Source organism: Peromyscus californicus, unplaced genomic scaffold (genome assembly GCF_007827085.1).
Source record: "Peromyscus californicus insignis strain IS unplaced genomic scaffold, ASM782708v3 Scaffold_6__1_contigs__length_162567912, whole genome shotgun sequence".
NCBI classification, from domain to species: domain Eukaryota; kingdom Metazoa; phylum Chordata; class Mammalia; order Rodentia; family Cricetidae; genus Peromyscus; species Peromyscus californicus.
The window spans coordinates 154,237,491-154,381,669 of NW_026294584.1; the positions used below are offsets into that span (position 1 = coordinate 154,237,491).

The 144,179-nt window shown below is 39.2% G+C and overlaps 2 protein-coding genes across 9 annotated transcripts in view; both read right to left on the minus strand.

The window, feature by feature from the left end:
• Positions 1-16,152: 16,152 nt before the first annotated feature.
• Positions 16,153-76,854, minus strand: LOC128098899 (solute carrier organic anion transporter family member 1A5-like). 2 transcript variants are annotated; one of them, XM_052720419.1, is made up of 14 exons: positions 76,795-76,854; positions 72,130-72,271; positions 67,690-67,822; positions 65,502-65,608; positions 60,804-60,950; positions 56,286-56,384; positions 46,080-46,301; positions 34,397-34,561; positions 31,179-31,374; positions 28,621-28,786; positions 26,647-26,819; positions 19,764-19,828; positions 18,584-18,701; positions 16,153-16,372 (listed from the first exon to the last, which is right to left on the minus strand). In XM_052720419.1, the coding sequence occupies exons 1-14, from the start codon at positions 76,852-76,854 to the stop codon at positions 16,153-16,155; spliced, it is 2,013 nt and encodes a 670-aa protein (XP_052576379.1). The 2 variants fall into 2 exon arrangements, with proteins under 2 accessions (XP_052576379.1, XP_052576380.1); XM_052720420.1 differs by lacking the exons at positions 65,502-65,608; positions 67,690-67,822; positions 76,795-76,854.
• A 25,251-nt stretch (positions 76,855-102,105) lies between these two features.
• The window catches only part of LOC128098586 (solute carrier organic anion transporter family member 1A5), a 90,369-nt gene continuing 48,295 nt past the window's right edge, over positions 102,106-144,179 (minus strand). For 5 of the 7 annotated variants that reach the window (XM_052719878.1, XM_052719877.1, XM_052719875.1 and 2 more), the window contains 11 exons: positions 139,358-139,464; positions 135,133-135,279; positions 122,103-122,201; positions 120,789-121,010; positions 119,123-119,287; positions 117,908-118,103; positions 113,692-113,857; positions 111,636-111,808; positions 108,311-108,375; positions 107,081-107,198; positions 102,106-103,891 (listed from right to left, as the gene is read on the minus strand). In XM_052719878.1, the coding sequence (XP_052575838.1) occupies positions 103,672-103,891; positions 107,081-107,198; positions 108,311-108,375; positions 111,636-111,808; positions 113,692-113,857; positions 117,908-118,103; positions 119,123-119,287; positions 120,789-121,010; positions 122,103-122,201; positions 135,133-135,279; positions 139,358-139,464 (1,678 nt within the window). In that variant the 3' untranslated portion in view covers positions 102,106-103,671. The remainder of the gene's footprint in view (positions 103,892-107,080; positions 107,199-108,310; positions 108,376-111,635; positions 111,809-113,691; positions 113,858-117,907; positions 118,104-119,122; positions 119,288-120,788; positions 121,011-122,102; positions 122,202-135,132; positions 135,280-139,357; positions 139,465-144,179) is intronic. The other 2 variants (XM_052719879.1, XM_052719880.1) reach the window with 2 other exon arrangements.

Sequence of the window (144,179 nt, forward strand, 5' to 3'; positions counted from 1 at the left end):
GAAATCTCCAAACAGCCTAGGACAGCCTTTGTCATAAGATTATTAGTGGTAACTCTAATAAAGATTTATAATGTAAAGGAAGAAAAATCAAGAAGAAAGAGAAGTGGAATGGAGCTAAGTCCTGTGTTCAAGGAAATAAACAGATTAAGAAATGGAATAAAGGGAGCAGTGACCTCAGGGCAAGATCCCACCCAGCTAAATTTCCAACTTGTGAAAAAGAATTAAAGAAAAACATAGGTAAAGTTGTAGTGGAACACACCTTTAAGAAGAGATAGAGAACTACTGCTTAAGAATTCTTGCTGCTTGGCCAGAGACCTGCACATTGAATTCTAGCATTGGCCAGAGGATTGTGCATGGGACCCCAGCACACACATCAGGTAGCCTTCAAACACCTGGAACTCCAGCAAGGGATGCCAAAATCCAATTCTGGCTCCCATAAGAAATTGCACACAAGTGCACAGACATATAAGTAAATGAATTTTTTTAAAAAAATGATAGAGAGCACAAGCTTATAATCATAGTTTTATCATGTCATAGAGAGAGGCAGGAGGATGGTTATAAGTTCAAAGTGACCCTGGTCTTCATGGTGAACTCCATGCTAACCAAAGTACGCAGGGTGAACCTTCCTCAAAAAGAAAAAAAATAACAGTTGTAAAATTAATCAGTGTTACTGGAATTGACTCTTTAATATTAACCAGAATACTATGCACTTCTGAGCCAGACTGATGTTACATGGTAACTATTTTTATTAATTATTATCTAAATATTTTGATTTCACTCTGCACATCTGTTCAGTCTCCTCATTTTCTCCCCTATCTTGCTTTACATAGATTTGAGTTTAATGAGACAGTCCAAGGCCATCCTAAGCTTCTAAGCAGAAACATTGAATGGCCAATGGGTGCCTTGACTCACCACTCAGAGTGCCCAACTGGCTGCATATGTTAGAGGTCTCAAGCAGTCTTCCAGGCCAGCTTCAGGTCACTTAGTCATCTGCTTGATATGAAAAGACAAGTGTCCCCATTGAGTGTAACTCCAGCACAACGTCAATGCTGAAGATTCATAAGCAGCAATGGAAGAGGTCAAAGGATGCACCAGTATGCATGACCCACATCCATTTCTATCATCACTACCATGTCTTCCCCCATGCTCTTCCAATTCATTGGAACATTCTGCTTTCTTTCTTGCAGTATCCCACTGACACCTCAAAGTCAAATATGTATGCATGGGTGTGTGTGCATGTGTGCGCATACATGTGTATGTATGTGTTTGTGGGGACACACATGAACCCAGTTGGAAATACCTCAGGTCCTAGCCTTTTTCTTTGTTTTTTATGTGTTTTTACATGTAAGATTCTGAATTATTATTTCATTCTAATTAATTCATTTTGGTTTTATGTGCTTGCACTGAGGATCAAACCTAGGGTTTTGTGCATGTGAGAAAAGTACTCTGTCACTGAGCTATCTTCACTTTTTTTCAATCTATTTAAATCAAATTAAATTTTGGTGAGCCAATTGTGTTTAGGAACTCATCCATTTCTTATTTTTTTCCAGTATTTTAGTGTGTAATTTCTCATAATAGTTTCTTATGATCTGCTGTGGAATAGTCCTCTACATTATGTAAATATATGTCACTGTGATTAGTTTAATAAACAAGATGACTAACCAATAGCTTAACAGGATACAGTTAGGAAGGAAAGCCAAACTGAGAATGATGGGATGAGAAAGGACACAGTCTGAAGAGTCGCCAGCCAGATGCCCAGGGAGTAGGAGATGATTCTGCCATGTTAATAAAGGTACCACCATGTGGCAGAGCATAAATAGAAATATGGATTAATTTAAATGTAAGAGTTAGCTAGTAACAAGCCTGAGCTATTGATCAATCATTTATCAATAATATTAAGTCTCAGTGTGGTAATTTGGAAGCAGCTACTGGGATGGGGAATGGATAGTCGGGATAGGAAACCTTCCCACTAATTATGGCAGCCCAATGTGGGACAGGAATTTCCATATAAGACCTAAAAATGCTTAAAAAGGGATTCTAATCACACAAAAATGGAGTCAAGTACAGCTTCTTGATAACCATCTTTTTTTTCTGTTAGGCTCTGTTTACTGGCAGCAAGGAGAGGTGCAGCTCCTTTAAAAGATGGCTTTCTGGCTCAGTGCTAGCAACAAAATTGGACAACTCTTTTGAGAGGCCATACTGCCAAACACTTATGTGGCATTTATGTGCAGCCAGTGGCATGCTACTCTGTGTCAGGGTGTACCCAGAAACTTCCCAGATTTGAGACAGTAATCACGGCTCCCAAATCTGGAAGAAAATATGCCTCTGCCATGAGATGAGACTCTCAGGGAACCACAGGGGAGAGCCAATACCAGCATACCATGATCTAAGCAGTTTGTTGTTGTTGTTGTTGTTGTTTTTCTCATGCAGAGAGAAAAGGTTACAGATGTGCAGTAAGGACAGATTCAGACAAAAAGAGCCTCTACACAGGTCACAGTATTTATAGGCTTGGGAGAGATGAGAACAAGTATATCCAGTCTTAGATTAAAAATAATAAAATTAAGTCCTTAAAAAGGGAAGTAAAGTAATATAAATGAAATAAGTCATGTAAAGATGGAAAATACACAGAGTCTGGATTGTATATATATTATTGTGTTGTCTTTAAAAGTTTTGGCTGATAAGAGACCTTGGATTATGGAAACTGCTTGATTAAACCAATTATATATTTTAAAATTATCTTGATTTCAAAACTTAAGTCAAAGGATATGTCACTTTGGGAGAGAGATTATGCTTTTGTTTCCACAGGAAATGAGAGGTTATGGATTCATTCTGTGTTAAGGAAAATCAAGTTTGATCAATGAAGACACCCTAAAATGCTGGCTACAGACATAAAAAATAAACTTGCAAAAACTATAAAATATGTAATGTATACTTTGCCTGCTTAAACACATACCAAAAATCATCTCTGGCTGAATTGTGTACAATGGATAGTCTATACTTGTATTAATATAGATATACATGTTACCTTTAAAAGTTTGTGTGTTTTCAGAGTAAGGAAACCACGTACCAATAAAAACTGAATGGCCTAGATGATCCAACATTCAGAAAGGCTTCAAGGCTGCTGACTGAGATGATTCAGCCTCACAAAATACTCCAGTCAGGACTTGACCATAATCCTGAATTTTCTCAGGATCCCCCAAAGATTACTGGTGCCCCCAGTTAATAGGAAGTAGTCTAGAGAACTGTGCCTATATTCCCCAACCACAAAAAAATGGATTATAGAAGTTTGTTTTTGTTTAGGGGGGTTGGTTGCAAATTATTTTTGGTCATGTTAAAAAAAACTAACTAAAGGAGTTAGATTCAAAGATCTCTTTCTAAAGGAAAAAGTGGGATAGGATATAGAAATGATAGGATAAAAGTGTAGATTATTGAATCAGCATGAATCTAAAACTATTAATCTTAAATATTTTACATTGGTATGGATTTTGGTTTATTGATACAAATTTAAAGTTAATTTTATTATACTATATGTATATTTCTACTTTTGTTTGGGCTGTGTTTACACAACTCATTTTAAAATGTATATTACACAAGGTAATAGTCATTAACAATAGTCAAACTTGTACTCGTGTTAGGTATATTTTCAAGGTTAAAGAGATATATTTACATAGAATGTCTTCAAACACTTCAAAGACCTACAGAATATGGCATTTAATATTTTTAATAAACTAAGGCTTTTCATGACAGTAAGACATGTCTGGTCAAATGGCCTGCAGATAAGTACAGCCTAAGTTTCCCCATCTGTCCATTACTGAGCATGGACTCTCTCCTCTCATCTTATGATTCCTCCCATCATCCAATTACTAGAACTATAGGCCTAAAAGTTCCAAATGTAACATTTCTATGAAAATTTCTAAACTTTCATGTCCCTAGTTTATATTTGTCTCATCAGATTTTTCACTTGGCTGACAGACAGCATCTGGGGATCACATGAAGACTACAAATGCGCTCTGCCCTGGGCTTGCTGAAAGCTGAGGTAACCAGTCCCGCCTGTGTGATTGCGCCTTCCTGCTAAAGCTGGGTCAGCTAACCAGATGCTTCTGATGAATGCTCGGTTGCCCAGCCTTTGACTAGCATTTCAGCTTTCCTGGGTCGTAACAATGCCCTAGCTTCAGTTAGAAGTAGTTATGGAAAAGTATATGCCAGCCCTTGCCCCCGACAACGGACTGAAATACTAAGTTAAAAGTAAACTCCCTGGTGTAGGGGACAAAATGGCTACCCATAATTCCAATTGGCATACCAGAAAAGTGGGCCATGACTTATCAATTGGTAGATTCATTATAGTTCTACAATATGGTCTGCTTTATACAGAACAAAGAGATATTATATGGCTTTAAGAAAAAAACGTTTCCATGAAAACCATGTGGGACGATAATCTGACTGTCTTCAAAGAAATATTACAAAATTGAGACCAGATATAAAATAAATAGCTGCTCACACACACATGCACACACACACATACACACACACACACACAATAAATGAAAAATAAATAATCCCTCTGTGACTGTGTACAATGAGGTGTCTCTAACTCCTGATAAATAAATCTTTAGATGTAAAATTGTTGGGTTTTTTTTACCTTTATTGTTCATCCACTTCACTATAAATGGCTTTTGTTGTCTTTTTAACTATACTGTGTCTTTGCTCTTTGAGAATTTCATAATGCATACACTGTGCTTGGATCAAATCTATCCTCCATTCCCTCCCTTCCAAGTTCTTTCAGGCTGACACCCACTTCCTGTATTTCCTCCCAAATGCCTTTACCATTTTGGAAAATCCAGAGTCCAGTTAGTTTTCCTGCTTATATACTTTATAAAATAGTCCTTATCGTGGTATTACAAACTATTTTTGAGTGTCCATAGTATTGAAAGAGTAGGTCATCTGCCCTCAGTTATAACTCCTCCATAGGTCATTTCCTTACTGCTATACTTAATTGTTGAAAATTTCACTTATATTTCACAAAAACTCCAAGCTCCTACTGCTCCTCACACCATTAACCCCACAAAGATACTCAGTATGTGCTCTGCTAATATTTACCCGTGTTAATGTAAGGATGGCCCATATGCTCCAGGTGCCTATGAAGCACTTTCCATCCATAGGATGGAAATTAATGACAGAGCCTCCCTGGTGACAGAGCTAAGCAAGGCCAAGGGTATTTAAGACAGCATGACAGTTACCAAGCTGTGCATGCAGAATTGTGCTGTGGTTCCTGAAGCTGCTTCTCGCTATCAAGGCATTTTCTGATATTGCTGACACTAAAAGGTAAAAGACATCCTATGCTTGGGAGATGTTATGTAGTAAAAGAAAATCAATCTCTGTCTTACTTGTTGGACTTAGTTCAGGAAAAGTGTAAAAGAATAATGTGTTATAATAGAAAATTTCATGCTGTTTTAAAAAAAGAAACTGAACATTTTGAAACTCAAAGTTGACAAAGATCATTTAAAAAATAACAGAAGTCCTTGTAAAATACGCTTTAAAATTTCTTTGAAGGTTTTAATTTAAAATTGATCAATCAGAACTGAAGGACGTGGCTTGACTTCAATGTTTTCTCTTCTCAGGGAACTTGAGAAGCAATGCACATCTTAAAGGTGCCAGCTGCTCTCCTCATCCTCTCTGTGGCACTAAACCACTTGAAAGCTACACCTGTCAGAAGGTTGGTAACCTGAAAATCCCTACTTCTTTTGTAAAGTGTGGGGAAATTAGAATTCAACACCACTATGTAACTAACAGCCCTTGTATTCTTCAATTTCTAAGCAAATCTTGCCGTTAGCAGTACTTGAAGGGGGATGGTTTCCCAATTCTGCGTTCTTCCAGGACAAAGTCAGTGACTGAGGAATGACTGGTAGAACTTCTTGTAGATGGCCATGGATGGTAACATTTGTCTGGAACTTATTAGAACCTACAGGGACAAAGCCAAAGATGCCAGGAAAACTGACAGGCAGACAAGTCATACTGTTTGAACCCAATTGCTATGGGATGGTCTTTATGTATGCTGTGAATATGTGTTGCTCTCATTGGTTGATAAATAAAGCTGTTCTGGCCAATAGCCAGGCAGAATAAGATTAGGTGGTATAATCAAACTGGAGATGAAGTGTGGAGTGGGAGAAAGTCAGCCAGCCACTGGACAAGCAAGATGTATTAGAACACAGGTAAAGCCACAAGACACATGGCAAAACATAGGTTAATAGAACTTAAGTTGTAAGAGCTAGCTGGTAATAAGCCTGAGCAATACGCAAAACAGTTTGTGATTAATATTAAGCCTCTGAATGACTATTTTAAAAGTGGCTGCAGGACAGGCAGGACAGAAAAGCCTCTGTTTACACCCAATAGTGAAAGAAACTGAAGGGATTGAACAAGACACTGCTTTTTATGTCAGCTGAAATTTTGGTACATATTTTCAGGAGTGTGTTTGTTAGTTTGTTCTTCTTCAGAGGATTCAGGAAATATCCAAACTTCTACAACTCCTAAAAATTGAAGCTATAAAATGAGAGGCAAATGAAAGATTTTAAGAAGTTAAATTTCAGAAATAGTTAAAAAGTTGTTTGCTATTTGAAGGTCATTCCATGCCATAGCCATATAGAGATATAAGTTCTACATATGATGACTCTGAGCATCTGTGGATGTAAATTAGCAATACCTGAAATATTGTCACTGTGTAGATTGTACGTAGACATCATCATGATTTCTGAGGAAGGCTTACTGGAAACATCAAAGGGAAACAAGGAAAACTAAACAGTGGTTTGAGGAAATCTAAGGTCATTTAAGGTAGCTGGCAGAATAGTAGTGATTACAAGCTTCAGACGGGAACCACTAAAAACTGTAATTCTCCATTTATTTAAAAGATTACTTTTATGAAATCCATGAATCTGATTTAAACTAAGTAACAAGAATTTGTGCTAAATCAGTTTTGCTCCGTATGTCTTAGGAGACCAAACGTAACCCCTCTTTGACAGCACAAAGAACTAAATGCACCTTTGAAAAAGAATGTGATTTAAGTCTCTCAATAGAATTATCATCATCATCTCTTTCTTTGTCTCTAGGGTATTTGTTCTTGGGTGAAGGTCTGTGTCAATGTGCAGACATTTCTATAGCACTAGCTATGGCTAATAGCAGGAATTATCAGAAAATGTTTTTTGTCATCTGAAGACTTCCCTGGTTTCAAACAGTGTTCTCTGAACTGACTAATTTTCAATTGGTTTTCTCATGGCTAAAAATAACTGTAAAACCAATATGAAGTTTCCAATAAGCAGAAAAATTGAATCATGATGGAAAATTTAACAGTATTTCCTCATGTTTCTTCCGGTGTCTCCATTTATTTTCTTCAAGTATGTACAGAGATTTGCTGAGCACTTTTACCAAATGTGTCTGTGGGTTCTCACATCTTATACAATGAACTTTACTCTAAAATAGTATTCACAACATTACTATCTGTCAGATTATTTTTGTGTTTTCTCATAATTGTTTATCTTCTGTTCACTCACAAGACATGCTTGAAATATCTTTTAAAACATTTCTTTACATCAGTCCCATTTTAGAGGATGGGGTATATATACATACTCACACTCACACTCAATCCTAGTTTTATCATTAGCAGCCTCAAGTAGTAGCTAGACACCTCTATATAGGAATGTTAATATAGACAAATCATTAAGAAAAAAATACCAGCCACTGAAGCCATGACAATCTGAGTAACCTGAGCTGCCATCTCGGGCCAAGATATCATGCAAGCCCCGGACTGCTGATGAGGACCATGTGTGAATCTGTGGTCCTGCAACATTGGGGTCTGTGTTGATGTCTGTGGCCCATGGTGCCACCAGTGATTACATGGATGCCCAGGGTCTAGGCCGCAACCTGTGGCCAGGTTGGTGCCCCAGGGCTATTCCAATCTGAATGACCATGGTGTCATGTCTGGGTTTGTGGCCCTACCATAGCCAGGCCTGATACCATCCAAGGCCAGGCCAATGCCAAGGATCTGGGCTGCCACCTGGGGCCATGTTTGTATACAAGTGTTGTGGGAATTCTGCCATTCAGTCTAATGACCAATGGAATGGAGCAGTTTGGCCCAATGTGCATGGTCTTCTCTGAAGGTACATTACCTTTTAAGAACCTGTGTAGGAGGGTCCTGCTCTCTTAGACTGTGGAGGGCTTCCTGAACCCATGGCTCAGTGACCTTTTCTGGATCTTCCTCATCTCTCCCTGGTGAATGAAGAGGCACTGCTTCATTCTGTATTCATGAGTGTATTGACTTGATTTCATCCTTTAATCAGTCTGACCTGATCCAAGATTTCTGTATCTTGCATTATTCAAGGGCCACTCTGCTGCAGCGGCCATGCTGGTCAGAGTGGCCTGTGCTAAATCCTGAGGCTATGGTGATATCTAAGCACAGGCTGCTCCAGACCACTCTGAGTCCATGGTCTTACCAAAGTTGGGGCCTGTGATGGCGATGTCCTGTGTTGCCACCGAAGGCCACACAGATGCCCAGGGTCTAGGTTGCAACCTGTGACCATATTGGTGCCTGGGGGCCATGCTGCCACTGGAGCCATGTTGAACTGGATGTCCTGCACTGCCACATAGTGCTATGGTGGCATCAATCCCCAGGTTGCTGTGATGAACCATTTCTGGGACCATGGCCCAGGAGCAGCCAGAGACTTGTTTGATGTCCGTGACTTTTGTTGCCACTGGGGACTGAGCAGATGTGTGGGGTCTGGATAGCCACCTGAGACCATGTTGGTGTCCAAGGACTTTGCTGCCATGGGGACCATACTGATCTGGATGGCCTATGCTGCCACTGGGGTCATGGTAACATCCTGTCCTGAGCTGCTGCTGAGGGCATCTCTGGTTCTATGTTCCTGCTCTAGTTAGGGTCTGTGATGATATCCATGGCCCATGTTACCACAGGGGTTAATAGGAACAATATGTGTTGAGTGCTGTGGGATGTTCTGTATGGCAAATGTGTTGCTAATTAGTCAATAAATAAAACACTGATTGGCCTTTGGCTAGGCAGGAAGTGTAGGTGGGACAAGGAGGAGAATAAAGTTGGGAAGTGGAAGGCTGAGTCAGAGAGACACTGCCAGCCGCCATGATAACAAACAGCATGTGAAGATGCCAGTAAGCCACGAACCATGTGGCAAAGTATAGATTAATGGAAATGGATTAATTTAAGCTGTAAGAACAGTTAGCAAGAAGCCTGCCACGGCCATACAGTTTGTAAGCAGTATAAGTCTCTGTGTTTACTTGGTCGGGTCTGAGTGGCTATGAGACTGGCAGGTGAGAGAGATTTATCCTGACTGTGGGCCAGGCAGGAAAACTCCAGCTACAAATGGCGCCCAACGTGGGGCAAGAGTTTCCACCTAAAACTGAGAAAAAAAGATTCTAAAACGGAGCAAAAAACAGTTCCTAATTGTCTCTCTCAAATGAGAGGCAGCTGCCAGTTTGAGCTACTGGTGGGTTCCTAGCGTGTGCGCTCGACCTGCAGTATGGAGGGAATGAGGCCTCTGCAAGTGGCACATTAAGCTGTGTGGTGGATTTAGCTTTTGCTAGTACAAAACAAAAAAAGAGGTTTCTGGGCTACACGCTGCTTGGATAAAAGCATAGACCCACAATAGCTCCCAGAGCTGGTGGTAAACGTAGCCATGTTGGGAAGCTGAGGTGGGTGGAGCCAGCAGCCACAGCTGCTGCAGCTTAAAGCAATAGATTCACAATAAGACAGATTCAGATGTAATAGTTTACAATGTGTGTAAAATATACATAGGCTTGAAAGAGACAAAAAAGGTGATATATACAGTTATATAAAAAAATACATAGTTTTAAAAAATAAAGTCTTTAAAGAGACAGTAAAATTAATATAAAAAATAAGCCACGTAAAGATGAGTATTACACAGAGAATCTGGATTGTGTTGTCTTTGGGATTTTTAACTGCAGAAAAACATTTGATTGTAAAAGCTGTTGAGTTATGCCAAAATGTATATTTTAAAGATATCTTGACTTCAAAATTTGGATATAAGGATATGTTGCTCTGGAAAAAAGTCTCTTTTGTTTCCACAGAAAGCCAGAGGCTATGGATTTGTTCAAGATTAAGATACATCAGGTTTGACCAGCCAAGACCCCCTGAAAGGTCTCTGATGACACCATGGCCCAGATGATCTAACATCCAGAACGTTTTGAAGGCATCTGGCTCAGACGATGCAGACTCATGGACTATTCCATAATCCTAAAATTTTCTTTGTTTCCCCATAAGATACAGTGCCCCCCTCCAGCAGGAAGTAGTAAGAGAAGCTACGCCCAAATTCCCAAATTATATGTAATTTTACTTTGTTAAGGTTAAAACCTTCCTTTTTGAAAAAAAAAGGGGGGGGGGAAGTGCTGTGGGATGTTCTGTATGGCAAATGTGTTGCTAATTAGTCAATAAATAAAACACTGATTGGCCATTGGCTAGGCAGGAAGTGTAGGCGGGACAAGGAAGAGAATAAAGCTGGGAAGTGGAAGGCTAAGTCAGAGAGACACTGCCAGCCGCCATGATGAGAAACAGCATGTGAAGATGCCAGTAAGCCACGAGCCATGTGGCAAGGTATAGATTAATGGAAATGGATTAATTTAAGCTGTAAGAACAGTTAGCAAGAAGCCTGCCATGGCCATACAGTTTGTAAGCAGTATAAGTCTCTGTGTTTACTTGGTCGGGTCTGAGTGGCTGTGGGACTGGCAGGTGAGAGAGATTTATCCTGACTGTGGGCCAGGCAGGAAAACTCCAGCTACAGTTGAATTCTGATTGCTGGTGCTCAGTGAACCCTGCTCATCACTGGCCCTGTGATAGGTTGACCTACCCCTCACAGGACGCTGTAACAGATTTGGCCTCTACATTCCAGAGATATGGCTCTACCCCTCACTATGGGCTTTCAAGATCTGGCTTCAATGTCATGAGTCTAGGAGAACTGTCTCTGCCCCTCACCTAAGGGGTTGGTCCCAGTGGCCCAGACCACCCAGCTTGTCTACCACCCTGACCCACATCCTGGGCCTTGGATTGGCCCACTCTAACATCTATCCCATCTATGACCTGCTGGATGCATGAAGATACTTGTCCTGCAGAATGATAGTTAAAGGATCTCCCTGACTCTGGGCGACAACAAGATATCCAAGAGGAATTTCAGCGAGGGTATGTAGCCAGAGTTTTCTCTGGTCCTGCACAGGCCTGAAGTCCTGCAGTTGCTTATAAAATAATCACTCAGAGGCCTACTAATATTTACAAACTGTAAGGTCTATGGCAGGCTTCTTGCTAGCTGTCTCTTTCATCTTAAATTAACCCATTTCTATTAATCTATGTATTGCCACGTGGCCGTAGATTTACCTGCATCCCATTACATGTTGCTACTAGGATGGTGGTTTGGCTTCTCTCCCACTCTCCTTTCTCCTACCACTATCTCTCTTGGATTTCCCCACCAGTCTCTAAGCTGCCTTGCCATAGGCCAAAGCAGCTTTTTTATTAACCAATAAGAACAACATGTATTCACAGCATACAGAAAGATATTCCCCCAGGAAGGATCCAGTGATGATGGTGTGCCAGAGGCCCTGAAGCAGAACAAAGACTCATTGCACTGAACATTTTGCTGGTGGGGCTGATTGGACAGAAGGGTAAACTGTGTGGCACACCACAGCTCCTGATGACACTAGCATGAAGAGGTGTTGGAAAGACAGAGGAGTGAGGTGGAATTTTTTATTTGTTTGTTTCTTGTTTTAATTAGTTTGGGGAGACATTCTGCAGCATTGAGGGGAGGATATGGAGGAACTGGAAGGTGAGCAGGATTGGGATATATGATGTGAAATTCCCAAAGAAGGAATAAACAATTAAGTTTAAAAATACCTAAAGTGGAGATAGCACGTTTTGCACTGGCTTTGTCACCCTTTCCTGGCATTCCAATGACTGAATCGTCGTGTGCATTCTCTCACCATCTTCAGATGGAAGGTTTCTTGGGGGAAGCAATACCACATCTAGGACACAAAATCCGAGATTCTGGTGTGTTTTTCATGAGGAGTGGTGGTCCTTTCAGCTAACTCAAAAAGATAATGTTCCATTTAGAACAGCTTAATAACAGTGCTGTTATTGCTCACTAATCAGTTCCCAAAATCCAGCCCCATGACTTGAATGTGAAGAACTCTACAGTCTGCTCCCATCACTGTCAAGAACATCTGGAGATGGTCCTGCATTGATAGATCATGTTCTCAACTGTCTTAAATCTATCAGTTTTCAGGTTCACAGACCAATTTCTATGCCCAGATGTTTTTTAGGAAAAGTCATGTTATTTAAAATTTAATGTCATGTGTTTGGAAACACTGACAAAACTCTTTAAAGCATTAAGTCATTTCTTTGAAATACAGTGTTCATGTGTGCTACAGCGTCAAAGAAGGGATAATATCCCTGAGATGACTACAGATGAGAAATGTAGATTGCACTGGGTGTGGTGGCACACACTTGTAATCCCTACACTAGAGAGGGGTGGCAGGAAGATGATGCTGGTCTGATAATAAAAAGTGGGAAACTGCTTCAAAAAATGAAAAAATAATTGAACATTTGAGTCCCACAGTGGGCTTCCTTTGGCTACTGACTGTTTCTAAGTATCAAAGAAGAACCTGTGCTTTTAGAGTGAAAGACTATCTACTTCATAAGGGGTGAGTCCCGGGCACTGGGTATATTCATATGAGCACATGTGCCTCAAAGATCAGAGACATCAGATCCCCTAGAGCTGAGGTCAAAGGTGGTTGTGGGTAGTGGGAACCTATTCAGATTCTATGCAAGAGCAACACATGCACTTAAGTGGTGAGCTCTCTCTCTATCCCCATGACACTTTCCTTTTTAGGACACACTCACTAATTCAGAAAATCATAACATGAAGGTAACTGCAGACTTTCAGTTAAGTTGTCTACTTTCTCTCTTCAGTGTTGTTTGGGTTTGGACAATCCCCCAATGTGTTAAAATCTTAGTCTTCAGCAAGGTGCTGTTGGAAGGTTGTTGAAGCATTAAGAGGTGGGGCCTAGAAGGAGGAAGTTGGGTCCATGGCCATAAGCCCTTAAAGAGATACTAGGCCCTTTGCCACTTCCATCCCTCTCTCAGATTCCACGTCAATGTGAGGTCCCCAACTTCCTTCCTATGAGTTTCTTCCCCAATGTGCTACATAGACTCAGGTTCAAAGCAGCATGGCTGGAGACTTCTGGAACAAAATAAGCCTTTTCTTCTTGGAAGTCAATTGGTCCTTAGTTCAAGTAACTGAAACTGTCAACTTAACTCTCCCATGAACACTCTGGTTCCCTTAAATAGCTTTTAAGATTGTGGCTGCTTGCATTCTGCTCTAATAGGTAGATGTTCTTTTTCATTTTACTATGCATAAATAACCACAGTATATTGACCTCCACCCCTCACCTTTCCTTGTAGCTGAAGTTTTCTTGTGTTCCACCTGGCCCATGGTCAGGACAAATCTCTCTCACCCACCAGTCCTGCAACTGCTTGGACCCAAGTAAACACACAGAGGCTTATATTAATTAAAACTTCTTGGTCATTAGCTCAGGCTAACTATGACTAGCTCTTACACTTAAATTAACCCATAATTCTTATTTATGTTTAGCCAAGTGGCTTGGTACCTTTTCTCAAATCTGCCTTCACATCTTGCTTCCTCTGTGTCTGGCTGGCGACTCCTGACTCAGCCTTCCTGTTCCCAGAATTCTCCTCTCTGCTTATCCTGCCTATACTATTCTTCCTGCCTGTCTACTAGCCAATCAGCATTTTATCAACCAAATCAGAGCAACACACATTCACAGCATACAGAACGACATTCTGATCGTTTCCTTCCTTCATCCTCCCCATCTATAGGGATTTATGCCATTTTTATATTACGGACATTCATTACCAAGGAAAGAAAAATGAGGATCAGAAAGAAATAGTTTTAGTCATGCTATTGTCATGAACCATGGCTCTATAACAGACAGGTTTGTTCCTTAAAATCTCTTCATTCTTTATCAGCCACAAAATAAGATGAGTTCTGTGTGGGGTGTTTACCCACCAACCCCACAGCTCCCCAGATTTTTCTTGAATGCGAACAGCAGGAAATACTAGATAGAAGGATTTAGAGTGTGGAGATAAACAGATAGAAAATACAGGGCAGCCTCGAGAGGGCCTGGAACCTATTCCAAGGGGCCCTGACTGTCTCTGCCCCAGGGGTATTTATAGAGACGCCAAGGGGTGGAGCAAAAGACCTCCTCCCCCAGCACAGCCAAGTGCAGATCATTTCAGACACCTGCACTCAAGCCTGTGGCCCTAATCATCCTCTATGCTAACCTGCTGGTAAAGCCATGAGGAACCTGAAAACAGGCTCCCACAGTTCTGTATTATTTACTTTTCACTGTTGTGTGGCGCACGCCTTTAATCCCAGCACTCGGGAGGCAGAGGCAGGTGGATTTTTGTGAGTTCGAGGCCAGCCTGGTCTACAGAGCGAGATCCAGGAAAGGCACAAAGCTACACAGAGAAACCCTGTCTAGAAAAACAAAACAAAACAAAAAAACAAACAAAAAAAAAAAACACCACAAAGCAACCTGTAAAAGAAGAGAGGGTTTTTTTGTTTATGATTCCAGAGGGATAGAAGTCCCTCATGGCAAGGAGGCATGACAACCAGCAGCAGGCATGGTGACTGGGGCAGGAAGCTGAGATTTCACATCCTAAACCAATGCACAAAGCAGAGGGAACTGGAAATAAAAGAGGCTTTTAACTCTCAACACCTAGCCTGGTGGTTCACTTTGTCAATTAAGGGTGCACCCCCAGTTATCCACAAGCAGAGTTATCAACTGGAACCCAAATGTCCAAATTCCTGATCTTAAGAGGGACAGTTCTCAAACAAACCACCACAAGTTGATTTTGATTTTAAAGTGCACCTTGAATTTTTTTAATCCCAATGTTACAGCAATAGTCACACTTTACAACTTTCTACAATTTTTTTCATTTATTTATTTGTTTGAGGGTGAGGAAGTACAGAAAAGGGGATAGGACAATTTACAAGAGATGGTTTTCTTTCTTCATCCCAGGGATCAAAATTATCTTGTCAGACTTGGTGGCAAACACCCCTTTCCACTGAGCCATCCAGCTGGCCCCTGTTAAATCATTTTACTCTAAGATGATTTTGAAATTTAATAACCAGGTGCTCTGAGGACCCATGAGTAAAATGAACACTGAACCAAAGAGGCCACCTGCACATGAGAAGGTAGTCTGTTGAACTGTAAATACTGCATCCATCCTTGACTTTTTAAATACATTTTGTTTTATTATCAGTAGTTTACATTGGGGTTGCCACAAACTAGGCAAGCACTCCACTACTGACATAGAGTTCTGTCTCCACATAGGGCCTTTGCAAGGTCTGCCTTTCTCAAATACTTGTTTTTAAGAAAACTTTCATGTTCAGTCTTGAATTACTATAAAAAAAATGTTTGAACCATCTTTGCTACAAGATTTTTAATAACCTCACTAAATGTATCAGTGCTCTAAACAAAGTCATTAAATGTTTGACAAGAGTAATTAAAAAAAGGGATTCAAAACAAGAGGTCACACATTAATGAGAAGTCATATCTTGAAAGCAGAATGTCTCAAAAAAAGTTTACAACTCCTAAATAGACATAGACATGTGCAGATGTCTTGCGTGTAGATAGGATAATTATTCAATGTGACACAACAAAGATGCATATTTTCAGCTCTAAATACCTCCAACATTAAAGCATAGATTTAATGAAATTGAATAGTGTTTCGGAAATGGACAAGTTTTAATGCTATTTGAAGACATGTGAGAAATACTCATGGGCTTTGATTGAGTTAAAAGAGAAAATGCTCTTTGAAAATGAGGATAGCTTTAAAGTTCAGTGTGGGGGTCACCATAGACTTCCCTTGGAAAATCTTATGTGCTATCCTAATGTTCTAAAAATGCTGCCAGTAAATATTTTTGACATGAATAAAATAATTTTTGAGGTCCTTAAGGATAAGAAGGGAGTTCCTATGGTACTTCTTACGATTCAAAAGAACCAAATGCACACTCTGTCATGGGCTTGTGCAGGCCAATAAAAAATTCATTACAGCTTAGTTTTCAGTTCTCCGACATTCTCAGCCCCAGGACTTCTGTGCACATCCACACCCTCGCTTTTCTTCTCTGTGAGCTTCGTCTCTGCTAGTTCAGTTTCTGAAGAGTCAATTTCCCCAGGGAGTTGGTGCTTCCTCATGAGTATTAGAATGAAGAATGCGGGGAGATAGCTCAATCCTCTTATTGCTACAGGCACGCCAATGTAAATGTTCCTATTGAAAACAACTGATCTGTATTAATATAATTCTTAATGAGTTCAGTGGAAGCTAACCTTTTATATTCTTACAGATCATTTATTGTTCAAAGAAAAACATCAGATGATTATTTTGCCCATGTAATTTACATAATCTACTTTGCTTAGTTATTAATTCTTTTCATTTGCTGAACTATTCCAGGTTAAGCATGAAGACTCTAAGTTTCCTGAAATTAATTAGGTAATTTTCCCTTTCAGCATTTCTGAGAATAACTTTTATACTGCTATAAGCGTCTGTTCTTTGTAGAATTGATAAAATATGACTTCAGGTTTCTGGCCTTGATGTGTTTGGGAAATAGGTATTGTGACATGTACATTTCTAAATAACTATGAAAACATTCTTTCATGTTCTTAACATGTTTATAGGAAAATATGGTGTGATGGATAGTGCTGTGAACTTTACACAATCTAGAGTCTCCTGGGAAGGAAGTTTCAGTGAAGGCCTGTATAGAATATGTTGACCACTAAACATGTCTGTGGGAGATATTTTGGTTACATTAATTGAGATGAGAAGAACTAGCACACAGTGGGTGGCACAATTCCTTAGGCAGGAAATCCTGAACTACTTTAGCACAGAGAAAATGATCATCGCTACGTCTACAGTGGGAAAGTATAAATATGTTATATATGTGGAGATGTTTAGGACCAAATACAACAGCCTAGAAATACAATTCAGATTTTTTTCTAGATGGGTAATAGATTAATAAATACCTTAGTTAATTTTCCTGCCACTGTTATAAAAGAGCCTGACAAAATCAGTTTGAGGGGAATAGGGTGAATTTGCTCATAATTCTAGGTTACAGTCCACCATTCTGGGGAAGTCAAGGCAAATGGAACTTTAACCAATGAAGACACACTGACAGAAGTAGTTGAGGCCTTCCACACTTTTACTACAGGCACGCCAGACTGAGAATGGGATAGCAGCCACCCCAGCCATGCACACTTGGGGACAGGGCAATAGCCAGCACTTTTCTCTCCCAGAATTTCTCAGTTTCCTCCTCACCCAGAAACAGACAGAACTGGGTCATACCTTCAGAGAGCCATAATTCCTTTTGGCTGAAGTGGTTTTACGAGCAAGGAGGAGCACAGTGCAGTCTGTAGCAAACAAAGGTTCTCTGTGGGCTTTTGGGGGGCCTGCTGCCCTATAGGGACAGCAAGGTAACAGCCTAAGCCTGGCTCAAGATCAACCTATCATGACCTCTGTGCGTAGGTCAGCAGGGAACCCACAATTCTTTCCTATACTGTTAGTGACAGGTGCCTGTGTAGCACTGTGAGTGGTGGGAACCATGCAGGTAACTGTCTTTAGTCTAAACAGTAGCATGAAAGCACACAACTGGATGCACCTGGATCTCAGAGGCCAGGCCCCCTGGTCTGCGGGTTCTTGAGGTTAATGGTTTCGGTTGTGTGTATGTGTGACAATATCCTCCCCCTTTGTGAAGCTCTCAGCTGGTTTGTACCACAACCGCTCTACTGAGCCAGGTAATGTCCACGAGGCAGCCAACCACTAAGCGCAGTGGAGCACCTATGGGTTCCCAGAGATGAGACTATCAGTCAAATTCAGGGAGCAGGCCCCTTCTCCAGGAGGCCCCTGGCAACAGCACCTGGCGTGCTGTTAAACTGCAAGGGCCGTCCACAGACTTGGGTTCTTACTATATCAGGCTGCAAGCATGAGAGGGCTGTGACCTTCCCAGGAGCTAGAACGTCAGAATCCATGCTGCTTGAATGTGCCGGGACTGCCATACTGACCCCTGCGGAAGGGAGGAGTCCTTCTCTCTATTCATGGGTATGGGGTGGTGGGAACCAAGAGATTTGTTTCCACCAACAGTGCCATTGTCCCTGGTCTCTGGATCTTGCTGTCCTGTTTATCTCCAGTTCTGCCATGCTAGCTCAGCTCCAGATGCGGCTCTCCCCCTACTGCTCCAGGGCCTCTACACAGACACCAGCTCCCTTTAAAAAGTATTATGAAGGCTTAGGTTAGGAAACCCACTCATGCTTAAGTGTATCAAACACTTTAGAAATAAGAATTAATAAAATACAAAATAAGGAAGTTATACCGTCCACATGCATTCTGAAAGTGAAGCCAAATGTCATCTTATCACTCAAGAAAATGTTAGACATGAATGAGGACAGTTTATTCACTACAAAAGTAAGTCTCAAAAGTTAACTTTACCTGAAGTTATTTGTATCATACATTCTGCACGCCCCTGGCTCACCACATTTCAGAGTTCCCCAGTGTAAACAGGTTCTGTCTATCAAGGCACCAAAGTAAATAGGTGCTGGAATGCCAGCTGCAGTGAGGAGAGAAAGAAAAACAGCCCATTGTCAGGAAGAAAGAAGAGAGGGTGATGTGTTATTTTATTTGGAAGTACCTCCAGTTCAGTATTAAACAAAAAACAGCATACCAAAATATGCATCAATGCCTCTCCACTTTTAGAAATTATAATTTAATGTAAAGTTTCTAGATCACAACAAATAAAACAATGTAAAAAATGCTAATAAAGTATTCATTGAGTTTATAACCATGAACCCATGTATTTTCTCTAATGCCTTGTGCTACTTTTCTGTTCATCTAACTACCAAAATCATTTCCTTCTTGTTTTATTCTTGAATCTACTATGAGATGAAATGTATACTTAAGTATAGGTAATCTTTGGAAAGACAAGGGGAAACATTTTTCACCTCTGTGGTTACCTCATTCTCAGACTAATTAAAAGTTGCCATTTCCAATCACAAGGGCTTTAAACTGGAGTTCAGGGTTATGTGGACAGAGCACATGTATGTTAAAGATACTACAAGGTCATTGTAATTTCCTGGACGTGGACAGTTGGGATAGCGCAGATCCAGAGACAAATTATCTTTTCTTCTCTTTTTTACCACGCATTGGCCCTTCCCTGTGTCTGGCCTCATGTCCATATATAACAATCACATGGAACCTTTGAGGAGATGTGGTGATTTAACAGGTCACTAGCCTCCACGCACCCAAACCCTAAGAATGCCATCAGATAGCACCTGAGCCTACAGCAGAGAATTCCCTGCTTTGCTGTCACCAGCCTAGCTGACATTCCCACAGATGTATTTGAGAAGTGCCTTATTCATGACTTCCTGTGTTCTCCAACTATAAACATCTCTAACGTCGCCATGTTGAAAACTGATATTTGGATGACCTGAATCTGTGTTCCCATTGTGGTGACTCATATTTGATCCTAGAATAAAACCTCTTATTCCCTGTAAGGTGAGGGTTGTGTTTTGGGTTAACAAGATAGTTGTTATCTTTTTATTCAGAGAAAATTAGCTAGTTTACTAAGTACTTATTATAATATTGGTCTGATGTGCTAGGAAATTGTTCATACCAAATACTCTTGTACAAAATGCATGTAATCCAATTCCAAGTGACTTCTCTTCAGACTTGACACACCTGAAAAATACATACACATAAATAAAAGTACAACAAGCAAACCCATATCTGTCCTAGCCTCCTTCCACTGACTGTCATAGTTCATGATCCTAATGGTTAAGCTTTTCATCCTGTGGTGAGGACAATATAGCTCTACTGCTAAGCCCAAACAGAGGAAGGCATATAACTTCTGAAAGTTGTCCTGTGACCTCCACACATCTAAAGCAAGGTGGAGACCTTTAACTGTTAGACATTGGCTATAAACCTAAATGCATAGATCCTTAGTTACCATGGTGACCACCATGCTGTACCCATCATAACGAACCCATACCTTTGAAAACAAAGACCAAATAAATCTTTCTTCTCTTAAGTTGTTTGCCAGGTATTCTATCATGTTATTAAAAAAGCTAACATATTTTATACAAAAATTCAAGATATAAAGGCATTCACAGAGATAAACAGAGAAAGAATCCATCATGTAGGCAATGACATTAAGAAAATGCCTTTGGGTCTGGAGAGGTGGCTCAGAGTTTAAGAGCACTGGCTGCTCTTCCAGAGGTCCTGCGTTCAATTCCCAGCAACTACGTGGTGGCTCACAACCATCTACAATAACATCTGGTGCCCTCTTCTGGCTCTCAGCCATACATGCAGACAGAACACTGTATACATAATAAATAAATAAATAAATAAATAAATAAATAAATAAATAAATAAATAAAATGTTTTTTAAAAAAGAAAATGCCTTTGGTATATGGAGTTAATGACTTTGGATGTTTGTCTTCTCTGTACTGCCTACAAAAATAGACTTGAGATGGTTTTGACAATTACATGCAAAGGGGAGGCTTATAAAGCAGTCAGGAAGAAAACTAAAAAAATATTCTTATAAATTAGAAATGTGTGAGTCCTTCTAAAATATGCTCTATCCCCACCAAATACACCCTTGGGAAAGAAAAGCATAATAAATGCATATGTTGAGATTTCATTTTGGAAGTGGTTTCATGACAAAGTTCAAGAAAAAACAAAAGTCAAGATGAGTAATGATAGCATGCAAATAGTACTGTATCACCCATCATTACACTATAATTAAATTCAGCAAGAAAGAGCAAAGAAATTTGAGAAAAATAATTTGAATAGACTTCCACCTCATTTCATCAAGATAACTCAGTGGGTAAAGTTGCTTGCCAACAAGCTTGACAAAATGAGTTCAATACATGGAACCCACATGGTGGAAAGAGAACCAACTCCTGTAAGATGCCCTCTCATTTCAACCACAAATACACATCTGCATGCATGCGAGCACACACACACACACACACACACACACACACACACACACACACACACACACACACTAAATGTTTTTAAAAATCACATATTAAAACATCAATGAGTCACATTTTTAATACCCAGTTACAGAGTCAACTTCAGAGAGTAAGATAATAGAGAAAGACTGTGAGGCATAGAATTTGGAACAGGCAATCAGTAAACATGAGAGCATATCTTGAGAGTGTTCGGAAGTTTTAACAGAAGTAAAGCTGCTCACATGCCCTTCTCCTTTGACCATCCTCCTCTATGAGGAAAACTCAATCTTATCAACTGAGCATGCTGCTCTGGAACAGAGGTACCTGGAGTAGTGAAGGAGAAAGCAGACACCATGTAGCCACATCAGTTGAATCAGCCTGGAGCATGATGGGGTGACAGATGTCACAGCCAAATCTCCCTCACTTGTAAGGACTAGCAATACTTAATGCCTTTATCTGTGCCTGAAACTATGAACAAAGCATATACCACATCCCCATTTGTGTGAATATAAGAACAGTATATGTCACCATGGAAAATTAATACATATTTTATATATCCTAATATATATCCTATTCCATTATAGTCTATGATGGATAGAAGCAAGGGAAAGAAAGAACCAAGGGAGGGAAGGGAATAAAAAGGGAGGGGAAAAGAGAGGATGGGAGAGGGAAGGAAAGGAGAGAAGAGAAGAGGAGAGGAGAAGAAGAAAAAAGAGGAGAGGAGAGGTATGAGGGTAGAATAGGAGGGAAGTGAAGAAGGAAAGGGAAAGGGATTTTGGGACTGAGGAGAAGGGGAAGGGATGGGATTGCTCTGGGATGTTTTGTATGTTAAGTGTGTTGCTCTGGTTGGTTAATAAATAAAACATTGATTGGCCAGTAGCCAGGCAGGAAGTATAGGCAGGACAAGGAGAGAGGAGAATTCTGGGAAGTGGAAGGCTGAGTCACAGAAATGCTGCCAGCCGCTGCCATAAAAAGTGAAATGGAAGGTGCCGGTAAGCCACAAGCCACGTGGCAACTTATAGACTAATAGATATGGGTTAATTTAAGATATAAGAACTGGATAACAAGAAGCCTGCTGCAGCCATACAGTTTGTAAGCAATATAAGTCTCTGTGTGTTTACTCTACTGGGTCTGAGAGGCTGTGGGACTGGTGAGTGAGAGAGATTTGTCCTGACTGTGGGCCAGGCAGGACTGGAGAAAACTACAGCTACAAATGGCACCCAACATGGGGCAAGTGTTTCCACCTGAAACCAGAGAAAGAAGATTCTAACACAGAGCTAAAAACAGCTTCCTAGTTGTCTCTCTCAAGTTAGCAGCAGCCTGCCGGTTTGAGCTACTATGGCAGTTTCTTGGCATTTGTGCTTGAACTGCAGTATGGCAGAAATGAGGTCTCTACAAGTGGCACATTATGCTGTTGCATGTTGGATTTAGCCTTTTCCAAAAAAAAAAAAAAAAAAAAAAAAAAAGAGGTTTCTGGGCTACACGCTGCTTTGATAGAACTACTTCTGATAGTTGATGGTACACATAGCTCCAGACGCAGAGTTAGTGGTAAACTGTACAACCACCATGTTGGGAAGCTGACGGGGGCAGAACCACCAGCCACAGCACTGTTTCAGTCTTAGAAATGCTGCAGTTTAAAGCAATAAGTTCACAATAAGACAGATTCAGTTAGAATAGTTTCCAATGTGTGTAAAAATGTATGTAGACTTGAAAGAAATATATATATACAGTTATATGCAATTATATAAAAAATAGTTTTTTAAAAATAAAATCTTTAAAGAGACAGTAAAGGTAATATAAAAAATAAGCCACATAAAGATGGATATCACACAGAGGATCTGCATTGTGTTGTCTTTGGGATTCTTAACTACAGAAAAACATTTGATCGTAAAAGCTGTTGACTTGAGCAAATATGTATATTTTAAAGATACCTTGACTTCAAAATTTGGATCTAAGGATATGTTGCTTTGGAGAGGAGACTCTGCTTTTGTTTCCACAGAAAGCCAGAGGTTATGGATTTGTTCTAGATTAAGATACATCAGGTTTGACCAGCCAAGACCCCCTGAAAGATCTCCAGTGACACCATGGCCCAGATAATTCAACATCCAGAATGGTTTCAAGGCAACTGGCTCAGACAATACAGCCTCACAGACTACCCCTTGAGCCTAAAATTTTCTTTGTGTCCCCATAAGATACAGCACCCCCATCCAGCAGGAAGTAGTAAGAAAAGCTATGCCCAAATTTCCAAATATACCAAGCTGGCTTTGGAGATGGAATTGGTTCACTCCTTCTCTAAACCCAAGCATGTTCCTAAAATAAAAGGTTAAGAGATTCTTATGTCCCATGTCAGAAGAGCCCTCTGGTATGGAACAGAGAAAAACCAATATTTTTATTTAAACCAGATTGATTATAAATACAATCTCTTTCTAAAGAAGAAAGGGGGATAGTATAGATAATGATAGGATGAAAGGGTAGATTAATAACTTACTTTTAGAGAACAACAACTTGTTTAGAAATGTTTTACATTGCTATAGACTTTAGTTTATTGATACAAATTTAGAGTTGATTTTGTTATTATATATGTATATATATACACATATATATGTATATATATATTTCTACACTCATTTGAGGTAATATGGTTATGTATCTCATTTAGATTGTGATGGATAATTAAGAAATACAGATTAACAATTAGTCTATGATAGTCAAACTTATAGTCATGTTAAGTTTTCTAGGTATACATAGATATAATTCAATTAGATAGGTAATCTTAAAATACTTCAAAGACCTACAGAATATGGCATTTAAAATGTTTTAAAAATTTAGACTTTCTGGACAATGAGACATGTCTGCTCCTGGAAGCACCAATTTACTTCAGAGAGGAGGATGGACATCAAAGACACTCCATATGGAGTTTATCTTCACCATGACAAAAATAGCCATTTGGGCAAGAAACTCTTCTTGCCTGGACTGTTTGATTGACTGGACATGCAGGACCCATAGGAGGGTGACCACTGAAATTTGCTTGGTGAAATGATCCTTCAGGTTTCTGCTTTGCAGAGGAAACTTCCAGACATTCTACAGGACACAGAGAGAAATGACAGAGAGACTCTAGGCCTGTGGGCTGAAGACAGATGCCCCAAATTTGCAAAGGAACATTAGGTAACTATCCAGGCTGCCAACTGTCTCTGTCTACTCTTGCAAGACTCCTGAAAGTTACTTGTCTCCTTCTCCCATTTCTCAGGAAATATTATATCCTTCTGAGGTCTTTGGTGTAGTTGAAGACTAGATAGTTATAATTTTCCTTAGTTATGATAAAAGATAAGTTAGATATGAAACCTTAGATTCACAAATATAGGATAGATATCTTCTTTAATTTTGCCAAATACAAATAGACTAGTTATTATAAATAAACTAGATATTGTAACTGTAATTCTTGCTTGATAATTGTTTTGTTATCTGTAATTTTACTATGTGAAAGTTAAAACCTTCCTTTTTCAAAAAAAGAAAAGGGGAAGTGCTGTGGGATGTTCTGTATGTTAAGTGTGTTGCTCTGGTTGGTTAATAAATAAAACACTGATTGGCCAGTAGCCAGGCAGGAAGTATAGGCAGGACAAGGAGAGAGGAGAATGTTGGGAAGTGGAAGGCTGATTCAGAGAGATGCTGCCAGCCGCTGCCATGAAAAGCGAGATGTAAGGTACAGGTAAGCCACAAGCCACGTGGCAACTTATAGACTAATAGATATGGGTTAATTTAAGATATAAGAACTAGATAACAAGAAGCCTGCTGCAGCCATACAGTTTGTAAGCAATATAAGTCTCTGTGTGTTTACTCTGTTGGGTCTGAGCAGCTGCGGGACTGGTGAGTGAGAGAGATTTGTCCTGACTGTGGGCCAGGCAGGACTGGAGAAAACTCCAGCTACATGGCATTGAAAGGGAATGTGGTCAAGGTAACAGAGAAAAGCGCAGGGAAGGGAAGGGTGGAGGGAGAAGCTTGGTCCATCCTATAAGGATAAAATGCTATGAATCACACATCATAGTTAACTCGACTTTGCTTCTAAATTCCAGTGAGACAAGAAAAGAAGGCTTCAGCTGTTTCCAATTGTTAGTAGGTGTGAAATTTGCTAGACTGGGAAGAACACCTGCTAATTATGAAAAACCTTGAGATGTGGCTCTGCTCTTCCTCACGTCTTTTAAAGTTTCGGTATCAAATATTGCATTACCGTACCCCTGTTTAGAGAGCACATATTATTGTATTCATGTATTCCTGTACCTCACTGTTAGAGAGTAACTGCAGTTGCACTCATCTCTATTGGTTAGGTAGTATCTATTATTGCATTCATGTTTTTTGTTAAAGACATGTTTGTGGTTGATATAATGTACACCCCAATAAACTTATCTGGGGGTCAGAGAACAGAACAGCCACTATATTAAACATAGGTTTAGGCAGTAGTAGCACATGCCTTTAATCCTAGCAATCAGGAGTAAGAGATCTGTCTGGATCTCTGTCAGTTCAAAGCCACAAGGAAACAGGCAGGCATGGTGACACAAGCCTTTAATCCCAGGAAGTGATGGCAGGGAACAGAAGGGTATATAAGGCCTGAGGACCAGGAACTAGATAGAGTCTGTTAAGCTTTTAGGTTTTTAACTGCAGTTCAGCTGAGATCTATTCAGAAGAGGACTCAGAGGCTTCCAGTTTGAGGAAACAAGCTCAGCTAAGGAATTGGCGAGGTGAGGTTACTTGTGGCTCATTCTGTTTCTCTGATCTTTCAGCATTCACCCCAATACCCGGCCCCAAGTTTTTTATTAATAAGACCATTTAAGATTTGTGCTACACAGGTTGAGCTCAGGATGTCAAGGGAGCCTGGTCACTTTTACACAGAGGGTTTCACTCTCTGCAAGTCAGTTAGCCGAGCCTAGGGAGTGAATGCTAGACAACTCCTCTCTCCCTGTTAAAACAAGATGTCCCTTAATGTGGGCTTAAGACATAAGGAGAGAAAATAGGAAAGGGCAGGCAGGAAAAATCCAGAAAACTTTAAATTACTGTTAAATATAGCAATGCTCAGTATAAGAACCTTGATAAGGTATCTCAGAGCATTGAGGTTCTGGAAACCTTGACTCCAAAAGCCTTTCTTGGGAAAAGAAATTTTGGTAACTGACCAAAATAGCTAAATGGCATTGTGGGGTGCTCAGTGTGTAAGGTTGCTTGCCACAAAGGCTAGACGACCAAGAACCCAGGAACATATGTAAAAAAATAGTTAAAAAGCTCAATTCAGGGACATACATCTGTAATCTCAGCATTCTCATAGTGAAATAGGAGAAAACAGAATTGCTTGGGAACTTGAGGGCCTGGTATGCTGGAGTACACAGCCAGGCCAGCAGCAGAAGAAAGAAGGGAGACCCTGCCTCAAAAACAAGAGAAACACACACACACACACACACACACACACACACACACACACACCCTATTTATTCACAAATGCACATACTACTGAGAAAGAAAGAGAGAAAGGTAAATGAAAGACTTATTTATTACCTCAGTAAAACCATATATCCAGGAATGGCTGCTAGTGAGTAGATGAGACTGCTAATTAGTACCAATATGAAAAAGTACTGCAGCATGATAGTACAGTCAGGGCCCTTTTTACACAGCCCAAGGACTGCAGATGAGTTTCCTGAAGATCCAATGCAGCTGCAGTTTTGAAACACCTGTCAAAGAAAGCAAAGTCCTATTTAATGAAGAAAAATATTGGGCATAAACCTTCAATATTTTCTACAGGACCAGTTAGACCAAAATGGAGCATGTTGGGGCCGATGTTATGTCTCAGAGGAAGAGCACTCATCTAGAATGAATGAGGACCAAGTTCATTAAATAATAAATATAGAATAAAACAGAGGTTAGTTTCCCCCTTTACTTCCTTCCTTTTGGTTTTGGTATCCTTGAATTCTATCATAAAATATAAAGGGGTAGATTTAAAATACTGGTACATTCTTCTAAATGCATGGAGTAAATTTTCAAAAAAATCAATTATCCTGAAAGCACATTTTATTTTATTTTACATTTATATTTATTTTCTTGATTTTTTTTTCCTGCAGGTGTGTTTACGTGTGTGTGTGTGTGTGTGTGTGTGTGCCTGTCTGTGTGTGAACACAAGTGTATCATGGCATACATGTAGAAGTGAGGGGATAAGTTATGGGACTTAGTTCTATTCCTCTACCGTGTAGGTCTCCAGGTTGTTTTTCTGATGGCAAGGCTGGTGGCAAATGCCTTTACTCGCTAAGCTAACATTTTAGCCTGCAAATAATTTTTTAAAAAGTCAATAAATACTGTTATGTTTTGTTTTGACCCGAGTACTAAGTACTAAAACAGAATGTGTTTCAGAATGCTGATGGAATATTTAGGTGCTTACTAATAGTCATGTCCCCAAGAAAAAGAGTTGATTTTAACAATAAAGTCAAATTTTGTTTGAATTGTTATGTTTCTTAGTCTGAATAAGAATCAAAATTTATATTTCACTTTGATTACCAACCAAGACTGTAAGTATTATAACAAGTTTAAGACAAAAAAAAATGCCTAACTATTTCCTGCTAAACCATCATGAGGAGATGGCACAGTCTATAAAGTCCTGCACAAGGGTGAGGACCTGAGTTCAGATCCCAGCACACATGTGAAAGATGCACGTGTGGAGGATGTGCTCGCAACACTGGTGCTCTGAAGATGGGAGCAGTGACTCCCTGGGGATCACTTGCCAGGCAGCCTAACAGAATCAGCAAATTCCAGGCCATGAGGTTCTGTCTCAAAAGCACAAAGTGGGTGGGACCTGATAGTCAACAGCTGAGATTGTCTTCTGACCTCCATGTGCTCATGCACCTGCATACACACATGCACATTCACCCATAATAAATGAATAAATAAATGAAAGAAGCTCACAATATGAAAAGATAAGTTTTCTGCCTGCCTCAACTACATAGCTAGTTGGAGGTCAGCCTGGGTTTCATGAGATCCTATCACAAAAAGGGCAGATTTTTTTAAAGTTGTAATTTTTATGTTTACTTATGTGTCTGCTTCTCTGTCTGTGTGTATACAAGCAGGAGCATGTAGGTGTCTGATGGAGGCAGAAGAGAGTGTCTGATTGCCAGGAGCTAGAGTTGGGAGATGCTCCACATGGGTACGGGGAAGTAAACAGGTCCTCTGAAAGACCAGCAAGTGCTCTTAACAGCTAAGCTAGCTCTACAGCACATGCAGAGCATTTTAATTCTAATCATTTGAATAATGCTCTCAACTTCTTTGAAATTACAAAATAATTCCCAGACTCTGACAAAGTTTTACATAACATCTAGAAATTGTAAGGTCAGGTATAAATATATAAAGTAAATTTAGTTATTCATAAAATATATTAATTTCTTTTAAGCATGGACTAATTTTTGGTTTTTAGCAGATATAGGCTTAGATCATGCCACATTAGTGTGGCACAGAAAAATCAGCTCAGATCACTGAAAGGGTGTTTACCGTGTTGATTCCTGTTCCAACAGACTTCTCACAGCCTGCAAGGCAGGCTGACATGTATGCTAGGCCATTGTCTCCACACACTGGATCCCACGTTTTAGTTAAGCAGTTACACCTTGTGTTGCAGTCAGCAAGGACCATATTCTCCACGTACAAAGGCTGCTGGATTCTGAAATGATTGTAAATAATGTTAGGGACACTTAAAAGCTACTCAAGCACCACTTTATTTCCTTCTCTTCATCTCAGATTGCACACACACACACACACACACACACACACACACACACACACACACACAGAGAGAGAGAGAGAGAGAGAGAGAGAGAGAGAGAGAGAGAGAGAGAGAGAGAATAGAGACACAGAGAGACAGAGACACTGGGAGAAACATTTCAGAAATCATCGAAATATCAATGTGTAATCTCTGTACTATGCTTTTGGCACACAAGTTATCTGCTCTGGTGGTCACATAACTGCTTTTTCAATTACTTCAGAAACAAACATTAAGTGCCTACCACACAGAAAAACACTGTGATTGTAGAGCTAAAAATGAAGATGGTCATCTCTCATTGATCTCCATGATGGAAAATAATGAAAGAAGGCTGTGAACAAAATCTGCATTTCCATTGCTAAGATAGATGCTTCATTTAGCCTAAAAAAGAGAGTGGTTTGCATAACCAGACATGCTGTTCTGAGATATAGAGAACTCAGCACTGAGAATGGGATTTAAGAGGATAATGTGGGAGTCTAGAGTCTGAATTCACATCCTGTCACTCAAACAGTGTGAAGGCAGCAGGACTGGAGATGGAGTCAGTACATACAACTCTACTTTGGCATTGTGGAAGGAATTTTCTGTAAATTCACTAATTCCCTGTTTCTATTTTCACATCTACAAAGTGAACAGAACATTACTTTCTTAAAAAGAGATCCAAATCAGTAATTATATGTGTGTATATGTATAGTTATTTATGATTTTATATTTGAAATTATTCAAATCTTAAAATTCTTAAGCATTTTGAAAGGAAATTTTCATTTAATTTTTTTTCTCTCTCTGTGTGTGTGTGTGTGTGTGTGTGTGTGTGTGTGTGTGTGTGTGTGTAAGCACACATATGGAGGTCAGTAGAAAATCTTCCACCTTGTTAGAAACAGAGTCCCCAGATGTTCACTGCTGCAAATGTCATACTAGCAGTCTCATGACCTTTCAGGTTTCCCTGCCTGTGCCTCTCAGCTCACATGAGGAGTGCTGGGATTACAGACACTCTACCTGCATTCAGAGGGCCTAGTGTGGTCCCCTGCAGGCTTCCCAGCTGTCAGTCCAGAGCTAATGAGCTCCCACCAGCTTAGGTCATCTATCTCTGTGGTTTTTCCCATCATGAACCTGATTCCCCCTTTCTCCTATAATCCTTCCTCCCTCTCTTCAACTGAACTCCAGGATCTTGGCCAAGTGCTTGGCTGTGGATCTCTGCATCTGCTTCCATCAGTCACTGGATCTAGGTTCTATGATGACAACAAGGGTAGACACCAATCTGAGTACAGGGAGGTGGGAGACAGCTGAGTGGCTTGATGCGTTTGTTGGTTCCCTGGTAATGGGACCAGGACTTAACCCAGATACACAAACTGGCTTTTTAGAGCCCATTCCCTATGGTGCAATGCCTTACTCAGCCTAGATGCAGCGGGGAGGGGCTAGGTCCAGCTACAACTTGGTGTGCAAGCCTGTGTTGACTACCCAAGGGAGGCCTTACTGCCTTGAGGAGGGGATGGGGGTGGGATGAGGGGAGGTGGAAAGAGTGGGAGAAGGGAAGAAGGGGGAACAGGGAACAGGGGTTGGTATGTAAAAGGAAAGAATTTTTTTAATAAAAAACCCTAGATACTCTAGCATGTCAAGCTGTAGGTGGGTTCTGGGGATCAGAACTCAGGTCTTCCTGCCTGCTCACCAAGCACTTTGAAAAAAACCTGCAAGTTTATGCTTTATTCATTTTAACTGATTGGTTGGTTGTATAATTTTCCCCTAAGCAAAGTTTTAAATTTCCCATGCTATGCAAAATATGACCAGACATCCCTTAAAATGCAAAATCTAAGTCTACAGAATACGTGAGATATAACTATACCAGTGACATATATAAATACATTCATTTGCTGACATACCACGTATTCAATTCAATTATGCTAAATTTGTGCCTATTGTAGAAACCTCTTAAGGCTCACTGGTCTGTATAGTGTACTTTGAATGCTATCTGTTTATGGAGTACAAAATACATGGATAATTTAGGCTGCAAAGCTCTAGATTATTTCCTTTATTACACTTTAAAGTAGACTAGGATTTTACCATGATGACCACCCATATGCATGTGAAATCATAAACTTACTCACTGGTCATCCCCTGATCTCTTTAATAAACTTATAACATATAGCTGGTATAAGATTGATGGATGGGAGGAAAATACAAGATAGCCATGGATCACTACCATTAAATTGTAATAAAATGATATGGTCATAGAGAATTCTTCAAGAAAATGAACTAGCCATTCTAAAAATATTATGATCTCCATTAGGAAACAACATACCCATCATAAGAGGTAGTTAAACCAGCAACTGGGAAATTATCACAGGTCATTAAGAAGTAAGAGAAAAATAGAAGGTATTCAGTCAGGGATAGGCAGAAAGCTATGGATGCTGCTTTCTTCATAGAAGTCTTGAACTTCTTCATAATCAAGCCACCCATTAAATATCCAACCAATATTGGAGGTAAGGTATAAAGACCTATTAATGCAAGTAAAAAAGTATTTGTAAAAGACAGCAGAAAAATAAATGTTATCAATTTGTCTCAAATATCTTACTTATGAAATTATCTCTAATATATAGTGATCTTAACCCCTACTCATTCAAATATTACTATTGATTATAAAGAGGTTTTCAAATGTTCTATAACATCACTTTAAAAAGTATTAGCATTCATTTAATCATTTGCAGGAGGTTGTAAACACCTGATAAGCATCACACATATATATATACACACATACATAAATGCATGCATGCACATATCTACGACATCCTATTTTTCATGTATTTTACCCCTCTGTTTAATGGGAATTTGACTCAGATCCAGGTGATTTTGAAGGCAGTTGCTAACTCGATACTTATCAAGTGTAGAACATTTTGTGCATTGTTTATACTGCCCAGCATTCTTCCTCTCTGAGTCTCCTTCCTCAGCAAAAATCAAAGAAAATAAAAGGGAAGAGAAAATCCTGGCTAGGTTGCATTCATACACCAGCACCAGGCTTGGAATAATCCATCCATCCTTTGAGCTCCATACCAATGCATTTGATTTTATACATCTAAGGGTAGGGTGTAGCTAAAGGTTTCCTGCCTGGCCCAGTGAGGACAAATCTCTCTAACCTGCCAGTCCCACAGCCACTCAGACATGACCAAGTAAACAAAGAGACTTATATTGGTTACAAACTGTATGGCCAAGGCAGGCTTCTTGCTAACGGTTCTTACAGCTTAAATTAATCCATTTCTATAAATCTATACCTTGCCACATGGCTCGTGGCTTACCGGCATCTTCACATGCTGTTTCTCATCATGGCGGCTGGTAGTGTCTCTCTGACTCAGCCTTCCACTTCCCAGCTTTATTCTCCTCCTTATCCTGCCTATACTTCCTGCCTAGCCACTGGCCAATCAATGATTTATTTATTGACCAATCAGCAGCACATTTGACATACAGACCATCCCACAGCACTTCCCCTTTTCTTTATTTTTTTTCAAAAAGTAAAGTTTTAACCTGAACAAAGTAAAATTATATATAATTTGGGAATTTGGGCGTAGCTTCTCTTACTACTTCCTGCTGGAGGGGGGCGCTGTATCTTATGGGGACATAAAGAAAATTTTAGGATTATGGAATAGTCTATGAGGCTGTATTGTATGAGCCAGTTGCGTTCAAACCATTCTGGATGTTAGATCATCTGGACCATGGTATCATCAGAGACCTTCAGGGGGTCTTGGCTGGTCAAACCTGATGTATCTTAATCTGGAACAAATCCATAGCCTTTGGCTTTCTGTGGGAACAAAAGCAAAATCTCCTTTCCAAAGCAACATATCCTTATATCCAAATTTTGAAGTCAAGGTACCTTTAAAATATACATTTTGGCATAACTCAACAGCTTTTACAATCAAATGTTTTTCTGCAGTTAAAAATCCTAAACACAACACAATCCAGATTCTCTGTGGAATATTCATCTTTACGTGGCTTATTTTTATATTAATTTTACTGTCTCTTTAAAGACTTTAATTTTTAAAACTATGTATTTGTTTATATAATTGTATATATCACCTTTTTTGTCTCTTTCAAGCCTATGTATATTTTACACACATTGTAAACTATTACATCTGAATCTGTCTTATTGTGAATCTATTGCTTTAAACTGCACAGCTGTGGCTGCTGGCTCTGCCCACCTCAGTTTCCCAACATGGCGGTGGTGTGTTTACCACCAGCTCTGGGAGCTATTGTGGGTCTATGCTTTTATCCAAGCAGCATGTAGCCCAGAAACCTCTTTCTTTGTTTTGTGCTAGCAAAGTCTAAATCCACCACACAGCTTAATGTGCCACTTGAAAAGGCCTCATTCCCTCCATATGGCAGGTCGAGCAGCGCAAGCTAGGAACCCACAGGTAGCTCAAACCGGCAGCTGCCGCTCATTTGAGAGAGACAATAAGGAACTGTTTTTAGCTCCATTTTAGAATCTTTTTTCTCAGTTTTTAGGAGGAAACTCTTGCCACCATGTTGGATGCCATTTGTAGCTAAAGTTTTCCTGCCTGGCCCAGTGAGGACAAATCTCTCTCACCTGCCAGTCCCATAGCCGCTCAGACCCGACCAAGTAAACACAGAGACTTATATTGATTACAAACTGTATGGCCAAGGCAGGCTTCTTGCTAACTGTTCTTACAGCTTAAATTAATCCATTTCTATAAATCTATACCTTGCTACATGGCTCATGGCTTACCAGCATCTTCACGTTCTGTTTCTCATCATGGCGGCTGGCAGTGTCTGACTCAGCCTTCCACTTCCCAGCTTTATTCTCCTCCTTGTCCCGCCTATACTTCCTGCCTAGCCACTGGCCAATCAGTGATTTATTTATTGACCAATCAGCAACACATTTGACATACAGACCATCCCACAGCAGTAGGGACTGGAATTTGGACTTTCAGAGAACCCTATTATTTCAGATAATGTGGATGCTGGCAGCCTATGATTATCAGTTATCAAGAGTAAAATGAACCCAGAAAAAAAAAGTCCAAATTTGGGTAGAATCCCTGAATTTATTGTACTAATAAGAAAAGCAAAGTGTGGCTGCACGGAATCCTCAGACCACCTGGGACCAAGCAACTGAATTAGGAGTAATGTACAAGGCAGGACTTGAAGCACAGAAGTAAAATCTGAAAGTAAGATACAGAAACCCAGTGAGTTAACTCTGTATTCCTCTTTGAATTAACATACTGCCTCTTGAAAATTGATTGATATGAGCATCCCCCAATATTTCCATAATGATGACAATTTTCATTCTGATTGGAGAATACAGAGGATATTTCTGGCCTCTTCCTTTCCCTGTCCTTTCTTGGTTTCCCTGGAGACTACAAAGAATAAGTTTATAAGAACAGCCCAGCAGATTTCAATTCTGTTGTAGTTTACTATTTGCGTTATCTTACTGTTTCTCTTGTCCTTGGGATTCTGATTGTCATGTTCTTGTGGGAGGGGAAGTGCTACTGAAGAAATAATGAGACTACATACCTATGAGAAAGACTATCTCTGCAGTTGATTTTCCATACTGCTGTTCCAGGTATTTAGGCATGAAGGTAACAATAATGACAATTGTGTTGAGGTGGAGCACACTTAGGAGGATGAAAAGCATGTAAATTGAATTGCAGAAGAGGCTCTTCATGAATGGCAAGAAATCTGAAACAAGAGTGCCAAGATCACCAAGCTAACTTGACCTTGCATGTTGTGTCCAGTGTTCTAAAACCTTCTCACAGATTCTGTGGGGTAGCTCAAATGCATTTGATAAATACATTTTACCTCTTGGAGTATCACTGTTTAAGTCTCTTCCAGAAGTTAGATACAACTGTCCATATAAGATTCAACCCAATTGTGCCATCAAGCAAAACTATAGAGAGATAGAATCCTGTCTGTGGCTATACAATTTCATTTGCTTTTCTCTTTCCCTTCTATTAATATTCTGTATTCACTAGAGAGTGACTAGTCTGTTCTCTGGAATCTGTTAGGGACTCTCTGATGAAATTTGAGTTCAGACACTGATGCTATCACTCCTTTGTACAAGAACAGATAAGCTAAAAGCTTAGGAAGTCTCCAGGAATCTTGCTGAGTCTCAACCAACCACTTCACAATAAAACATTCATCAGAAGCTCCTACTGATATTTTTAAACATCTCAACACAAGGATCTCACTGTAAGGAATGCTGACTCATTTGGTGTAAATAAAGCTCCAAGTGATATAACCAGAACTCCTTGTTGTTTAAAAAGCTGAAGGTCAGTTTTATAACCTGTCTCTAGTAAATGGATTGGATCTCACTGAAAATGGTTTGACTGAAATTCGTATTTAATAGTCACTTTCCTTTTCCTGTTGTGGTGGTTTGAAATAAAATGCCCCCACATAGAGTGGCACTATTGGGAGGTATTGGCTTCATTGGAGTAGGTGTGGCCTTATTGGAGGAAGTATGACACTGTGGAGGTAGTCTTTGAGGTATCCTATGCTCAAGTTACACTGAGTGTGACACAGACTGCTTCTACAGCCTGCAGATCAAGATATAGAATTCTCAGCTTCTTTCCAGTACCATGTCTGATTGCATGCCACTCACCATGACAATATGTTTTAAACCTCTGAACTATAAGGGAGCCCCAATTAAATGTTTTCCTTTCTAAGAGTTGCTATGGTAATGATTTCTCTTCTCAGCAATAGAAACCATATGTAGCACGAATCTTAAAAGGTCTTTATTAATAAAAACAAATCCAGGACCAGGTATTGGGATGAATGCTGGAAGATCAGAGAAGCAGAACAAGCCACAGCCACCTCACCTTGCCAATTCCTCAATGATCCTGTTTCCTCTGACTGGATGCCTCTCAGCTGAACTGTGCTGCTCAAAAGCCTAAAAGCTTAACCAGCTCTAGTTCCTGGTCCTGAAGTCTTAAATACCTTTCTGCTTTCTGCCATCACTCCCTTGGATTAAAGGTATGAGTCATTATGCCTGGCTGTTTCCAGTGTGACTTTGAACTCACAGAGATCCAGACAGATCTCTGCCTCTGGAATGCTAGGATTAAAGGTATGTGCTACCACTGCCTAACCTCTATGTTTAATATTATGTTCTGTTCTCTGACCCCAGGTAAGTTTATTATGGTGTACAATATTTTGTGGAACACAATATCACCACAACCATAACTAACACAAGTTGGTACCAGGGATGGGAGTATTGCTGTGATACAATAGACCATGTTTTTGTTTGGGGGAATATGGATTTTAGGATTGGAGATTAGAAAAGCAGTTGAATGCTATAAATTTGGATTAATGGGCCATCTTGGTAGGAACATGAAAGACAGTGGTGTTGAGGGTTATTTGAACTATGGGGGCCAAGCTCAAGGGGTTTCAGAGAAGAATTTTAGTATATTACCTAGAGATCATGTGATATATGATGAAGAATGTGGCTGCTTTTTGCCCTTGTCCATAGAATTTGCCTGAGACTATAGTGAAGAAATTTGGATTAATTCTGTTGGCAGAGAAAATCTCAATACAACCTAGTATAGACTCTGTTCTATGCTTATTAATGTTAACTCTCATGAAGATTTATAATGAAAAGGAACAAGCTGAGCAAGGAAAAACACAAAACATATAGATTGAGAGAAGGTGCTCCTAAAAGTAGAAAGGGGCTATGTCCTGTGTTCAAGGAGATAATCAGATAAATAAATGGTATAGAGGGAGTAGTGACCTCAGGGCAACAACCCACCCAGTTAATCTTCCAACTTGTGGAAAGGAATTAAAGAAAAATTGAGGAAATTTGTAGTGGTACACACCTTTAACCCAGCACTCAGGAGACAAAGGCAAGGGGATCTATGAGCTTGAGACCAGCTTGGTTTTCAGATTGAGATTCAGGATAGCCAAGTTCAGGCATTGAAGGAAACCACTGAGAACAGAAAGTTGGATATGATGTAACTGAATGAGGGAGGAATGTTCCAGCCTCAGCAAGCTACAGTACCTGGCAGCTTTGGCCATATGGTTCTAGTTTTAGAGTCAAGGATAGAAGAAAGGGGTTATGAAATCTTCCTCTACATTTAAGGAAAGCATCTGATACCAGGCATGTGTCAGTGGTATCCCTGCATGGAGGTCTAGAGAGGCCATTACATGCAGCTATGAAGTTGAAGCCTGACTGCCTTGGAGACCCCAAGATGTTAGAGATACCAGAGTAATGAGCTACTTGTCAAGAAGAGCTGCTAACAGGGAGTGGAACCAGCCCAAAAGAAGGAAGTGTGCTGCAGTCAACAAAGCTGAAAAGAGTTGAAGATCTGAAGAGAGCTTTGACATCAGACATGGAGATACAGGCTTGGGAGTTTACCCAGCTGGTTTTCAGTCTTGCTTTGGTCCAGTATTTCCTGACTATCCTCCCTTTCCTACCTTTTGGAATGGTAATGTATATACTGTTCCATTATATATTGAAAGTACATGATCTGCTTGTTTATTTTGATTTTACAGGGGATTGCAGTTAAGAGATTGCATGGATCTCAGAAGAGACTTTGAACTTAAGAATTTTAAATAAGTTTAAGACTGATATAGACGATGAGGACTTTTGAAGTCAGACTGCATTTATTTTTACATTATGATATTGCTACAAGTCTTTGGAGGCCAGAAAGTGGAATGTGGTAGTTTGAAAGATAATGGTCCCCATAGGGAGTGGTATTATTAGGAGGTGTAGATTTGTTGGAATAGGTGTAGCCATGTTGGAGGAAGTAAGTCACTGTGGAGGTAGATTTTAAGGTTTCCTATGCGCAAAATACACCGGATGTGACACCCAACTGCCTATGCTACCTGTGGATCAAGATGTTGAACTCTCATCTCCTTATCCAGCATCATGTCTGCCTGCATGCCACCTGCCATGACAATAATGTTCTAAACCTCTGAATTGTAAGCTAGCCCTAATTAAATGTTTTCTTCCAAAGAGTTGCCTTGGTTGTGGTGTCTCTTCGAAGTAATAGAAACCCTAATGAGCACATCTGTCTTTATGTTTTCTGTCTTGATTTTCTAATTTTATACTATCCTTAATAAATTGCCTAAAATTTCTTTTAGAATAAAGTATTGAGAAGGCACCATTTAGAAGTAGAGTCAGAGCAGTTTAATAAAAAGAAGTAAACTCTAGTAGCAAAATCCCTCTTCATGAATGAGAGATTTTCAGTCAGACTTCCCGGGAGCTTTTGAACTCATCCATATTTATTGATATCCCTGTCCTAAAGGAGTCTCCACAACTCATATTTTTTTTTCTGTATTTCTTATACTATGCTAAACAATTTCCTAGTTGTGAAAATCAGGCTGACCTGGTATGCCAAACAGCATAACAGTCAGTTTTAGCCTTTAAGGAGAATTCTTAACATGACCATGAATCTAAGAAAGTTCAAGCCTCTGAACTACCTCCAAGTGCCCCACCCACCCCTACCCATAGTCCTCACCCCCTCCACTTTATCATATTCCAGGCCCCAACTGGGGCAAAGACCTTCTGCTCTACCAAACAATATTCAAGCTGACAGAAGTTCCAACCTCCAACTCAGAGACCCTTGCTCAACCACAGGCCACACTGACCAGAAAAACAAAAGCATAAACAGAAAACAAGGAACAAAACACTCATCAAACATAGACAAACTCAGAAACTGGCACCTCAATCCATAATTCCTCAAACCTAGATGCCTTGATGCCAGTGTAAGAAAACGATCAAAAACAGCCAAGACAATATGTCACCAGAGCCCAGCTATCCCAAAACAATAAACCTTGAATATTCCAACACATCAGAAGCACATGAAAATGACCTTAAAAGCAACTTTATAAGTTGGTAGATGTTCTTAAAGAGGAAATCAATAAATCCCTTAAAGAAATTAAGGAAAAGACAAAAAAAATAAACATTTAAAAGAAGTGAATAAAACTTTTCAAGACCTGAAAATGAAAATAGAAACAATAAAGAAAACACAAACAGAGGGAATTTTGGAAGTGAAAAATCTAGGTAAGCAAACAGACACTACAGATGCAAGCATCACCAAAAGAATATGAAAGATGGAAGAGAGAATCTCGGGTGTTGAAGGTATTATAGAATAAATCGATGCATCAGTCAAAGAAAATTTTAAATTTAAAAATGTCCAGACCCAAACATCCAGGACATCTGGGAACTATAAAAAGACTAGGAATAACAGGAATAGAAGAGGGAGAAGAATCCCAGCTCAAAGACCCAGAGAATATATTCAACAAAATCATAGAAGAAAATTTGCCTAACCTAAAAAGGAGATGCCCATAGCTTACTGAACACCAAATAAATTGGACCAGAAAATAAAGTCCCCCCAGCACATAATAATCAAAACACTAAACATATGAACAAAGAAAGAATATTGAAAATATAAGAACAAAAAAGCAAGTAAGATATAAAGGCAGACCTATTAGCATTACACCACACTTCTCAATGGAGACTCTAAAAGCAAGAAGGGCCTGGACAAATGTGCTGCAGACTCTATGAGACAATAGATTCCAGCTAAGACTACTTTACTCGGCAAAACTTTAAATTACCATAGAAGGAGAAAGCAAGATATTCTATGATAGACTCAAATTTAAATAATTTCTATCCACAAATCTAGCCCTACAGAAAGTACTAGAAGGAAAACTCCAAAACAAGGAAGTTAATTACACCCATGAAAGCACAGGAAATAAATAATCTCACACAGCAAAACCAGAAGAAGGGAAGAACAAACACACACACACACACACACACACACACACACACACACACACACACACATACACACACACACACACACACACACACACACACACACACATACATGCGGGGGGGGAGAGAGAGAGAGAGAGAGAGAGAGAGAGAGAGAGAGAGAGAGAGAGAGCACCATCAACAAAAACCAAACAATCATTACTATTATTGGTATTAATATCTCTCAATATCAATGAACTCAATTCCTAATTTTTAAAAAAGGCATAGACTAACATAATGTAACAAAGGCATTTAAGGACCAGCCTTAAAGACCTCTCAGGGTCCAAAGGAGATGCTACAAAAAGCAAAGGAATTAATATATGAGGGTGAAACTAAATCTTCACATACCATGCTCTTTCTATCCATATCTTCATTGTTCCAAATCCAATTTTCTCTCTGCTGTCCTGTCTTTGTTCTATCTTGAGTCTCCAAAGTTTCTAGTTATTATGCACATACAATCAGCAATTCTGTGGCCAAACCAACATCACAAGCCTTGAATTTTTTCAGGGTCATAAAAGGCCAATAACAGTTTACATCAGGCAAATACTGTCAGGTTTTATTTGTGACTCAAAGAGAGAGTGACTAGTAAATCCTCAGTGAAATCTCAAAGGGAACAGGGTCAAATGAGAGGGAGAGAGACCTTAACTCAATAGAAAAGTCTAAGAAGGAAAAGGGAAATTCCATTCTTAAGTGTGGTTAGATAATGAGCTAATTAATAAACTGAGGTGAGAACAAGTGCAGTGAATTAAGAATTTGTTAGTGCAAGGTTAGCTCAGGGCAGCACTTTCCTATCTACTAGTGTGGTAAAAACAGGACACACTTGTTCCCTATCTATCTAAAGGCCGAGAATCAACAAATTCAGATATGTTGGGATTCTAAGTTCATGGGTGTCTGAGAATATCTCAAATAAGATACTCTTGCCTGGACACTGACCAAATGCTTTCCAATGAAGTTAATTGCAGGAAGGCAATCTCTGCACTTACATTGGAGAAAGGAACAATGACATGGTTGTGGGAAACAGGTTTTGACTGTATGATTGCTCTCATGCATAGCTGTGGGAGTTCATCTAAATACATCAATACATAGGGGAAATTGTGCCCAAAAAATGAGCAGAACACCTCTAAACCATGGGAATAAATTCCAATTTTGTAACAGATGGGAAAAGCTATAGCTTCTGCAACAAGAAACTCTACATCAAGAAAAAGCCAATTCACTCAAAAGGCAATAACTCCAACATGCCTGTGTCTTGGCTTAGTCCTCCATCAGAACCCTTGGTTGTGATAGGTTGACCTTTATCAATGATGGTTGAATCCCTACTGCACAATCCTGTGGCTCCCAGCAAGAACGGAAATGAAAACAAGACCCATCCTTTTGCTGCATACAAGAAACACACCACAACATCAAAGATAGACATTACCTGAGAGTAAAGTGCTGGAAAAAGATTTTTCAACAAATGGATCTAAGAAACAAGCTGCTGTAGCCATTCTAACATATGGCAAATTAAAGTTCAAACCAAAATTTATCAAAAGACATAAGGAAGGACACTTCATACTCACCAAAGGAAAAATCAATCAAGATGATGTTTCAATTCTTAACATATATGTTAACATATATGCCCCTAATTCCATGGTACCCATGTTTGTAAAAGGAACGTAACTAAAGCTAATATAACACATTGATAGTAGGAGACTTCAATATCCCATTCTCACCAACAAACAGGTCATCCAGACAAAAACTAAACAGAAATACTGGAGCTAACAGACATACTAAGTAAAATGGACCTAACAGATATCTATTGAACATTTCACAGAAACATGGAAGAATATACCTTCTTCTCAGTACTTCAGGAAACTTTCTCCAAAATTGACCACATAGTCAGTCACAAAGAAACTACAGATACAAGAAACTTGAAATATCTCCTGTAACTGGAGAGTTTCTCTCTGGTTCCTGACAAGCCCCCACAGTCCCATGGCACACTTATAAAATAATCACTCAGATTCTTATATTACTTATAAACTGTATGGCCATGGCAGGCTTCTTGCTATCTGTTCTTTTATCTTAAATTAAGCCATTTCTATAAATCTATACCTTGCCACATGGCTCGTGGCTTACCAGGATCTTGCTATCTTACATCATGCTTCTACTTGGTGGCTGGCAGCGTCTCTCTTCCTCTGCCCTCCTGTTCAGAGAACTCTCTTCTCTCTTTGTGCTGCCTATACTTCCTGCCTGGCTATTGGCCAATCAGCATTTTATTTATCAATCAATCAATCATCCACAGCAATCTCCCTATGTCCTATCAAATCATCATGGATTAAAGCTGAATTTCAACAACAACAGAGACAACAGAAAGCCTACAAACTCAAGGAAACTGAACAACTTCCTAAGGAATGACTACTGACTGGGTCAAGGTAGAAATAAGAGAGAAATTAAAAAATTCCTAGAATCAATGAAAATGAATGCACACATACTCAGACTTATGGGACACAATAAAAGTTATGCTAATAAGAAAGTTCATAGCACTAAGTGACTACAGAAAGTAATTGGGAGACAACAATAAAAGAACTTCTAGAGATATTACCATCCCTGATGTCAAGCTTTACTACAGAACTAAAGTAATAAAAACTGCATGGTATCGGCATAAAAAATGCATAAAAACATTGACATGTTGATCAATGGAATAAAATTGAAGATTCAGAAATGAATCCATACACCTATGGATACCTGGATTTTTGTAAAGAAGTCAGAAATACACAACAGAAGAAGAAAGCACCTTTAACAAACAGTGCTGGTCAAACTGGATATCTGCATGTAGAAGAATGCAAATAGATCCATATTCATCATCCTGCACATTAAGTCCAAGTGGATCAGAGACCTCAACATAAAACCAGACTAACTGAACCTGATAGAGGAGAAAATGGGAGATACCCTTGAATGTATGGGCATAAGAGACAACTTCTGAACAGAACATCAGTGGAACAGGCACTAAGATAAACAGTGAATAAATGGGACCCCATGAAACAGAAGAGCTTCTGTAAGGAAAAGGACACAATCGATAGGACAAAATTACATCCCAGTGAATGGGAAAACATTTCAAACCACTCCACATCTGACAGAAGGCTAATATACAAAATATATAAAGAACTTGAGAAACTAGATATCAAGAAAACAAATAATCCAGTTAAAAAACAGGGTAAAGACCTAAATAGAGAATTCTCAACAGAAGAATCTTGAGTGGCTAAGCAACACTTAAAAAAATGTTCATCATGCTTAGCCATCAGTGAAATGCAAATCAAAATGACTCTGAGATTCCATCTCACACCTGTCAGAATGGCTACAATCAATAACACAAGTGGCAGTTCATGCTGGCAAGAAGTGGTGCAAAGGGAACACTGTTCCATTGCTGCTCTGAGTGCATTACAGCCACTATGGAAATCAATATGGCAGTTCTGGTGATTTATCTTCCTCAAGACCCAGCTACACTACTCTTGTACATATACCCAAAAGACACGCCATTCTACAACAAAGACACTTGCTCAACTATGTCTATAACAGCTTTATTTATAATAACCAGAAAGTGGAAACAACCTAGATGTCCCTCAACCAAAGCATGGATAAAGAAGATGTGGTACATTTATACAATGGAGTATTACTCAGCTGTTAAATGAATGACATCAAGAAATTTGCAGGAAAAGATACAGATTTAGGGAAAAAAATCATCCTGAGTAGGTAACCCAGACCTAGAAAGACAATCATGGCATGTACTCACTCATAAGTGGATATTAGTTGTTGAGTCAATTATAATCATGCTACAATCCACAGACCCAGGAAAGCTAATTAACAAGGATGGCACTAAGGGGGATTCATGGATTTTCTTGGGAAAGAAAATATAATAGATTTTGCAAGTAGACTGGGATAGGTGGCAATGGGAACAGGAGTGATCCAGTGAAGGGGACTAATGGAGGGAGACAGTATGGGAACAGACACCTGAAATTGGAGGGCATTTGGTTGGGTAATGTAGAAACTAAGCCCATTAGAAACTTGCAGGATTCTAAGATGTCTCTAGTGAGGACTTGTAGTAATGGAGGATTTGCAGCATGAACCAGCCACCCTCTGTAAACAGGCAAGACTTCCAGAGGAAGGACTAGAACAACAACCCAGCCACAAAATCTTTGACCTATAATCTATCCCACCTGTAAAATGTGGTGAGACACTGGAGGGGCAGAACCTGTGGGAGTTGCCAACCAATGACTAGTCTAATTTGAGACCCACATCACTAGAGGGAGCCTATGCTCGTTACAGCCTGGATGGCTAGAAACAGGAGGCTGGAGAGCCCAAAGATCTATGATAGAAAAAAATCAATAAAATGATTACTAATAATGCTCTTATATACTCATAGATCTGGGCCTAGCCCAATCATCATCAAAGAGACTTTCACAAGCAGCTCATGGAAGCAAATACAAAGACCCATAGCCAAACATTGGTAAAGAGCTCAAATAGGAATTCTCAATTGTGATGGGTGATGTCATTCTGTATGCTATGAATATGTGTTGCTCTGATTGGTTGATAAATAAAGCTGTTTGGCCAATGGTGAGGCAGAATAAGGTTAGGCAGGACATTCTAACTAGAGAGAAGGAAGGAGAAAGGCAGAACAGAGAATGCACTCCCAGCCACTGCCATGAGAAACAAGATGTAAAGGTACCAGTAAGCCATGAGCCACATGGCAAAGTATAGATTTATAGAAATGGGTTAATTTAAGTTTTAAGAGCTGGCTAGTGGGAAGGTTGAGCCATTAGATCATACAGTTTATAATTAATATAAGCCTCTGTGTGTTCATTTAGGTCATCAGGGCCGCAGGAGCCAGGCAGGACCAGGAAAACTTCAGCTACACCATTAGATCCCTCCCCTTGGAGCTTGGCGAAGCCCACAGAAATGAAAGAAGTGTAGGAACCAGAGGGATCAAAGACACCAGGAGAACATAGTCCACAGACTTCAAATAAGTAGGGCTGGTAAGGGCTCACAACATCTGAAGCAACAATCACAGAGCATGCATGGGTCTACACTAGGTCATCTGCATGTATGTTATGTGGTTGTTGGCTTGGTGTTTTTGTGGGACTTCTAACAGTGGAAGTGGGGGTGTCTCTGATTCTTTTGCCTGTTCTTGGAACTTGTTTCCTCCTGCTGCATTGTCTCAGGTAGCCTTGATGTGTGGGTTTGTGCCTAGTCTTATTGCATCTTGTTATGTCATGTTCAGTGGATATCCCTGGGAGGCCTACATTTTTCTGAAGGGAAACAGAGGAGGAGTGGATCTATGAAAAAAGGTAAGGTGGTGGGAACTGGGAGGAGTGGAGAAAGGGGATACTGTGGTTAAGATATATTGAAAACAAAAAATTAAAATTAAAAAACAATATATTTATATGGCAGATGATACAGTTACACACAATAATTATTAGCTCTTTCAGGAAAACTTTAACATGACCATGATTATAAGAATGTTCAAGCCTCTAACTGGATGCCAGTTTGACTAGCACCTCAGCAATAGTCAATAGTGTTTAATGGAGATGTATGATTATTCAGTGCACAATAGGGTTGGAGAATATGAGTGATGGAGGAAATAGAATATCATCATTAAAATGTTGACAACAGTAGTCTACACCAGAACAACACAGAAACCCAAGAATATAACATACTGTTACTCTCATTTGACAGGTGAAGAAATAGCCCCTTCATATCCTCCAAGTATATACTTTAAGAATTCCAGAGCCCAAGCCATGAACCTTTTGCACTAACTCAAATCTCTTCCGAATACTACAAAGGTCACTGGACACACAACTGTGAAATTAGTGCCAAGGTTTAAGAATGGACAGTCTTGAACACTCAGCTTCCCTCCTTAGTCTCCCACAGAAGCATTACTACTCTGCATCTTAGGTTAATAACATTCCTGCTTGTTTCACAACAGTCTGTTCCTTAGGGAATAGTTCTCCTGGAAACTATCATACACCTTTAAACATAGAGGATTATGTCACCTCTTATGTTTTCTCTTCCAACCTTAACTTCAAGATGCTCCTTGCTAAACTGACATTTTCATTATTAAACTACACTGTTACCTTAGTACGAACATTTCTCTCCCATTATCTTTAGGTTGAATTTCTGGTTATTCATGTTTTTTTTAACTTGAATTAATATCTTGTGCAAAATAGGCTTTTCAAAATGAGAAAATTATATTTGCTTATTGAATTTTCAGATCAACTTGAATTTTTCATAAAGTCTAATCTAAAATAAGCTGGTTACAAATTATGTCAGTTGCTCCCAAGTGGTAACTTTGGAAGAAGTTTAACACATCTGAGAAGGGACCATTAGTGACAAACTAACTTAACTCAGCACAGCGTGACAAACACTCCACTAACTGCAGACCCATCTAAACCAAATACAGGGTTTAAAGTTTCCTTTTGCCTTTAGTGATTCCATGTTTTTCTTCCTTGGCTTTTCTTTGGTGTTTCTCTTCTCGGTCACTTTTAGTCACATCCACATTATCCTCTAGTCCTTCCTTTGGGAGTGTTTTAGGGAAAAAGAAAAAGGGGATGCTGGTCAGGATATTCACTCCAGCACAAATCAAAAAGCCAGCCCACCAAGCACCGACCCAGCGTGTATCAGTGGGAGTTATGGTCAGGTCATCTGTGGAGAAATACAAACATTTTATTAGCTTGCACCATTTTTTCCTGTGTAAACTGCAGAAAATTATTAAGGATCCTAATCCATCTAAACACAAAATTTATATATTATTTATAAACTTGTCACCCATTAGTTATTCTTCTTATTTGGACCTTGAACTTCTGATCCTCTGCCTCTGCTTCCTAAAAGTTAGGGATTGCCATCTGACTTGACTAGTTCAAAGCTCTAGAAAAAGTGTCTGCCCTTGAACAATTGGGTGAAGTTGTAATTCAATAAGAAGAAAGGTTCTGGGTGCTACATGGAATAAAAAGGTTAAAACTTCATGTCAAAAAGACAGGAAAAAGATTTGAGTCATATTTAATGAACTGGCTTTAACCTGATGTGGTCATATCTCAAAACATTACAGAAGGAGAGGGAGGGGCTAGAGAGACAGTTCAGTGGTTAAGACTTATTACTGCTATTACAGAGGTCCTGAGTTCTATTCCCAGCATCCACATTGAAACTTACAACTGTCTGTAATTCTGATTTCAAAAGATTTTAAATCTTCTTCTGACCTCAGCAGGCACACATACACACAATTCGCATGCACGCGCATGCACACACTCACACACACACACACACACACACACACACACACACACACACACACACAAATAGAGAGAGAGAGAGACATATACATATATATATGTAGATAGATAGATAATAAAATAAAATATCACATGGTATCCAATTATTTTTTGTTTTGTGTATTCATTAAGAAAATTAACTAATTTTATCTAACAGTATAGAGATGCGTTTTTCAGTAGTAAATGAGCATTTATGTGTAGTGATATTTTACTTGTGCACTACTACTATATTAAACGTAGAGATTAGGTAGTGGTAGCACACACCTTTAATCCTAGCATTCAGGAGTCAGAGATTCATCCAGATCTCTGTGATTTCGATTCCACACTGGGAACAGAGCCAGGCATGGTGACACAAACCTCTAATTCCCAGCACTAGTTAACTATAGAGGTTTGGAGGTCTGTACAGACAGATAGGAAGTGATAGAGCTGGACAGAAAGAGGAAGTGGTGTAGCTGGGCAAAGAGAGGAAGATGGCAGGGTACAAAAAGGATATAGGGATGAGTATGCAGGAAATAGCTCTTTCTAGAGGATGAAGAGTTGGTAAGGTGAGGTTGGCTATGGCTTGTCCTATTCATCTGATCTCTCAGTTTTCACTCCAATATCTGGCTCCAGGTATTTTTATTAATAAGACCATTTAGAAATTGTGTTACATCTGGTGCCCCAATGTTTGTGGCACAAATTCATGAAAAAGTAGCTTGCCTGTGGTCCTAGAGGGCCCAGTTCAAGCCTGAGCTGCACATGGCCAGAGTCTCCACACCACATGGGTGGGATTCTTTTTGGCTTCTCACCTGGTGGGTTTTGGGCTCTCTCTGAATCCCCATATCAGGCTGATACCACACTAGGTAGCTGCCTTGAAACTCCATCAGGCTTCTACTGTTCTATGCAGTTGGTAGACTTGGTGAGTAAATTAAGATATCTTAAAGAGAGAAATTAGTTGAAAGGAAATTTTTTCCCACATTAAAAAATGGGAAATATTTTTAAAATGGAGGAAATTTGGTCTCTGTTTGATAACTCATTAGGTGGTCTGAAAAATGGAACAATTAAATGAGAGAATAATTAATGTAGATGGGATTTACATAATTTCAATTATAAATATTATTTGTTTGGTCATTTTTGTTTTATCATTAGAATGACTGGCTAATTTGAGTGCCAAGATAAAGTTTTAGAAAAACTTGTTAAAACAGATCATAGAGATATTCAGACCCAGATAGAAGAATTTAAATGTGAACCTATCTCAGCATTGATTTTTATGGTTACAGAAAAACAGCCTAAGATTTTCAAACATCCAACCTTAATCTATCTGGTAACCTTACAGGAACTGCCAAATGCTCAAGGCTGTGTATGAGCTAACTGGACAACTGTGGAAATGTTAGATTTGAGGAGATGTAAAGAAGCTATAGTCTCATATGGTATGCGTTCTCCATTTGTAAAGAAGATGTTCAACTCATAGTCAAATTGTAATAAAATTATTCCTCAGGACAGGAAAAATTTGGTTATAGCTGTCCTAGAGTCTGGTCCATAGTTACAATGGAGAACCTGATGGAAAGAGGAGGCTAAGACTGTAGAAGAACAATGTAGGGCAAGAGGTATGGAAATTTCCCAAGATCGACTTCTTGGAGAAGGTGATTATGTTGATAAACAAAAATAATCTTTATATGATGGCAATACCCTAATTCTATGCTAAATGGCAGCCCTGAATGCTTTGGGACAGAATTGAAGAAATAGGAAAGAAAATTGAGTCATTTACAAAAGTTATACAGGGCCCAAACAAAACCTTCATAGATATCTTACAAAGGCTGTCTTTAGCAGTAAATAGAATAATACCAAATTCAGAAGCTAGACAAATAATAATTGAATCTCTGGCTTTTGAGACTGCAAAAGGATAATTAGGCCATTAAAGCAAGATCAGCACCCTTGGAGGAATGGAACCAAGTTACAACTAATATTGAATCTCATGACCATGATGATACTTGGATAGGAGAGGTGATTTCCAGAGGTTTAAAGAAAAATAATAATGTCAGATGCTTTAATTGTGGTGAACAAGGTCACCTAAAAATGGACTGTAAACAGGATGTTCCTACAATGTTTCTTCAAGGAAAAATGGCAACAGAATTCCCCTCCCTTCTGGATTATGCAATAGGTGTAGTAAACATAAATATTGTTCTAGTGAATGTAGATCAACAAGGGACAGACAAGGTAATCCTTTATCTTTGCCACTGGAAAACTGCCTGAGGAGCCTCTCACAAACTGAATAAATTCAGTTCAGTCCTTTCCTACCATTGCAGAAGAAATCATTTCCCAGAGCAATTAAATAACTAAATGTTGATTGAAAAAAAAATATTGCTCAAAGTGATAAAACAGCTATAGAAGAGAGAACAAAAAATTCAGAAGAAACCATAAAGCAAATTTTTTGACAAACTTCTATAAATGAACAAAGACTATAATTAAAAAATACGAATAAATGATGTTCTCATTGAAGGTGTTGTAGACATAGGTGTGGACATAACAATAATCGCACCAAAATCTTGGCATCTAAATTTACTTCTTCAGGAGGTAAATATTCAGGTTTTAGGCATTGGAACATTATCTCAAGTGAAACAGAGCAAAAGATGGGTCAAATGTACAGGGCCAGAAAGACAGAGAGGAAAATTAAAGCCATATGTGACTAACATAGCTATGAATTTATGGGACTGAGATCTATTACAACTATTATAACAATGAACTACCCAGATTAACATTCCTCCAACCTCAGAAACAAATCATAAACTAACACATGTTTCTGAGAGAAATATTAGGAGGTATTATTCTAAAGAGTGGTCATCAGACATCCAGATTGTACAAGAACAGGGCACAACAACTGCTGATCTTTCAAAGACACCAACAGCTCTACCTTTAAAATGGTTAACAGACAAGCCTGTATGGGTTCATCAATGGCCTTTAACAAGAGAGAAACTACAGGCCTTAGAACAGATGGTATAAGAATGGTTAAATGTTCAGCATATTGAAGAATCAACCAGCCCTTGGAATTCTACTGTATTTGTTATTTAAAAAAAAACTGGTAAGTGGAGAATGATAACAGACCAAAGAGCAATAAACAAGATATTTCAGCCAATGTTCTCTCTACAATCTGGAATTCCTTTGCCTAATCTGTTACCTAAAGGATGGCCTCTTATAGTTTTCAATTTAAAAGACTGTTTCTTCTCAATACCCTTATAAGAAAAAGACAGAGAAAGATTTGCCTTCACACTGCCTACTTATAATAATTCTCAACCGGTTAAGAGATATGAATGGAGGGTTCTCCCACAGGGAATGTTTAAGAGCCCAAGCTGTGCCAATATTTTGTACAACCACCATTGGAAGAATACATGAACAATTTTCTAAATCTATAATTTATCATTATTACATAGATGATACTTTATTATTTGATTCAAATGCAGAAAGAATGTTTAAAGAAGTAAAAAAAAAATGCCTTGTTGGGGATTACAAGTTGCTCCTGAAAAGATGCAAAAAGGAGATTCTATTAATTATTTAGGATATAAAATAGATCTACAAAAAATTAGATCCCAAAAAGTGAAAAAATGAATTTCAAAGATTATTTAGAGACATTTCCTATCTACCAATCACTGTTGGGGTAAAAATTGATAAGCTGAGTAATTTGTTCAAAACCTTAGAAGGTGATCAGGACTTAAATAGTCCAAGAGAATTATCAGCTGAAGCTGAGAGTGAATTGGCTTTGGTGGAAAAGAAATTACAGGATGCACTTGTGGATCATGTGGATCCAAAGCTTGATTGCACCCTGGTTGTTTTACCCTCTAAGCACTCTCCTACAGGAATTTTAATGCAGAGGGAAGATATTATATTGGAATGGATATTTCTACCAAATAAACAGAGTAAAAATTAAAACCTTATGTGGAAAAGATCTGAGTTGATTTTAAAAGGAAAATTGAAACTTTGTCAAATAGCAGTAATAGATACAGCAGAAATTATAGTACCTTTAACTAAGAGTGACATTGACAAATTATGGGCAGAAAGTGAACCTTGGAAAAGAGCTTGTAGTAATTTTTTGGGAGAGATTAACAGCAAATATCCCAAAAGCAATAGAATTAAACTTATAAAGAGAGTTAATTGGATCCTGCCTCACATTGTATGGGAAACAGCAATAACTGGAGCCCCTACATTTTATGCAATTCCATCAAACAAGGAAAGGCAGGTTACAAAGGAGAAAATTCAAGTAAAGTGGTTCAAAGTTCTTATAGTTTGGTTCAAAAATCATAATTATATGCTATTGTAATGATATTAATGGATTTTTCAGAACCTCTTAGCATAGTTACTGACTCTCAGTATGCTGGAAAAGTGGTATTACATATTAAAACAGTGGAATTTATCCCTGATGAGTATGAATTAATTTTGTTATTTATTCAGTTAAAATATATCATCAGGAATAGAAAGCATCCCATATATAACACATTGGATCCCATAAGGGATACAAATATAAATTTACATATGTCATATTTTATGTATGTTCTACTTCTGTTTAGGATATTCAGTATATCGATATATATTTAAGATTATTGTCATATTGCATATTGCACTATATATTCCTACCTCTGTTATAAATATCTTGTGTATTGTCACAATTTTGAAGTCATCGTTCTTTACCATACATTTACTTACATTTACTTAGAGACTGTTTACCTTGTTTACGTGAAGCCTTAGTCCTTAGGTTATTTCGGTAGATAAGACTTATAGATTTATAGTCACCTATGCTTGTCATCTCTATAGTTACGTTAGTTAGGTTATCCAGATTTACAGATACATAGGTCAGATGGACAGGTAATCTTCAAACACTTCATAGACCTAGAGAATATGGCATTTAAATAACTTAGAATTCTGTTGACGTGAGACACAATTGCTCCTGGCTGCACGAATTTGATCCCGAGAGAATGTTGGGCTTCTAAGACATTTCCATTTGAAAGTTTGTCTTCTTGGCACAAAATGGCCTACTGGGCAAAGAACTGCCCTTGCCTCGATGGCTGACAGTACAAATGCAATGCTGTCCTTTCTGGAAAGCGGGACACAAAGAAAGCGACCACTGTACTCTGCCAAGACAGGGTAAGATGGTCTTTCAGAATTCCTGCTTCTGAAAATGGTCTGTCAGATACTTTAGGCCTGTAGCCAATTTGAATGTACCAACAATGCTGAGAAACATTAGGTGACTGTCCAGGCTGCCAGCTGTCTCGGTCTACTCTCGCAAGATTCCCGAAAGTTGCTTGCATCCATCTACCATTTCTCAGGTACCATTATATTCCTTCTCAGGTCTTTGATGGGATTGAAGACTAGCAGTTATAGTTACAACTTAGTAGATAGAACATATTAAGTATTAGGTTCAGGTTCTTTAGGATAGGACACCTTTTGGAATGATCTTTGTAACATGCCATTTACCTATGCTCTATACTTCTCTGGATTTTAGTATGTGTTTCTTGTTTGATATTGTTTGCATTGGCTGTAGTTCCATCTTATCTAGGTCATTATCCCTCATTATTCCTGGACAATATTTGATAACCATTCCTTTGTATATAGTCTTGTATTAGGTTAGAACTTTCTTATTTAGACAAAAAGGGGGAGATGTAGTGGGTAGCCATTCCAGCTTTGATCTGGAAGTTCCAATCCCCATTGAGACTTCGGCAACTGTCACGCCTACAAGGCAGGGCCAAGGGAGGCGCCTGGAGACCTGAGATCTGGATGGGCCAGCGCTCTCTCTCTGTTCTGGGACCCTGGACGGTGGAGGTGGGCCAAGCAGGGCTCCAGAGAACACCGCTGGACTGAGATACACCTTCCCCAGACCCTGCGACCTACCTATCCCTTAATTTGTAAGTTACACCATTAAATAAATCTCCTTTTAACTACGTGGAGTGGCCTTAATAATTTCACCAATACCCCAAAGTTACCATTGGGGAAGGGTTTTCTTTTTGTTTTTCAGGAGAACAAAGGATAAAGAATTGAAGAACACTGGACAAATGAGACATCTGAAGAAAAAGGACAAAAAATCCAGACAAAATGTCCCAAGAAAAAGAGTAAATTGGTCTATTGTTATATCATATATAAAATTTCATAAGTCTTCCAAATGTTTGTTTCTGCTGTTCTCTACAGATACATAACCCAAATGGTCTTTATGTAGTCCCAGTTCAATTAAAAATTAAAGCTGTCTTTGGAGTTGGAGCATGGCTCTCTCCTATCTAAACCCAAGCATGCTTGTTAAAAGAAAATGCAAAATCTCTGTATCATGTCAGAAGAGCTACTTGATATGGGAAAGAAAAAAAATTAAAATGAGGGAACTATTCTATTGCCACTCTTCTTATAAATCCTCGGTACTATTTTGACTCTTTAAAACTTTTCTTAAAGTATGAATTTTATATCAAAATTTATAAGATTTATATATTTTTTAAAAAATTTGTCATGATATTAACAGTCATATAGAGTTCTAACTAATTTTAGAAAAAAGGCTTCATCTAGCTGCCTGTATATGGTTCTGTGTTTTAGTCTCCATTAGTTTTCTTCAAGGAATCATGAACATGCCTAACAGCAAATCTGAAGTCTCCAAAAAGATGATGGGGCCCCATAATGCTAATTCCATCAGGATAATAGTAATACCACTAGCTGACAAACACCACCCAAAGATCGACTTTGGACTACAAACTGCTCAGGACAATTTTGAGATAGCTGACTGAGATGATCCAGCCTCATAGACTACTTGAGCAATAACTTGAGACAAGCCTGTGTTTTCACATTATGCAGATGCTGGACAAAAAATGATACAGCTACCTCTCCCAGGACTTGACAATCAACCCAAAAAATTTATTTTCAGGATCCCCTAAAGATGCCATCACCCCCAGACTGCAGGAAATAATTTTAAGATCACAATGCCCAAGAGATGGGATGGTCATTTTTGGTCTTTCAATGGGGTTTGGATAATTGTCATTATTTAAGATAGTTGGTTACAAGTTGTTTTGTGAATGATCAGGGAAAAACAAAGGAGATTAGATTTAAGGTTCTTGTTTGAAAAAAACACAAAGAAAGAAAAGGAAAAAAGAGGATTTAGATAAAAGGTAGATTATTGCATCTGCTCTGAAAAAAAAAGATATAGAAATGATGGATAAAGGGTAGATTATTGAATCTACTCTGGAAAGAAAAAAGAGAGAATATGGATATATGATGAGATAAAAAGGTAGATTAGTGAATCTACTTTTAAACAGCAACTACTAGTTTTAAATACTTTATATTGGATTGGATTCTTTGTATATTATATACCAATTATGTATATTGCTACAAATTTGAGATTGATTTATATAGATATGATAAGATAAAATGGTAGATTATTGAATCTACTTTTAAAAGGCAACTAGTAGTTTTAAATATTTTACATTGAATTGGATTTTTGTATATTATATACAAATTATATATATATATATATTGATACAAATTTGAGATTAATTTTGTTAGAAAATACTGTACATATATTTCTACCCTTGTTCAATGTATTGTACCTATACAGTTCATTTAACAATATAATGCAATTTTCTAGTCCTTGAAAGTTATTATTACCAACTAATTAGGATATAAAGAAATGCAGGTTAGTAGTTAATCGTTATAATCAAACTTGTAATCATGTTAGGTATGTTTTCAAGGTCAAGGAGAAATATATTTTAGATATACAATTCATCATCAAACACTTCAGAGACCTACAGAATATGGCTTTTAAGATGTTTTAATAACAGATTTTTTTTCTTTTTTTATTACAATGAGACACGTCTGCTTCTGGCAGCACCAATCTACTTTAGAGAAGATGGTGGGCATTGAAAAAAACTCCCTATGCAGTTTACTTTCATTGTGTCAAAAGTTAGCCACTGGGCAAGAAAATGCCCTGGCATCAACTGTTGATAGTATGCTGTCCAAAATGGACAAACAGGACACAAAAGAAAAAACCTCCAATCCTTGCTAAAACAAGGTAGGACAGCTCTTTAGAAAATCCTACCTCACAGATGACTCTGTCAGATATCCTGTAGGCTAAAGATTGGTGCCCCAACATTGCAGATTCCTTGGGTGACTGTTCTGGCAGCTATCTATTTCTGTCATTTCTCACATTGTTGGGAAATCAATTATTTGCACTTCCTGTTTAACTAGTTAATATTATTTCCTTCTCGGGTCTCTGAGGGAATTGAAGATTAGATACTTATAGTTATAGTTTTCCTTGTTAACAAATTCAGAAAAGAAATACACTAAAGAGGTGTAAAGTGTATAAGTTTGAAAGACATTAAAAGATTGTATTCAGTTGATGGCACAAGTTAGGAGAGAAAGTGAGTTAGGTACATTTTGGAATCACCAAAATAGGATAGATAATAGAAGATTTTTGCTGAATTTGTCAAACGCAAATGGACTAAACATTGTTGACATATTTATTGCTGTATATATTGTATGTAGTTATTGTACTTTTTGTATATAGTCTTTCTTATATTAGTTATAACATTTTATTTTAGACAAAAACAGGGGAAATGTGGTGATATTTTATTTGTGCACCCCAATAAAGCTTATCTGGGGTTCAGAGGAAAAAGCCAACCACTGTATTAAGCATAGAGATCACGCAGTGGTAGCACACGCCTTTAATCCTAGCATTTGGGAGGCAGAGACTTATCTGGACCTCTATGAATTCAAGGACACACTGGGAACAGAGCCAGGCATGGTGGCGCACATTTGATTCCAAAAGCTTGTTAACTATATAGATCTGGAGGTCTGTATAGACAGACAGGAAGTGATACAGCTGGGCAGAAAAGGGAAGTGATATAGCTGGGCAGAGAGAGGAAGTAAGTAGGCAGAGCACAGAAAGGTATACAAGAAACAGCTCTCTCTGGAGGATGAGGAGTTGACAAGGTAAGGTGGGCCGTGGCTTGCCTATTCCTCTGATCTATCAGTTTTCACCTCAATATTTGGCTCGGGGTTTTTTATTAATAAGACCATGTAGCAAATCGTCTTACATTTCTGTTTATCTTGTGAAAACTCTACAAATTGGTGCTTATCACATAACAGAAAGATCTGTTTTGTTGTCCATAATAAATGCCTCACTGAGAAAACCCTATATGAGTAAATATTTTGAGACCAAATGTGTGGCTGAAATGTGCTGGAAGAACGGTGGATTTTTTTTATCAGAAGGTGACATTTTATCCTTATCTCTGCTCCTCTTAGGTTAGCAATCTGTAAGCAGTGATAATTTGTCAACTGAAGATCAAAGGAGGCAGTGGCATAGCATTCTGGAGCATTCTCCCACACTCTAGGGACTGGACTGTATAAATACAGTGTGTTGTGTTACCTGTATTCACAGACCAAGAGTCTACATAAATATTTGCACAGAAGGTTGCCAACATAAGTCCAATCAAAGGGCCAATGACCATTCCAATTTTTAAAATCCCTGGAAGAAAGCAAAGACAGGAAGTTACATAACCACACAAAGAATATGCTTGCAAACACAAAAAAAGCCTTGAGATTAAATTGGTTTTAATTTTATTTCTTTTCCTTCTTTGCAAAGCTGGGTATCAAATACAATAGTGTAGGCAAGAGCTCTAGAACTTAGCTACACTCCCTATTAACTCAGATATTTTTATATTAAACATATAAAGAAATTAAGCTTTGTATGTATTATATATATGTATATATTTATTTCTTTAAATATTGAGAAACTACAATTGTTTCAATATGAATTACTGTGAATTACCACTAGAGTCTGAAGTAACCCTCAGATGCAGGGCATGGTGGTGAATCTTCAAGTCATCTGAAGTAGAACTATAGCCCATTACTCATTTTGTTTTGTATCCCAGTCTCAAGATTGATGTTTTATTCTACCCATCCTTCCACCATATGAGCTGACTCATGGCAGGCCTCCAAAACACAGGTTTCAGTGACATAGATTAAAACGTCCAAAGTTATGAGCCAAATGAATCTTTTCTCTTCATAAATCATTATCTCAGATATTTATTAAAGTGATAGAAATCTGATTGTCACAGAAGCTTTATTATATAAAGCCACATTCCAAATTTCTTTTATGCTGAGTTAAAGGCAAAGACTGTACTCTCACAGGCAGTCTCATCAAGCTATGATGCGAGAAAGCTCCTTTTGATATTTCCATAGCCCTGTTTTCAAAGGGACTCTGATTAGTTAGCTATAATTTTCACCTTGACACAGCATTGAATTACCTGGGGGTAGGATTTTAATGAAGTATTGCCTACATTGAGTTTACCTGTGGCATGTCATCAGGAGACTGTCTTAAGTTAATTGATATGAGAAGAAGCAGCCCACTGTGGGCGGCTCCATTCCCTAGTCAGGGAGTCATCAGCTGTGTAAGAGTGGGGAAAGAGCTGAGCACAACCAAGCAGTCAAAGACATAAGCATGCATAATTCACTCCCTCTGCTCTTGTGGGTTTGGCCAGCTGCTTCAAGCTCCAGCTACCGTGACTTTTCTGTTGTGGTGAACTGTAAGCCAAATGAACCTTTCTCTCCAAAGTTGCAATTTCTCACAGCAACAGAAATGAAACTAGCACAGCTTCACAAGTAGTGCGAGCTGTGATGAATTTCCTGTGATGTGTCTTCATCAAAGCTCTTCTCTTGAAACTTCCTTCCAAAGAGAGAATGTGTCCTCATAACAGCACTTCTCTTGGATGCTATCCTGGTCCTCTTTCTTTTTTACATGTTTTTTTCATTTATTTTACATGCCAACCACAATTTCCCCTCCCTCCATTCCTCCCGTTTCCTCCAACCAACTCCCATTTACCCACTTCCCCTTCCACTGGTCTTCTTTCTTATCTTATTATTGTTTTCATTTCCTTGGTCCACTACAACCTCACCTGGCTTCTTTGAACCACTACCAGCATCTACCAACTTATCTGAGTTCAGAATCTCTGCTGAGCCATCCCTACTCACAGAAAAACCAAATACAAACAACTTCAGCTTCCTGCCTTCTCTTTACTTTAAATTTTGTTTTTTCCTCCTCCCCTGTGGTTCTGTGTGTTAGTCCTCCTCTGTGTGCCTGACTTCTCAGTACCAAACCCTTCTGTCTTCTTTGTTCTCTCTAACACTCCGCACTGTCTGATGCCCTCTATCAATGATTCCTGCAAGATTTCCAACTCCACTGTTCATTCCTGCCCTCCACTGTCTGCCTTGACTCCTCCCCTCTCACTCTGCTCAGATCTTCCTGATTCTAAGATCCTCTCTTGGCACAACTGAACTCCATCATAGACCACTTTTCCAGTTTTGATCTTTATTCTCCTAATGTACTTGACATGGTTAGCCAGCTCGTCATCGTCTGCTTCCTCCTAACAGCTCTCCAAACTGTATGTTTACTATGCTCTTTCTTCCCATGGAAATATCGTTTGACTTTTCTTTCTCTCACTCTACCAACTGAGTAGAAGAATTGTCTAATTCTCAGTTTTTACATGTGGCTTCTATATCTCTTAAGCCATAGAGGGATACATGAAAATGAATTCCTAATTTCTTATTTGTTTTTCAGTCATTTGATTATTTATATATATAATTATATAGCTATTTATTTATGAAATTAAGCTATTTCCATACAAAAAAGAAGATTCAATAATTATGTATCTTATTCACTTTATAATAATTATTATATTTTTTAACTTTTATTGATTCTTTGTGTATTTTATATTATGCATCCATACCCCATTCATCTTCCCATACCTTTGTATCTACTTTCTGAATTTGCAATCTTCCCCCAAAATAAAGCAAAATAAAATAAAATTTAAAAGAAAAAAATCTTATTGTGGAAGCTGTAGTGTGATACTGTGAGTCAAATACTATATGGAGGTACAATTTAATTCCCTCATTGAATAATCTTATGACCAATGGTTCCATAGCACTCTGCTCATGGTTCTTGAAAGCACAATGTGTCCAAATTAATAACTGATACTTAACTCCCAGAACTTGCTGTGGGATGTTCTGTATGGCAAAGGTGTTGCTGATTGGTCAATAAATAAATCACTGATTGGCCATTGGCTAGGCAGGAAGTGTAAAGTGTAGGCGGGACAAGGAGGAGAATAGAGCTGGGAAGTGGAAGGCTGAGTCAGAGAGACACTGCCAGCTGCCATAATGAGAAACAGCATGTGAAGATGCCGGTAAACCACGAGCCATGTGGCAAGGTATAGATTAATGGAAATGGATTAATTTCAGCTATAAGAACAGTTAGCAAGAAGCTTGCCACGGCCATACAGTTTGTAAGCAATATAAGTCTCTGTGTTTACTTGGTCGGGTCTGAGTGGCTGTGGGACTGGCAGGTGAGAGAGATTTGTCCTGACTGTGGGCCAGGCAGGAAAACTCTAGCTACAAATGGCGTCCAACGTGGTGGCAAGAGTTTCCACCAAACTGAAAAAAAAGATTCTAAAACGGAGCTAAAAACAGTTCCTAATTGTCTCTCTCAAATGAGTGGCAGCTGCCGGTTTGAGCTACTGGTGGGTTCCTAGAGCACATGCTCGACCTGCAATATGGCGGGAATGAGGCCTCTGCAAGTGGCACATTAAGCTGCATGGTTGATTTAGCCTTTGCTAGTACAAAAAAAAAAAAAAAAAGAGGTTTCTGGGCTACATGCTGCTTGGATAAAAGCATAGACCCACAATAGCTCCCAGAGCTGGCAGTGAATGTACCACCACCATGTTGAGAAGCTGAGGTGGGCAGAGCCAGCAGCCACAGCTGCTGCAGTTTAAAGCAATAGATTCACAATAAGACAGATTCAGATGTAATAGTTTACAATGTGTGTAAAATATACATAGGCTTGAAAAAGACAAAATAGGTGATATATACAGTTATATAAACAAATACATAGTTTTAAAAAATAAAGTCTTTAAAGAGACTAAAATTAATATAAAAAGATAAGACACGTAAAGATGAATATTACACAGAGAATCTGGATTGTGTTGTCTTTGGGATTTTTAACTGCAGAAAAACATTTGATTGTAAAAGCTGTTGAGTTATGCCAAAATGTATATTTTAAAGATATCTTGATTTCAAAATTTGGACGTAAGGGTGTGTTGCTTTGGAAAGGAGACTGCTTTTGTTCCCACAGAAAGCCAAAGGCTATGGATTTGTTCCAGATTAAGATACATCAGGTTTGACCAGCCAAGACCCCCTGAAGGTCTCCGATGACACCATGGCCCAGATGATCCAACATCCAGAATGGTTTCAAGGCAACTGGCTCAGACTATACAGCCTCACGGACTACTCCATGATCCTAAAATTTTCATTGTGTCCCCATAAGATACATCACCCCCCTACAGCAGGAAGTAGTAAGAGAAGCTATGCACAAATTCCCAAATTATATGTAATTTTACTTTGTTAACGTTGAAACCTTCATTTTTGAAAAAAAAAGGGGGGGGGAAGTGCTGTGGGATATTCTGTTTGGCAAATGTGTTGCCGATTGGTCAATAAATAAATCACTGATTGGCCATTGGCTAGGCAGGAAGTGTAAAGTGTAGGCGGGACAAGAAGGAGAATAAAGCTGGGAAGTGGAAGGCTGAGTCAGAGAGACGCTGCCAGCCGCCATGATGAGAAACAGCATGTGAAGATGCCAGTAAGCCACGAGCCATGTGGCAAGGTATAGATTAATGGAAATGGATTAATTTAAGCTGTAAGAACAGTTAGCAAGAAGCCTGCCATGGCCATACAGTTTGTAACCAATATAAGTCTCTGTGTTTACTTGGTCGGGTCTGAGCGGTTGTGGGACTGGCAGGTGAGAGAGATTTGTCCTGACTGTGGGCCAGGCAGGAAAACTCTAGCTACAAGAACTTGATATGCTAAAAGCAATCCCAAGTCTGATTTTCAAACTTACCAATATATAAAGGGGAGTTTTCAGATTTGGCAAAATCTTCTATGTACGAAATACCCAAGGGCATGATGGGAGTTTCACCAGTTCCACGGATAGCATTTCCTACCATTACATATACCCACATTGAGGATTTAGTTTCTTTTATGCACTCTGCATTAAAACAGACAACTGTATGAGCATTTTGAAAGTTAATTCAAATTTTTCTGTAATCATGTCTCAGGTCACAAGCCCATGGTAATCATTCAGTGACTTATGTTACTGTGCTGTGTAGGAGGCTTTCTTTTTTGGGCCACCAACCAGTTCCCAAATCATGGCACAGAGATTTCTTATTAGTTATGAGTCCTTGGCCTAGCTCTCTTTAACTTAAATTAACCTATCTCTCTTTCTCTACCTTTTACCTCAGGGTTTTTGTCTTTCTTTCTTTCTTTCTTTCTCTCTCTCTTCTTTTTTACTTGCTTGCTTGCTTGCTTTCTGTCTTACTTCCCCGCTTCCTCCAGTGTCTGGCTGGTGGTGGCTGCCTGTTTCTGGTCCCAGGTGTATCCCTCTCTATCTTCCTTGTTCTTTTCTCCTTCTCTTCAATCCTCGATTTCTCCTCCTGATTAATCTCTCTGCCCACTAGTCCCACTGATCCCTTTCCTGCCTAGCTAACGGCTGTTCAGCTTTTTATTAGACCAATCAGGCACCTTAAGCAGGCAAGGTGAAGCAAATGCAACACAAGGTTTACATAATTAAACAAATGCAGCAGAAACAATTGTAACACACCTTCACATAGGTAAAGTAATATATGGCAGCATAAACAAACATCTTTTCCTAGTTAAAATAATATTTCACAACAATGCTGTCTGTGAATCAGTGAGTCACCCCTACTGCATATTTGAAAGAATACTTTGCAATGGAGTGTAAGTGCTAAGCTGGAGCCAATTCCCAGTGGGTGGGAGAGATGACTCTACAGATAGACACCACTTCCAAAGTCAGTGTTCAGTTCACAACACTGGTTGTGAGAATCTGCACCATAAAAATAGGCAAACAATGCAACCAAGGTCCTCCAGAGACTCGGTTTTCCAGCAACCAGTGGACCCAGTAAGCTAATATGGGCACCGCCTGTATCCTCCATAACTTTGAGGAAGGAAAACTAGCACATGTGTGTGTCTCTAACAATTCATTCTGTACTTACACAACACAGACAGAAGTTGGAATTCTCTACAGCCTCAATTATTCTGTAAAAACTAAAGAGTTTAACTGAATATCAAATGTGTTTTTCAATAGACTCCATCATTTACTATCAATTAAATATTCAGACAGTTGGAGTAGTAGGTGATCAATGGAATAACAAAAACAAGGCTAAAGAGAATTGAAAGGCAAAAGGAGAAATCTTTGAAGGTTTGCATGACTCTTGCAAATTTATTCTAAGCTAAATAAACTTCCACTCCCTAGGGAAACTAGACATTGTGTTTTCAAGGATGTGAAGGACAATGGACCCCGAACTGCAGACTGGACAGGGACTGCCCATAAATTTCCTAAGCACGACTGTGTCATGAGGTCTAACTCTCACTCCTTGTTCAGTAAAATCAGTCTCCATCTCTATGTACTTGGATTCTTATCTTTGATGAACATGATGATTTCTGTCTAGAGATCACAGGGAGACTGTAAACCCTCCTTTAAGGCAGAACTGAAAGTATCACACACTGGAAGAATCAAGTGCTTTGCTGGGGCTCTGCACATGGGAAGACTTTAACCTATCCACCATAATGCAAGGAGCACAAGGGGAGGTTTTTTCAAAGGTCAGTGCAGGAGGTGAGAACAGGCTACCATTGAGGCCACTGTTTCTGGTTGCTTTACTTAGAGGGTTTCTGTGGCTCAGAGATTCAGAGATGGCTGCTCTTTGATTCTCAAGTTTTTTGATCTCCACAGATTCCCTGAGAACAGTGACAGTCCAAGACTTGGAGACTGCTGCAATTTCTGTGGCATGGATCCATGATAAAATGGAGATGTTCTGGCCTGATGTGATTCTGCTGAGATAGTTCCAGACTAAGTGTCCATGAGACATGTTGGGTCCTTTAGCAAATGTGAGCTTTTTGGAACACAGCCAAACGAGTGATGCATGGTGAACAATACCCTGGGGAACTGTGAGAGAGGCTCCAGACACAAAGGCAGAAGCCTCTTTACCTCAAGTGCGTTTCATTCCCTGGATTGTTCATAGACATTATTTTGTGCTGTCTGTCACAAACAATTACATTCAATTTATAAGTTATGTTGATTCTTGTTGGAAGAGAGAACATAGCTATGGAAGCCAACCTGGTCAGTGTGCCTTGAATCTGGATATGCCCTCTGCCTTGCTTTCACGCTTTCCCAGATATAATCTATAGTATTGCCAGGCAATTGTGTTTAAACTGGCCTGTCCTGAGAAAGTTTTGGAAAGGGCTGCTCGGTTAACATTTAGTATGTGCTTACTGATGTTTATTTACATGTGTTTCTGATCCCAAATAACACTCTTGAGACCATTGCTTTCATTGTTTCATTCGTGTATAGACTCCACTGAAACTGAAGCAAGGTTGTCTCAGCATCAGACTGTATTTGCCCCATTCTTCTGGGTTCTCAAATCCTGATCCCAGGTACAGCAGATCTGCACAAGTCCACTGAAAATTCAACAATTTTAATACTTCTTAAAAATGCATATGTAGACGTGTGTGCCTTCATGTGTATATGTGTAACTTATGTGTGCAGGTGCCCAAGAGCGCCAAAAGAAGGCACCTAATTCCCCAGAACTGGAATGACAGGGGTTGTGAGCAACCTGATGTCAGTGCTAGAAACCAATCAGGCCCTCTGTAAGAATGATGTGCAGCTATGAATGGAAATATCCGACAGAGGCTCCAGTATTAAATACTTAGTCCCCGTTGGTGGTGCTATTTGAAGAAGAGAAGCAAGACTGTCACTGGAGATGAGCTTCAAGGGCTTAAAGCCTCACTCGACTTTCAGTTTGCTCTCTCTGAAAATGAGGTGTGAGCTCCTCATTTCCTGCTCCTGCTGCCTTTCTCTCTGCCTTGATTGATTCTCATCCCTCTAGAACAGTGAGCCATCTGGAATTCTCACTGAAATAGCATATATTTACATTACCATTCATACCCACAGCAAAGTTACAGTTATGAATTAGCAACAAAAATAATTTTATGGTTGGGTGTCACGACAACATGAGGAACTATATTATATGATCAAAGCATTAGGAAGGTTGAGAATCACTGCCCTATAACCATAAACACAAATAAACTCTTCCTTGTATACATTCCCTTGGTCACGGTGTTCTTTCAAAGCCAAAGAAAAGTAACTAACACATACAGTAAGTACTTTTACACAACATCTGCCTGTGTCTGTGAGTCATATTCAGAGACAGGTCACCATGACTCTCACATAATCATCAATGAACTAATCTGTTGATGGAGTCATGAGACACGCAGTACTGATAAGTACTAAACAGTAGGAGGTGGGTCTAATTGGAGGAAGTTGGTCATGGGGGTGACATGTCCACAGAGGCTATATCTCACCACTTCCTGTATCTTGTTTTCCATTCTTCCTGAAGAAGTGAAGAACAGAATCAGCCAACACTCATGTCACCATGATTCTCTGTCCATAAACATGGAGCCAAGTTGCCATGGACTGAACCCTCTAAAACAGTGAGTGAAAACAAACCTTTCCTAACTTGAGTTGTTCTTTGGGATTTTGATCACAGTGATGTAAAATTAATAACATAGCATGTGAAGGGCAGGAGCCAGGAGCACAGTGCCTGGGCCCCTAGGAACTGAGGGAACACAACTTTTTGGTTAAACTGCAAAGTAATGTCTCTGTTAAAGAAGGAAAAAGAGACTGAAAGGCAAATTCCTGAGTAATGAAGGAATTCTGAACTGTGACGTAGGTACCTACTTTCCCATGGTGCATCAGGTGCACAGCACAGATCCAGAGAAGCCTCTTTCTGGTTATATTTCCTGTTAGACAATCTTTGTCATAGTCAGATTTTGTCAACTTGACACAAATCTAAATAGAACTGAGAAGATGGTATCTCAACTGAGAACCTGCCTTCATCAGATTGGGCTGTGGGAATGAATATTTAACAGGTGTTTTCTTCTTGGATAATTGATGAAAGACAGCATAGACCATTGTGGGCAGTGCCAGGCCTGGGCAGATTGGCTAAGGCTGCACAAAAGAGGTAACTAAGCAATCCAGTATGCAAGACCCATTGGTGAACTCTGCTTTGGTCTCTACCACCAGGTTCCTGCCATGGCTTCCCTCATGATGGACTGCAATTTGTAAGCTAGATAAACTCTCTTACTTGAGTTGGTTTTAGTCCATGTTTTTGCAGCAACAGAAAACCAAATTAGACCAATCGCATAGATCTCATCATGTGTCTAAATCCATCCTTCTAAGTCATCTTCCCTTGTGGACTAATTCTGCAATGGTGCTGGAGTGGATATCTTTGGCTTATTTTTAAAACACCCACTTTAGGAAACAAAGGAGTCTTAATAAGTATAGTCAAACTCAGGAGGCAGAGTATTCTATGTTACTAGACAACTTCCTTTCCTGAAGAGGGAATTAAAGTTTGTCCATTTGTGTTACATGCCTACTAAACCCAGTGTCATATTCAAAGCCCTTAATAAAAGTGTATTCTGTGGCCCAGTCTTGAGCAGAAAGCAATAAGAAGCATTAGTCAACCTTTTGGGTCTGGCGTTGGCGTTAAGGTCTGGGTTCTGTCTCCCGAACACAAGAAGCTGTTTGAGGACAAGTTGCTTGCAGGTGAAATTGTTTTTTCATATTCGTATCTGTGTGGACACAGGAAACATTGCTGTGAGGAACTGAGTGCAATGAGAGCATCTGCAGATTACTGACTCCTGCTCCCTGAAAACACAGCATCCAGAGCATGTGCAGACACATTTCCACAGCAGTCATTGTCATCATCATAAAAGCATTGAATACACACACACACACAGAGAGAGAGAGAGAGAGAGAGAGAGAGAGAGAGAGAGAGAGAGAGAGAGAGAGAGAAATAATAAATAAATAAATTGAAAAAGAAATTTGTACCATTACAATAAGCAAGACAGGTAGCTCTAGGATTAAACTCCACAGCTGTATGAACTGGGTGTGGTGGCCCTTGCCTGACACTGTAGCACTTGAGAAGTGAATACAGCCAAATGAAAAACTCAAGGCCACCCTCAGCTATACAGCAAGTTTGAGGACAGCATGTGTTTCATGAAAGCCTGTCTCAGAGAGAGAGAGACAGAGAGATAGAGAGACAGAGAGAACCTGAATGAATAAAAGTAAGTCATCAATATCATCTAAAGAACTTGATAATCACCCAAAATGTACCTCTTCTTTACAGTTAGCTCTCAGGTTTCTACATGTAGGTGACATCGCTTTCAGATTCTCTAATGTCAGCTCTGTGGTTTCTAAATGACTATTTCCTAGAAATAATTGGGATGAGGTAAAGAACAAATGAAAGGAAAAGAAAAAGGCTCCCTGAAGTAGAATTAAGAAGATAAAAGCTTTAGAAAGACACAAAACAACACAACAAATCAAGACAGCTACTCTGAATTCTCTGATCTGTGGACCTACCCTTCCTTTCTGTGAATTCAAACAATCAATCTCCTGTGTGTTCATTAACTCCAACAGAAGAAAAAGTTCACATATCATAACAAGAGACGACAGAATCCATCATCTGACAACACAGTGTCATGCAACCAAAAATACTAACAGCAAAAGAAAAGTACCAACAAGACTTAGAATGCTGCAGCAGGAGGATCACCAAAAATTTGAGGCCAGCCTCAGCTACATAGTATATTCCATGCAAACCTGGGCTATATAGCAAGTCCCTGTCTCAGAAAAGCAAAGCAAAGGGGATCTGGAGAGATGGTTCAGTGGTTAAGAGCACTTCTTGCTCTTGAGAGTCTGGCTTCATTCTTCCAGCACCTGCATGGTACCTGACAACCATCTCTAACTCCACTTCCTGGGGAAATGACACCCTTCTGATCTCTGTGGGCCCCAGACGCACACATGGTTCACACGTATTCATGCAGGGAAAACACTGACACACATCAAATTGATGAAAGATCTTAAAAACAAAAGGGAAAGATAGAAGAAGGAAATGATGAAGAAGAGTAGAGGGGAGGCAGGAGGAAGAGGAGGGAAGAAGTCAGAAAAACTCATAAGGAAAGAATAATGGAGGATTACAAGGAAATGGCACTGAACTGGCCTAGAGGTTTGCAGTTCAGAGGCAGGTGGAGAACAGCAGACACCAGTGAGAGATCCATAACAAAGAATAGCATGACTCTGTGGTAGGAAATATTATTTTGTATATCATTGAATATTAATATTAAGTGTTAAAACTAATAAGACACACAGACAAACAGAAGAAAGAACTGAAAACTTTCCCCAGAAAGCAAGAAATGGGTTAAGAGTTAATAAACATAATTTCACTTTTATACTCTTCTATGTTATGAATAATTGGTAAACATGAAAATAAAAATCAATATTCACATTGGTCTATCCCTTGCTGACCCATGATTTTGTCACACTGTAGACCCCTTGTAACTATAGGATTTGAATAGTCCTGATGAAGGACTCAGCACACACTTTGGCAGATTCAGAAAATCTATTCAGGTGTCTCAACTTCATGAAAGCAATGTCTCAGATTCCCACTTCATGATGGACAGGTTGGGACCTGAAATGGACCCAGGCTTTAAGATTCACAGATCATACCAGCAGAGTGGAGAATGTATCTTCTAATCTCCATATTAGCGTTCTGAACTTTGGGGAAACAGTGCTTTTCCCAGACAGAAAATTCTGAGTCTCATTTTCTGTAAGTGGAAGTTGAACCTAAAATATCTTCAAGGACTGGAGTACTTACCGGCCCATCAGGAAATGAGGTAGCGACATTAAGAAACACCCTAGGCCCATAACCACACATCCGATACCAATCATGAGAGGCCTGTGCAGTTTTGTTCCGAAATAACTCATGAATATAATCAACAAAAGGTTTCCTAGGAGAGGGGAATGAGAGTGCTTGGTTCAGTAAGCAGATCTTAGTCAACAGCCTCTTCAGCATTTGGATTCTAGAGTTCATTATCAACAACCACCTTAAGAATACAGGATGGGTGCTTGGGAGGTTTGTGCATTGTTATATATATATATATAAATAATTAATAAATATGTATATCAATTGTGACCCTGAGGGAGGGTTCTGCTCCATTTTTAGAGAATATTAAGGGCTCTTTTCGGGATCATCCAGCCCTTGGGAATGGATGCAAAAGCAGGTGTCAGCCTCCACATCACCTCTGATCTCTCTCGTGTCTGCTCTATGCAGAGTCAAATGGATTCATGGTTTTTAACTTACTATTTAAAAACCCCTTTATACTCAACATGGCCAGGTTGGATGTCTGCTTCTATTGTCACATCTTTCCTTAGACCAGGAAATAGTGTTAACACAGAGAAAGTCAAAGTCCTAACCCTCCAACTGGGACTTAGGTCTAGATTGCAGGAGTCCATCTCTGTGGTTTAGGAGAATGCTTAGGTTTAAAGAAACTCAGTAGGAAACACTATTCTGACAGAGAGGCCTTTGATGAAGATGTTAAGAGATGAAAGAACCAGTATGGCCTGGTGGCACAGACCTGCCATCGCCAGTTACAGGGAGGGTAAGAGAAGAAGACAACAAGATCAAAGTTGGCTGTGCGTCAGTGGCGCACACCTTTAATTCCAGCACTTGGGAGGTAGACCCAGGCTGATCTCTGTGAGTTTGAGGCCAGCTTGGTCTAGAGAGTGAGATCCAGTACAGGAATCAAAACTACACAGAGACACCCTGTCTTGAAAACAAACAAACAAACAAAAAAATATCAAGTTGGCCTTGGCTTCAGGGTGAGTTCAAGACCAGCCTAGGCATCTTATCAAGAGTGTCCTCGAAATAAAAAGTAAAAATAGGGCCTGGGGATAGAGTGGTAGAATGATTGCCTCATGTGTGGGAGGCCGTAGGCTCCATCATCAGTGTTATGCACACCAAAAAAGGAGATGGAGAAAACCTAATATGTATGTGTAAGTCCTCCACAAACTACATATTTTTAGTTTGATGAAGATATTTACTCTGCTCATACTATACATAAAGGAAAGATCAGAAAACTCAAACACACTTCTTTGATGACTTAGCAAATCTCTAAGTGATCTCAAATACTTGAAAGATATATAAAGACTTTGTTTTTCTTCCAGTTCTGTATCTCTTTAGTCTGCTATCTAAGTAGAAGAGATATTGCTTTATTTTGAATGATGTGTGCCCCACCTCCACATCTTTATTGCCCTTATGACAGCCTGTCTCACTTTCTAAAATCCCTGTCAGTGAGGTCATAATGCAGAAGGTAATGTCCCAGGACACTCACTGTTTGAAGTCTCTGGGCATCTTTCTAGTCTATGACTATACCATCCTGAACACACTGGATCTTGTCTGAAATCGCTATTGTTTGAGAGGAAAAGTATCCCTTCTTCACATTAGGCTTAGATTGATTTTTACATTGCCTTGCTGTGTCCCTCAAGTAATTGATGGGAAGATGTGGGGAGAGAGGTAAGGTGTGGCCCAGGCTAGAGGAAGGTTGTTGCAAAACTATCTGGAGAAATGCCCACCAAGTGCTGCATTCACTGACCAATGTGAATTACTTCCTCTCACAACTATTTCTAATTAAGACTTCCCCAAGTCACCTATCACATCCAATGCTGGTGGAAGGAGTTAATATTTTCTAATTTAAACAGAACTTTTTAACCTTTAGTCTAAAAACCAGAGTTCACAGAAACTAGCTTTCCCAAGAAACTCAAGTTTTCTGGGAACTGGGAGAAAATTATTTTCCATAATCATTAACTGGCATAAACATTTCTGTTCATGGTAAAGTAGGAAGCAGTAGTGACATGAGCAGCCATGATTCCATCACCAATAGAAGAATAAATAGTGGCTTCTGACATCACAGTTGTAAATACTGCAAAATGTCATGGAGCCAATAATCACTTGAAATTCAGATCCAGATAAGATTTGCATTGCTCTTTAAAAAGCACAAACATTCCTGTTTGATGGGCTGTTTAAATGTTCTGATAATTCTGCTTCAGTGTAACTAGCTTCCTCTTCAAGTATATAGTTTTATTTTATGCAATTAAAATATTATCCTGAAATCAGATGGTGTTAGGTGTAGCATGAATCTTAAAAGATCTCACTAATAAAAACAAACCTGAAGCCAGGTATTAGGGTGAACGCTGGAAGATCAGAGAAGCAGAACAAGCCATAGCCACCTCGCCTCGCCAGTTCCTCAGCTGATCCTGTTTCCTCAGACTGGAAGCCTCTGTGTCCTCATCCGAATAGATCTCAGCTGAACTGCTGCTCAAAAGCCTAAAAGCTTAACCAGGCTCTAGTTCCTGGTCCTCATGCCTTATATACCTTTCTGCTTCCTGCCATCCCTTCCTGGGATTAAAGGAGTGTGTCACCATGCCTGGCTGTTTCCAGTATGGCCTTGAACTCACAGAGATCCAGACAGATCTCTGCCTCTGGGGTGCTAGGACTAAAGGCGTGTGTACCACCATTTTCTGGCCTCTATATCTAGTGGCTGTTCTGTTCTCTGACCCCAGATAAGTTTATTAGGGTGCACAATATTTTGGCAACACAATATCATCACAATTAGGTTTTCAGTATGAGTCCTCAGAATACAAAGATCAGTACCCTCTTCTAACCTACACTGGCTCTCTTCCACCAGAGGGATAAAAGATACACTGTAGAACAAGTCACAGACTACCTATTTCTCATCTGCACATCTCTCCAGGATCATGCTCTAACACATTTCACCTTCCCATAATACAGGGCTGACTACATCCCCTCACACACCATTTGATGGTTCATCCTCCATACAAATCTCCCCTTCACATTTACCTGTCCACTTCTCCACCTGGAAAAACTTTACTTCTTCAGGAGACTGACCTCCCTAGCACAATGTGTTCTGTAAGACCTTGGATAACTAGTGGGATGCACTTGCTGCATCTAACACACTAGAACATGACTGAATCTGCGAAAGGTCTGTGGAAGGCGTTCATCCTGACTGCACTGTGAAGGCCAAGGACACAAGGGGCAGAGCAAACACTAAGGAGATTGATCCTGGAGAAAGGATGGAGCACCCTCAGTGTGGGTTCGCTACTTCACAGTCCTGGTTCTCTATTCTATTTTGATTAAATACATTAAAGACAATTTTCACCTTGAAGGAAGTAAATAACAAGAATAAAAGGCTTCCAGGTCACTTTGTCTAACGAGGGCATCTTTCCCTCCTTTACCCTTTGTACTCTCGTATCCTAGTTCATTACACAAATTTGGGGCCTAAAGTTCATTCACTCCTCTTAGCAATCGTGTCTGACACAACTCAAACACAGGAAAGCACCCTCATCATACAGGTGACTAGGAGTGGAGAGCTGCCAACCTCACAGACACAGTGGGGGAAGAGAAGCACTTGCTCTCTTCTTCAGTTCCTCCAGGCTCCCACAGCAACCTTGTAAAATGCCAAAGAAAAGCCCTGAGCTTCTCTTTGATTTATCAAATGATAGCATTAGATATTAATACAGTAAATCTTCAGCCTCTTGTCAGAAAAAAAAGTCAGGGTATGTGACAATAATTAGGTGCTATCCTGAGGATATATAAGTGGTGGTTTCTTCACACCCAAACCAGGCTATTCAATCACATCAGGAAGCATGTACCTCAGTCAGATCAAATAGTCTAATGCAGGAAATTGAAGGGTCCAGGAGCATAGGAATATAAAATTATAAGCTTAAGAGATAAAAAAAAAAACTGACAATCATCTCTCTAAAGGTTAACTGCTAACAATGGCTGTCTGCTTTACAGCCAGCTCCTCTGTCAACAGCCAGGGGTTAACTTTTAACCCCTTTGCCCCTTAGAGCCAACAACTGCCTGGACCAAAGTTAACTTTTAATAGTTGTTTCTACATGACTTGTAGCATGCATCCCATGCCTGATGTTTCAACATGACTCCTAGTATGCACTCCATGCCTACACTATAAAAGCGGGCCAGTACCTGCCTCAATTGCCACAGCCCCAGAATTCCAAAATTGACTGTAGTCTTAGCTAGCTGATAAGATTTGTACCCTGCAGTCTTTTATTATTTTCTTAATTTTTAATTTTTTTTATTTTTCTGGAATAAAGTTTACTTCTGGTTTAATAGACTTTGGTGGTCTGACTGACCACAATTATTGCGAGACCCTGGACACAACAGGAATAAGGGGAGAATATCAATATATAACAATAAGTAAATGTGAAAATTACTCACCAATCTCAAAGCTCCCGTTGATCAATCCAACTACAGATGTGGAGATATCAAATTGTCTCTCTATATGTGTAAGCATAGAATTCATGTAAGTTCCTGATAGTGATTTGGCTACATATGCCATTGTTAATGAAAACAGAAACATCTAAGAAGAAAAATGTTTAAAAAAAGGTGAGAACTTTGTTTTCCAGTTATATATCTTCTATCTACTGACAAAAAGGCCTCTACCATGAGATATAAGATTGTATGCAACTTAAACAGACCTTGAACATGGAAGAAGCCTTAAAGTGTAATCTCTGCTCTATCACTGTCCTAACTCTGGTGTAGTGGTATTTGCTCCACCCATGACCTTGGGCTATAGGGCCCCAAGGAGGCAGTGCTTCTTGTCCTTGTATGTGACCTCTTAAAAAGAGAGGAGAGCAGGGTTATGGGGTCCATAGAGAGGTGGTTCAGGAGTTAAGAACATAATGTTCCATAGGAAACAGGTTCAATTCCCAGGTCCTTTGGAGTCTGATCACACCAGGATAATACATACATACATACATACATACATACATACATACATACATACATACAAAAAAGAAAGAAGGGACTACATGATCCCTCCCTCTTCTCTTTTTAAGAGGTCAGGTACAATGGTAAGAAGCACCACCTCCTTCAGGCCCTATAGCCCAAAGTCATGGGTGGAGCAAATACCACTACACTGTGGAAATGCAGGGTTAGAGTAGCTGGTTAGCAGTGATGAGTTCTGTAGGTGGGTATGGATTTGCTCATGTATCAGTGTATCTTATTCTCACAGAAAGACATGGAGTTATTCTATGCAAGACACAGCTATTGATGGCTCTTCAGCAATATACTGTTATCCTCAGGACAAGTGTTGTCCACTTTAAGGAAGGGAAGGAACAAAACACAGAATTACACCACGGCGTCATTTCTGCAGCAAGCCTACTCTGTTCTATCTGCAGGAATGACAGGTCTCTGGATGTTCCTGGCCAGTTCAACACTTTGTCCTCTTTGTCTGCATTCTTGAGAACAAGCTACATTCTCACTGATGGAGGCAGCGTGACCTGTTCTTTTTTCCTTCCTGGGTCAATATGCCTATAACCCTTTATCTCAGTAGTCCAAGTGGTGTTCATGGCATGAAAACACAGGGCAGAACATTTTGGGAGTCTCTTGGATGCAGGATGAAGTGTGGCTGTGTCCTGATAAGACTCCTCACTACCTGTCTGTTACTAATGAACTCTTGAGTGATGGAGTAAATGAGCTTCCTGTTTCCCTTCTCTTCCAGCAGCTGCTTGATGGCAAATGTCATCATCCCAGCTTCTGGAACTTCTGTGTTATCTCATCTGAAATAATAGGCAGATCATACTGTGTTAGATTAGTTATTAGTGCTTGTAAATTTATTGTCACTGTACCAATTAATTTGGATAAATGAGAACAGAAATAATTGTTAAAAAAAGAATTGAGAAACATAAACACCAAGTTCATTATAGCTCAAAAGTACTCTATGATTGTAAGAAAGTGTAACTCCAGCTCTAGAAGTTTGTCTTCTAACTCCAAATGTCATTTGCAGAGTTCTCTTTTCCCCCTACAAATCTTACAGATGATGTGATTGATACTTGATAATTTTAATGTGGGTTTTATAACTCAGTTCCTATATTTAAAAGTAAGATCTATCAAAATAAAAATATCAGACTTAAGGAGATATTTTATTTGGTCTTTGTTTTGAAGGAGAAATCCAAGCAGGTAGTGAGCACACTGCACTTTCTCTAAAGCATGTGATTCTGCTCAGAAAGTTAACAAAACCAGTGTCCATGCTGGTTTAGGTCTATTGCTACACAACATCTGTATTTACAAACCACATCTTGCTGACTGTTCACCTCAGCAATCTAGAGTCTGAAGCAAACTTTTTTTGGAGCAGTCTTTTCATTTCCTAAGGGAGTTCTCTTTTTTCTCTCATCCTTTTTCTTTTTTAGTGTATCCATGTTCGTGAGTTCATGTATATATATGCACATGGGAAGACAGAAAACAACTGCAGGTGTATTTCCTCAAGCTTTATACAGTTTTTAAAAAATAACAGAGACTCTCGCCTGCCTGGAATTCACCCAGAAGGAAAGCCTTGCTTGTCCATGAGCACCAAGTATCTGCCGACTCCATGTCCCCCACACTGGGATTGTAGTTAGTGTTAACCATGCCTAGTTTCTATGTAGGCTTGGGGACTGAACTCAGGTCCTCCTGCTTCTAAGGCCAAGTACTTTACTGATCAAGACATCTCCTCACTTCCTTGAGAAATGTTCCTTTCAGTTAATAAATTTTATTGATAAACCTTACTGTTTGGTGATTTCATCCATGCATGGCATCATCATTACTTTCTACCTCTGTTCTCCCCCTTCCTTTCCCATCAATACCCTCATTCCTACCAGTACTTTTCCAAGGTTCATGCATTTTGGATTAGCTTTTTGTTCCATGAAGTTTAACCAGGGCCATCTGTGTAGCCACTGGGTTAGAACTAACCAGTGGTGCCTGGTGAAGTCATCAGTGTGTGCATGGCTGAAGGTCATTAAGACCATCATTCCCCCTGTCCTGGGACACTTTCCTTAATGATTATATTTCTAAACCTACGAAGCAGCAGCTTCAGTCTGGCACTGTAGAGAATTTGACCACTCTAACGTTCTAGATAATTCTAAATTCAGAGAAGTCTAATTATTTTAAACAATTACTGCTAATTTTGACTTGTAAACTCATGGTTTTAACATTTTCCCATAACCTTCACACCAATATCCACTGTTCTTAAACTCCAAAGTATTTGTGGTGGTTTGAGTAGGAATGGCCCCCATAAGCTCATAGATTTGAATGCTGGGCCACCAGGTAGTGGAACTATCAGGGGCTGTGGCCTTGTTGGAGGAAGTGGGTCAATGAGGGTGGGCTTTGAAGTTTCATTAACTTCAGCCAGGTCCGGTGTCACTCTCTTCCTGCTGCCTGCCTATCTGCATGTAGAACTTTTGGATCCATCTCCCTTGGACCCCCATGCTTCCCACCATGATGATTATGGATTAAACCTCTGAACTTGTAAGCCAGACCCAATCTAATAATTTCCCTTATGAGTTGCAGTGGCCATGGTGTCTCTTCACAGCAATAGAAACCGTAACTAAGACAATAACCACAGATAAACTTTGAGAAGTAGTGTTTATGGTATCTGATGACATTTCTCTACAAATGCTATTAATATTAGTAACTAATAATCACAATACTCATCTTTTTCCTAAGCTATGATGCTGGAGATGTGGCTCAGCAATCAAGATCACTGACTGCTCTTGCTGAGGACCTGAATTCAGTTCCTAACACCCACCCACATTGTGTGTGGTTCAAAACCACCTGTAACTCCAGTTCCAGGAGATCCAACACTTTCTTCTGGCCTCCAAGGACACCGGACACATAAAAGATGCACCAACATATATGAGGGCAAAATATCCATATACATAAAAATAAAAAATAAATTTAAAGTAATTATTAAAACATCTTAAAGGTGGAGGAGGAGGTATAGATCAGGAATAGAGGAGTTTTCTGGTGTATATGAGCATATGGGTCTAATCCCTCATACCACCAATTGTAATAGGATGGCACTGAAGGGGAAGAACTCACACACACACACACACACACACACACACACACACACACACACAGGTCTCAGAATTATTTTTTATCTAACATGTAGGACTACCATTACCCTTTCTAGATGAAATACACTTAAGAATCAACAATCTGCACCAACTGTACAAAGTGACACATCTAGTATGCATCTGGCAAAGGTTTTGAGCCAGGGGACCTGCGCTCCTCAGAATAATGTGATAACTTGAGGGGGTCGGGTCTCAATAATTCATGCCTCACTGCAGGTAAAAACACTTTCCAGGGCTGTGTCTGAGGCCTCTGTCTCCTTTACATTAATGAATGGAGTCCACTACATGTGACTAAGGTAAAGGAGCTTGTGATGGGATGACTGAGGAAGCAGCAGCTTAGAGAGGAACCTGTGAGGGACTCTGTGGAGACTAGGCCAGTGCTCAGATTCCTTGGGTTAATACAAGTTCACATTGGTGATGCAAAGATGCCTTTGGAACTACGAGAAGGACAGTTGTCTCTAAACTACTGAAAACCACCAAAACAGTGAACAGAGTGGACGTTTTTCTTACTAAACAGTGATGTTAGTATTGCCAAAGCTTGAAAAAATATTTGTCTGACTGGGTCATGAAGTCTTCTTTGCATATCATTCAACAGAGCACTTCTGTTGGGGAACTGTTTCCTAGCTGTGGCCCCTGACTTTCTGTCAAGAACCCCAAAGGGCTGAGCACTGAGGTTCTGACCTCTGTCCTCAGACTAAATTCCACAACCTATACATTTTAAATGTAATATATACCTAAAACATTTTAAATCTCATCCACATTTAAGATCACCTAAAGCATTCTTATTAAGTTTCCTAAATGAATTATCCTGATTAGACATCTCTAACTATAAAATCAAGTTCTTTAAGGCAAAAAAATTAACAACAACTTGGGTAAAATGGCTTTTGTGTTGGAAAACTTCATGTAATCTGAGCAATGTTACAAGGACTATCAAAACATACTCAAAAGACTCTCATGCACATATACATGCATACAAGCTAACAATCCATACCTTCATCTTGGAAAAACATCTCACCCCATGAGTCCAAACCCTGTTCTCAGGTTCTGCCATGTTGTTCTTCTGATTCTTTCCAGATGTCTATGCTTTGAATGTCTTACTGCTGGCTTTACAAAAAAAACAGACAGTTGTTAATTAAATTATTTACTGAACTGTAACAAGTCATTCTCTTTTTTTCATCTCTGAGGTTAAATTGTTTCTCTTTCTTTTTTTCTCGCATACATTACATCCTGACTTGCAGTTTCTCCTCCTTACATTCCTCTCAGTCCTTCCCCCACATCCTCTCCCCCACATCCATGCCTCTTCCATTTCCCTTAAGGAAAAAAAAGAGCTCTCATCACAGGGATATCAACTAAACAAGGCATAATAAGTTACAAGAAACTAGACAATGCCTTATATCAATTCTGGACAAAGCAACTCAGTAGGACAGTTGTTAAATTATTAAAACAGACAGTTGTTTAATTATTTACTGAACTATTACAAAGCTGTAGATAAATTTCTAAGTGGTCTTATTAAATAAAAAACATGGAACCAGATTGTAGTTGGAAGATTTCTCTGTTCCTGTCCAGCCTTGTGGTCCCACAACCACTTATAAAATAAGCATTCAGAAGCTTATATTAATTAACTGCTTATATTAATAACTGCTCAGCCATTAACTCAAGCTTATTACTGACTAGCTCTCACACTTAAATTAACCCATAATTCTTATCGATATTTTGCCACATGGCTTGGTACCTTTTCTCATTTCTGCCTTGACACCTTGCTTCCTCTGTCTCTGGCTGGCGACTCCTGGCTCAGCCTTCCTCTTCCTAGAATTCTCCTTATCTGCTTATCCCACCTATACTTCCTGCCAGGCTAATGGACAATCAGCATTTTATTTATCAACCAATCAGAGCAACACATTCACAACATACAGAATGACATTCCACAGCACCCGATATAGAGGTAAAAGCCTGAGAGAGATCAGAAAAATAGGGAAAAACACAGCTAAGTTTACCTCACCAACTCGGCAACTTCCACATGCGAGCAACTTCCTATCTACCCACACCTATATGCCTTGCTGTTCTGCCATCTGATTTGCTCTCTCTGTCCAGCTACATCACTTCCTCTTCCTGCCCAGCTCTGTCACTTCCTGTCTGTCTGTACAGATCTCCATGGTTAATTAGTGTTTAGAATTTAAGGCATGCACCATCACACCTGGCTGTTTCCAGTGTGGCCTTGAACTCACAAAGATCCTGACAGATTCCTGCCTGCCAACTGATAGGATTAAGGGCATGTGTTGCAATTGCCTGACTTCATTGTTTATTTATAATGGCTGTTCCTATTCCTCTAATCTCCAGGCAAGCTTTATTTATTGAAGCACAAATAAAATATGACCACATTTCAGCACAAATAAAATATCAATACATTTCCCCTTTTTTGTCTAATAAAAAATAAAAAAGTTATAACTAATATAAGAAAAACTATATACAATAACTATATACAATATATACAAGCAACAAATACATCAACAATGCCTAGTCCATTTTCATTTGACAAATTCAAAGAAAATATTGCATTATCTATCCTATTTTTGTGAATCCAAAATGTATCTAACTCACTTTCTATCCTACCTTCTATTACCAACAGAAAACTATCTTATGATGTCTTTCAAACTTATACACTTAACACCTCTTAGTGAGTTTCTTTTTTAAAATTTCTTAACAAGGAAAACTGTAGCTACAGCCATCTAATCTTCAAATCCCTCAGAGACTTGAGAAGAAAATAATATTACCTAGTAAAACAGAAAGTGAAAACAAGCGACTTCCAAAAAATGAGTTATGACAGAAACAGCCAGCAGCCTAGACAGTCACTTAAGGTTTCTCTGCAACATTGGGGCATCACCTTTGGCCTACAGGCTTAGCAAATCTGACAGACTCATTTGTGAAGCAGAATGTACTCAAGGCCTATACCTTGACCCCACAGTTGGTGTGAGTATTCCATGTACCAGATAAACTTGAATTCCACCAGTGTCATGTCATGATTCAAGATTTTAAATTCTGGAAATTGCTGGTGTTTGGGGAATTCAGCTTCCCATTCTTCTCTGCTTGTGGGTGGCTTCATCTCCTTTATTAAATGCCAGTCTACCATTGAGAGTCCAGACTCTGTCAGCCTAGTTACTCCTCCAAGAATAACTGCTCCAGCCACTGCTCCACTGCATTCCAGAAGCCATCAGCCCCCTACCTGTTCAGTTGCCTTCAAAGGAAGGCACACTGTACCTTTTCTGGATTGCAAAGCCACTTCAATGATGTTGCCATATTGTCCTGGCCTCAGAGGACACCTGTTGTCAAAGCTGCAACCACACTTGTCTTGGCAAGAATCAGCAGTCCCCACCCGTGTGTGTGTGTGTGTGTGTGTGTGTGTGTGTGTGTGTGTGTGTGTGTGTCCAACCTGCTTATTCATTTTGGACAGCATACTGCCAGCAGTCAATTTGAGGGCACTTTCTTGCCCAGTGGCTGACTTTTGTCACAATGAAAGTTAACTCCATGTGGAGGTTCTTCAATGCCCATATCTTCTCTGAAGTAGATTGGCGCTGCCAGGAGCAGCCATTTCTCATAGTCATAAAAACAAAAACTACATTATTAAAGCATCTTAAATGCCATATTCTGTAGATCTCTGAAGGGTTTGAAGATGACTTGTTTATCTAAAATATATCTCTGCTTGACCTTGAAAACATACCTAATATGACTAGAAGTTTGATTGTAATGTCTAACTACTAACTTTTATTTCTTTATATCCTAATAGTTGCTAATAAAACATTCAAAGATTAGCAAATTGCATTACTTTGTTAAATGAATGGTATAGGTACAATATTCTGAACAAGATTAGAAATATATGTACAATATATCAATCTCAATTTGGTATCAAAATACATAATTTTTATATAATATACAAAAATCCAATCCAATATAAAATGTTTAGAGCTAGTAGTTGCTTTCTAAAAAGTAGAATCAATGATCTACCTTTTTATCTATATCATATCTATATCCTCTTTTTTTCTTTTCAGAATAGATTCAATAATCTATCCTTTATTCTATCATTTCTATATTTTTTTCCAGAGTAGATTTAATAATCTACCTCTTACCTATATATTCCATTTTTTCAAACAAGAACCTTAAATTTAATCTCCATTGTTTAGTCTTTTTCCTGACCATTAATAATAACAATTTGTAACCAACCATCCTAAACAACAACAATTAATTTAAACCTAAAACCCATTGAAAGACCATAAACCACCTGCCCCACCTCTTGGGAACTGCCCCACCTCTTGGGAATGTGGGCATCGTATTCTTAAAATTGCTTCCTGCTGTTTGTGGGTAAAGGCATCTTTAGGGGATCCTGAAAAGAAAAATTTTGGGTTAATTGTTAAGTTCCAGGAGAGGTAACTATATCATTTGTTGACTAATCTCTGCATAATGTGAAAGTACAGGGCTGATCTCAAATCCTTGTTCAAATAGTATGTGAGGCTGGATCATCTCAGCTAGTCATCTCAAAATTGTCCTGTGTAGCTAGAGTTTTCCTAGTCCTTCCTGGCCCATGGTCAGGACAAATCTCTCTCACCCACCAGTCCCCCAGTCTCTCAGACCCAACTGAGTAAACACACAGAGACTTATATTGCTTACAAACTGTATGGCCACAGCAGGTTTCTTGTTACCTAGTTCTTATATCTTAAATTAACCCATTTCTATTAATCTATAAGTTGCCACGTGGCTCATGGCTTATGAGCACTTTACATCCCTAGTCATGGTGGCGGCTGGCAGTGTCTCTCTGCCTCAGCCTTCCACTTCCCAGAATTCTCCTCCCTCCTTGTCCCACTTATACTTCCTGCCTGACTGCTGGCCAAACAGTGTTTTATTTATTAACCAATCAGAGCAACACATTTAGCATACAGAACATCCCACAGCATGTTCCCTTTTCTTTTTTTCAAAAAAGAAGGTTTTAACTTTCACATAGTAAAATTACAGATAATAAAACAAGAGAGCTGATTGGAATTTGCCTTGAATTGTACAGGAAAAACCCATATCTGGAGTTTGTAAATTTTATACAGATGCAAACAAACAAGAAAAGGCAGGTTACAAATCAGAAAATTTAAGTAAAGTGGTTCAAAATCCTTATAATTCAGTTCAAAATCAGAATTGTAGGCTATTCTGTTGGTATTAATGGATTTTTCAGAACCTCTCAACATAGTAACTGACTCTCAGTATGCTGAGAGAATGGTCTTACATATTGAGACTGCAGAATTTATCCCTGATGCATCAGAATTAACTTCACTATTTATTCAGTTGCAAGATACAATCAGGAAAAGGAGTCATCCATTATATATAACTCACATCAGATCCCATACTGGTCTGCCAGGCCATCTAGCACAAGGTAATGATGAGATTGATAAATTATTGATAGAAAATGTGATGGAGGCCTCAGAATTTCATTAAAAAAACATCATTTCAATAGTAAAGGTTTAAAAAAGGATTTTTCCATAACCTGGCAACAAGCCAAGGAAATTGTTTTTTTGTTTTTTTGTTTTTTTTTTTTTTTTGGTTTTTCGAGACAGGGTTTCTCTGTGTAGCTTTGCGCCTCTCCTGGAACTCACTTGGTAGCCCAGGCTGGCCTCGAACTCACAGAGATCCGCCTGGCTCTGCCTCCCGAGTGCTGGGATTAAAGGCGTGCGCCACCACCGCCCGGCGCCAAGGAAATTGTAAGGAAACATCCTACTTGTTCTTTTTATAATCAGACGCCATTACCAGCAGGATGTAACCCAAAGGGTACTCAGAGGAATGAAATCTGGTAGATGGATGTGTTTCACTTTGTGGAATTTGGAAAACTGAAATATGTACACCATACCATTGATACTTATGGGCAACAGCTTTGAGTTCTGAAAAAGCTGATTCTGTAATCACTCATTTGCTAGAAGCTATGGCCATCATGGGTATACCTACACAAATTAAAACTGACAATGCTCCAGCCTATGTCTCTGTTAAAATGAAACAGTTTTTTGCTTATTACAATATAAAGCATGTTACAGATATACCACATAACCCTACAGGCCAAACAATTATAGAAAGATCAAACAGAACTCTGAAGGATATGCTAAATAAACAGAAAGGGGAAACAAAAAACCCCAGAAATAGACTGCATAATGCTCTATTAAATTTGAATTTTCTCAATGCTAATGAGAAAGGAACAACAGCTGCAGAGAGACATTGGGTAGTAGAAAAAGCTACAGAATTAAATCAGCCTATATACTTTAAGGATGTGCTGACCTCAGAATGGAAACCAGGATATGTGTTACTTGGGGACGAGGTTCTGCTTTTGTTTCTACAGGAGAAGATAAGCTGTGGATACCATCAAAATTGAAAAAGGTTCGATTTGAACAAGAGAGACCTCTTAATTAGAAGAGATGATAGATAGCTCATCAACCAGCATGACCGCCCAATTTAAACTAACTTATACCATTAACACATGCCTTTTCATTTAATCAGATATAACTTGCCAAAAGGGAACCTCCCCAAAATTAGTCTTGGGGAAAGGTTATTGTTTTTGTCTTTTAGGAGAATGAAGGCTAAGGAATCTGAAGAACACTGGACAAATGAGACAAATGAAGAAAAAGGACAAATCATCTGTTCCAAGAAAAAGAGCAAAATGGCCTATTGGTATATCATCTACAAAATTTCATAAGTCTTCCTAAATGTTTGTTTCTGCTCTTCTCTAAAGAAATTTAACACTATTGGTCTTCTTGTAGTCCCAGTTCAATTAAAATTTGAAGCTGACTTTGGAGTAGGAGAATGGCTCTCTCCTTTAAATTCAAGCATGTTGTTAAAAGGAAAATGCAAACTCCCTGTATCATGCCAGAAGAAAGAGCCATCTTCTGATATGGGACAGGAGAAAAATCAAATTAATTAAGGGACTATTCTATTACTACTAATCTCAATTCTTTGATTCTATTCTGATTCTTTAAAGTTTTCTTAAAGTATGAATTTTATATCAAAATTTACAAGATTTATATATATATATTAAACTTTGTTAAGATATTAATGGTCATATAGAACTAATTCTAGAAAAAAGGCTTCAATTAGCTGCCTATACATGTCTTTGTGTTCTAGTCTCTTATCAGTTTTCTACAGGAAATCACAGCCAGGCCTAATATCAACTGAAGTCTCCAAGAAGAAGATGGGGCCCCACAACAACAATAACTCCACGTGGACAATAATGATATCACTAAACTGACAAACATCATCTACAGATTAGCTTTGGACTACAAAGTACTCAGAGCAATTTTGAGAGGGCTAGCTGAGATGATCCAATTTCAAATACTACTTCAATAAGAACTTGAGATAAACCCTGAACTTTGGCATTATGCTCAAACTGGACACCGAGGGATATAGTTACTTTTCCTAGAATTTGACAATTAACCCAAAATTTTTCTTTTCAGAATAAAGATACCTTCACCCATACCCAGCAGGAAGCAATTTTAAGAATACAACACCCACATTCCCAATTAGATGGTGTGGGGCAGGTGGGTTTTTTTTGTTTTTTTTTTTTTTTTGTCTTTAATGGGTTTTGGATCTGGGATAATTTTCATTGTTTAGGAGGGTTGGTTATAAGTTGTTTAAGGGTTAGGAAAAGGGCTAAGCAAAGAAGATTAGATTTAAGGTTCTTGTCTAAAAAAAACAAAAAAGAAAAAGACAATTAGTAGTTTTAAATACTTTATATTGGATTGGATTGTTTTATATTGTATACAAATTATATATATTGAAATTGATATTGTTAGAAAATGCTTTATGTATATTTCTAATCTTGTTCAAGATATTATGCTTATACCGTTCATTTAACAATGTAATGCAATTTGCTGATCCTTGAATGTTATTATTACCAACTATTAGAATATAAAGAAATGAAAGTTAGTAGTTAGACATTACAATCAAATTTGTAGTTGTATTAGGTGTGTTTTCAAGATCAAGCAGATATATTTTAGATAGACAGGTCATCTTCAAACCTTTCAGAGATCTACAGAATATGGCATTTAAATTGTTTTAATAACTTAGAATTTTTTTTTGTTATGACTATGAGACATGTTGGCTCCTCGCAGTACCAATCTACTTCAAAGAAAATATGAGCATTGAATAAAACTGCATATGGAGTTAACTTTCATTGTGGCAAAAGGTAGCCACTGAACAACAAAGTATCCTCAAATCAACTGCTGAGAAACAGGACAGACAGGACATAAACAAAGGACTACCAATTCTTGCCAAGACAAGTGTGCTTCTGGCTCTATCAAAAGGCATCTTCTGAGGCCAGGACAATATGGCACCATCCCTGAAGTGGCCTTTGCAATCTGGAAAAGGTACAGTACCCTTTTCTTCGAAGGCAGCTGAGCAGGCAGTGGGCCAATGGTTTCTGATGTACAGTGGAACAGCAGCTAAAACAGTTATTCTTGAAGAGTAACTAAGCTCACACCTCTCAATAGTAGACTGGCACTTAATAGAGAGATGTGGAGAAGAATGGAATGCCAAGATGAAGTCACACACACATAGCCAAGAAGAATGGACAGCTGAATTCAAAAAAACATCAACAATTTCCAGAATTTAAAATCCAGAATCATGACATGACACTAGTGGAATTCAGGTGTTTCTGGTACATGGACTGCTCTCACCCAATGTAAGGTTGAACTGTTGACCTTGTATACATCCTAGTTCACAAATGAGTCTGTCAGATATGCTAAGCCTATATGCTGAAGATGATGCCCCAACACTGCAGAGAATCCTCAGGTGACTGTCCTGGCAGCTGGCTGTTTCTGTCAACTCACATTTTTTTTGGAAGCTGCTTACATGCACTTCCTGTTTTTATTTTTTATTAGGTAATATTATTTCCTTCTTGGGTTCTGAGGGAGTTGAAGATTAGTTAGTTATGTTGAATATTAGATAGTTATAGTTTTCCTTCTTAAGAATTTCAGAAAAGAAACTCACTAAAGAGGTATAAGTGTATAAATTTGAAAGACATTATAAGACAGTTCTATTAGTAATATAAGTTAGGATAGAAAGTGAATCAGGTACATTTTAGACAACAAAATAGGATAGATAATGAAATTATTTTCTCTGAATTTGTCAAATGCAAATGGACTAGACATTGTTTAGGTATTTATTGCTTGTATATATGGTATATAGTTATTATACTTTTGTATATAGTTTTTCTTATATTAGTTATAACTTTTTTCCTTTTTTCTTTTTATTAAAATAGAAAAGGGGAAATATGGTGATATTTTATTTGTACTGAAATGTGATTTTATTTGTATGTTAATAAATAAAGTTGCCTGGGGGTCAGAGCTAATAGCAAGCCATAGCAGAAGACAGGTGGTGATGGTACACACCTTTAATCCAGATCACATGACAGACAGATCTCTGTGTGTTCAAGGATACAGCCAGCATGGAGACACACGCCTTTAATCTCAATACCAACCACAGAAGACCTGGAGGTCTGTATAGACAGGCAATGACAAGGAGGTCATGTGGTTGGGTTTACAACCAACGAGAAGGCAGAACAGAAAGTCAATAAAAAGACAGATATACAGGAAGTAGGTATCTTGTTGAGGGGAAGGACAGCAGTGGCAGCGAAGGTAAGAAAGGGTTTTTAGCTCTTAGCTATTGCTCTGACCTCTTAGGCTTTTAATTCTGCATTTGGCTCTGAGTTTCTTATTTTAAAAAGACTGTTACATCTACAGTCCTGAGCAGTTTGTAATCCAAAGCTGATATTTTGGTGATGTTTGTCAGCTTAGTGGTATTATTCTATTTACTTCTGAAGACAGCCTTTGTAAAAAATTCATGAAGGATTCTCTGGGTCCTTGTATAACTTTCATAAAGGACTCAGTTTTTTTTCCTTCTTTCTCAATTCTGTCCCACACATTCATGGCTACCATGTGGGATAGAATTAAGGTTTGGTAATCATATAAGCATTGTCTTTGCATGTCAGCATAATCATTTTCTCCAAGAAGCTGATCCTGGGAAATTTCCACATTTCTAGTCCTACATAGTTGTTCTATTGTTTTAGCCTCCTCTTTAAACCATGTTCTCCACTGTAACTGTGGACCAGTCTCTAGGATAGCTGTAATTAATTCTTTCCAGTCTTGAGGGATAATTCTATTACAAGTTGTCCATGAGTTTAACATCTGCTTTACAAATGGAAAATGCATGTCATATGATACTATAGCTTCTTTAAGTCTCCTTAAATCTAACATTTCCACTGCAGTCCACTTAGCTTGTATACACCCTTAAGCATTTGGTAGTTCCTATAAGGTTACCGGAGAGATGAAGTTTGGTTGTTTGAAAACAGGCTGTCTCTCTGTAACCATATAATTCAATCCTGAGATAATTTCACCTTTAAATTCTTCTGTCCAGGTCTGAATTTCTCTATAATTCATTTTAACAGGTTTTTTCAAAATCAATCCTGAATTAGGTTCACCTTTAAATTCTCCTGTCTGGGTCTGAATTTCTCTATAATTCATTTTAGTAAGTTTTTCTAAAGCTTTTAACTTTGCACTCAAATTGACCAACCTTTTAAATACTAAAATAAAAGTGAACAAGCAATATTCATAATTGATGTTACATACATCCCCTCAATATTAATTATCCTCTCATTTAATTGTTCCACTTTCAGACTGTCTAATGTGTTATCAAAAAGGACCAAATTCTTTCCATAGTAAAAATGTTTCCTATTTTTTTGATGTGGGAAAAAATTCTCTTTTAACTAATTTCACCCTGTAAGATACCTATTGACTATGTAGAACAATAGAAATCTGAAGAAATTTCAAAGCAGCGACCTAGTGTGGTGGCAGTCTGAGATGGGAATACTGAGAGAGCCCACCACCCACTAGGAGAGAAAAAGACAAAGAGTGTCCAACCATGTGCTCTAGCATGAGCTATTTAAGCCCACAAGTGGCTTTTTAATGAATTCTTGCCATGTTGAGTGCCAAATGTAAATGAATTTCTAAATGGTCTTATTAAATATAAAACATGTAACCAGGTTGGGGTGAAGGCCTGCGATAGATCAGAAAAATAGGGAAAGCCATAGCTAACCTTACCTCATCAACTCAGCAGCTTCCACATGCAAGAAACTTCCTGTCTACCCACATCTATATGCCTTGCTGTTCTGCCATCTGATTTGCTCTCTTGTGGGAGCCCGTTCTCGGGTTCCTCGTGGCTTTACCCAGCAGGTCCGCATAGAGGATGATTAGACCACAGGCCTAAGTGCAGGTGTCTGGGATGGTCTGCACTTGACTGTGCTGGGGGAGGAGGTCTTTTGCTCCACCCCTTGGCATCTCTATAAAAACCCAGGGGCAGAGACAGTCGGGGCCCATTGGAAAAGGTTCCAGGCCCTCTCGAGGCTATCCTTTATTTTCTATCTGTTTATCTCTGTGATATTCTCCGCAATAAATCCTTCTATCTAATATTTCCTGCTGCTCGCACTCAAGAAAACTCTGGGGAACTGTGGGGGTGGCTGGGTAAACGCCCCACACTCTCTGTCCAGCTACATCACTTCCTCTTCCTGCCCAGCTCTGTCACTTCCTGTCTGTCTGTACAGACCTCCATACCTCCATAGTTAACTAGTGCTAGAGTTTAAGGCATGCGGCATCACACCTGACTGTTTCCAGTGTGGCCTTGAACTCACAGAGGTCCAGACAGATTCCTGCCTGCCAACTGATAGGATTAAAGGCATGTGCTAACATTGCCTGACTTCATTGTTTACTTGTAATGGCTGTTCATATTCCTCTGATCTACTGGCAAGCTTTATTTATTGAAGCACAAATAAAATATCACCACATTTCAGCACAAATAAAATATCACCACACAAAGCCTTAAAAAAAGACTTAAAAAAAAAAAAACCTTTCTTAAGGTTGGGGTGTCTTACTCAGGGTTTCTATTACTGTGAAAAATACCAGGACCAAAAATAAATTAGAGGGGAAAGGGCTTACTTTTGCTCACAGTTCTATATCATAGTTCATCACCCAGGAAAGTCAGGGCTGAACTCACAGCAGCAACCAGGATGCAGGGCAGATGCAGAGGCCATGGATGAACGCTGCCTCCGGCTTTGCTCCCCAGGGCTTGCTCATCCTGCTTTCTTATACAACTAAACCTGTCTGCCAGGATGGTGCCAGCCACAGTGAGCTGGACCCTGTCACCTCAGTCATCAATCAAGAAAATGCACCACAGCCTACACCATCATTCAATATCCTGGGACATTTTCTCAATTGAGGTTCCCTCTTCCCAAATGGTCCTAGCCTGTGTCACATTGATATAAAAATGTTCAGTACAGCTGTGGAGGTGGTTCAGCAAGTAACATGTTTGATTCCTAAGCTTGAGGATCTCAATTTGAATTTCGTAGCAACCAAGTAAAAAGCTGAGCTTCTCTGCACCTGCCTGTAATGCCAATACTTGGAGGATCTGGACATCAGGATCACTCCAGTGTGCTAACCTGGCACTCTAACCAAGTGAACAATCTAAAGTTCAGTGAATAGACTCCATTATAAAACCTAAGGTGTAGCATTCTAGAGGAGGACATTCAGCAATGAATTGTGGCTGTCATAATATGCATGCCAGTTTATGAGCACTTGTACCTGCACACATACTTATGCATATACACAAATCCATATACATTGCACACACACAGTCACACACACACACACACACACACACACACACACACACACACACATACACACACACATTGTGTGATATTTTGTTTGTGTATTGATAAATAAAGCTTGTTTGGAGTCAGAGGGCAGAACCAGTCACTAGTTAACCATAGAGGTATGGAGGACTATAGAGAAAGGGATAGGAAGTGGTAAGGCAGGGCTGCAACAGGATCTTTGCCCTTTTGGATGAAGGAATGGAAGAGGTAGGAAGTCACCAGTGGCTGCTTCCCTGCTCTTTTGACCTTTCAGGTTTTTACCCCAACATCTGACTCCTGATTTTTATTGATAAGTTTAATTAGATTTACACTTTATCTGGCATCCAACTGTTAGGGCAGGAATTCATGAAATAGCCACTTACCGGTGGCTTTGCAGACACTGGCACCCACTGGAGTTGCATGTGGGAACTGCATCCTGTGGAGTCACTGCAACACTGGCTGACTTTTCTTTTCTTCCCCAAGCCCTCTGAGCAAGTCTGAGATTTTCCTGTTGCAGCCTTTCAACAGCAAACTCCACAAGCCTCAAATTCCACAGGTGCCTGAGCTCCAAATGCCACTGGAGGTAACACCTCATGACTGGCCAGTGCTGCCTTCAGGTAGCTCTGTGCTTTCACTTCCTGCTGGTCACACAAGATTCTTGCACAAATCCTAACTGGTCTTATAATAAAGACCCAGGACCAAATATTGTGGTAAATGCTGAAAGATCAGAGAGACAAAGGAACAAGCCATAGCCACTTCATGAATTCTCTGAAAGCCTCTGAGTCCTCAGCTAAAAGGCCTCTATTTCCTGTCTCCTCAAGACTTATATTCCTTTCTCCACCCAGCCATTTCACTCCCTATCTCAACCTTCCTCGTGCTGGGATTAATGGAATGTGTGCTTCCCAAATACTGGGGTTAAAGGTGTGTGCCACCACTGCCTGACTCCGTTTTTTTCCTAGACTGGATCAATCTCATGTAGCCCAGTGTGCCCTTGAACTCACAGAGATCCAGACTGATCTCTGCCTCCTGAGTGTTAGGATTAAAGATGTGTGCCACCACTGGCTGACCTCTGTTTACCTCTGTTGCTGTCTCTGTCCTCTGATCTTCAGGCCAGTTTTATTAGAGTAAAGCAAAATGTCACCACATTTTCCCTTTTTGGCTAAAATAATAAAAGAAGGTTATAACTAATATAAGAAAAACTATATGCAGTCAGTATAATAACTATATAAAATACATGCAGCCAAGAATTACATTAACAAGCCGGTCCATTAACATTTGACAAATTCAGAGAAAATACGCCATTATTTATCCTATTTTGGTGAAACCAAAGTGTATCTAATTCACTTTCATTTCTATCTAATATTACCAACCAAAAACTATCTTTTGATGTGTTTCAAACTTATATACTTTACACCTCTTTAGTGAGTTTCTTCTCTGAATTTGTTAACAGGGAAACCTATAACTATCTAGTCTTCAACTCCCTCAGAGACCTGAGAAGGAAATAATATTAACTGAGTAAGCAGGAAGTGCAAACAAGTGATTTCTAAAAAGTGTGAGAAATGGTAGAAACAGCCTGGAAAGTCACCCAAGGTTCCTCTGCAAAGTCGGGACATCCATCTTCAGACTAAAGGCTTAGAATATCTGATAGACTTTTATGTGAAGCAGGATTTTCAGAAGGTCCTTCCTACCTTGTCTTGGCAAAGTGCAGCAGTCCTTTCTTTTGTGTCCTGTTTGTCCACTTTGGACAGCATACTGTCAGCAGTTGAGGCAAGGGCATTTTATTGCCCAGTGGCTAACTTTTGTCACAGAGAAAGTAAATTCCATAAGGAGTTTCTTTGATGTCAATCATCTTCTCTGATATAGATTGATGCTGCCAGGAGCAGACATGTCTCATTATCATAAAAAAAATATGTTATTAAAACATCTTAAATGCCAAATTCTGCAGATCTCTGAAGTGTTTGAAAATCACATGTATATGTAAAATATATCTCTGTTTGAACTTGAAAATATACCTAACCTCACTACAAGTTGAGGTAATTATAGGCAGGTATAGGAGCAGCTAAATACTCAATATATTGAAGAATCAACCAGTCCTTGAAATCCTCATGCACTTGTTATTAAAAGGAAATCTGAAAAATGGAAAATAGTAATGGATCTGTGTAGTTAGAGTTTTCCTGCTTGGTCCACACTCATGACAAATCTCTCTCACCTGCCAGTCCCACAGCCACTCAGAACCGACCAAGTAAACACAGAGACTTATATTGCTTACAAACTGTATGGCCATGGCAGGCTTCTTGCTAACTGTTCTTACAGCTTAAATTAATCCATTTCTATAAATCTATACCTTGCCACATGGCTCATAGCTTACCGGCATCTTCACATGCTGTTTGTCATCGTGGCAGCTGGCAGTGTCTCTCTCAGCCTTCCACTTCCCAGCTTTATTCTCCTCCTTGTCCCACCTATACTTCCTGCCTAGCCAATGGCCAATCAGTGTTTTATTTATTGACCAATCAGAGCAATACATTTGCCATACAAAACATCCCACAGCAGATCTGAGAGCTATTAATAAGATGATTCAGCCAATGAGCTCTTTACAGCCTGGAATTCCCCCACTTTCTCTATTACCTAAAAGATGATCTATTATAGTTATTGATATAAAAGACTGTTTCTTCACTATGCCTTTACAAGATAATGATAGAGAAAAAATTGCCTTCCTGGGGCCTACTTATAATAATTCTCAGCCTATTAAGATAGATCAATGGAAGGTTCTCTCATAAGATTTGTTAAACAGTATCACCCTGTGCCAATATTTTGTACCACAGCTGTTGGAAGTGATCTATGCAGTTTCTCAATCTATAATTTACCATTATGTGGACAATATCTTACTAGCTGATTCAAATGTAGATACTTTAGAGAAAATGTTCTAAGAAGCAAAAATAAAATTTGCCTTGGGGATTAAAAATTGCTCCTGAAAAATTACAAAGAGAAGATTCCATTTATTTCCTATGATATAAAAAAGGTTTATAAAAAATTCAACCCCAAAAGGTACAAATCAGAAAAGGTCAATTGCAGACTGTAGCTAGAGTTTTCCTGCCTGGCCCACAGTCAGGACAAATCTCTCTCACCTGCCAGTCCCACAGCCGCTCAGACCCGACCAAGTAAACACAGAGACTTATATTGCTTACAAACTGTATGGCAGTGGCAGGCTTCTTGCTAACTGTTCTTACAGCTTAAATTAATCCATTTCTATAAATCTATACCTTGCCATGTGGCTCATGGCTTACCGGCATCTTCACATGCTGTTTGTCATCGTGGCGGCTGGTAGTGTCTCTGACTCAGCCTTCCACTTCCCAGCTTTATTCTCCTCCTTGTCCCGCCTATACTTCCTCCTGCCTCACTACTGGCCAATCAGTGTTTTATTTACCAACCAATCAGAGCAACACATTTGCCACACAGAACATCCCACAGCAGCAGACTCTTTTTTTTTTGGGGGGGGCGGGGTAGAGACAGGGTTTCTCTGTGTAGCTTTGAACCTTTCCTGGAACTCACTCTGCAGGCCAGGCTGGCCTCGAACTCACAGAGATCCACCTGGCTCTGCCTCCCAAGTGTTGGGATTAAAGGCATGTACCACCACCACCTGGCATAACTGCAAACTCTTAATGACTTTCAAAAACTACTGGGAAACATTAACTGTCTATGGCCTGTAATTGGATTGACAACTCAAGAACTAAGTAATTTATTTCAAACCTTACATGGTGACAAGGTCTTATATAGTCCAAGAAAATATCAGCTGAGACTGAGAGAATTGACTTTTGTAGATAGGAAATTACCTCCTCAAACACAAAACAAAAAAATTTTTTTCTTTTTTTTACTTATGAACTGTATGGCTGTGGCAGGCTTCTTGCTAACCATTCTTATATCTTAAATCAATCAATTTGTATTAATCTATAAGTTGCCACATAGTTCGTGGCTTACTGGTATCTTTACATGTTCTTATGGTGGCGGCTGGCAGCATCTCTCTCAGCCTTCCTGTTCCCAGAATTCTCTTCTCTGCTTGTCCCGCCTATACTTCCTGCCTGGCTACTGGCCAATCAGCATTTTATTTATATAGAGTGATATCCACAGCACTTCCCCTTTTCTTTTTTTTCAAAAAGGAAGGTTTTAACTTTCACATAGTAAAATTACATATAACAAAACAATTATTAAGCAAGAATTACAGTTACAATATCTAGTCTATTTATAATAACTAGTCTATTTGTATTTGGCAGCATTAAAGAAGATATCCTATCTATCCTATATTTGTGAGTCTAAGGTTTTATATCTAACTTATCTTTTATCATAACTAAGGAAAATTATAACTAGTCTTGAACTACATCAAAGACCTCAGAAGGATATAATATTTCCTGAGAAATGGGAGAAGGACACAAGCAACTTTTGGGAGTCTTGTGAGAGTAGACAGAGACAGTTAGCAGCCTGGACAGTCATCCAAAGTTCATTTGTAAAGTTGGGGCATCTGTCTTCAGCCCACAGGCCTAGAGTCTCTCAGTCACTTTTCTCTGTGTCCTGTAGAATGTCTAGCAGTTTCCTCTGCAAAACAGGAACCTGAAGGACTATTTTGCCAAGCAAAGTTCAGTGGACACCTTCCTATGGGTCCTGCATGTCCAGTCGATACATTTTTTTAAGCAGTCCAGGCAAGAACAGTTTCTTGTCCAAATGGCTATTTTTGTCAAGAAGAAGATAAACTCCAGATAGAGAGTCTTTGATGCCCATCCTCCTCTCTGAAGTAAATTGGTGCTTCCAGGAGCATACATGTCTCATTGTCCAGAAAGTCTAAATTTTTAAAACATTTTAAATGTCATATTCTGTAGGTCTTTGAAGTATTTGAAGATTACCTACCTAATTGAATTATATCTATGTATACCTAGAAAACAACATGACTATGTTTGACTATTATAGAAGACTAATTATTAATCTGTATTTCTTAATTATCCATTACAGTCTAAATGAGTATCTATATCATATCCCCTTTTCTTCTTTAGAAAGAGATTGCATTTATAATTAACCTGATTTAAATAAAAATATTGGTTTTTCTCTATCCCACACCAGAGGGCTTTTCTGATATGGGACAAAAGAATCTCTCAACCTTTTCTTTTTAGCAATATGTTTGGGTTTAGAGAAGGAGTGAGCCAATTTCATCTCCAAAGCCAGCTTTGTATATTTGGGAATTTGGGCGTAGTTTTTCTTACTACTTCCTGCTGGATGGGGGTGCTGTATCTTATGGGGAAACAAAGAAAATTTTATGACTATGGAGTAGTCCGTGAGGGTGTATAGTCTGAGCCAGTTGCCTTGAAACTGTTCTGGATGTTGGATCTTCTGGGCCATGGTGTCATCGGAGAACTTTCAGGGGGTTTTGGCTGGTCAAACCTGATGTATCTTAATCTGGAACAAATCCATAGTCTCTGGCTTTTTGTGGAAACAAAAGCAGAGCCTCCTTTCCAAAGCAACATATCCTTAGATCCAATTTTGAAGTCAAGGTATCTTTAAAATATACATATTGGCTTAACTCAACAGCCTTTATGATCAAATGTTTTCTGCAGTTAAAAATTCCAAAGACAACACAATCCAGATTCTCTGTGTAATATCCATCTTTATGTGGCTTATTTTTTATACTATTTTTACTGTCTCTTTAAAGACTTTATTTTTAAAAACTATTTCCTTTTTTTTTTTTTTGAGACAGGGTTTCTCTTTGTAGCTTTGCGCCTTTCCTGGATCTCGCTCTGTAGACCAGGCTGACCTTGAACTCACAAAGATCCACCTGCCTCTGCCTCCCAAGTGCTGGGATTAAAGGTGTGTGGCACCACCACCTGGCCTATTTCTTTACATAACTGTTATATTACTTTTTTTCTCTCTTTTAAGCCTATGTACATGTCTACACTTATTGTAAAGCATTTAAAGTCTTGCTCCATCTGAATGTGTCTTATTGTGAATCTATTGTTTTAAACTGCAACCTACTAGGGCTAAAATAGCAGCTTTGGCTTGTGGCTCCTCCCACTTCAGCTTCCCAACATGGCGGTGGTACATTTACCACCAACTCTGGGAGCCATCAACTCTTAGAAACAGTGGTTATATGCTTCTATCAAAGCAGCGTGTAGCCCAGAAACCTCTTTTTCTTTTTCTTTTTTTTTACTAGCAAAGACTAAATCCACCACACAGCATAATGTGCTGCTTGTAGATGCCTCATTCCCGCCATACTGCACAACAGGAACCTGCCATAGTACTTCAAACCCGCAGGCTGCCTCTAACTTGAGAGAGACGACTAGGAAGCTGTTTTTAGCTCTGTTTTAGAATCTTTTTTCTCAGGTTTTATGTGGAAACTCTTGCCAACCCATTGGGCACCATTTGTAGCTGGAGTTTTCTCCAGTCCTGCCTGGCCCACTGTCAGGACAAATCTCTCTCACTGGCCAATCCTGCAGCTGCTCAGACCCAACTGAGTAAACACACAGAGACTTATATTACTTATAAACTGTATGGCCATGGCAGGCTTCTTGCTAACTATTCTTATATCTTAAATCAACCCGTTTCTATTAATCTATAAGTTGACACGTGGCTTGTAGCTTACCAGTATCTTTACATGTTCTCATGGCAGTGGCTGGCAGCATCTCCCAAAAAATCATTTTTGGCGGACTTGTGTACAATGGATAGTCTATACTTGTACTAATATAGATATGTATGTTACCTTTAAAATTTTGTGTGTTTTCAGAGTAAGGAAACCACACACCAATAAAAACTGAATGGCCTAGATGATTCAACATCCAGAAGGGCTTCAAGGCTGCTAACTGAATTGATTCAGCCTCACAGAATACTCCAGTCAGGACTTGACCATAATCCTGAATTTTCTCAGGATCCCCCAAAGATTACCAGTTCCCCCAATCAACAGGAAGTAGTCTCAAGAACTGTGCCACATTCCCAAATAAAATTAATTATAGAAGTTTATCTTTGTTTAGGGGGGCTTGTTGCAAGTTATTATTGGCCATGTTAAAAAAAACTAAAGGAGTTAGATTTAAATATCTCTTTCTAAAGGAAAAAGGGGAAATAGGATATAGAAATATGGGAGAAAAAGGTAGATTATTGAATCTACATTAATTCAAGCAACTATTAATCTTAAATATTTCACATTGGTATGGATTTTGGTTTATTGATACAAATTTAAAGTTAATTTTGTTATACTATGTGTATATTTCTACTTTTGTGTGGGTTGTGTTTATAAAGCTCATTTAAAAATTCAATACATAATAAGAAATAAAGTTTAATAGTCATTTGTAATAGTCAAGCATATACTCATGTTAGGTATATTTTCAAGGTTAAACAGATATATTTATACAGAGATATGGTCTTCAAACACTTCAAAGATCTACTGAAAATGGCATTTAATATGTTTAATAACTTAAGACGTTTCATGACAGTAAGACATATCTGCTCCGGACAGCAGTAATCTACTTCAGAGAAGATGAGAGGCATCAAAGATACTCCACAGGGAGTTTGTTTTCTTTATGGCAAAAGTTGGCCAGTGGGGCAAAGAAACTGCCCTTGCCTCAATTGCTAACAATCACTGTCCAAACTGAGTCAGCAGGATACAAGGAAGTCAACTCCAAAACTTTGCCAAGGTAATGTAGCACAGTCCTTCAGAATTCCTTGCTTCACAGGAAGGTCTGTCAGATATGCTAGGCCTGTAGGCCAAGGTTGGATGCTCCAATATTGCAGAGGAAGTTTGGGTGACTGTCCAGGCAGCCTGAGGTCCCTGTCCTTAGGTAACATTTCATCATTCTGAAGTCTTTGATGAAGCTAAAGACTAGATAGTTATAGAAAAGGTTTTTCTAAGTTGTGAGAAGAGGTAAATTAGATATAAAACTTTAAACTCACCAAGATAAGATAGATAATAGAATATTTTCTCTAATTTTGCCAAATACAAATGAACTGGACATTGTAACTGCAATTCTTACTTGATAACTGTTTTTGCCGTATATAATTTTACTATGTTGAAGTTAAGAACTTTTTTTATAATTAGACAAAAGGGGGAAATGCTTTGGAATAATCCTTCTTTACCCTGTGAATGTACATTACTCTCATTAGTTAATAAAAAGCTGATAGACAAATAATCAGGCAGGAAATATAGGTGAGACAGCCAGAAACAGAGGACTCTAGGAAGAAGAAAACCAGAGTCAGAGAAGATGCCAGCCAGCCACCAAACAAGCAGGCTGTGTAGAAAATAAGGTAACAAGCCATTAGCTATGAGGCAAAGCATAAATAGAAATATGTGTTAATTAAAATATAAGAGTTGGCTAGTAATAAGCCTGAGCCATTGACTGAACATTTATAAATAATATTAAATCTCTGTGTGGTAATTTGGAAGCAGCTGCCAGGATGGGGAGCAGGTGTTCAGGACAGGAAAACTTCTGAATACAGCTATTTCTGACTCTTTTGCTGGCTTTTGAGACGCTTATCCTCATACTGGGTTGCCTCAGCCCATCTTCAACATGATATGCCATGTTTGTTTGATACCTGTGGGAGGCCTGTGCTTTTCTGAATAGACATGGAGGAGGGCTGGATGGGAGGCAGGCATAGGGGTTTTGGGCAAATGACTAGGCGGAGAGAAAAGGGGATGCAGAGGAGAGGTGGTGGTGTAAGGACTGGCAGGAGAGGATAGGTAGAGAAACAGCAGTTGAGTTGTAAAAAAGTAAAATAAAAAGAAAGAAAAAGGCAGACAGGTTTGCCTTCCTCACAGGTTTCATATAAAAGAATAAACAGATTTCAGGTGTAACTGTCCCCAAAAGGAGCATGCTTTGCAATGATTGTTCTAAGTAAAAATTACTCATGTCTCTGGTAAATGGTTAGATTTTTTAAAAAAGTCCAAAGTCCATGTAAGGTCTGAGGATATAAAAGTTTAAATAAGTTCTGAGAGTCTAAGAAATAATTTCAGCTATGTACATCATGAGAGATGTTTCAGATTTGTCTGTCCACTTCTATGCTATTGTTATACTGAGATTTCAAAGATTCAGTTTTTTTTTAATTTTTTATTTTTATTTTGCAATACAATTCAGTTCTACATATCAGCCACGGATTCCCTTGTTCTCCCCCCTCCAGCTCCCCTCACCTTCCCCCCAGTCCACCCCCCATTTCCACCTCCTCCATGGCAAAGCCTCCCCCGCGGACTGAGAACAACCTGGTAGACTCAGTCCAGGTAGGTCCAGTCCCCTCCTCCCAGGCCAAGCCAAGCAATCCTGCATAGGCCCCAGGTTTCAAACAGCCAACTCATGCAATGAGCACAGGACCCGGTCCCACTGCCTGGATGCCTCCCAAACAGATCAAGCCAATCAACTGTCTCACCCATTCAGAGGGCCTGATCCAGTGGGTGATCCCTCAGCCATTGGTTCATAGTTCATGTGTTTCCATTCGTTTGGCTATTTGTCCCTGTGCTTTATCCAACCTTTGTCTCAACAATTCTCGCTCATATAAATCCTCCTCATTCTCGCTAATTGGACTCCCAGAGATCCACCCGGGGCCTAGCCATGGATCTCTGCATCCAGATCCCTCAGTAGTTGGATGGGGTTTCTAGCACGACAATTAGGGTGTTTGGCCATCCCATCACCAGAGTAGGTCAGTTTGGGCTGTCTCTCGACCATTGCCAGCAGTCTGTTGTGGGGGTATCTTTGTGGATTTCTGTGGGCCTCTCTAGCATTTTGCTTCTTCCTATTCTCATGTGGTCTTCATTTACCATGGTCTCCTATTCCTTGGATCAACAACAGAGAGGGAGAACAAAGATTCAGTTTTAACATTGATCAATGGAGTTCTGATAAGCTAGTAGAGCACTGACTACTTACAAGTCAGTCACAAGCTCAAGATTTTAACTTTGCTTTGTTTTTTAAGTGTATACTTAAAGATGCTTCTCATTGGCCTAAAATCATCTCTGTCCAATCTATGTATCCTGCTCTTGAAACAGAGAAAATAATGTTCATGCTTTTTATCCCAAAGCTGAAGCTTTCACTAAGACTTCAAAGACATGAGCCTACTCCTGCAGTTTTAAAGACAGATGTTAACTGCTTTTCCTACAATGTGGATTTCAGTACACTGACAATGTTAATATGTCTAAAACATTTATCTTTTTTAACTAAAAAATTTATGAATGAGGGAGTTAAAGAATTCATAGACTTGAATCCACCTGTCACAGGTCAAAAGGCCTCCAGATAAGTACAGCCTAAGTTTCCCTACCTGTCTATTCCTGAGGATGGGCTCACTCTCCACTCATCTTAGGATGGGGTAGTCCCAGTGGCCCAGACCAACAAGCTTGGCTACTACCCAGACCCACATCCTAGGCCTTGGGTTGGCCCACCCTAACATCTACCCCAACTGTGACCTGCTGGAGTGCATGAAGGAACTTGTCCTGCAGAATGGTAACTGCAGGATCTCCCTGACTGTGGGCAACAGCAAGATATCAGAGAGGAATTTCAGTGAGGTCTAGTGATGATGGTGTGCCAGAGGCCCTGAAGCAGAACAAAGACTCATTGCAATGAACATTTTTCTGGTGGGGCTGATGGGACAGAAGAGTAAACTGTGTGGCATACCACAGCTCCTGATGACATTAGCATGAATGAAAAGGTGCTGGAAAGACAGAGGAGTAAGGTGGAATTGTTTGATTATTTGTGTGTTTATTTGTTTTTTGTTTTTAATAAATTTGGGGGGACATTCTGCAGCATTGATGAGAGGATATGGAGAGATTGGAAAGTGAGCAGGATTGGGGTACATGATGTGAAATTCCCAAAGAGTAAATAAACAATTATGTTTAAAAATACCTAAAGAGATAGCACATCTTACACTGGCTTTGTCACCCTTACCCGGCATCCCAATGATTATTTTGAGTAGTCGTGTGCATTCTCTCACCATCTTCAGATGGAAGGTTTCTTGGGGGAAGCAATACTGCATCTAGGATAAAAGCTTAAGAGATTTTGGTGTTTTTCATGAAAAGTGATGGTCCTTTCAGCTAACTCAAGAAGATAATGTTCCTGGGTCTTCAGGGAGGTTGATTCCCAATTTTGTAAGAAAGCATTGCATTGATTTCCAAAGTGGCTGTACAAGTTTGCATTCCCACCAACAGTGTAGGAGTGTTCCCCTTGCTCCACATCCTCTCCAACATAAGCTGTCTTCAATGTTTTTGATCTTAGCCACTCTGACAGGTGTCATGTGGTATCTCAGAGTCATTTTGATTTGCATTTCCCTGATGTTTAAGGATGTTGAGCAATTCCTTAAATGTCTTTCAGTCATTTGAGCTTCTTCTGTTGAGAATTCTCTGTTTAGCTCTATAGCCCATTTTTTAATTGGACTGTTGGGTATTTTGATGTGTAATTTCTTGAGTTCTTTATATGTTCTGGATATCAGCCCTCTGTCAGATGTCATCCAGTGACTGATGGAAGCAGATGAAGAGATCCATGACCAAGCCCCAGGTGGAGTTCCAGGAGTCCGATTGGCGAGAGAGAGGAGGGATTATATGAGCAAGAGCTATTGAGACCATGATTGAAAAAAGCACAGGGACAAATAGCCAAACTAGTGGAAACATATGAACTGTGAACCAATAGCTGAGGAGCCCCCATGAAACTGGACCAGGCCCTCTGGATAAGTGAGACAGTTGATTAGCTTGAACTGTTTAGGAGGCCCCCAGGTAGTGGGACCGGGACCTGTCCTTGGTGCATGAGCTGGCTTTTGGGAACCTAGGGCCTATGCTGAGACAGTTTGCTCAGCCTTGGTGTAGGGAGGAGGGGACTGGACCTGCCTCAACTGAATCTACCAGGCTGGACTGACTCCCCAGGGGAGATCTTGCCTTGGAGGAGGTGGGAATGGGGGATGGATTGGGGGGGAGACAAAGGGGGGAGGGACGACAGGGGAATATGTGGCTGATATGTAAAATTAAATTAATTATAAAATTAAAATATTAAAAAAGAAGATAATGTTCCATTTAGAACAGCTTAAGGTGCTATTATTGCTCACTAATCAGTACCCAAAATCCAGCCCCACACTTGCTTGTGAAGAACTCTACAGTCTGCTCCCATCACTGTCAAGAACATCTGGAGATTGTCCTGCATTGATAGATCATGTTCTCGACTGTCTTAAATCTATCCGTTTTCAGATTTACAGACCAAATTCAAATCTTAGCTGTTTTTTAGGAAAAGTTGTCTTATTTAAAATTTAATGTCATGTGTTTGGAAACACTGGCAAAACTCTTTAAAGTATTAAGTCATTTCTTTGAGATATGGTGTTCACGTGTGCTACAGCTTCAAAGAAGGGATAATATCCCTGAGATGACTACAGATGAAAATGTAGACTGCACTGTGTGTGGTGGCACACACTTGTATTCCCTGCACTAGAGAGGGGAGACAGGAAGATGATGCTGGTCTGAGATTAAAGAGTGGGAAATTGTTTCAAAAAATGAAAATGTTAAAACCAACATTTGGGTCCTGCAGTGGGCTTCCTTTCACTACTGACTGTTTCTAAGTATCAAAGAAGAATCTGTGCTTTTAGAGTGAAAGACTATCTCCTTCATAAGGGGTGAGTCCCGGGCACTGGGTATATGCATGTGAGCACATGTGCCTTAAAGATCAGAGACATCATCCCCCAGAGCTGAGGTCACAGGTGGTTGTGGGTGGTGGGAACCAAACTTAGAACATATGCAAGAGCAGCACATGCTCCTAAGTGGTGAGCTCTCTCCATCCCCATAACACTTTCCTGTTTAGGACACACTCCCTAATTCAGGAAATCATAACAACATAAAGATAACTGTAGAAAGCCCTTCAGTTAAGTTGCCCACTTACTCTTCACTGTTGTTTGGGTTTGGACAATCCCCCAATGTGTTAAAATCTTAGTCTTCAGCAAGGTGATGTTGAAAGGTGGTTGAAGCATTAAGAGGTGGGGCCTAGAAGGAGGAAGTTGGGTCCATAATGGTAATCCCCTAGAAGAGATACGTGGCCCTTTGCCCCTTCCATTCCTCTCTCAGATTCTAGGTCAATGTGAGGTCCCCAACATTTTTCCTATGAGTTTCTTCCCCAATGTGCTGCATAAACACACGTCCAAAGCAGCAGGGCTGAGTGATCATGGCTGGAGACCTCTGGAGCAAAATAAGGCTTTCCTTCTTGGAAGTGGATTGGCCTTAGTTTAAGTAACAGAAACTGTCAACTTAACTCTCCCATGAACACTCTGGCTCCCTTGAAGAGCTTTTAAGATTGCGGCTGCCTGCATTCTGCTCTAGCAGGTAGATGTTCTCACTTTACTATGCATAGATAACCACAGGATACTGACCTCCACCCCTCACCTTTCCTTTCTTCATCCTCCCCATCTTTAGGGATTTATGCCATTTTTATATTATAGATATTCATTACCAAGGGAAGAAAAATGAGGAACAGAAAGAAATAGTTTTGATCATGCTATTATTGTGAACCATGGCTTTACAACAACAGACAGGCTTGTTGTTCCTTAACATCTCTTCATTCTTTATCAGCCACAAAGTAAGATGAGTTCTGTATCAGTTACTTTTATTGTTGTGATAAAACACCACAAAGCAACCTGTAGAAGAAAAGAGTTTATTTTTGCTAATGATTCCAGAGGTATAGAAGTCCCTCATGGCAAGGAGGCATGAGAGCCAGCAGCAGCCATGGTGACTGGGGCAGGAAGCTGAGATTTCAGATTCTCCACCAAAGCACAAAGCAGTGGGAACTGGAAGTGGGTGAGGCTTTTACCAATTAATACCAGCCCAGTGACTCACTTCCTCCACTAAGGGTGCATTCCTAGTCCTCCGCAAGCAGAGCAGAGATATCAACTGGAACCCAAATGTCTAAATTCCTGAGCCTAGGAGGGACAGTTCTCTAACAAACTACCACAACTTGATTTTGTTTTTAACGTGCACCTTGAATTTTATTAATCCCAATGTTATAGCAATAGTCACAATTTACAACTTTCTACATTTTTTTCATTTATTTATTTATTTGTGGATGAGGAAGTACAAGAGAAGAGGGAATGGAACAGCATGCAAGAGATGGTTTTCTTTCTTGGTCCCAAGGATCAAAACCACCTTGTCAGGCTTGGCAGCAAACACTCCTTTTCACTGAGCCATCCAGCTGGCCCCTGTTACATGGTTTCACTCTAAGATGACTTTGAATATTAGTATCCATGTGTTTTGAGGACACATGAGTAAAATGAACACTGGGCCAAAGAGGTCACCTGCACATGAGAAGGCAATTTTTTGAGAACATCTGATACTTCATCCGGCCTTTATTTTTATTTTATTTTATGTTTTATTTTATTATGAGTAGTATATTCTACACTGTTGTTGAGCCCAGGATCTCCCACATACTAGGCAAACACTGTACCAATGACATATTGTCCCATCTCTACAAAGGGCCATTGAAAGGCCTGGCTTTCTCAAATATTTGCTTTTAAGAAAGTTTAATTACCAGATTTGAATTTCTAGGGGAACAAAAGTTCCTACTGACTTTGCTACATGATTTCAAATAGCCAGATTAAATCTATCAGTGCTCTAACAAAATGATCAAATGTGTGACATGAGTAATGAAGAAGGGACTGAAAACAAGAGATGTCAGTAACATTAATGAGTAGACTAACTTTGGAAGCATCATGTCTAGAATAAAAAAAGAGAGTTTACAACTCCTAAATAGGTAAAGAGGTATTTATATGTCTTGTACATAGAAAAGATAAATTTAAATAAATTATCCCAATGTAACACAACCAAGATGTAAATTTTCAGCTCTAAATACCTCTAACATTGAAGCATACATTTAATGAAATTGAACAGTATTTCAGAAATGGACAAGTTTTAATGCTATTTGAAGATATGTGAGAAATATGCACTTGCTTTGATTGAGTTAAAAGAGAAAATGCTGTTTGAAAATGAAGACAGCTTTAAAGTTCAGTGTGGGGTCACCATAGACTTTCCGGGGAAAATCCTAAGTGCTACCCCAATGTTCTAATAATGCTACCAGTAAATATTTTTATCATGAGTAAAATAATTTTTTGAGGTCCTTAAGGATAAGAAAAGAGTTCTTATAGTATTCTCATGATTCAAAAGAACCAAATGCACACTCTGTCATGGGCTTGTGCAAACCAATAGAAAACTCATTACAGCATAGTTTTCAGTTCTCCGACATTCTCAGCCCCAGGACTTCTGTGCACATCCACACACTCGCTTTTTTTCTCTTTGAGCTTTGTCTCTGCAAGTTCAGTTTCTGAAGAGTCAATTTCCCCAGGGAGTTGGCACTTCCTCATGAGTATTAGAATGAAGAACGCTGGGAAAAAGCTTGATCCTCTTAGTGCTGCAGGCACACCAATGTAAATGTTCCTATTGAAAACAACTGATCTGTATTAATATAATTCTTAATGCATTCAGTGGAAGCTAATTTTCTATATCCTTACAGATCATTTATTCCTGGAAGAAAACATCAGGTGATTACTTTGCCCATGTAGTTTATATAATCTATTTTGCTGAGTTATTAAGTCTGTTTATTAGAATGTCAAAATTTTTTCCAACATAAAATCTTAAATGCATTTCCTTCATTTTGTTGATGGTTAGTTTCCATTGTCAACCTGACTGGATGTAGGATCATTATAGAGAGACATCTCTGGATGTGCCTATGAGAATGTTTTCAGAAAGGTTTAGCTGAAAATGAAGTTCCTAACACAGCATGCAACATGACCAGCCCCCTCACACTCTGCCACCATTCGTCCTCTGCCATTACATCACACTCAACCATGGTTCTGCCATTATCATATGGTCTCTTAAATAACGAGTGGAAAAAAAGGAAGAAAAAAAACCTATATCAGGTAAAGGGAACCACTCTTTTCTATTTTGTTTGTTCTGGTTTTGATTACACATGTATAAAACACACGTATAGAACAATATGCAGTAACTTTTCAAGATTTCTACTCAACATTTGCTTGCTGTATTACACCAATAGATTTTATGATACTGGAATCATTCTGTATCTAAAATAAGTCATATTACTCATTTGTATATTTAGTAGATTCAATTTGTTAATTTTCATGCATAAGCTTGCTTTTGTAATCAATTAATTTATCTTATAACATTTTACTACCTTTAACTATGTGTATGTGTTGGGTCTCTACGTAGGTATGTATCCACGAGTCCTGGATGCCTGGGAGTTGGAGTAACAGGAAGTTGAGGGCTGCCCAATGTGGGTTATGGGAAATAAACACATATTCTCTGCAAGAGCAATGTGTGCCCTTAAACCCTGAGCCATCTCTTTAGCCCCAAATCCTTTCCATTTGCTGAACTTGTCCAGTTTAAGCATGAGGACTACAGAAGCTTCCTGAAATGAGTTAGGTTATTTTCCCTTTCACCTTTTCTTAGAAGAACTTGTAAACTGTTATAACATTTATTCTTCATAATTTGATAAAATATGCCTTAAAGTTTCCAGATTTAATGAATATTGGAAATTTTTGACATATGAACATTTCTAAATTACTATGAAAAATTCCTTCATTTTCTCAATGTTTATAGTAAAATCTAGTGTGAAGAATAATGTTGTTAACTTCATACAATCTATAATCTCATGGGAAGGAAGTTTTAGTGAAGGACTGTGTGGATGTGTGACCTGTGAATGTATCCCTGGGAGATATTTTGATTACATTAATTGAGGTGAGAAGACCCAGCCCACAGTGGGTGGTACCATTTCTTAGGTAGAACATCCTAAAATATATAAGCATATAAAAATGATCATGACTACTTCTACAGTGGGAAAGTATAAGTATAGTATATATGTATAGATGCTTAAGACCAGATATAACAATCTAGAAATACAATTGAGTTTTTTTCTAGATGGGTAATATATTAACAAATATCTTAGTTTATTTTCCTGCCACAGTTATAAAAGACCCTGTCAAAACCAATTTGAGGGAGAAGGGGTGAATTTGCTCATAATTCTAGGTTACAGTCCACCATTCTGGGGAAGTCAAGGCAAATGGAACTTTAACCAATGAAGACACACTGACAGAAGTAGTTGAGGCCTTCCACTCTTTTACTACAGGCACGCCAGACTGAGAATGGGATGGCAGCCACCCCAGCCATACACACTTGGGGACAGGGCAATAGCCAGCACTTTTCTCTCCCAGAATTTCTCAGTTTCCTCCTCACCCAGAAACAGACAGAACTGGGTCATACCTTCAGAGAGCCATAATTCCTTTTGGCTGAAGTGGTTTTACGAGCAAGGAGGAGCACAGTGCAGTCTGTAGCAAACACAGGTTCTCTGTGGGCTTTTGGGGGGCCTGCTGCCCTATAGGGACAGCAAGGTAACAGCTAAAGCCTGGCTCAAGATCAGCCTATCATGACCTCTGTGCGTAGGTCAGCAGGGAACCCACAATTCTTTCCCTATACTGTTAGTGACAGGTGCCTGTGTAGCACTGTGAGTGGTGGGAACCATGCAGGTAACTGTCTTTAGTCTAAACAGCAACATGAAAGCACACAACTGGATGCACCTGGATCTCAGAGGCCAGGCCCCCTGGTCTGCTGGTTCTTGAGGTTAATGGTTTCGGTTGTGTGTATGTGTGACAACATCCTCCCCCTTTGTGAAGCTCTCAGCTGGTTTGTACCACAACTACTCTACTGAGCCATGTAATGTTCACGAGGCAGCCAACCATTAAGCGCAGTGGAGCACCTATGGGTTCCCAGAGATGAGACTGTCAGTCAAATTCAGGGAGCAGGCCCCTTCTCCAGGAGGCCCCTGGCAACAGCACCTGGCGTGCTGTTAAACTGCAAGGGCCGTCCACAGACTTGGGTTCTTACTATATCAGGCTGCAAGCATGAGAGGTCTGTGACCTTCCCAGGAGCTAGAACGTCAGAATCCATGCTGCTTGAATGTGCCGGGACTGCCATACTGACCCCTGCGGAAGGGAGGAGTCCTTCTCTCTATCCATGGGTATGGGGTGGTGGGAGCCAAGAGATTTGTTTCCACCAACAGTGCCCTTGTCCCTGGTCTCTGGATCTTGCTGTCCTGTTTATCTCCAGTGTTCTGCCATGCTAGCTCAGCTCCAGATGCGGCTCTCCCCCTACTGCTCCAGGGCCTCTACACAGACACCTGCTCCCTTTAAAAAGTATTATGAAGGCTTAGGTTAGGAAACCCACTCATGCTTAAGTGTATCAAACACTTTAGAAATAAGAATTAATAAAATACAAAATAAGGAAGTTATACCGTCCACATGCATTCTGAAAGTGAAGCCAAATGTCATCTTATCACTCAAGAAAATGTTAGATTATGAATGGGGACATTTTATACACTACAAAAGTAGATCTCAAAAATTATCTTTACCTTTGGGTCTGAGAGATGGTTCAGCAGTTAAAAGCACTGGCTGGTCTTCCAGAAGACCTGGGTTCAACTCCCAGTACCCACATGGCAGCTCACAAACTGCCTGCAACTCTACCTCCAGGGATCTGACACCATCACAGACATACATGCATGCAAAACACCCATGCACATAAAGAACAAAAAATAAATCATTGAAAGATTATCTTTACCTGAAGTTATTTATATCATACATCCTGCACGCCCCTGGCTCACCACATTTCAGAGTTCCCCAGTGTAAACAGGTTCTGTCTATCAAGGCACCAAAGTAAATAGGTGCTGGAATGCCAGCTGCAGTGAGGAAAGAAAGAAAAACAGCCCATTGCCAGGACCAGAGATAAGAGAGAGATGTATTATTTTATTTGGAAGTACTTCAGTTTTTTCTCTTAAAAACCAATATAACAAATTATGAATCAAAGGTTCTACACTTACGTTTAGAAATTATAAGGTAATGTAAAGTTTCTAGATCACAATATATGAAAACTATGTATAAGATGCTAAGAAAGTATCTATTGAGTTCATAGCCATGAGCTTCATGTATTTTCTGAAATGTCTTGTTCTGGTTTTCTATACATCTAACAGAAACATTTTCCATCTTATTTTATTTCTGAATCTACTAAAATATCAAAGTTGTTATTAAGTTCAAGTAAACTTTTTAAAGATAAGGGGAAATATTTTTCATGTCTGCAGTTACCTTATTCTCAGACTAATTACAAGTTGCCATTTCTAAACACATATGCTTGTGAACTCCAGTGGGTACAGCACATGTTCACTGAAGATGCCAGCAGGTCATTGGGACCTCCTGGTTGTGGACAGTTGGGATAGTGTAGATCCAGAGACAAATTACCATCCATATAGATCATGCATTGCCCCTCCCTCTGTCTGACTTTATATCCATCTAACTATCACATGAAGCCGTTGATGGGATATATTCACTTAACAGGTTGCTAGCCTCCACTCACCCAAACACTAAGCATGCCATCAGATATCAGCTGAGTCTACAGAAGAGAATTCCATGCTTTGCTCTCACCAACCTACTAGATATATTTGAGAAGGGTTGTATTCATGACTTCCTGTGTTCTCCAACTATAAACATCACTAACTGTCACCATGTTGGAACCTGATATTTGGATGACCTGAATCTCTGTCCCCGTTATGGTGACTTATGTTTGATTCCAGATCAAACTCTCTTATTCCCTTTAAGATGAGGGTTGTGTTTTGGGTTGACAAGAGAGTTGCTATCTTTTTGTTTTGTTTTGGTTTTTCTTTTGTTTTGTTTTGTTTTGTTTTTTTGAGACAGGGTTTCTCTATGTAGCTTTGCGGCTATCTTATTACTGAGTGAAAATTAATTGGTTTACTAAGTACTTAATATTGGTCTGATATGTTGGAGAAATTGTTCATACCAAATATTCTTGTGCAAAATGCATGTAACCCAATTCCAAGTGACTTCTCTTCAGACTTGATACACCTGAAAAATACATATACATAAATAAAAAGTTCATCAGCAAACCCATAGCTGTCCGAGCATCCTCCCAATGACAGGTGTAGTTCGTGATCCTAATGGTTAAGTTTTTCATTCTGAAGTGAGGATATCACAGGTCTACTGTTAAGCCCACACAGAGGAAGGAGACTATGGCTTCCAACAGCTGTCCTGCGACCGCCACACTTGTAAAGCAGAGTGGAGCCCTTTAACTTTGGCTACTAACCTACATGAACAGTTTCCTGGTTACCATGGAGAACACCATGCTATCCCCAAAACTTTGAAGCCACAAACCAAATAAATCTTTCTTCTCTTAAGTTGTTTGCCTGGCATTTTGTCATGTTGATTAAAAAAACACTACCATATTTTATATAAAATTCAAGATATAGTAAAGGTGATCCCACAGATAAACAAAGAAGGAAGACTCCATCGTGTAGACTATGACATTAAGAAAATGCCTTTGTCAGCCGGGCGGTGGTGGCACACGCCTTTAATCCCAGCACTCGGGAGGCAGAGCCAGGCAGATCTCTGAGTTTGAGGCCAGCCTGGCCTACAGAGTGAATTCCAGGAAAGGCACCAAAACCTCAAAGAGAAACCCTTCCTCAAACCCCTCCTCAAAAAAAAGAAAGAAAATGCCTTTGTTATACAGAGTTAAAAACATTGGACCTTTGTCTTTCCTGTACTGCCTACAGAATTAGATGAGATGATTTGAAAATTACATACAAAGGGAAGACTTATGAAGCAGTCAGGATAAAATCTGAAAAATGTTCTTATAAATTAGGAATGTGGAAGTCCTTTTAAACCATGGTCTTTCCCCACCAAATACACCCTTGGGTAAGAAAAGCACAGTAAATGCAACTATTGAGACTTCATTTTGGAAGTGATTCCGTGGAAGAGTTCAAGAAAACACAACAGACTAGAAGAGTAATAATAGTGTGTGAACAGTAGTACTGTGTCATCCATCATTTACATTGTAATCATCAGTTCAGCAAGAAAGAGCAAAGAAATATGAGAAAAATAATTTAAATAGACCTTAACTTCATTAAATCAAGAAATCATACATTAGGGCCTAAAAGATGTCTCAGTGGGTAAAGCTGCTTTCCACCAAGCTTGACAAACTGAGATCAGTACCTGGAGCCTACATGGTGGCAAGAGAACCAACTTTTACAAGATGTCCTCTCATTTCAACATACATGCTATAGAACACAAACACACACATATGCACACACAGGCACACACACACACACACACACACACACAAATGCTTTTTTAAAACCATACATTAAAACATCAAGAAGCCACATTTTCATACCCAGTGAAGATCAATGTCAGAAGATAACTGAGAAAGTGAAGAGTATGACAGTGAGGCATGGAAGTAGGAACAGGCATGCAGTAAACATGATAGCATCCCTTGAGAGTGTTTGGAGGTTTTAACAAGAGTGTATAACTGCTGACAATTCCCTTCAACTATGATGATCCTCCTCTATGAGGAAAACTCATCCTTATCAACTGAGCACACTGCTTTGAAACGGAGGCACCGGAGTAGTGAAGGAGAAAGAAAACACCATGTAGCCACATCAGCTAAATCAGCCTGGCATGTGATGGGGTGACATATGTCACAGCCAATACTCTCTCACTTATAAGTCTTAAGAGCTAGCAATACTGGTGCCTTTATCTGTCTGGGAACCTATGAATAAGGCATATACCACATCTCCATTTGTGTGAATATAGGAACATAACATCTTACAAAGGAAAAGAAAAACGTAAGGACAGATAACTAGTTTGTCCTAGTGAGTATCCATGAAGTGTAGAAGCAAGGGAAAGGAAGAATTAAGGGAAGGGAAGAGAAGGGAAGGGAGGAGAGGAGAGGGGGAGGGGAAGGGAACAAAAGGGGGAGGGGAAAGAAGAGGAGAGAAGGAGAGAAGAATGGGAGAGGAGAGGAGGGAAGCAAAGGAGGAGGAAAGGGGAAAGGGATTTTGAAAAGAAGTAGAAGGAGAAGAGGATGGGGTAGAATGGGAGTGTTGGCAAGGTAACAGAAAAGCGCAGGGAAAGGAAGGGGCAAGTGAGAATCTTGGTCCAGTCTATGGATAAAATATGATGAATCATCAAATGTTATGTAACATTGTGGTTAACTCAATATTGCTCCGGAATCCCAAATATACAAGAAAGGTGTTTGTGTGGGAGGGAACTGCTTCCCCGTTGTTAGTGGGTATGAAGTTTGCTAGGCTGGAAAGAATACCTACCTAATAAAAATACCTTGAAATTTGGCTTTGAAACTTTAACACTTTATCTTAGAAAGCTGAGTATCTGCTATTGCATTCATACATCTCCTGGTTAGATAGTGTCTATTACTGCATTCATGTTTTTTGTTAAAGACAAGTTGAGCTCAGGATGTCAAGGGAGCCTGGTCACTTTTACACAGAGGGTTTCACTCTCTGCCAGTCAGTTAGCCGGGCCTAGGGAATGAGTCCTAAACAACTCCTCTCTCCCTGCCAAACAAGATGCCCCTTAGTGTAGGCTTAAGACATAAGGAGAGAAAATAGGAAAGGGCAGGCAGGAAAATTCCAGAAAACTTTAAATTACTGTTAAATATAGCAATGCTCAGTATAAGAACCTTGATAAAGGTATTTCAGAGCATTGAATTTCTGGGAACCTTGATTCCAAGGGCCTTTCTTGGGAAATGGAATTTCAGTAAATGACAAAAAAAAAAATCTAAATGGCATTGATGGGGTGCTCAGTGTGTAAGGTTGCTTGCCAGAAAGGCTAGATGACCCAGAACCCAGGAACATATGTAAAAAAAAAATTAAAAAGCTCAATTCAGGGGCATACATCTGTAACCCCAGCATTCCCATAGTGAAATAGGAGAAAACACAATTACTTGCGAACTTGAGGGCCTGGTATGCTGGAGTACACAGCCAGGCCAGCAGCAAAAGAAAGAAGGGAGACCCTGCCTCAAAACAAGAGGAACAGAGAACTGATTCCCCAACATTGTCTTCTGACCTCTCTGTGCTCTTAGTGGCACTCAGGAGCCCACACCACACACACACACACACACACACACACACACACACACACACACACACACACACACACACACACACACACAATGAGAGAAACAGAGAGAGAGACAGAGACAGAGAGAGAAAGAGAGAGGGGGAAAGGGAAAGAGGGAGAAACATCATACACTTGCATATGCATACATTACTAAGAAAAAAGATAGAAAAATAAATGAACAAGTTACTTATTACCTCAGAAGAACCATATACCCAGGTATGGCTGCTAGCGAGTAGATGAAGCAGCCAATTACTGACATGATTAAAAAGTACTGCAGCTTGATAGTACAGTCAGGGCCTTTTTTACATAGCCCAAGAACTGCAGATGAGTTTCCTGAAGACTGAATGCAGCTGCAATTTTGAAACACCTGTAAAAAAAAAAGTGTCCTATTTAAGAAAGAAAAATATTGGGCATGAACCTTCAGTGTTTTCTACACAGCCAGTTAGATCAAAATGGAGAGTGTTGGGGCCAAAGACATGGCTCATAGGAAGAACACTCATCCAGTTTGAATGAGGACCTTAATTTGAGCACAAACACCATTGAATAAAAAATACTAAATAAGTAAAATAGAGGTTTCTTTCCCCCTTTATTTTCATCTCTTTTTTGGTATATCATAATTTTATTATAAAATATAAAGGGGTACTGTGATTGGTATGTAAAGTAAATAGAAAATTTCTTAATAAAAAAATGAAAAGGAAAAAATATAAAGGGGTAGATTTTAAAAATCAGTATTTTTTTTCTAAATGCGTGGAGTAACTTGCAAAAATCAATTATGCTGAATTCACATTTATTTGTTTTTTTATATTTATTTTCATGTGTGTTTGGTCTTTGTCAGTGTGTGTGCATGTATATGTGTATGTGTGTGCATGTGTGTATGAACATATGTGTGCCACATCTACATACATATAGAAGTCAGGGGATAAATTATGAGGCTAAGTTCTCTCCTTCTACAATGTGGGTTGTGGTTTTGATGGGAAGGTTTGGTGGCAAGTGCCTTTACCCACTCTACCAACTTTCTAGCCTGCACATAATTTTATAATAGTCTATAAATACTGCTTTATTTTGTTTTGTCCCTAATATAAAGAATATTAAACAAAATGTATTTCAGAATGATGATGGAATAGTTAGGTGCTTACTAATAAACAAAGTCATGTTCCAAGAAAAAGAGTTTATTTAAACAATATTTCAATTCTTTTTTGAATTGTTGTGTTTCTGAGTATATTAAGAATCAAAATTTATATTTCACTTTGATTACGAACCAACTCCATATTATAACCTGTTGAAGGTAAGGAAAATGCTTAACTATTTCCTGCTAAACCATCATGAGGAGATGGCACAGTCTATAAAGTCCTGCACAAGGGTGAGGACCTGAGTTCAGATCCCAGAACACATGTGAAAGATGCACGTGTGGAGGATGTGCGTGCAACACTGGTGCTCTGAAGATGGGAGCAGTGACTCCCTGGGGATCACTTGCCAGGCAGCCTAACAGAATCAGCAAATTCCAGGCCATGAGGTTCTGTCTCAAAAGCCCAAAGTGGGCGGGACCTGAGAGTCAACAGCCAAGGTTGTCTTTTGACCTCCATGTGCACACACACACGCACATGCACGCACACACACACACATATGACTATAATAAATAAACAAATAAATAAATATAAGATGTTCATGATACCAAAGGGTAAGTTTTCTGCCAGCCTCAACTACATAGTTGGAGGTCAGCCTGGGTTTCATGAGATCCTATCACAAAAGGGGCAGATTCTATTCAAAGTATTTTAAATTTTTAATTTTAACGTTTATTTATGTAAATGTTCCTCTGTCTGTGTGTATACAAGCAGGTGCATGTAGGTGCCTGAGGAAGGCAAACGAGAGTGTCAGATTGCCAGGAGCTGGAGTTGGAAGATGCTCCTTGTGGGTGCTGGGAAGCAAACAGGTCCTCTGAAAGACCAGCAAGTGCTCTTAACAGCTAAGCTAGCTCTACAGCCCATCCAGAGCATTTTAACTCCAATCATCTGAATAATGATCTCAACTGATTTAAATTACAAAATAATTCTCAGACTCTGGCAAAGTTTTACATAACACCTAGTAAGGTCACGTATAAATATATAAAGGAAATTTAGTTATTCATAAAAATACATTAATCTATTTTAAGCATGGACTAATTTTTGCTTTATAGCAGATGTAGGCTTAGATCATAGCACATATTAATGCAGTACACAAAACATCAGCTCAGATCACTGAAAGGGTGTTTACCATGTTGATTCCTGTTCCAACAGACTTCTCACAGCCTGCAAGGCAGGCTGACATGTATGCTAGGCCATTGTCTCCACACACTGGATCCCATGTTTTAGTTAAGCAGTTACACCTTGTGTTGCAGTCAGCAAGGACCTTATTCTCCACATACAAAGGCTGCTGGATTCTGAAATGATTGTAAATAATGTTACAGATACTGCAAAAACCACATAAGTACTTTATTTTCTTCTTTTCATCTCAGTACCTGCACACACACATACACATGCACACACACACACTCACATTCACACACACACACACACACACACACACACACACACACATACACACACACACACACACTCATACACACTCACACAGCAGAGTGACAGAGAGAAAGGGGGGAGTGAAAGAGAGTGACAGACAGACACAGAGAGAAACGTTTCATCTTCTCCCCAGAACAGAAACAGAAATCAACCATCCAAATATCAACTAGTGGTCTCTATACTGTGTTTTTGGCACACAAGTAGCATGACTACTTTTTCAATTACTTCAAAAACAAACATTAAGTGCCTACCCTATAAGAAAGTGCCATGATGTTAGAGCTAAAAAGGAAGATGATAATCTCTCATTGACCTGCATGATAAGAAATAATGAAAGAGGGCTGGCTTGAGAAAAATCTGCAATTTCCATTTATACAATAAATGCTGTGTTTCTCCCCCAAAACAGAGTGGTTTGAGTGACCAGGCATGCTCTTCTGAGATATACAGAACCCAGCACTTACAATGGGATTGAAAAAGGATAATGTGGGAGTCTAGAGTCTGAATTCACATTGTATCACTCAAACACAGTGTGGAGTCAGCATGCCTGGAGATGGAGTTGGAACATACAACTCTACTTCAGTATTGTTGAAGCCATTTTCTGCAAACTTACTAATTTCCCCCTGAGTTTCAATTTCTACATGTACAAAGTGAAAAGAATCAGTCCTGTCTTAAAAAAAGATTCAGACCAGGTGATATATATTTTATAATACAAAATCTAAGACTACAGCATATATAAGATGGAACTATACTGGTCACACACACACACATATGTGTGTGTGTGTGTGTGTATATATATATATATATATATATATATACATATACATATACATATACATAAATATATATATTTATTCATTAGTTGACTTACAATGTATTAGATTCAGTTGTGCTAAATTTGAGCCCATTGTAGAACCCTATGAAGACTTGCTGGCCTGTATAGTCAACTTTTAAAGCTATCTGCTGTAAAATAATCCTCTTATACACTGTTAAGATGTGTCACTCAAACTGGTTTAATAAAATGCTGATTGGCCAGTAGCCAAGCAGCAAGGATAGGTGGGGTGACCAAACTAAGGATGATGGGAAGAAGAAGGGCAGAGTCAGGAGTTGCCAGCCATGTACAGAGGGAGCAGGACATGAACATGCCATGCTAATAAAGGTACTGCTATGAGGCAAAGCATAAATAGAAATATGGGTTAACACAAAATCTGATAGCTAGTTAGTAATAATCCTGAGCTACTGGCCAAGCATTTATAATTTAATCACCTTCTGTGTGTTTATGTGGGACTGGGTAGTTGGGACAGGAAATGTCTGATTATATTTGGCACTCAAATATTTGGCAAGAATTTCCACATAAAGCCTGAAAAACCTTTAAAGTGAATTCTAAACACACAAAAATGGAGTCAAATTCCACTTCTTTTTAACCGCTTTTTCTTGGGTAGGCTCTGTTTGCTAGTGGCAAGCAGAGGCACGGCTCCTTTAAGAGACAGCATCATGACTCAGTGTTAGTGGCAAAAAATGAGTGGTTCTTTTCAAAAGCCCTGCTACCAAACACTTAAATGGAGTCTATGAACAGCAGGTGGCACACTACTCAGTGGTGGCATGGACCTAGAACCTCCCTAGAGTTGGGGTAGTAAACATGGCTCCCAGAGCTGGTGGTAAATGTACCTCTGCCATAAGACTAGCCTCTCAAGGAACCAAGGGGCAGGGCAGAGCCAGCTACCAAAGCTACTGCTTTGGTCCTAGCCACACTGCTTAGCAGTTTAAAGATTCAAGTGGTCAGCAAAACAGAGAGATATACAGTAAAGACAGATTCAGACCAAAAAAAAAAAAAACTCTAAATGGGTTACAGTGTGTTTAAAAATATACATAGGCTTGGGAGAGAAAAGAAAAAAGGTAGAGAAAGTCCTTAAAAAATAGAGTAATAAAAAATATAATAAGCTACATAAAGATGGAAATACACAGAGAATCTGGATTCTGTATGTTATTGTGTTGTCTTTAAATTTTTGGACTACTAAGGAACAAATAACTGCTGAGAGACAAGTGATTATGAAAGCTGCTAGGCTAAACCAACCTATATATTTTTAAAAATAACTTGACTTCAAAATTTAAGTCAAAGATATGTTGCTTTGGGAAAGAGGTTCTGCTTTTATTTCCGCAGGAATTGAGAGGCTCTAGATTCATTCTGGGTTCAGAAAAATCAGGTTTGTTCAAAGAAGACATCCTGAAAAATCTCCAATGGGAATAGATGGCCCAGATGATCCAATGTTTCAGAGAGCATCTGTTGCAGTTTCCTCTGAGTTCTGTATCCAGAACAGCTTCAAGGCTGCTGGCTGAGATGATCTAACCTCACAGACTACTCCAGCCAGGACTTGACCAAAATCCCAAATTTTCTCAAGGCTCTCCAAAGATCACCATTGCCCCCAATCAACAGGAAGTAGTCTAGAGAATGCCCACATTTCCCAAAATAAATTATGAATGTTTGTCATTGTTTAGGGGGGTTGGTTACAAGTTTTTATCGATAATGGTCAGGAAAGAAGCTTAAAAAGGAGATTAGATTCAGGAATCTTTTTCTGAAAAGAAAAGTAGGGTATAGAAATGATACATTAAAAGGGTCAATTATTGGATTTACTTTAATCCAAAAAACAACTATCAATCTTACATATTTTACAATGGTATGGATTTTGGTTTATCAATACAAATTTAAAGCTAATATTGGTATACTATATGTATATTTCTACTCTTGTTTAAGGTATGGTGTTTATGCAACTCAATTAAAAATATATAATGTATAATTAAGAAATACAGATTAATAGTCATCTATAATAGTCTGACTTATACTTATGGTAGATATTTTCCAAGGTCATAAACTGATATATATACATAGAGAGATGGTCTTCAAACACTTCCAATACCTACAAAATAGGGATTTAATATGTTTAATAACCTAAGGTTTTTCATGACAGTGAGACACATCTACTTCTGGCAGCACCAATCTACTTCAGAGAAGATGATGGGCATCGGAGAAACTCTGTATGGAGTATTTTTGTTTAAATGGCAAAAGCTAGCCACGTGGGCAAAGAAATTGCCCTTGCCTCAACTGCTGACAGTTACCGTCCAAACTGGACCAGAAGGATGCAAGAAAGGTGACTGCCGAACTTTGCCGAGAATAGGTAGGACAGTCCTTCAAAAATTCTCTGCTTCACAGAAAAGTCTGTCAGATATTCTAAGCTTGTAGGCCGAAGACAGATGACTCAATGTTGCAGAGGAATTTTAGGTGACTGTCCAAGTAGTTGAGGTCCCTGTCATTAGGTAACATTTCACTCTTCTGGGGTCTTTGATGGAGTTGAAGACTAAATAGTTATAGTTAAAGTTTTCCTTAGTTATAATAGAAAGTAACTTAGATACAAAACTTTACACACACCAAGGTAAGATAGAAAATTAAGTATTTTCTCTAATTTTGCCAAATGCAAATAGATTAATAGTGTTACTGTAGTTCTTACTTAATAACTGTTTTTGTTGTATATAATCTTACTATGTGAAAGCAAAAACCTTCCTTTTAATATAGGCAAAAAGGGGGAAATGCTGTGGAATAATTCTTTTGTACACTGTAAAGATTTGTCACTCGAATTGGTTTAATTAAGTGCTGATTGGCCAGTAGCCAGGCAGAAATTATAGGTGGGGTGACCAAACTAAGGATAATGGGAAGGAGAAGGGCAGAATCAGGAGTTGCCAGCCAGATGCAGAAGGAGAAGGAGTGTGGGCTGATATAGGAATGGTGAGTTGAAGAAAAATGTAAGATAACCATGTATCACTGCCACTAATTTGTAATAAAATGATCTTGTCATACACAATCCTTGAAGAAAATGGACTAGTCATTGCAAAAATATTATGATCTTCATTAGGAAACAACATACCCTTCATAAGAAGTAGTTAAGCCAGCAACTGGGAAATTATCACAGGTCATCATGAAATTAAAGAAAGATAGAAGGTACTCAGTCAGGGATAGGCAGAATGCTATGTATGCAGCTTTCTTGACAGTAATCTTGAACTTCTTCATAATCAAGCCACCAATTAAATATCCAACACATATTGGAGGTAAGTTATAAAGACCTGTAAATGTGAGTAAAATAGTATTTTTAAAAGATAGCATTAAAATAAATATGTTATCAATTTGTCTAATACATCTTACTTAAGAAACTATTTAGCTCTAATATAATGACCCTAACCCCCACAGGCTCACATATTAAATAAAAAGAGGTTTTTAAGTGTCCCATAATGTCACTTTAAAAAGACTATTACCATTTATTGAATCATTTGCAGCAAGTTATATATAAGTATCACACACATACATATATGATATTAGATATTTCATGTATTTTTTTCACTCTGTTTATTGAGATTTTGACTCAGATTTAGGTGATTTAGAAGGTCACTGTAAAGTCCAAGCTTATCAACTGCAGAATATTCCACGTATTGTTGATATTGCCCATTATTCTTCCTCTCTGAAGAATGTTTACAGCTCCATACCATTGCATTTAATTTTACACATCTAAGGGTAGTGACTGGGATTTGGAGGACACAGAACTCTAGATAATGTAGATGCTGTTATCCTGTGATTATCAGTTATCAAGAGTAAAAATAACCCAGGAAAAATCCAAAGTTGGATATATCCCAGGATTGAATGTACTAATAAGAAAAGCAGAGTGTGGCTGCACAGACTCATCAGACCAGGGGACCCAGTGACTAAATAAGGAGTAATATAGAGGGTAAGAATTGAAGCCCAGAAGTAAAATACCAATGAGTTAAGCCTATTCCTTTCTTAATTAACATATTTACTCTTGAAAACTGACTGATATAAGCATCCCCCAATATTTCCATAATGATGACAATTTTCATTCTGATTGGAGAGAGAATAGAGAGGATATTTCTGGCCTCTCCTTCTCTCTATGGCTTCTTGATTTCCCTGGAGAGTGGAAAGAAAAAATTTACAAGAATATCCTAACAGATTTTAATTTTGTTGTAGTCTCCTAGTCACATTATCTTACTGTTTATCATGCCTTTGAGGGGTGCTGTTTATCATGTCTTTGTGGAAGGGAGAAGTGCTACTAAAGAAATATGAGACTACATACCTATGAGAAAGACTATCTCTGCAGTTGATTTTCCATACTGCTGTTCCAGGTATTTAGGCATGAAAGTAAATGTATTGATAAATGCGTTGAACTGGAGCACACTTACGAGGATGAAAAGCATGTAAATCGGATTACAGGAGAGGCTCTTCATGAATGGCAAAAAATCTGAAACAAGAGAGTGTCAAGACAATCAAGCTAACTTGACCTTGCATTTTATATCCAGTGTTCTCCTAAAATCTTCTCACAAATTCTGTCCTGTGACACAAATATATTTGATAAACCTTCACTCCTTGAGGCTAAAGTTCTATATTATTGTTTAATTCACTTCTAGTAGTTAGTGATACAATTGGCCATATAAGAATCAGAACCCAATTGTGCCATCGTTCAAAACTATAAGGAGATGGAATCAAATCTATGGCTACACTTTTTCTTTTTCTTTTCTTTCTTTTCCTTTTATTCATATCCTGTATTCACTAGAGAGTGACTAGTCTGTTCTCTGGAATCTGCAAGGGACTTTTCATGAAATTTGAGTTCAGACACTGATGCTATCACTCCTTTGTGCAAGAACAGACAAGTTAAAAGCTTAGGAAGGCTCCAGGAATGATGCTGCAGCTCAGCCTACCACAGTATCCTTGCAGTGCTTCACAACAGAACATCTATTAGAATCACCTAGTGATATTTTTAAACATCTCAACACAAGGATTACTATAAGGAATGCTGACTCATTTTCAACTGATGTAACCAGAACTTCTACCTGTTTAAAAAGCTGAAAGTCAAATTTGTAGCCTGTCTCTAATAAATGGATTGGATCTCACAGAAGATAATGAACTTCATGCTTAATAGACTCTTTCCTTTTCCTGTCTTCATTTCCATTTCCTGTCTTGATTTTCAAATTTTGTACTATTCTTAATTAAATTACCTAAAATTTTTAGAGAGTAAAGTATAAAGAAGAAACAATTTAGAAGTTAAGCAAGGAAGTTTAATAAAAAGAAGTGAACTCTAGTGGCAAAATCTATCTTTAGGAATGAGAGGGTGGCAGTCAGAATTCCCAGGAGGTTTTGAACTCACCCATGTTTGCTGACATCTCTGTTCTCCTAAATGAATCTTCAAAATTCACATTTATTTTCTGTATCTCTTATATTATGCTAAGCTCTTTCATAGTTTTGAAAATCAGGTAGACCTGGCAGACCACACAGTCTAATATAACAATCAGTATTATCCCTTTCAGGAGAATTGTTAACATGACTATAATTCTAAGAATGTTCAAGTCTCTGAATTGGCTCCCAGTGTCCTCACAAACTTATCCCCAATTCTTAATCCTTTGGCTTCAACATGTCCCAACCTCCTACTGGGGCAAAGACTCTCTGCTCTACCAGACACAACAGCTGTAAGAAGTCAAGCCCCCAATGTGGGCAGAGAACCTTGCTCAACCCTAGTCCACACTGACCAGAAGACAAAATAATAAACAGAAACCAAGGGAACAAAATCCAACAAAGACAAACTCAGAAATTGACACCTAGACCGACAATCACCCCAAACCTAGATTACTAGACACCAGCATAAGAAATAATCAAAAACAGCCAAAGAAATATGTCAAAGCATGACAAACACTCCACTAACTGCAGACCCATCTAAACCAAATACAGAGTTTAGTTTTCCTGTTTGCCTTTAGTGATTCCATGCTTTTCCTCCTTGGCTTTTCCTCCGTGTTTCTCTTCTTTGTCACTTTTAGTCACATCCACATTATCCTCTAGTCCTTCCTTTGGGAGTGTTTTGGGAAAAAAGAAAAAAGGGATGCTGGTCAGGACATTCACTCCAGCACAGATCAAAAAGCCGACCCACCAAGCACCGACCCAGCGTGTATCAGTGGGAGTTATGGTCAGGTCATCTGTGGAGAAATACAGACATTTTATTAGCTTGCACCATTCTTTCCTGTGTAAACTGCAGAAAATTAAGGATCCTAAGCCATCGAAACACAAAATTTGTATATTATTGTAAACTTTTCACACATTAGTTATTCTTATTTGGGCCTTGAACTTATCGTCCTCTGCCTCTGCTTCCTAAACACTAGGATTACAGGCATCTGCTACCCCCTGGGTGAATTCAGACATTCAAAAATAGTGTCTGAGGTTAGTCAACTGGGTGAAGTTGAAATTAAGTAAGAAGAAAAAATTCTGGATTGCTACATGACATAATAGTTAAAACTTCATTTCAAAAGGATAGAAAGAGATTTGAGACATATCTTAGGAACCAGGTTTAACCCGGTGTATTCACATCTCAAAACGTCACAGTGGAGAAGAGAGGGGGCTGGGGAGACAGCTGAGCAGCTAAGAGTTATTGCTGCTCTGCAGAGGTCCTGAGTTCAAATCTCGGCACCCACATGGAAACTCACTACTGCCTGTAACTCTAATTTTAGGACATCTGAATCTCTCTTCCAGCCTCAGCAGGCACACACACACACACACACACACACACACACACACACATGCACACACACACATGCACACACAGAGACATACACATACACACAAAGATAATAAATTAAAGCATCACATGGTATCCATTTTTTTATGGTTTGTGTGTGCCTTAAAAAATATTAACTGATTTTATCTAGTAATATAGGTGATGTATTTTCCAGCAGTAAATGAGAATTTCAATCTATCTTGTGAAAAGTTTACAAACTGGTGCTTATCACATAACAGAAAGATCTGTTTCATTTTCCCCAGTGACTGCCTCATTGAGAAAAAACTATGTGAGTAAATATTTTGAGACCAAAGGTGTGGCTGAACTGTACTGGGAGAACGGTGGATTTTTTATCAGAAGGTGACATTTTGTCCTTGTCTCTGCTCCTCTGAGATCTGCAATCTGTAAGCAGTGATAATTTGTCAACTGAGGATCAAAGGAGGCAGTGGCATAGCATTCTGGAGCATTCTCCCACACTCTAGGGAATGGACTGTATAAATACAGTGTGTTGTGTTACCTGTATTCACAGACCCAGTGTCTACGTAAATATTTGCACAGAAGGATCCCAACAAAAGTCCAAACAAAGGGCCAATGACCATTCCTGTTTCTAAAATCCCTGGAAGTAAACAAAGAGAGGAAGTTACACAAACACACAAAGAATTTGCTTACACAAAAAGCCTTGAGATTGAATTGTTTTTAATATTAAATTTATTTTTCTTCCTTTGCAGAGTTGGGTATCAAATCCAATAGTCTAAGCAAGTGCTCTACACCTGAGCTACAGTCCCCACTACCTCAGATATTTTTATATCCAACATATTAGAAAAATTAAGCTTGGTATGTATAAGTACATATATATGTGTGTGTGTGTGTGTGTGTGTGTGTGTGTGTGTGTGTGTGTGTGTGTGTATGTGTTACATGTACACATGTGTGTTGCATGTACATATATTAGTTTTTATAAAAATTGAGAAGGAAGCTCCCATTGTTTCACTATGGAATGTTCCCCAGAAGCTCCTGTGCTACTGACTTCTTCCCCAGGGGACCCCCACTGGAGTTCAAAGGAACCCTTCTGATGCAGGGCATGGTGGTGGGTATTCAGGTCATCTGGAATAGAACCATAGCCCCTTCTACATTCTGTTTTGCTTCCCAGTCACAAGATGAATGGTTTCACTCCACCTATCCTTCCACCACAATGAGCTACCTCATGACAGGCCCCTAAAACACACAGCCCAGCAACATAGATCAAAACTTCCAAAGCACTGAGCCAAATGAATCCTTTATTTTTATAAATTACTATCTCAGTTATTTATTAAAGTGATAGAAATCCAATTGACACAAAAGCTTTATCACTCAAAGCCACTTTCCAAATTCTCTTTTATGCTGAGTTGAAGGCAAAGGCTGTACCATCACAGGCAGTTCCATCAAAGCCATGATGTGAGCAAGGTCATTTTGATGCTTCCATAGCCCTGTTTTCAAAGGAACTCTGATAGGTAGCTGTAACTGTCAACTTGACACAGCGTTGATTTACATGGGGGGGTAGGATTTTAATGAAGTATTGCCTACAATGGGTTTACCTGTGGCATGTCATCAGGAGACTGTCTTAAGTTAATTGATGTGTGAAGAAGCAGCAGCCCACTGTGGGCGGCTCCATTCCCTAGTCGGGGAGTCATCAGCTGTGTAAGAGTGGGAAAAGAGCTGAGCACAACCATGCAGTCAAAGACATAAGCATGCATAATTCACTCCCTCTGCTCTTGTGGGTGTGGCCAGCTGCTTCAAGCTCCAGCTACCGTGACTTCTCTGTTCACTCTGTTCACTTACAGTGGTGAACTGTAAGCCAAATGAACCCCTTACTCTCCAAAGTTGCAATTTCTCACAGCAGCAGAAATGAAACTAGCACAGTTTCACAAGCAGTGCGAGCTGTGATAAATTTCCTGTGATGTGTCTTCATCAAAGCTCTTCTCTTGAAACTTCCTTCCAAAGAGAGAATGTGACCTCATAACAGCACTTCTCTTGGATGCTATCCTGGTCCTCTTTCTTTTTTCTTTTTACATGTTTTTTATTTATTTATTTTACATGCCGACCACAATTTCCCCTCCCTCCATTCCTTCCGTTTCCTCCACCCAACTCCCATCAACCCTCTTCCCCATCTACTCTGGTCTTCATTCTTATCTTATTATTGTTTTCATTTCCTTGGTCCCTTCCAACCACACCTGGCTTCTTTGAACCACTACCAGCATCTCCCAAATTATCCGAGTTCAGAATCTCTGCTGAGCCATCCCTACTCACAGAAAAACCAGATATGAACAACTTCAACTTCCTGCCTTCTCGTTACTTTACATTTTGATTTTTCCTCCTTCCCTGTGGTTCCATGGGTTAGTCCTCCTCTGTGTGCCTGACTTCTCAACACCAACCTTCTGTCTTGCTTGTTCTAACACTGTTTGATGCCTTCTATGCAATGATTCCTACAAGATTTCCAACCTCCACTGAGTTCTTTCTTGTCCTATGTTGTCTGCCTTGACTCCTAACCTCTCACTCTGCTCAGACCCTTTCTAATTCTAAGACACTCTCTTGGTACCACCAGTGATCTCCATCATGGATCACTATCTTCATTTTTGATATTTTTTATTGCTTATTGTGAGTTTCACATAACGTACCCCAATCATATTCACTTCTCAATCTTCTCAAGTCCACCCCTTCCCTGTGACCTCCCCTAAAGAAAAGAAGAAGAAAAAAGAAAAGAATACAAAGTCCAATTTGTGCTGCCCTAAAGAAAACTGAGTGATTCCCCACCCCTACTCCTGCCAGAAACCATCAACTATGAAGAGCTATACTTCCGGATCCCTAGCACAGATTTCAAGAGTTCTCTTCAATGACTTCCTCTCTAGACAGTTTCTTTTCTTTTGCGGGGAGGGGTGGTTGTGGGGAGAAGAGGTTGTCATAGAAGCCATCTATGTCTCTCTTTCTCAACTGTGAGTCTGCAGTCATCAACACCACTGCAAAACGAAGCTTTCTTGCTCTTCACAGTCTGTGGCAGTGTGGATCATGGACTTCCATATAGTTTCTGGTGGCAGCACAGACCACAAACATCAATAGCACAGCCCTCAGATGCAGCATGAAACACAGACACTATCATGTTCCTCACTGGCAGAACAGGCCACAGACATTAACATGACCTCCAGAGGCAACATGGGTCAAGGACACCAACATGACTTCAGGTGACAACAGAGACCATGGACATCCACATGGTTTTCAGTGGTAACATGGACCATAGACATCAACATGGCCAATAGCAGGAGCACAAACAATATGGACATCCACATGGCCTTGGACAGCTGTAGGGACCACACACTCCATCATGCAGCCCATGCCCTTTAGTAGTAAAACAGGCCACAGGCATGTACAGGGACCCTGGCTGAAGCAAAAACATGGATACCAGCATAGCCCTTGGTGGCAGCAGTGACCACAGACATCAACATGGCCACAGGCAGCAGTACAGGCCACACATATCAACATGGTCCGAGGTGGCAACACGGACCACAGACATCAACATGGCCTCCAGGGGCATCACAGACCCTGGAGACCTTCAAGGAGTCCCAATCCAGAAAAAGAACCATTCTTCATCTCTGACACCGTCATTATTCAGAGCCTGGGAGACTGTGCAGCTGGGCGGGAGGTTGGGGGTTATTAACTAAGAGATGCACATTGTTCTCTCATAATTTCAAGTAATACAACCAAAAGAATGAACTTGTCTATTTGTTAAAACTATGAAGAACCCTGTCTAGGCTGAGGGATTATAAGGAAGGAAACTGTCATTAACTCCACGGAGGAGTAGGGTGCAGAGCTCTGAGTAGTAAAAGAGCAGATGGTAAATAAGAAACTAGATAGTATGGTGAGCATGGCTGAGAAGACATGATTCTGTATCATCACCTATGGTGAAATTTTATTTGTATTAAAATGTTATTTGTATGTTAATAAATAAAGTTGCCCGGGGGTCAGAGCTATTAGCAAGCCATAGGAAACCAGGGCAGTGGTAGCGTACGCTTGTAATTCCAGCACTTGGTAGGCAGAGCTGGGTAAGTCTCTGTGTGTTCAGGGATACAGCCATTATTGGATACACATGCTTTTAATCTTAATACCAATCATGGAAAACCTGGAGGCCTATACAGACAGGCTGTGAGGAGGCGGTCATGTGGTTGGGTTTACAACCAATGAGAAGGCAGGACAGGAACTCTATATAAAGACTTTAACACAGGGGTAGCTCTGGTTCGGAGAGGTAGGACCACCGCAGGAGGAAGGGTAAGGTTTTAGCTCTTAGCTCTGACCTCTTGGCTTTCTTCTTTGCATTGGTTCTGTGTTTCTTATTTAATAAGAAGGTTGGATACATCTACATTTGGCGCCCAACGTGACAAGAATTCATTAAAAACCGCTTGGCTTGGCTTGGCGGCAGGTCCGGTTTCCAGCCTGGGCGGCCCGGCTGCCTAGCTTGGGCCCAGGCCTGACTGACCCGCAGCTGGAGCTACTTGCAACTGCTTCAAACAACTCAGACCTGCCCTGCTGAACAGGGCCCCTGCCTGTAAAGCCAAGGCTTGACTTGGCTCAAGCGGCTACACTTTCTCTCTCTCTCTCTCTCTCTCTCTCTCTCTCTCTCTCTCTCTCTCTCGCTGGATTCACACCTCGAACACCAGGTGGCTGTGAAATTCCCTGGGATTCTACTGTTCTACCCAGACTTGGTAAGTCAATTAACATATCTATTTAAAAGAGAATTTTTTTCTACATTAAAAAAAAATGGGCTTTATGTGTACATTGGAAGAAAATTGGGCTTTGTTTGAAATTTTAGGCACTCTGACAATGGAACAACTATATGAAAAGATTAATATTGATCGAATTATTCAGTTTATTACTTTTCTTATCCTCATTTTACTATTTAAAAAGATCGTCAACTTAAGTGCCAGGATAACAGTCTTAGAAAAACTTGTTAAACCGGTAAAAATGAATTATAGAGAAATTCAAATTCAGACAGAAGAAATAAATAGTGAAGTTGTTTCAAAATTGGATCGTAAGGTTACAGAAAGAAAGCCAGTTTTCACACAATCACCCTTAATTTATCCAGTAGCCGTACAGCAGCTACCTGATGAAGAGAATGAACAAAATACTTGGGTTCCAGTTGAAATGTTAGACTTACAAAGATTTAAGGAGGCAATAGCATCTTATGGCATGCACTCCCCATATGTAAAGCAAATGTTAAACACCTGGTCAACTTGTAATAGGATTATACCAAAGGACTGGCGGGAATTGGCACAGGCTGTTCTTGAACCCGGACAAAATCTCCAGTGGAAAATGTGGTTCAGTAATGAGGCTAAAAATATAGAAAGACAATGGAGGGATAGCGGAATACAAGTCTGCCAGGATCAGCTTATTGGCGAAGGCCAATATGCTTCAGTACAAACACAATGTTCATATGATGTCCAAACCCTACTTCTATGTAAAATGGCAGCTTTGAATGCATGGGACAGAGTTGAAGAACCAGGAAAAAAAACTGAGTCATTTACAAAGGTTATACAGGGCCCCAAAGAATCTTTCACAGATTTCTTACAAAGATTGACTTCAGCAGTACAAAAAATGGTCCCGAATTCAGAGGCTAGTCAGATAATAATTGAATCTTTAGCCTTTGAGAATGCAAATGCAGCGTGCAAAAGAATAATTAGGCCGTTAAAGGCAAGATCTGCACCTTTGGAAGATTGGATTAGAGATACAGTTAATGTAGAGGCTTATGACCATGATGATATGTGGGTAGGAAAAGCAATTTCAAAAGGTTTGAGCAATGTTAGATGTTTTGGATGTGGAAAGCAAGGACATTTGAAAAGGGATTGTAAACAGGTCATTCCTAGAAATAATGTTTCTTCAAGGAACACTGGCAACAGAATGCCCCTTCCTTCTGGAGTATGCAGAAGGTGTGGTAAGGGAAAACACTGGACCAACGAATGTAGATCAACAAGGGACAGACAGGGTAACCCTCTGCCTCGAGCTTCGGGAAACTCCCAGAGGGGCCTCAGGCAGGCTCCCACAGTAAATCCAGTTCAAACCTTTCCTGCAGTTGTAGAGGAAACCCCTACTCAAAGCAACTAAATAACCAAATGTCTATTGGAATAAATCATGTTAGTCGAGATGATGAAACAGAGAAAATAGGAAATACAGGAAAAAACATAAAGAAAAATTTTTGGCAAACTTCTATTAATGAACAAAGACCAAAACTAACAATAAAAATAAATGGTGTTTTGTTGTCTGGTCTGGTAGACACAGGTGCTGACATTACCATAATTGCACCAGAATTTTGGCATCCAACTTGGCCTCTTCAGGAGGTAAACATTCAACTCTTAGGAATTGGGACATTATCTAGAGTGAAACGAAGTGTAAGATGGCTTGAATGTATAGGTCCAGAAGGACAGAAAGGAAAATTAAAACCATATATGGCTAACATAGCTATGAACCTGTGGGGTCGAGACTTGTTACAACAATGGAATACTCAGATTAATATCCCTCCAATCTCAGAAACAAATCATAAATTAGTACATGTTTCTGAGAGAAATATTAAAAGATATTATTCTAATGAGTGCTCACCAGCCATCCATGTCATACAAGAACAGGGCACAACAACTGATAATCTTCCAAAAACATTAACAGCTCTACCTTTAAAATGGTCAACAGACAAGCCTGTATGGGTTCAGCAATGGCCTTTAACAACAGAGAAACTCCAGGCTTTACAAGAGCTGGTGGAAGAACAGTTAAATGCTCATCATATTGAAGAATCAACCAGCCCTTGGAATTCTCCTGTATTTGTTATAAAAAAAAATCTGGTAAATGGAGAATGGTAACAGACCTTAGAGCAATTAACAAAGTAATTCAGCCAATGCGCTCTTTACAATCTGGAATTCCTTTACCTACTCTGTTACCAAAAGGCTGGCCTCTCATAGTTATTGATTTAAAAGACTGTTTCTTTTCAATACCCTTATAAGAAAAAGACAGAGAAAGATTTGCTTTCACAGTGCCTACTTATAATAATTCTCAACCGGTTAAAAGATTTCAATGGAGAGTTCTCCCACAGGGAATGTTGAATAGCCCAACTTTGTGCCAATATTTTGTAAAACAGCCATTAGAAGTGGTACGTAAAAAATTTCCTAAATCTATAATTTATCATTATATGGATGACATTTTATTAGCTGATTCAAATGCAGATACTTTAGAAAGAATGTTTGAAAAAGTAAAGAAAATTTTGCCTTGCTGGGGATTACAAATTGCTTTAGAAAAGGTACAAAGAGGAGATTCTATTAATTATTTAGGATATAAAATAGAACTTCAAAAAATTAGACCTCAAAAAGTGCAAATTAGGAGAGATCGACTACAGACTCTTAATGACTTTCAAAGATTATTTGGAGACATTTCTCATCTAAGAACTATTGTTGGGGTAAAAAATGATGAACTGAATAATTTGTTTAAAACCTTAGAATGTGATAAGGACTTAAATAGTCCAAGAGAATTATCACCTGAAGCTGAGAAAGAATTGGCCTTGGTAGAAAAGAAAGTACATGAAGGGCACATAGATCGTATTGATCCAAAGCTGGATTGCATTTTGGTTATTTTACCTTCTAGGCATTCCCCAACAGGAATATTAATGCAAAGGGAAGATATTATATTGGAATGGATATTTTTACCACATAAAAAATTAAAAACTTATGTGGAAAAAATCTCTGACTTGATTTGGAAAGGAAAATTGAGACTTCGTCAATTAGCAGGAATAGACCCAGCAGAAATTGTCGTACCTTTAACTAAGGAGGACATTGAAAAATTATGGATAGAAAATGAAGCTTGGCAAAAAGCTTGTAGTAATTTTTTGGGAGAAATTAACAGCAACTATCCCAAAATCAATAGAATTGATCTTATAAAGAGAGCTGATTGGATCTTGCCTCGAATTGTGAGGAAAAAACCCATATCTGGAGTTCGTACATTTTATACAGATGCCAACAAACAAGGAAAGGCAGGTTACAAATCAGAAAATTTAAGTAAAGTGGTTCAAAGTCCTTATAATTCAGTTCAAAAATCAGAATTGTAGGCTATTCTGTTGGTATTAATGGATTTTTCAGAACCTCTCAATATAGTAACTGACTCTCAGTATGCTGAAAGAGTAGTATTACATATTGAGACTGCAGAATTTATCCACGATGCTTCAGAATTAACTTCATTATTTATTCAATTACAAGATACAATCAGAAAAAGGAGTCATCCTTTATATATAACTCACATCCGATCCCATACTGGTCTTCCAGGCCCTCTAGCACAAGGCAATGATGAGATTGATAAATTATTGATAGGAAATGTGCTGGAGGCCTCAGAATTTCATAAAAAAACATCATGTAAATAGTAAAGGTTTAAAAAAGGATTTTTCCATAACCTGGCAACAAGCCAAAGAAATAATAAAGAAATGTCCTACTTGTTCCTTCTACAATCAAACACCATTACCAGCAGGATGTAACCCAAAGGGTACTCAGAGGAATGAAATCTGGCAGATGGACGTGTTTCACTTTGCAGAATTTGGAAAACTGAAATATGTACACCACACTATCGATACTTATTCAGGATTTCAATGGGCAACTGCTTTGAGTTCTGAAAAAGCTGATTCTGTAATCACTCATTTGCTAGAAGTTATGGCCATTATGGGTATACCTGCACAAATCAAAACTGATAATGCTCCATCATATGTCTCTGTTAAAATGAAACAGTTTTTTGCTTATTATAATATAAACCATGTTACAGGTGTACCACATAATCCTACAGGTCAAGCAGTTATAGAAAGATCAAACAGAACTCTAAAGGATATGCTAAATAAACAAAAAGGAGTAACAAAAACCCCCAGAAATAGACTACATAATGCTCTATTAACTTTGAATTTTCTCAATGCCAATGAGAAAGGAACAACAGCTGCAGAGAGACATTGGATAATAGAAAAAACTACAGAATTAAATCAACCTATATACTTTAAGGATGTGCTGACCTCAGAATGGAAACCAGGGTATGTGTTACGTTGGGGACGAGGTTTTGCTTTTATTTCTACAGGAGAAGATAAGCTGTGGGTACCATCAAAATTGATAAAGGTTCGATTTGAACAAGAGAGACCTCTTAATTAGAGGAGGTGATAGTTCATCAACTATCGTAAACATCCAATTTAAACTAACTTACACCAGTAACACATGCCTTTTCATTTAATCAGATAACTTGTCAAAAAGGAACATCCCCAAAAAACCTTGGGGAAAGGTTTTTGTTTTTGTCTTTTAGGAGAATGAAGGTTAAGGAATTTGAAGAACACTGGACAAATGAGACAACTGAAGAAAAGGAACAAATCATCTATCCTAAGAAACAGAGTGAAATGGCATATGGGTATGTTATCTAAAAAAATTTTATGTCTTCCTAAATGTTTGTTTCTGTTTTTCTTTAAAGATTTAACACTATTTAACTTCTAATAGTCCCAGTTCAATTAAAATTTAAAGCTGACTTTGGAGTTGGAGAATGGCTCTCTCCTTCTTTAAACTCAAGCATGTTGTTAAAAGGAAAATGCAAACTCCCTGTATCATGCCAGAAGAAAAGAGCCATCTTCTGCTATGGGACAGGAGAAAAGCCAAATTAATTAAGGGACTATTCTATTACAAATCTCAACTCTTTGATTCTATTCTGATTCTTTAAACTTTTCTTAAAGTATGAATTTTATATCAAAATTTACAAGATCAATATATATAGATATATATACATTTTAAACTTTGTTAAGATATAAATGGTCATATAGAGTACTAACTAATTCTAAAAAGTCGCATATATAGTCTTTGTGTTCGAGTCTCTTATCAGTTTTTTGCAGGAAATCACAGTTAGGCCTAACATCAACTGAAGTCTCCAGGAAGAAGATGGGGCCCCAAAACAACAACAATTCCACGTGGACAATAATAACATCACTAAGCTGACAAACATCATCTACAGATCAGCTTTGAACTACAAAGTGCTCAGAGCAATTTTGAGAGAGCTAGCTGAGATGATCCAGTCTCAAAGACTACTTGAATAAGGATTTGAGATAAACCCTGAATTTTGGCATTATACACAGACTGGATAACGAAGGATATATTTACCTTTCCTAGAATTTGACAATTAACCTAAAATTTTTCTTTCAGGATAAAGATACCTTCGCCCATACCCAGCAGGAAGCAATTTCAAGAATACGACGCCCACATTCCCAAAGAGGTGGTGTGGGGCGGTTGGTTTTTTTGGTCTTTTAATGGGTTTTGGGTCTGGGATAATTTTCATTGATTAGGGGGGTTGGTTACAAGTTGTTGTCAAGGGTTAGGAAAAAGGCTAAGCAAAGGAGATTAGATTTAAGGTTCTCATTAAAAAAAAAAAAGAAAAATGTAAATACTTTACATTGGATTGGATTGCTTTATATTGTATACAAATTATATATATTGAAATTGATATTGTTAGAAAATGTTATATATATTTTTCTAATTGTACCGTTCATCTAACAATGTAATGCAATTTTCTGATCCTTGAATGTTATTACCAACTATTAGGATATAAAGAAATGAAAGTTAGTAGTTAGATATTATAATAGAACTTGTAGTTATATTAGGTATGTTTTCAAGATTGAGTAGATATATTTTAGATAGACAGGTTATCTTCAAACCCTTCAGAGATCTACAGAATATGGCATTTAAAATGTTTTAATAACTTAGAAAATTTTTCTTTTTTGTTATGACTATGAGACATGTCAGCTCCTGGCAGTACCAATCTACTTCAGAGAAAATATGGGCATTGAAGAAACTGCATATGGAGTTAACTTTCATTGTGGCAAAAGTTAGCCACTGGACAACAAAGTATCCTCGAATCAACAGGACAAAATGGACAGACAGGACATAAAACAAAGGATTACTGATTCTTGCCAAAACAAGTGTGATTATGGCTTTATCAAAAGGCATCTTCAGAGGCCAGGACAATATGGCACCATCCCTGAAGTGGCCTTCGCAATTCGAAAAAGGTACAGTGCCCTTTTCTTCGAAGGCAGCTGAACAGGCAGTGGGCCGATGGCCTCTGATGTGCAATGGAACAGCAGCTGAAACAGTTATTCTTGAAGAGTAACTAAGCTCACGCCTCTCAATAGTAGACTGGCATTTGATGGAGGGATATGGAGAAGAATGGGATGCTGAGATGAAGCCATATATACACAGCCAAGAAGAATGAACAGCTGAATTAAAAAACCATCAACAATTTCCAGAATTTAAAATCCTGAATCATGACATGACACTAGTGGAATTCAGGTGTTTCTGGTACATGGACTACTCTCACTCAATGTGAGGTTGAACTGTTGACCTTGTGTACATCCTACTTCACAAATGAGTCTGTCAGATATGCTAAGCCTATAGGCTGAAGATGATGCCCCAGCACTTCGGAGAAACCTCAGGTGACTGTCCAGACAGCTGTCTGTTTCTGTCAACTCACAAATTTTTTGGAAGTTGCTTATGTGCACTTCCTGTTTTTATTTTTGTTAGCTAATATTATTTCCTTCTTGGGTCTCTGAGGGAGTTGAAGATTAGTTAGTTATAGTTGAAGGTTAGTTAGTTATAGTTGAAGATTAATTAGGATACATTTTGGACTTACCAAAATAGGATAGATAATGAAATTATTTTCTCTGAATTTGTCAAATACAAATGGACTAGACATTGTTTAGGTATTTATTACTTGTATATATTGTATATAGTTATTGTACTTTTGTATATAGTTTTTCTTATATTAGTTATAAGCTTTTTTTCCTTTTTATTAAAATAGAAAAGGGGAAATATGGTGATATTTTATTTGTATTAAAATGTTATTTGTATGTTAATAAATAATGTTGCCCGGGGGTCAGAGCTATTAGCAAGCCATAGGAAACCAGGGCAGTGGTAGCGTATGCTTGTAATTCCAGCACTTGGTAGGCAGAGCTGGGTAAGTCTCTGTGTGTTCAGGGATACAGCCATTATTGGATACACATGCTTTTAATCTTAATACCAATCATGGAAAACCTGGAGGCCTATACAGACAGGCTGTGAGGAGGTGGTCATGTGGTTGGGTTTACAACCAATGAGAAGGCAGGACAGGAACTCTATATAAAGACTTTAACACAGGGGTAGCTCTGGTTCGGAGAGGTAGGACCACCGCAGGAGGAAGGGTAAGGTTTTAGCTCTTAGCTCTGACCTCTTGGCTTTCTTCTTTGCATTGGTTCTGTGTTTTTTATTTAATAAGAAGGTTGGATACATCTACAATCACCTTCATGGAGAAGCAGGATGCAGAGCTCCAAGTGGTAAAAGAGAGCAGATGGCAAACAAGAAATCACTTGGTGAACATGGCTGAGAAGACATGAATTTTTTTTACTTTTTTTATTTTTTTTTTCATTTTTCTTTATTAAGAAATTTTCTACTCACTCTACATACCACCCACAGATCCCACCTCCTCCCTCCTCCCACCCCTCAGTCCTCCTTCCCAAGCCATGATTAAAACCATGTTTGGTAAAGCTTAAACTGCAAGAATGTTTATTAGAATGCAACAAGAGAAAACACTACAGAGCTAGGCTAATGGCTCAGGCCCTTGTCCATGAAACCTGGCCCAAAGATTTCACTTGGACCCCAGGCCAACTACCAAAAGCTGTCTTTTGATCACAACAATTTTATGCAAATTCACACACACACACACACACACACACACACACACACACACACAAATACAGAGAGGGGGAGGAGTAAAAAGTGTAAAACTATATTTTAAAATCCTACAGATACAAAATGGCCAACGTTGGAGTCATACTAACATATAGACGAATAGACGAAAAAATGAGAAGCTAAAAGCAGAAAAATAGAAAAAACAATTGAATTTATGGAAGACGTTCCAGGAAATAATGGTGAATCTCCAATGCTTTAAAGATAGTGTGGCAGCATCAGAGGGTGTGCAGATCACAGGGATTTCCAGCAGTGAGAAGCAACTTGATGAAGCAGTTTGTCTGGAACTACCATTTAATTCCCTCACTGAATAATCTTATGACCTCTGCTCATGGTCCTGGAAACCGCAATGCATCCAAATCAATAACTGATTTCTGCCCTCCCAGAAAGCTTGATTTTTCAAACTTACTATGGCAGTTTGAAAGAAAATGGCTCCCAAAGGGAGTGGCACTATTAGAAGCTGTGGCCTCGTTGGAGTAAGTTTGGGGTTGTTAGAGGAGGCATGTTACTGTGGAGGTGGGCTTTAAGGTCTCGTGTGTTCTCAAGTCATGCCCACTGAGACAGTCTACTTATTGTTGTCTGCACACCAGCATGTGGAGCTCTTTCTCCAACATCATGCTTGTCCGCACAGCACCATACTCCCCACCATGATGATAACAGACTAAGCCTCTGAAAATGTAAACCACCCCAATTAAATGTTTTTCTTTTATGAGAGTTGCCATGGTCATGGTGTCTCATCACAGCAATAGAAATCCTAACTAAGACACTTACCAATGTATAAAGGGGAGTTTTCAGATTTAGCAAAATCTTCTATGTAGGAAATACCCAAGGGCATAATGGGAGTTTCACCAATTCCACGTATAACATTTCCCACTACTGCATATATCCACATTAATGATTTAATTTCTTTCACACACTCTGCATTAAAACAAGAGAAAATAGCATGAATATTTTGACAGTCAAGTGTTACTGACAATTAAATCAAAAGTTTCTGTAAGCCTTTCTCAAGTCACAAGCCCATGATGACCACCGAATGACTTAGGTAACTATGCTGGCTGTGAAACAAGGGGTCACCCCTACTGCGTATTTGAAAAAATATTTAGCAATTGAGTAAAAGTGCTGTGCTGGAGCCAATTCCCACTTGGGTGGGAGAGATGACTCTAAAGATAGACACCCCTTTCCAAGTTAGTATTCAGTGACAACACATTGCTTGTGAGAATTTACACAAGCAAAATAGGAAAACAGTAAAAACGAGGACTTTCCCTTACTTCCAGGGACCCAGTTAGTTAATATGTGCACTACCTCACTCCTCCACAACTTTGAGGAAGGAAAAAGGAGCACACATGTACATATATTTCTGACAATTCATGCTGTATTGACACAACACAGAGAACATTAATGCAAGTTTGAATACCGCCAGCCTCAATTACTTTATAGAAACTAAATAATTAGCTGAATAGTAAACATATATTTTTTCTATAGATTCCATCTTTTGCTATCAACCAGCAGATTGAATAGCAGATAACCAATGGAATAACACAAACTAGGCCAAATGGACTTGAAAGGCAAAAGGAGGCATCTTTGAAGGTTTTCATGTACCTCCCAAGTTTGTTCTAAGCTAAATGAACTTCCACTCCCTAGGGAAGTTGGACATTGTATTTTCAGGGAAGTGAAGGACAATGTACCCTGAACTGTGGACTGAACAGAGGCTGCTCATAAAAGTTCTAAGCACAACTGGGTCATGAGGTTTAACTCTTACTTACTCCTTGTTCAGTAAAATCAGTTTTCATCTCTAGGAATTCAGATTCTTATCTTTGATAAACATAACAATTTCTGTCTACAGATCACAGGGAGTCTCTCAACCTTCCTCTAAGGCAGAACTGAAAGTATCAGACACTGGAAGAATCAAGTGCTTTGCTGGGGCTCTGCACATGGAAAGATTTTAACTTATCCACCATAATGCAAGGTGCACAAGGGGAGGTTTTTCAAAGGTCAGTGCAGGAGGTGAGAACAGGCTACCATTGAGGCCACTGTTTCTGGTTGCTTTGCTTAGAGGGTTTCTATGGCTCAGAGATTCAGAGATGGCTGCTCTTTGATTCTCAAGTTATTTTGATCTCTACCGATTCCCGGAAACAGTGACAGTCTAAGCTTTGGAGACTGCTACAATTTCTGTGGCATGGATCCATGATAAAATAGAGATGTCTGGCCTGAGGTGATTCTGTTGAGACAGCTCCAGACTAAGTGTCCATGAGACGTGTTGGGTCCTTTAGCATCTGTGAGTTTTTTTGGAACACAGCCAAAAGAATGATGCATGGTGAACAATACCCTGGGGAACTGTGAGAGAGGCTCCAGGTACAAAGGCAGAGGGCCCTTTACCTCAAGTGCATTTCATTCCCCAGATTGTTCATAGACATTATTTTGTGCTGCCTGTGACAAACAATTATATTCAATTTATAAGTTATGTTGATTCTTGTTGGAAGGGCGAACATAGCTATGGAAGCCAACCTGGTCAGTGTGCCTTGAATCTGGATATGCCCTCTGCCTTGCTTTCACGCTTTCCCAGATATAATCTATAGTATTGCCAGGCAATTGTGTTTAAACTGGCCTGTCCTGAGAAAGTTTTGGAAAGGGCTGCTCTGTTAACAGTATGTGCTTACTGATGTTTATTTACATGTGTTTCTGATCCCAAACGACCCTCTTGAGACCATTGCTTTCATTGTTTCATTCGTGTATAGAGTCCACTGAAACTAAAGCAAGGTTGTCTCAGCATCAGACTGTATTTGCCCCATTCTTCTAGGTTCTCAAATCCTGTTCCTAGGTGCAGCAGACAAGATCTGCACAGGTCCGCTGAAAAGTCAACAATTTTAATACTTTTTATAAATGTATATATAAATGTGTGTACCTTCATGTGCATATGTGCAACTTATGTGTGCAGGTGCCAAAGAGGGCCAGAAGAGGGCACCTAATTCCCCAGAACTGGAGTGACAGGGGTTGTGAGTAATCTGATGTCAGTGCTAGAAACCAACCCAGCCCTGTATAAAAATGATGTGCTTCTCTGAATGGAAATATCCCCCAGAGGCTCTGGTATTAAATAGTTAGTCTCCAGCTGATGGTTCTATTTGAGGAGGTGGAGCTGGTGCTATTCGGGGAGGTGGAGCTGGTGCATTTTGGGGAGGTAGAGGAAGACTGTCACTGGAGATGGGCTTCAAAGGCTTAAAGTCTCACTTTAATTCCATTTTGCTCTCTCTGCCTTATGCTTATAGTTAAGATGTGAGCTCCTCACTCCTGCTCCTGCTGTCTTTCCCTCTACCATGATTGATTCTCACTCCTCTAGAACAGTGGTTCTTAACCTGTGGGTCATGACTCCTTTGAGGGTCCAATGACACTTTTACAGAAGTCATCTAAGACCATCTGAAAATATAGCTATACCTTATCATTTATAATAATAGCAAAATTATAGTTATGAAGTAGCAATGAAAACAATATATGGTTGGAGTCATAACAACATGAGGAACAGTATTAAAGAATTCCAGAATTAGGAAGAATGAGAACCACTGCCCTATAACCATAAGCACAAATAAACTCTTCCTTGTATAAATTTGCTTGGTCATAGTATTCTGTCAAAGTCAAAGAGAAGTAACTAATACATACATACATACAGTAAGTACCTTTACCCAACATCTGACTGTGTCTGTGAGTCATGTACAGAGACAGGTCACCATGGCTCTGATATCATCAGAGCTAATGAGCTAATCTGTTGATGGAGTTATGAGACGGGAACTATTGATAAGTACTGAAAGGTAGCAGGTGGACCTAATTGGAAGTTGGTCATTGGGGTAGCATGTCCATAAAGGCTATACTTCACCACTTCCTGTATTTTGTTTTTCATTCTTCCTGCCCACCAAGAATTGAAGAACAGCATCACCCAACACTCATGTCACCATGATATTCTATCCATAAACATGGAGCCAAGTTCCCATGAACCCTCTAAGACAGTGAGTGAAAACAAATCTTTCCTCTCTTGAGTTGTTCTTTGAGGTTTTGATCATAGTGATGTAAAAGTTAATAATATAGCATATGAAGGGCAGGAGCCAGGACCACAGTGCCTGGGCCCCTAGGATAAGGGAACACCACTGTTTGGTTGAACTGCAAAGTAATATATCTGTTAAAGAGGGAAAAGGAGACTGAAAGACGAATTTGTGGATAATCAAGGAATTCTGAAATGTGACATAGGCATGTGCTTTCCCATGGTACATCAGGTGCACAGCATAGAACCACAGAAGCTTCTTTCTGGCTATATTTCTTATTTGTACAATCACTGGGATGGCTAGTTTTTGTCAACTTGACACAAATCTAGACAGACCAGAGAAGAGGGTATCTCAACTGAGGAACTGCCTTCATCAGATTGACCTATGGGAATGAATGTTTATGAGGCATTTCCTTCTTGGTTAACTGATGAAAGACAGCATAAATCACTGTGGGCAGTGCCAGGGCTGGGCAGATTGGCCTATGCTATATAAGAGAAGTAGCTGAGCAATTCAGTATGCAAGACTCATTGGTGAACTCTGCTTTGGTCTCTACCCCCAGGTTCCTGCCATGGCTTCCCATATGATGGACTGCAATTTGTAAGCTACAGAAACTCTTATCTTACCTGAGTTGGTTTTAGTTCATGTTTTTGCAGCAACAGAAAACCAAATTAGACCAATCACATAGATATCATCAGGTGTCTAAATCCATCTTTCTAAGTCATTTTCACTTATGGGACTAATTCTGCAGTGGTGCTGCAGTGGATACCTTTGGCTCATTTTTAAAATACCCACTTTAAGAAACAAAGGAGTCTTAATAAGTATTTCAAACTCAGGAGGCAGAGCATTCTATGTTATTATATAACTCCCTTTCCTGAAGAGGGAAATAAAGTTTGTCCATTTGTCTTGCATCCCTACTAAACCCAGTGTCACATTCAAAGCCCTTCATAAAAGAGTAAACATTAGTCAACCTGCTGGGTCATGCGTTGGCATTAAGTTCTGGGTTCTGTTTCCCGAACACAAGAAACTGTTTGTGGACAAGTTGCTTGCAGGTGAAATTGTTGTTTCATATTCATATCTGTGTGGACACAGGAAACATTTGCTGTGAGGATCTGAGTGCAATGAGAGCATCTGCAAATTACTGACTCCTGCTTCCCTGAAAACATAGCATCCAGAACCTATACAGACACATTTCCACTGCAGTCATTGTCATCATCATAAATCCTATTGCAGGGCCAGCAAGATAAGCAGAACTTTCTGCAGAACCCTGATTATCTGAGTTCAATCCATGGAAATCACATATGGTGGAAGGAGAGGAATGACTCTATAAAGGAATCCTCTGATCTCTATACTTGAACACCTACACACACACACACACACACACACACACACACACACACACACATAGAGGCAACACACATATATACACAAATACATGAGAGAGAGAGAGAGAGAGAGAGAGAGAGAGAGAGATCATTAGGGTGGACATGTAGTTCTAGGTTTAAACTCTAGAACTACATAAGCTGGTTGTGGTAACTCATGCCTCTTGCCCTAGCACTTGAAAGATGGAGAAAAGAGAATCAGAAGCTCAAGGCCATCTTTATCTAAGAAGCAAGTTTGAGTCCAGTCTGGGCTTCATGAGAGCTTGTCTCAAAAAAAAAAGGAAGGAAAGAAAGAAAACAATGACTTGATTGAATAAAAGTAAGTAACCAATATTGTCAAAAGAACTTGATAATCACCAAAAATGTGCCCCTCTTTTGCAGTTAGCTCTCAAGTCTCTACATGTAGGTGACATTGCTTTCAGATTCTCTAATGTCAATGCTCTGTGATTTCTTTTTTAACTTTATATTTTTATGTATGAGTCCTCTGTATGTTTACCTGCATGCCAAAAGATGTCATCATATCATTTATAGATGGTTGTAAGCCATCATGTGGTTTCTGAGGACTGAACTCAGGACCTCTGAAAGAGCAACCAGTGCTCTTAGCCTCCGAGACATCTCTCCAGCCCCCTCTGTGATTTCTAAATGACTGTTTCTTAGAGATAATTGAGATAAAGAAAGAAAGTAAGAAAAAAAGAAACTAACTAATGTAGAATTAAGATGATAAAAGCTTTAGAAAGACACAAAATAACACAACAAATCAAGATACCTGCTCTATGTTCTCTGAACTGTGGTCCTACCCTTCCTCAAACAATCATTCTCCCATGTATTCATTAAGCCCAACAGAAGAAAATGTTCACATGTCATAACAAGAGATGACAGAATCCGTGGCGCACGCCTTTAATCCCAGCACTCGGGAGGCAGAGCCAGGAGGATCTCTGTGAGTTCGAGGCCAGCCTAGGCTACCAAGTGAGTTCCAGGAAAAAGGCGCAAAGCTACACAGAGAAACCCTGTCTCAAAAAACCAAAAAAAAAAAAAAAGAGATGACAGAATCCATCACCTGACAACACTGTGCCATGGGACCAAAAGTGCTAATAAACTGTGGTCATTTAACTCGATCAAATCACCAAGGATCAGCTTGTACTAGAAAGAAATGACAGAATGCAACAGTAGAGGAGAATGTCTCCAGCTAAGCCCCTCTCCATTGTAGGTATGCTGGATTTATCTCTAAGTGTTTTTAGAAAAGAGACCATCAGAGATAATCATAGGCTGCTGAATTCTCCATGAGTAGGGAGCTATACTTGCCAAAAATTCTAATTTCTATTCTGCATAATATAGCACAGAAGTCAGAATCACTTTCCCTTAGAACAACTGCCTGAATATCCCTACAGAGTTGGCCAGTGAAGTGTGGACAAAGTTATGTGTCTACTCATGATCCCATGAGGCATGTCAGTTTCAAAAAAAAAATAATTACCTTTGGGAGAATGTTGGAAAACACAATAATAGTAAAATATTTGTTGATTTGATTTGAATAGAATAGAAACTAAAAAATAATTTTTATATTCCATGCACAAATTTTTAGTTCCCTTCAAAAACAACTGAGAAGATAAAAATATCCTGCATTTAGTTCATTATCCACTTAAAGTTCAGTTGTTCACTCAAGGTCCATTTTTTCCCCAATTGACAATAAAATGGCAGAAAAGAGTTTCAAAAAAAAAAAAGGAGGAAAGCTCATTTCCTCAAAAACAAAGAACTCCAAATATGGGGATGATTTCAATTGCTACATTGGTGCATGGCATGCACCAATACTGGGTTTGATCCTGAGCACAAAATAAAACAAGATATGGTGGTCCATACCAATAGCACCAACACTCAGGAGACAGAGGCAGAAGGATCAAAAGTTTATGATTATCCTTAACTACAAAGTGAGGTTGAAGCCGCCTTTAGCTAAATGAGACTCTGTTTCAAAGAAAATAAAAACAAAAGTCTTGTGAGATACCAGATGCCTCCATGTGTACAGGTGCTTGTGTACAAGCCTGACAACTTAGATTGCATTCCAGGTCCTACAGAGTAGGCAGAGAGAACCTACTCCTGAGAGTTGTTTCCTGACCTCACACAAAAGCACACACACTCCACCACCACAACATATACAACAAAATAGATAAAAATAAAAAAAACTGTAAGTGAGAGACTGAGAGTGTAGACAACTTAAACTCAATCAAATTTTGAGTTTGGGATATGGATGTGAGAATGGCCACCAAATAAGAAGGTAAGGGAAATATAACCATCATGCTTTGGGGAGTAACAGGGTATGTTCCAGGTCTCTATTGAAAGTTGCACGAAAAAAATTACTAATACAGGGCCTGGCTGGGCACACAAAGCAAAGTCTAAAGTGTGGGTTAAAGTGCACATAAGGAATAGCTAGATCCTCAGACTCATCCTCCATCTTTCCAAGTAGAAATGCTCACAGACAGGAGAGGAGCCAAACTGTTACACTGAGGACACAGGACAAAAAGGAGGATCATTATGTTTTAAAACTCCACACACTGAAAGATGATGTTCCCATTCCTTTCTAGATGGTAGTCAGTTTCTACCTCTTTAGCAAGTGCAGAGAATAACTACCTAGGATCACAAGTTACACACATTTCCAAGATAGCTCAAAATCAGCCAGTCCAGCTCAGTCACCACCCAGTCCAGCTCAATTACCACACAGTCCAGCTCAATTACCACACAGTCAGGCTGAGTTATCAGCCAGTTCAGGTCAATCACCACCCAGTCCAGCTCAATCATCAGCCAGTCCAGCTTATTCACCATCCAGTCCAGCTCAATCATCAGCCATTTCAGCTCAATCACTACCTGGTCCAGCTCCATTACCACCCAGTCCAATTTAATCACCACCCAGCCCAGCTGAATCACCTTTTAATTCATCCTACTGAAAAAGACAGAAGACTCCCATTAACCAAGTCTATAGTTGTATACAAAATTTCCAGTTAGCTTTCCATTGTAATTCTCAATTAAATATGAACCAATAACCAACAGCCATCTATGGGGGACACTCTATTACAATAAGTCAAAGACAAACAAGAGCTACACTTGAAGGGGCCAGAGACAAAAGAGACAGATGAAGAGAGTCACACAAGAAAAGACTCTCAATTCTTAAGAAAATAACAAGATGTCCCCTCAGAGGAGATAATCGAAGTAGAGAGGTGTCCTTGGGTGACAAGCCCATCCAAGAGCCTGATGACAAAGATAAATCTCCCAGGAAGTACCTAAGAGATGCAAAAAACATGAAATTAAAAAGATAACAAGATATGAATGAAACCTAGGATGCCAGTGCTCAAATAGGAGCTGAAGAAGAGTGGGAGAAGGAGAAAGTTATCACCAAGTAGAAAGGAGGAAAAAAAGTACAAAAACTTTACAGACTGTCCTGACTGAAGGCACCTGATGGAGGTGACAAAGGACTTAAACCAATCATCATCAGTGTCAGACAGTGGAGCTAAAAGAGAAACCAGTCACAGGAGTTAGAACATGATAACAGACAACAATCTCTAACTCCACTTCCTGGGGAAACGATACCCTATTCTGATCTCTGTGGGCCCCAGATGCACACATGGTACACATGTATACATGCAGGGAAAACACCAACCACATCAAATTGATGAAAGATCTTAAAAACAAAAGGAAAGATAGAAGAAGGAAATGATGAAGAAGAGTGGAGAGGAGGCAGGAGGAAGAGGAAGAAGATGTGGGAAGAAGTCAGACAAATTCGTAAGGAAAGAATGACGGGGAATTACAAGGAAATGGCACTGAGCTGGCCTAGAGGTTTGCAGTTCAGAGGCAGGTGGAGAACAGCAGACATCAGTGAGAGGCATGCCCGGGACAATGGTGCAGCCCTGACCTGTTCTGAGGGACGTGCACCCTGCCAGCCTGTGAGGGCTAGGGAGACAGTGAGAGATTCAGAGAGTCATTCTAATGGGGACATAAGCTAAGTATTCAATCTAGATAAAGAATTGAGCTCCATAACAAAGAATAGCATGATCCTATGGTGGAAAGCAGTATTTCATATATAATTCAAGGTTAAGATATTAAAAACAAACAAGACTCATAGGCAAAAAGAAAGAACTGAAAACTTTCCCCAGAAAGCAGGAAAGTGGGTGGGGGGACACAACATAGTTTCACTTTTATAATTTTCTGTATAGAACACTTTGGTAAACATGAAAATAAAAATCAGTCTTGGCATTAGTCTATATCTTGGAGACTCATGATTATGTCACACTGTAGACCCCTTGTAACTGTAGGGTCTAAATAGTCCTGATGAAGGACTCAGCACAAGCTTTGACAGATTCAGAGAATCTGTTCAGGTGTCTCAACTTCATGAAAGCAATGTCTCAAATTCCCACTTCACAATGGACAG

Excerpts from the sequence above, each read along its gene's own strand:
- LOC128098899 (XM_052720419.1), bottom strand. The coding sequence starts at position 76,854 with ATGGCAGAACCTGAGAACAGGGTTTGGACTCATGGGGTGAGATGTTTT. Across the intron at positions 60,951-65,501 it reads GCCAACGCCAGACCCAAAAG|AGTGCATAAAAGAAACTAAA; the intron begins GTTGACTAATGC and ends GTTTTAATGCAG. Across the intron at positions 26,820-28,620 it reads TTGGAACAGGAATCAACACG|GTGTTTCAAAACTGCAGCTG; the intron begins GTAAACACCCTT and ends TTTCTTTGACAG.